The 117,797-nt window shown below is 40.5% G+C and overlaps 1 protein-coding gene and 1 long non-coding RNA gene across 5 annotated transcripts; one reads left to right on the top strand and one right to left on the bottom strand.

Moving 5' to 3' along the window:
• Positions 1–26,225: 26,225 nt before the first annotated feature.
• Positions 26,226–111,792, top strand: LIN28B (lin-28 homolog B). 4 transcript variants are annotated; one of them, XM_066180511.1, is made up of 4 exons: positions 26,226–26,270; positions 33,324–33,511; positions 72,813–72,997; positions 110,218–111,792. In XM_066180511.1, exons 1-4 carry the CDS (start codon positions 26,237–26,239, stop codon positions 110,591–110,593), a joined length of 783 nt encoding a protein of 260 aa, XP_066036608.1. In that variant the 5' UTR covers positions 26,226–26,236; the 3' UTR covers positions 110,594–111,792. The 4 variants fall into 4 exon arrangements, with proteins under 4 accessions (XP_066036608.1, XP_066036611.1, XP_066036610.1 ...); XM_066180514.1 differs by lacking the exon at positions 26,226–26,270 and adding an exon at positions 32,173–32,377 and having other exon boundaries at positions 33,327–33,511; XM_066180513.1 differs by lacking the exon at positions 26,226–26,270 and adding an exon at positions 32,173–32,377.
• On the bottom strand, positions 56,606–59,769 carry LOC136287775 (uncharacterized). Its single transcript, XR_010720318.1, has 3 exons — positions 59,685–59,769; positions 57,708–59,034; positions 56,606–57,606 (listed from the first exon to the last, which is right to left on the bottom strand). It is a non-coding gene; the product is annotated as an uncharacterized lncRNA (long non-coding RNA).
• Positions 111,793–117,797: the final 6,005 nt, after the last annotated feature.

The following is a 117,797-nucleotide window of genomic DNA, read 5'->3' as shown; positions in this document are numbered from 1 at the left end:
GTTAGAAGAGCAGCTAAACAAGTTCTTAGGAAAAAAAGTTCACTAAAGACTGTTAAACACCAAGTCCTGGATACAACTTTGTCTCTAAAATGCCAGTAGACCAGGAGAATATACCAAGCATCACTAAATGTTTTACATTCGCTTTAGCAAATCACACTGATCATTGCTTGAGACTGAGATTCTGGGCTTCGCATTCAAATTACTAAAATCTTTCTTAGTTTTGTCCAGTCTATAATATAATCATCCTAGTTAATTAATGTTCATTAACTAGAGTTTAAGTATGAATGAAAACCCAAATTAATCTTATCTGAAAATCACTTTGGTTTGGATCTTTGGCCTGTTTAAAGTGAAATAACTTGGGAGAAGAATGATAGCAACTCCTCAGATACTGGTCTGCCAGATATCCAAGATGTGCAATGGAACACATGCTAGGGGTAGTTTTAAAAGAACAAAATTTCCATGCCTGTTGTTAAATGGATATAATATCATTACTGTAGCTCAGAGCTGGATTAACTTTGGATATACAAAGATTGCTTCAGCAGCTGTGCAAGGTGAGTTTTGACTCTGGAGATCAGTGTCTCACAGGAAGAAAAGATACTCTCTCTAATGAAGTCTCTACTCACAACCACGTCTCAGAAATTAATGAAGTCAGGCTGACTAAACTCATGATTCTGATCAGTAACAACACTGAAAAAGGTTGACATTATGTAGCTCTGGACCAAATTGCTGCTAAATGAGACCCTTAATAAGTGAATTATGGGAAAATGGACATCGATATAGCAAGTTTTATGTACACAAAGTCACAATTTTTACTTGATATCCTGACAAATCTTTAAGCTGAGCTGTGAGAAAAAAAAACTGCCCTTTTTTTTCTATCTGTTCATCATCCTTTTTTTAATTCATATTTTCCTTCCTTCAAACTGTTAAAGTACTGACAAGAAAAACACTACACTATGAAAAGCTATACATGTGAAAGGCGTGGATTTTAGCTTCTCAACCTCCTAAGAATTTGGCAAATGAGCTTGTGCAGATCTGTATTTTTTACATATTTTGGTCTCTGCAGGATAAAAGTTTAAATTAATATTGCTGTCAGCACCACCATGGACTTAGTTAAAGGTCTACACCAGCTCTTGATCAGCTAGGATTTATGGCCTCAACTTTCTTTTGAAAAAATACATACAATTACTGATCCCTCAGCCCACCATGGAACATCCTGGTATATTGCATTATGATGTATATTAGTAGAAGATACCTTGATGGAAAAAGTAATCTTGTTAAAGGGAAAAAAAAAATCTTTAATATACTCCTATGAAATTTTGATTTCCAAATATCTCATTAAACCTGCCCTTGGAATGCTGGAAGCCAGTCCTACAGTTTATTCCATCCTTGAGCTCATTTATATATTAATACCTTAAATAATCATATTAGAAATGTATGTGTGTGCCAAATTATGTGCCCGCTGGTGCTGAGGACAATGCAATTCACCATCAGTGAGGTGGAAATGCTGGCTGATTCAGAGATCTATGGAAAACAGTGCAACTGGCATCACTGCCTGAGAAGAAAACTAACAGAGATACAAAAGGGCAGCAAGACGAGCACTGTCTTGCAAATATGCAGACTTCTGAGCATCTTGCCTTGACATCCTAAAGACCTTGAATTTTCAATTCCTTTACATCTCCCTTGAGCACATGCTGTTTCCTCCTCTACTCATGGTCCGTGCTGCGTAAATCAGCAGCCATCACTACAGGCTTGTGATGGACCCAACAGCACAGCTGAACCCTCACAAACACACAGTCAGGAAAGAGATGTCTGTGAATGAAGTTTTTCATGTCCTTTTTGTACCTCAAAGATCAAGGTAAGAAGCCTTCCAAGTGGTGCCTTGTAGATATGTGAGTTTCTTGAAGGTGGATTGAGGTGAGACACAATTCAGCTGAGGAAGAAAACTCATCCTATTCTTGGTATATTAGACATGTTTTTCAACACTTTCCCACATAAGTCCAGCTAATTGATAGGTTTAAGTGCAGAGATAATAACACAGGTTGATATTTTTTTCTGGCTAGTCTTTTTTAATTTGCTTTTCATCCAGTTCCATTAACAAAAGTTTAACTGACCAACTGCACAAGGCTAGTTTCTGGTGTAATGCAGGGAAAGATGCAAGCAGAAAACTTGGGAGTCTTGACAGTGTGAATTTGAAAGTGACATTTCACACCAAATGAAAAAAAAAATCAGTAAATTTCACCAAATCTCCAACCTTCTCTTCTAAAGTTCAAAAACTTTTGAGGAGAGGTTTTTTGTTTGTTTTTTATGAAGGGGAACTGATGACCAGTTCCAAAAGTATGCAAAAATGTAATGCTGTAGAAAGGACGAGAAGGCAGTTTCACAGTTGTGAAACAGATTATTGGTCACTAATTCTTTCCTGTTGACAGTGACAACTCGGTAGTTGGGAAACCTAATTCCTGTAGTATTTTATGGATAGGTGAAACAGTTATTAGGCAACATCAGGACAAAAAAATTCTTTAACACTCCCTTTGCAGAAAATATAATTGAAGTCCACTTTCATCAGTGTAATAAATGGAAGGTGGTCTTTAGAGAGAAGGGCTGATGGTATTTTTTACTCCAGATCATACTCTTTTCTGGAAGCTTGCTCTATCTCTGTCTTGGACGTAGAAAGTAGAGTCCCCAGCCCTTTCTTACCTACTTCAGCCAGAGTGCTGAATTGTACTAGGGTTCAGCTTGGTGGTACTCTAAAGGTCAGGACATAATCTGCAATGCAGGTCACATTTGCCACATGAAGTCAGCAGAACAATAGTATTTCGCTCCATGCAAGTTTGCCTCTAACTACTTTGTTGTCTTTCATGCACACTGTAAATGTGTATGTCCCAAGTTTCATTTTCTTCGTGCTCTATTATGATTTTGTTTTGAGGTTCCAAAAGGACAAGAGAATTGGTCTGCTGCCAGATCTCTTCTGGTTACATAAAATTTTTTGAACAAAATTAATTTATTAGCAGCCTCTATGTAATTTGCATATCCCTTACATAGTGGCCTGCTGGTTTTTCAACGAACAGACTTATTTGCTTAGTACTGGCGAAAGTTGGAAGGAGTGTCCAAGTTCATTTAAAACAAAATATAAGTAGGAAAGGGATAAAAGATTATTTAATTTCTTCAAAATATATTGAAGGATGGCTCTTCACTTGCCTTGCCAAGTCCTGGGGTAGACATGTTGGAAGATGGAGAGAATAGCAGCATTGTTCAATGGAGTCTCTCAAGAAATGGGACAATGAGCTTTATACATTTTGGACGATGTCAGGAGTGCCTTGGAATGGGGGAGCAAAGAGAAACGAAAGAGCAGCTTCATTTATAGGATTTTTAGTTGCTCCCAGTCTACTTTCTTCTGTGTCAACAGGGATTCAGCAGGAGCATTCATGCAGGAGAGAGCAGGTGACAGGACAGCCAGCTCTGGGAGGGGGCAGTGCTGCCACATCTCTGACCGACATTCCACATACCGCTTCCCACTGAACTCAATTTGTGGTGATGAACTCATTCGTTAGCAAGATGTCAGTTCCTGTCTCCAATCAGTCTATTTGTTAAAATCATTAAAACACAACAAAACCACAACTTTGTGATTCTTCCTGTGCTGTTCCTTGCACTTATTAAAAGCTCTCAGCTGCTAGGCTATTCCATTATCCTTTTTCAAGTAGCTTCTTTTTATTTCTTCCATAATGCCTGCAGAAAATATGACAACCGTTAGATTACTGGTATGCTGTAACTACTGTTAACTCATTGACTTCTGATACATTTTTATCAATCTTCGTTCTTATTTTGAATTGCAAGCTCTTTACTTAAGATTTTTTTCCTCTCTATTTGCATGAATCCTTAAAAAAAAAAAATGTCAGGTAAGAAAAAAGCAAGCAAAAGAATTCACCCCACATGATCTAATTCACCTATTCTCTACTTACTTCACTCACTTCTGAAACTCTAGGTCCCTTTTGAAAATCAGGAGTTGTGTATTTGCATGGCTACAGTTCAGCTTTTCACAGACAGAGCCTGGAGGGTGAATCAGTGCAGGATGATGCAGGTTCGGTTAAAATTCCCTTCTGTTTTTAACAGCCTCCTTTTTTTCTTACCATAGAGTTAATGAAGGGATAAACGCCTTATCCCCTCCTTTCCTCGTTCTTGGTATTTAAACCCTCAAAGTTGCTGACTGATAATTTAAACTAAAAAAATAAAAAAATCCTTTTTACTTCAGACTTCCAGCTGTGTTAGCATATCTGTTTATTTACATGTTTCCAGGTCTGGCTAAGCACAATAGGATGGTTCTACAGAGCTGAATGAGGCTTGTCTCCCCTTATTAAGCGTCAGTTCATAGCTGAATGGCACAGGGATTTTCAAGGAGAGTTAGTTATCCAAACCCAGAAAAGGCTATAATGAAGGCTATACGGGAATGTTCTGTATCTATATCTTACCATCTATATCTATCTATCTATCTATCTATCTATCTATCTATCTATCTATCTATAATAAGGAGTTACAAAAAATTCGTTGTTGTGGTTTGGTTTCCATTTAATTTTCCTCTGAGGGTTCCACTATTAACTTTTAAGTAACATATGTAGCATGTCACCAAGCTGAAGTGCATGAATCCCAGCATTTGTCACCTATATTAAGAAAATGGCATGCTGAGAGAGACAGTTGTCTAGGCTTTCTGAGTCTTCTTCAGATTGGTAGTTATTTTTTTAGAGAGGCAGTGAGAGTTGTGGTTAACAGATTTTGTGGAAAACTCTTTTCTCTAAAGTCTTTCATTAAGAGATGTTTTCATTCGTATGCTGTAAAAAGGGAAAGTGAGGGAATTTTATTCCCATCAGAGAAAGAATTTTTAGCAGGCAGATTAGATTTCCCAAATTCCATTGTACAATTTAGTCTTAATTTCTGGATCCTTAAAGTGAGGTTAATATTTTTGTAAGTACCAAAAATAACTCACTGGAAGTATGCTAAGTGGCAAGTAGCAATGATACTTTGTGTAACACGTACAATTAGGAGAGCACTGATCTTACCTGATTATAATTTTCGTAAACAATAAATAGAAAAGAACTTCTTAAGCCATAAAAAAATTCTTCAGTCATTCAAAGACTCTTGAATAACTGTCACAAAACACTCTAAATGAACACTTATTTGAGATGAACTTAGGGTAATGAATTTTCTTACTTTTAGTAAGTATATATGCATGTATCTATTATATTACACCTACACCTCTATAACTTTGGAATACCTTCCTTTTTTCAAAATTACATTTTACTTCAAAACAGGTTGAATATTTGGTCCAATTTCCTTTATGTAGGATATTTATTTCATGTAATTATGGTGGTGTTCATTCCTATTCTAGTAAGACATCTTGTATTTGATCTGTTTGTGTTTAGTGCATTGTAAATTTTACTGTTCTTTTAAATATATTTTGTACTGTTAGGAGCATTTACCTCAAAACAGATCATAATCTGAGAGTATCTCAAACAGCTACTGTATGTTCTCTTAGTAAATCAGTGGTGTAGAAGTTACAACAAAATATGTAAACATATGTACACACATTTTTTTTCAACTGAAAGGTGATGAAAGCTGAGAAAATTTGTGCTTAAGTTATCAGGTCAGATCTGTGATTCCCTTTGACTTAATGCAAAGATGAACACTTCCTTAAATGTAAAATTCTACACATGATGTTCTCAGATGTTTTCTCAGAGAAGCTTTCAAAGGTGATGCTTTATTTACTCAGATTTCTATGGTCTTATAGTAAATCTTTAAAAGTTCAGTTGTTTCAGCTTTGCTAATAGCCTAATTAACTTCTATGTTTGTATAATCTAATTCATTTTACTTAAATTTCTAAGGCTTTACTTTATAAGAAAAACAGTCTAATGAATAGGCTACTAAGCTGAAATTTAAGTGATAGCAGCTTGCTTTTCAACTCAATCATATAGCCATCAGCAATAACAAGAAAATAAATTGTTTTAGTCTATGTTGCCTATCTGTAAAATTAGGAGAAAACTTCCATTACTTTCATGGTTGTCATAAGAAATAAAATTCATTAATGGCTATGAGGCTTTCAGATACTGGGATGCAAAACATAGAGATGCACATACAGTAGTAAACTAAACAGTGACAGAACACGGGTCTGAACACAGGAACTTACTCGTCTGCATACACACTGAACCAATTAGGTTTTTTTCTCAGCAATGTAGGGCACAACTCACAAGTCAGAAAGAGGAGGCACCATTTCCAGTTATAAGGTTGTACCTGGCCACTATTTGAAATTTAGAGGATTTAATAACGCAGACCTTGGCTACCCCAAGTCAACTGGCCAAGAGGCAGAGAAAGACATGGAGTCAATTAGTCTTTAGATGCATTTTCTCTGTGTCCATAGCTGATGAGGACATTTCCTGGTGATAAAATAAGATCTGCATGCCACAATATACAGTGTATGACTGTTTTATGTGAGCAGATTTGAGGAAAGAAACATTTCCCGTTTCACAAAAATCACTTTTTGGAAAACTCTCTAGTCTGCACATTGCAGATGCTCAGAAAACAAAGGATTTTCCAATCTTCCTTTATTTTTTAACTGAGAGACAGAGAATAAGATGCCACACTGGTTGCCTCTGCTCCCAAAAATACATTTAAGAGAAGTGTCTAAAACCATTGTCATGATTCAGCAGGCAATTTATTTCTTAGTTGACCAGCTCAAATTTGCACAATGTACCTATATCATTTTCCACTGTAACAAACTCTACTTAGAATTACCCAAGTATTTGACCAGGTGAGTTCATGTCCTAAGTTAAGAAGAGCTAGAGTTTTTTCAATTTCCTTACTTTTGACACAGCCTTACCTGAGCACTGATCTTGCAACCTGTTCCACCCAAGTGAGCCCATGCAGCTCTGTACAGCTCCAGATGAATTGCAGATATGGGTTTCACCTAGGTTAGCATTTCTTGCCATAATTAATGTGATATCTTTTACATGGCTTGCCTGTTTTCACAGGTCACAGAATCAAAAAGTCACAGAGAAGGAACCCCTGGAGATCATCCAGTCCTCCTCTGCTCAAAATAAGGTTGCCTACAGCAGGGTGTTCAGGGCTGGGTCCAGTCAAAATTTAATTATCTTTAAGGATGGAAATTCCAAAACCTCTCAGGACAACCTATGTCAGCATTTGATCATCTTCAAAGTGTGTTTAAATGGAATTCCCAATATTTCCACTTGTGTTCATTGTCTCTTGTGTTTTCACTGAGCAGCACCGAGAAGAACTTGGCTCTGTCTCCTCTCCTTCTCCCCATTAGGTATTTGTCATACTCATTGATCAGGTTCCCCCTGAGCTTTCTCTTCTTCAGGCTAAACAGTTCCAGCTCTCTCAGCTTCTTCTCACACAGCAGATGCTCTAATCCCTTAATCATCTAGGTGGCCGATTGCAGGACTCACTCCAGCATATCTTTCCTGTTCAGTTTGACATCAACCAGAACCCTCATCTCATCTACTGCCATAATGCTTTCCAGCTAGGCAGCCTCCCAACATTTGCTGGTGCATGGAATTGTTCTTTCCTAGGTGCAAAACTTGTCTCTTCTCCTGGCTGAACTTAGAGGATGCCTCTCAACCCATTGCTCCAGCCCATCCAGGTCCCACTGAATGGCACTGTGACTGTCTGATCTATCGATCCCTCCTTGCAGTTTTGCACTTGAGCAAAGAAAATGCTCAAGTGAAAAACTCATTATATTACTCATTTATGAAATTCATCTTTTAAAAGCCTCTCATTTCTCTAAGACACTTGTTAGTCTTTGTGCAGGTTCTTTCTGGGTTTTGTCTCATAGAAAGCATAGAGCACCTCAACTCTCTCCCTGCAAAAATCCACATCAAAGCTACAAATGACTTTTTTAAAAAAGGGGATATTTTAGTTGGCTTTTTTTCTTCATATCTGTCCCTTTTTGTAGAATTCATCTCAAGTTTACAACTCCTATCAATCCTGGGATATGCTCGTAGGATGGACTGTTCTTCAAAGAAGATTGTTACAAGCAAAGAATCTGCCTTCAAGGGTCTTCCATTGCCCAGGAAAGCTAACTGATGCAAGGAAATAAAATCTTAGTAAATCTCCTTTCAAAAGTAAAATTGAATCTTTAAATAAAGACCTGCAGGTTCAAAAGGAACTTGGTAGAGACCAAAACTTTGGAAGAGGTATTTTCAGTGTTTTTTAATTTTTTTCTAATGTTCTTCTCTTCAAACAGTATTTGAAGAGATGCTGGAAAAGGCAAAATCCTAATTTCTATATTTGGCAGGTTCTGAAGTAATGAAGGATATCAGTATGTTTGAAGGGGTAAGAAGGGCAGGGCACTGCAAGCTCCAAACCAGGTCACATATTTTAAATATGCAGTTAGACCAGATGAGTGTCACTTAATTTCAGAGGATTGTCAGTTTATAATCTTTTATTGGAGTAAACCTTGATTACGCAAGGCAAAAACCAAAACAAGTACAAACCATGCATATGCTAGCAAATATCTTCTGCTTCTTCCAAGAATGTCTTGCTTTGTGTGTTTCCACTGAAGAGAGTTCAGTTTTCATCTCTCATGAATGCTTTATCCCTTTACTTCTTTCCAGGCTTGTTTGTTAGCTTTTCCTCTTTCTTCTGAAGAAAGCAAGCTTGATAGGCTTTGCTAATGATCATGCCCTCTACACTAACTATAAAACACATATAATTAACGATGGAAGCAAAAGGTTAAGTAAACGAAAGGTCATGACAATTGAGGCTGATTTCATTAGACAGCATTGGTATGTTATTGTTCCCAATGCAGAAATCTAGGTTTAAAGATAATGCATTCATTAAACTGGGCCACAGGAAATGATCATCCATTTCTGTTGGGTCACCTGCAACTCTTACTTTAATTAGGTTCACAAGAAGACACTGCTAACAAATAACCTGAAAATTATATATTAATGTGCTTTCATCAAAATGACTCACATTTTGATTCTTCCACATTTACTCACTGAGTAAATTTTCCCAGTATGAAAAATTAGTCTTATATGTAAGGGTGGGAAATTCTCCCCAGTGATTTGTGTCACTTGCATTTTCATCTCTTGGTAACAAGACAGGAACGGGACATATGGGTCCATGTGTTTTGAAAAAATAATAAATTAGGATTTGGAAAGGGATACTTTATCACATGAAAGCTGAAGCGTGGTACTTAAAGAAACACACAAAAAAAAGTAACTTTTAGCTCCCTACATTAAGGATATATTGCTGAAGTACAGATAAACTCCTTGGGAAATGGAGAACTAGAAGCTACATGTTTGGCTACTTAATTACATATTGGTCTATATAAATTGTAGCACTGGAGGTTGAGAATAATTTTTTTGATACTTCCAGTGCCTGCAGTGGAGCTTTTCTACCAATGGATTTAGCCAATATCACTAGGCCTAGCAACTTCAGTCTCAGTCAGCTTATGCCAATGTTCTCTTCCTGAGAGAGAAAAATGTCAAACACCTAGATGTTTTTAATATATTCACAGTTCCTCACTGAACTTTTCAGCTGCTAAGTGTCAGTCCTGCCTTTCTTCTTTCCCCATGTCCACCTAGCTCTGGCATGGAGTCTTCTCTTCAGTGACTTCATTAACCAGTCAAATATTACTGCTACTCACATAGTTGGTCCTTCAGTGACTGTCAAATTTTTGACGCTCCAGTTTCTCTGCCCTCCTTTTCATCATCAGTATTTCTTCCTGGATTGCATGGAGAATCTTTGCCACCATTCTGTAGCTAACCAATTTGTTCCCTTTATTTTGAGCCTCAGACACGCCTTTGTTATTTATACTGCAGAATCTGCTGGAAAAAGTTGTGACATCCTTCTGTTTCCACAGAAAGCTGATTCTCCACTTCCTAGCTCAGCTTTTACTTTGGCCAAGGAACCCTTCTTTTTCTTGTTTCATTCTACAATTTTTATTTCTGCCTGTTATCTGTCACCCCTTTTTTTTTTTTTCATTTACTGGTTTTCTACAAGAATAAATAAGTAGATTTTGTGCAAATAGCCGTTCAATGCTTCCTTCCCCACTCACATTTTAGCTTGGACTCTGCCTAATTGAAACTTTTCAAATTTCTTCTGATAGCAAGTACAGTGGGACTTAAACTATACTGACTTTTAGTCAGAAAAAACCCTCAAAATTTATTAAAAAGCCATTCTTCTATTACTATTGTCCTTTTTATTTATTTATTTAAAAGGGTATGGGAAATATGAAGGAAGACTCTCCTGTATCAAAGCAGTCTCCATTTGAATCAGTGTCACTTTCAATCAGTTCACCCTTTAGCAATGTGGTTTATTTCTGCAATTAACCTAGGGGTGAGTTCTGATTGACTGAAACTGAAGTGGCAGAGGTAAGCCAGGAGTAAAACAAAACCTTTTGAGACAATATTTTTGACTAGTTTAAGCCTTGCTTATCAATTAATGTTTCATTCTTAAAATTCATGGGTAACAATAAGAGTGATGCTGCAAATGAAGGCTTGGACATTATTATTCTAGTTGCATATTATTCTAGTCCAGTGGAAATGCAAAGAAGCTCTTTCCAAATCATGTTAACTTCTCTGCTTGGTTTTTTAATATTCAATAGAATAGGAAAATGCTGACCTAACTGACTGTAATTAGTTCTTTTGATTGGAGCAATGGTAGATGAAGAAACAAAGTAAATGTATAAGCCAACTGTGGCTTTCCACCCACAGATGCATGAGGCAGGCACTTTCTCACTCTACGCCCCCAACTCCAAGTAAGCATTTCCTTTCTTCACCACTGTACACTTTGAAAAATGTTCTGTAATGTTTTTCTACCAGCTAACAATTCTTTTTTTTTTTTTTTTTGAGCCTGCAGTTCCCAAAGGAAACTAGTTCAAACTCCTTAAATCAAACTGCTATAAGGAGCCAGACAGTTTCAGCTGATGAAAACCACATCCAGTGTAATGCAATAAAACCCACAGATCAGTCTCAGTCACAATATAAAATTTATTCCTAATGTTAAAATTAATTCCTAATGTTAACATTTTCTTATAGTTGTTACTCTTAAAGCCTACACATATCTATTTAAAAAGCATTAAATATTAATTGTTAACAAAGTGTATGTCCCTGAATTCCTAAAACAGTATTTGAACATGACTGTCATTGTTTTGAAGTAATTGTTTATATGTGAAGATCTTGTACAGCTTCACCATACATCCCTCATCCTGCCTCAGGCTCTTTGCTGTTGCTGAGCATTATATGAAAATTTCCATATTACTACTCCTTTTTAAAAAGTGTCATAACCTCCACTCTGTTAATTATTCTGAAGAGGAGCATGCTGAAACCTTTCTGTGTGAACTGACTCTGAATCCTGGATCAGAAAGAGAATAAACATTTAATAATTTGGTTAAAACTACCACTTTGGGTAATCAGCTGGACATGAGGAGACTTGAGTCCTTATTTCCTCCCCACTATTTTTTTCTTTAATGGTGGTATAATATAAAATACAGAAGAAATTCAGAGCAGAAGACACTCAGTTATGAGTCTCATTTTTAAAGCTGGCTCTTAAAAAGAGAGCTCTCATAGTGGACACTCCCCTGCTCCCCTCCTTCTCCACTTCCCCTCCACCCACCAAACTCATTGTGGGGTCAAGGCCACATCTCTACCAGTGAATAAAAAAGTCCAGGGCTCATTTTCAGCCTCCCTGTGGCTAACTAGTCTGGCACATCTCACTCACAACCATACAAGAGTTTTAACCAGTTGTTCCTAAAACCAGGCCAATAGGAATCTGCACATTAGGGCTTGAGTTTCTCCTATGCTAGTTCCTCAGCCACAGCCTGGCACCTATTGTTTTGATGAAGCCTGACTGGCACTAAACCACTTCATGGTCTATGCACAAGCAGTGCTCTGGCATTTGCCCTGGCCCTGTTCATTTTGCTAATTCAGATGTGGCCAGAGAGTTTCCATATCCCTGAGCAAGCAAGTCAGCAGTGAGGACTTGGGCACAGGATTTTCCATCCATGAAATAAAACATGATAGGGGGAACAGATAAACTGAGAACAGTAGTCCCTTATACGTGGTTTGGCAGGGGCAAAATATTTGTCCTCTTCCTTGATGTAAAACCAATACCTGTGTGACACATACATGACATGCTCATTCCCATTATTAGGAAAGCTCAAGCCAACACTTTTTTTGGAGCTGCATGTGTGGGCTTGGCCTAAAAAGCAGAAAGCAGAATCTGTGCTCACTGCAGGGGTTCACAGCTTCCTTTTTGGTTCGGTCTTCCTGATGAATCCATCTCCAGCTGATGTTGTGGCAAGGTTCTGGATGGACACAGCTCAATTTCTGCACCAATTTCCACAAGAAGCATAACATCAGCTTTCAAATTAGTGTATCTGATCCCCCAAACAAGGACAGAAATTACTGAGCATTTGAAGAAGGCCAAATATACACCGGTTTGGAATTAAGTACAGACTTGTAAAAGTGGTAAATACTGGCTTTGAAAAGGTGTGGAGAAGTAACAGTTAAGGCTCGGCTTGGCAGAGCACTCTGAGTGTGCCTGTGTAATAAATTGACTTTTCTGCAACTAAATAATTGCCTAATAAGCCATTTTTGATAAAATAATTTTCTCTGATTACCATATTGAATGTTCATGTGCTTAGATATCCGCCTAGGTTTGCGAACAGAACATTCTTCAGAATCTCACATTAAAATTTAAAGCTTCATAAAATGCTGCATAATTTTCACAAGGCCACAAAATAAAGCAGAACAGCATATTTTGGCACAGCTTTTTCAAACAAACTTCTAAAGAAATCACTCCCTTTCTTTGGCCCCACTGGCAAATGCAAATAAAATAGGAGGAAGACACATGGAAAACAGGAAACTCCTCTGTTACTAACATTTTCATTGGATCATTTAAAAAATTAAAAGAAACCCAAAGGCAAAGAAGGAGATGAATGGCTGAAAAGAGGACAGAGATGGTTCTGTAACTGCACACAGCCATCGACAGCCAAGAAACAGTTTGGACCATGAGCATTTTTGGGGGAAAGAAAACAAGACCCTCACCAGCGTCCTTCTATAGCACGTCATATCAGTTTTGCTGCCAGCATGCAGGGAACATTTAGGGTTTAAAACTGCAGTAATTTATTTTGATTGAGTTTTATAGTAGACTTTATGTGGTTTTAAAAAATAAATCTGTTGGTCAAATGGAAAAAAGACAAATGCAAGACCAGAATGAGAATAAAAACATAGATTAAGTCTCCTGAGATCAGAGCTGTTCCAAGGGGCAAAAAGCTACATCTAGAAACTGGAGAGCAGAGGCAGAGACTCACTGCCAAAGGCATCTCAGTCATATCAGTGTGTCCATTGGCCAGCACAGATTAGTCCACAGTATGTTAAAAATGAGTTAATGAAAATTAACATTACTGTTGGCTGGAAGAGCTCTCATACATATCTTCAGGAAGCAGCAGTATCTCTCCTATTAGTTATGAGGGGCAAGGACAGAGGAGGGTGATTAGAAAACCATGAGGAAAGCATGGAAAGTTAATGGGCAAATAGGACAGGCTAAAAGAAGGAAAAGGGTCTGGGAATGCAGTGGAGGAGGAAAAAAATGTTTAGAAGCATGTCTGCAAAATGTGGATTGGGATGGCAGGCCACTTTAACAGGTCACTTTAGCAAGAAATGCCATGGCTCATGAAAATGCCTAGCTAGGACTGTTAAATCTCCATAGGAAGAAACAAATTTCTCAGCAAGTTCTTAAGGGAAACCCTATGAACAAGACCAGTGGAAAAAAAGATGAAAAAAAGGAGAAAGTAATAGGAAAAAAATTAAAGTGCAGTGTTTGCATAGCCTGTTTGCTGTGATTTATTGAAGGAATTCAATTCTGCTTATGTTCCATATATAATTTGTTTTATGCAAACTTGCTATAAAATTAGGTTACATCGTATTCTGAGGGCACAGCAAAACAAAGCATATGGAGAAGTTTCTTTTTCTGCAAAAATAACTACCTCAGCAGAAATAGCAGGTACCAGGAAGGAACTCTTCCTCATCTATAATAAATAAATAAAAATTATGTGAAAAACCAACTTCTGACCATGATTTGGTTTTGTTTGTTTGTTTTTCAGAAAAGATTGTGTAGACTCAAACTATTAGCCAAATACAACTAAAGTTAAGGTAATATAGCTCTGTGCTGGGCTACATTTTTATATATATATACACACAGAGTATGCACCAAATGTTAGGTAATAGAGTCAAATAATAGGACTCTAGATAAATGTGGGTACTTAAAATCTCACCTGTGAAACACGAAGCAGCATTCTATGGCTGTGCCTAGGTAAGTCAAAGTGACACACTTTGGTCATTTGGTCACTGGAAGACTCCCTCCTGAGCCATGGAAATATCTCTCTGTTCCACACAAAACATTTCTGAACTAAGTAAGGCACAGTATTTGAAGGCTAGAGACATTCCACAGCTGCTTTAATCACAGGCTAAGATCACATAGCAAAATTCTGTGTAAAGCTTTTCCTGTTGAAAGGAAGCTATAAAGCTATGTATGATAAGTATTTTAGCGCTGACTCTGCGCTTATTTACACTAAAAAATGCTAATAAATTCTTGAAAGCCTAACTGTACCCTCAAAAATTAAATCTACAAAGGAAAGCCCAAGAATGGGAAGTTCAAGGGAAGCATACTAATGCCTAATGATAGAGAATACATGTGAACTGGGCTCACTACAGACAGTATTTTTATCTTGTTCTCTTAAGGAAATGGAATTGCATTTGCTGTCCATCTTTTTGTTCTTGGGCAAATTTTGAACACTTTTCACAGTTTCAGCTCAATTCAACATATAGGACACAGAAATACTACGTGCCATGATGAAAACCAGCAGTCAGGAAAATGAGGCTGCTAATCAGTGTCCTCTCCAGATGGAAGACGGTGTGACTTCACCATTTGCCTGCTGTTTGACTCAGCAGTTGGCTAATCCTCAGCACGTGTGCCTGGTGAGGAACCACACCACTGAGAACCATGTCCATTTTGCTAGTGCACGTGGAAAGTGGTGACTACTGGAGCCTATGTAGAGTGGATTGGTAGGAAAAGGATGGGGAACATTGGTCCATAGCTGGCCAAACCTTGTTAACCCTCCTATTTTTAGAACAACAAACAATATACCCTTGGGTAAAGTTGATGCTGGCTGTGTGACAATGTGTAAACTACCATTGGGATATTCCATGGATAAGTCAGGAGAGGCTAGAAAAATAAAACTTTGGCATTTATAGTCTTGTGTGCCAGTAAAGGAAACCAATCACGGTGCAAGACTACTGGGAACGGACAAGTTTTGGACAAGCCGGTTGCACAGTGGGAATCCTGCCTGCTTTGTGGATGTGGACTGCACACCAACAGACCCCCCCACCTGCAGGTCGTGGCTGCTGCTGGTTAAAGTGCTATTAAGATCGTCCACACAGGAGCATTGTGCTAACACTTGTTTTGATGGAATTTACACAGCCTTCACATATCTTTTCCTTCGCACAGAACTTTTGTCTTATTTGCATGTGCCCCCCTGCATGTGCCAGCGGCAGATTTGGGGGTGAGCATCAGCGCAAGAGGACACCGGAGCTGGAGAGTCCAAGTCCTCGGTGCGGCAACCACAGGTGCCAAACGGCCTCCATGATGGGCAGCCAAGGAGGCGCTTAGAGGAGGAGGCTGTTGGCTGGAGGGGCGAGTGGGACCCTCCGGGTCGGCCCCGAGAGAAAGAGGCCCTGGCCGGCGGCGAGTGTCGGCTCCGTCGGGGCGGTCGGGCGGCTCCCGGGGGCGCGGCCGGCCCCGCCCCGCCCGCCGGCTCCCGCTGCCCTGGAGCGCCCCCGCGCGCAGCCGCCGGTGCCGCCCGCCCGCCCGCGGGGAGGGCGGCGGGGCAGGTGCGCGGCGGCTGCGGCGGCGTGAGCCAGCGCCGGGGCCGTGTCCGCCCGCCGCCGCCGCCCCTCCTCGCTGGCTGCTACTGCCGCCGCCTTCCCGCCGGGAGCACCGGTTCCCTCTGCCGCCGCAGCTCGCTTTCTCTTCCTCCTCCTCCGCTCCGTCCTCCCAGTGGCTCGGGAAGGCAAAGCCCCCCGCCGGGGGCGCCCGTCGGTGGGTGCTTGCCCCCCAGCCCCCGCGCTCGCCTCGCCACCGCGGCAGCCGCCGGCACAGCCCCGCTCAGCCCGGCCACCATGGCGTGCGGGAGGTAAGCGAGCTCCCTTCACCTCTTCCTTCGCGTGTCTCGCCCTCCCGCCGGCGCCGCACCTGCCGGGGCGCCGGTGGGCGGCCGCGGGGAGGGGACGGACGGCGGGTTTCTCTAGTGCCGGAGGAAAAGTTGCGCTGGGCGGAGGCGGAGCGGCGCCGCATTGTTGTGTGTGCGGGCGCGGGTGTTCCCTGCGGGCGGCGGCGGGGCGGGTGTACTTCCGGGTTCGCACCTTTCTCCCTTCGCCGCCGCCGCCGCGCCCCCTCCTCCGCCGGCCGCCGCTGCCCCCGAGCCCGCCCGCTCCGACCCCGGCTGTCCGCACCCGAGCCGCCGGGACGGGGGAAGGGAGCGCCGGGCCGCGCCGCCCGTCAGGCGCGAACGACGACGGCAGCCGCGGTAGAGGAAAGGGTGAAGGGACGAAGCCGCCCCCCGTGGCGAGCGGGGCGCGGGGCGCAGCGCCCCGCCGAGAGCCGGCGGCGGCCGGGGCCAAGGCACCGGCCCCGGGAACGGTGCGACAGCCCGACGCCAGGGGGCGGCCCGCGCCCCGCCGACAGCCGCCGCCGGATGGCGGTGACCGCCCGGCGAGCGGCCGCGGCCGGGCGGGGCGGGCAAGGACCGGCGCGGGGCGCCAGCGGTCCGGCGGAAGGGAAGGCCAGGGAAGAGAGCGGGCTGACGGCGGGACGGGACCCGCCGGGCGACGCGTCCGCTCCGAGGCGGCCGGGGAGCTGAGGATGGGGCGGAGGCGGCGCGCCCCGAAGGGTGCGGGGCTCGGCCGCCCTGCGGTAACCACCGGCGGAGCGGGCGGGGGCCGCGTGTCACGCGCGGCGCCGTGTGCGCGGTGCGGGGGGTTTAACGCGAGTGGCGGCGGGGCCGCCATCTTGGATAGCTCCCGCCGCGGCGCGGGGAGCGCGGGGTCGCGGCCGGGCGCTGCCCGCCCCCGGCGGCTGCGAGGACAGCGCCGGGGCCGGGGGCGCGCCGGAGCCGGGGGCGCGTCCCCGCCGGCGAGGGGGCGGGCGGGCTCTCCAGGGCGCCGGGACGCGTAGCCTTGCGGCTGGCTCTGAGGTGCCAGCCAGGCACGGTGCGGGACGCGGTGCGGGGGAGAACAAATAAAGTGCCGAAATGCCTCCAACACGCCTTGCTCCTCCTTGTCTGGTTGCGCGCCCGAGGGCAGCAGTGGCGGGACCGCGTGGCCGCTGCCTCCGCGGTGAGGGTACGGCCGCGGCATCTCCGGGCTCCGCGGGCAGCGACCGTGTCTGAGCGCCGGCAGCTCCACTCGGCTGTTGTGTTATTGTAGCACACCGTACAGCGGGTCAGATAACCAGCTATAGAATGGGAACATTAATCTAAAAATTTGTAAACAGCAGCAATGTACGCATTTTGTCCAAGATACAGTAAAATATGCTACTGGCGTATCTAAATAAATTGGAAAACTCTAAGTTAATTTTAAGTATCTTTTAGCTTTAGCATGAGGAATTACCCATTTTAATCTGATAAACATATTACCTAAAGAGATTTGATTCGTTTACTTGTTTCTCTCTTACCAGTTGTTAGCTTCTTAGTGATGGTGAGTAAATGATGTACGATGGTCTTGCAGTGATGGGACAAAACAGTAGTGCACGCTATGCCGATTAGTTTACAGACTTGCCTTCTTTTCCTTATGTAACTGGTCTTGCTGTTCTTTTTAAATAGGCCGTTCACAGGGCTGTGTTTTTTTCCCACCTGTTTTGGAATTTCCCATTTTACATAGAAATTGCAAGTATGGAGAAGTGTCCTGTTATGGACAATTCATCAGACACTAAGAAAATAGTTACAGCTGAATTTGGTCATAGTTAATTTAAATGTAGTTGCGTATACTTCTAGTGATATGTGGATATAACATTGTACAGAAGTGTAATACTGCATGTTTACTCTTAGATTGATACCTGTATGCTTCACTTTGCAAAACTAAAAGTAATTTATTTTTTAAAATGCACTACTGCAAAAAAAAACCCAAAAAACCTCAAAGTTTCAGAGGAGATAACACTGACAAGCTTGTTTGAAAAATTATTTGTAAGATATACAACTAAGCCATAATTCTTCAAAGGCTGATGATTTCTTTTCCCCTTTGGTATAAGAGTACTAAGAATCAATGTTGAATTAAATTATGACTTAAATTATTAATACACCAGGAAGTCAAGTTTCCTTTGCTGTAGTCAAAGGAATCATGTATGTAATGGCAAAGGTAGTGATGATATCTGATGTTTGTCCCTTGCAGTAGTTACAAAATGCAGCTGTACTAAAAATTCTGCCTGTGTGTGTATGACAAAAGTAACTGTTTTCTACTCAGTTTATTTTAAAGTACATTCAGTAAAGGACATGTGCTGCTGTCTCACTTTTATCGAAACTTTTTTTTTTAATCAATCTGAAAATGTATTAGCTGGCATGTACTGAGAATTTCATCAGAGGGAAGACTGTGATACGTAAATGAAGAAGGAAAACCCATATGCTCTCCCTCCTAAGGCCTGAACAGCTGCAGTCTAGGCCATTTGCAGGATGCAGCGGTAGGTCACACGCAGTGTTTCATGTTGCATCCCCGAGCACAGAAGTGAATTTTAAAGCCCAAGCGGTTAAGCCATTTGTTCCTCCTCTTTTTCTGCTTTGTAACCCCGCGGCAGCGTTTTGTTTGGGCGGCAGCTGAAGCCCGCGGCGCGCAGCGCGGTCCTGGGGCGGAGAGGCGAGAGGCACCGCGCGTCGCCCCGAGCAGGGCGCTGGGCCGGGAGGCGGCTTCCGAAGGAGCTGCTTTCCCTTGGGCGGAGAGCCGTGCATCCTCCGTGGCCAGGGGAGCCGTGCATCCCCCGTGGCCGGCGGAGCGCGGCGGGGCGGCCGAGGGCTCCCGGGCAGCCGGCGCCGTGACCCGCGGGGCGCGCCAGGGCCGGCGGCGGGCGCGGCGCTGTCCGCGGTGCTGAACCCCGCGGCCATGTTACCGCCGGGCCGCGGGCGGGCTGCCCCGTGCGGCTGCGGGCGCTGCAGCCCGGGGGTCACGGCACGGGAGTGCTCTCACCCACGGCCTTTATGTCATACGCCGTATCGCGCCGATATCGGATGCTGACAGCAAAATCAGTGGCAAATACTACAGCTTTCTCCTTCGGAACACGAGCTCTGCCAGCAACGCAGATTTTTTTTTGTAGCCAGCTTGGGAAGCTTAGCGTTTCCTCTACGAAATGGAAGTGTGCGGGTGAAACCAGCAAGTAAACAGGAACTTGGTATTCGCTATTTTTAACCACAGGTTCGGTTTCTGAAAGGACATTCTGAAAGTGAATATCAAAATAGCGTGTCATCAGTGAGAACGAAATAACTGCTCATGGCACAAGGAAGGTTCAGGAAAAAGCAGGTATCTATTAGCAGCAATGCAAGCATAGGCACAGGGTTTTCTCCTTTTTTCATCTATTTAATAAAGACAAATTTAGAAAGGTATGCTATCTGGCAGATCTTTTTTTCCAAAGTCACTTTAAAGTGCTGTGACATCTCTACTACATGAAAAAAATGTAAAAGCTTTTTTCATCTCAGAGACAAGCATTCATTTTCTGTAATTGCACACCGGGTGTTTCGAATACAGTTGCACAATAAAAAGCAAATATGCTCCTTTGGTGTGATGTGTGGAGGCTGAAAAAAAAAAAAAAAAAAAAAGACAAAACCAACATGATGTGTTTCATGCAGGAAGGATGGCAATTTTAAAAATATACATTCTGCTTCTAAAAATAGAATGAATTGATATGCAGAATGAATTGACCTTCAAATTAAAGGTCAGAGGTGACAAACCAGGACAAAGGTCATGCAGCTCATTTTCAAGCAATCAGTTTCTAGTTTTTTCATAGTTGAACAAAAGCTTAATTATACAGAAGAGTAAGAACTGTAATATTTAACTAGTCATTTCTAATAGAGAAATAGAGGTATTTTTACACAATTCCCTACTTTCTTGAATGTAGTGCTGTTAGGGAATTATTTGTGCTGTTACTGATGCAAAAATGGGTCTGTCTTAAAATATTTAAAGGAATTTCTAAAGTTAATAATCCACTATCTGTACTTAGTATTACTGCCTCAGAGATGAGAGGGTTGTGTAATTGTTTTCTGCCTTTTCAGTGATTTTAGAAAAAAAAAAAATCCTGCTCGTGCTATTGTTTCAATGAAGTTAGATTGCAGGTCCATTCGTTTGGGCATTCATGCACATACTTATTATTTCTAGCAAACCACTTCCCCAAGATCCTGCTTCCAGTCTGCAGCATTCTATATGTCCATATGCAGTAATTAGATAGACCTAACATCTGACTGTTTAACTAGTATGTGTATGTGATTATTATTTTATTATAGGCACTGTCTAAGATTCAATGTTCTAACTATTTGAAGGTATTGGTTTAGTGTTTATATTAATAATAATACCACATTTAGACTAAACCAAGCTTTCATAAATATTCTGAAGGTATTTAACAAATATTCTATAGGCTGACCATATATAGTAATGTACCACCTAAAGACAACTACTAGAAGTTCAACTGTAAAAATTTGTACACTAACTCTACTAATAATTTTGTATCACTTATTAGGTTTTTGCTTTTCTTTCAGATACTGTATGTTCTGTATCTACTTCAGCCACTGATGTGTACATTGTTTTTAAAGTTTTCATATTTTCTTTTAGAGATTGTAATTTTTTTAGTTATATATCACAGATGTTCTTGTTTACTTTTTTTTTTCTGGTTTGAATTAATGGCCTATCTCCACTAAAGGTTTTAAGAAGTGACCATTGCATTATTTTATTTGTTTAGTTGTTTTAAACAATGACTCAGTCAGAAGCTATTGACGTACAGGATTGATGTCCACTCCAGTTGAAATGAGAGAGATGTGCCCTGTACTATCCACTCTTCTAGGAAAGTGAATATTGGTGTTTAAAATACAGACACTTCTTACCTTCTGCAATGTTTGATTTGATTATTTTAATTGACAATATCCATATCAGTGCTTGATAAGCATATTACAAAACGCAAATTATGATAAAACCCATCATTAGTAATGCTCTCAAGTAATAATTCAGTGATTAAAAAAAACCCAACAAAAATGAAGAAAGAAGATTCTGTGGTTTGTAGGTAAATAGCACATGCAAATAAGACAAAAGTTCTGTGCAAAGGAAAAGATATGTGAAGGGTGTGTAAATTCCATCAAAACAAGTGTTAATGTAAAACGTCTCAGAAAGGAGGTATGAACAAACCATAATAAAGTTCTGATAAAAGTAAAAATAAAAATTGTTAATTTTAAAAAATTAAACTTGTAGCGCTATCAATTTTGAGGGGATGATATTAAAATCCTACTTGGGTGCAGTATTTTTATAATCTAAGTGAAAGTTGTAAGTTGTACAGATACTGAATTCAGCTTGTCATAATATTCGTTCTTAATTTGACCTTTACTAGGTATTTTATTCAGTACTTCATTTGGCATTCTTTTGTTTGCAAATAGTTATCAAGTGGGAATATAAATTCGTACTCTCTACATGTAGTTTCTCACAGAAATAAATAACAAAATAAATCAGTGATCAAGCTCTGAAAAATGTTACTACCTATGATTTGAGAATTAGGGCTTTTAAAGATCTTTTCCTTACAAAATACTGATGTGAAGTAATTTAAGAAGTACGAAGAAAAATCCGTCTGAAAACATGAAATAAGATCACAAGATAGTTTTCTCATTGTTTCATTTGCTGTATAGCAAATCAATGTATGACAATTTCAAATGCCCTTGCCAGCAGTAAACTGGGAACAAAATACTTTAATATATAGGAAGTAGAACAGTAGGGATCCATTTTTTAATTGTGTGTTTAAAAAAATCATCTTTGAATCACAAAATATTGTTTGAAACATGCCTGGTGTACATTGGTTTTTAATTAAATAATATGATCATTGTTTAGTATATGTATATTCAAATACAGGCCATAAGAAATTGCAGATTTTACTAAATCAAATACACTAAATATGGGAATTGTATATAAGTAATTTCAATCCTTTAAACAAAAATAACCTTATTCAGCATATTCCTTTGTTATATATTATTAATGTTTTAAACTAAATAAATGCTAAATAGTTTTTATTGTAAAAATAAGTGAAGTATAGCAGTAGCATTTATTTTTGAGGAGAAGCTCTGATTCTAGAGTTGTCAGGCTTTCCTTGGCTCCCAGTCTGATATTGTGGAATTCATTACAAAAGAATCATATTCCTAACAGTGGTGGAAGCACATTTTACCTTTCTTTGTTCCTGTTATCTCTGTAGTCAAATGACATTCTTACATATAATTAAAAGGTGCATAACTGGATGTTTGATCTTCGAAAACTTCATTTCCTAAAAACTAAGATAAGCTTACCCTCTTTTATATCAGGAAAAAAGCACATCTGGGCTATTGCCCAGCTGTGTTATTTCCTTGAAGCTGTAGTTACCCTCCTTCAGATCAGTGACAAAAGTGAGTGGAATTAGTCTTTCTTTGCTAAGTTTTAATTTGCTAGTTGTTCAATTAACTTTCTTAAATCAGCATTGTAAAATATTTTTAAATATCTCACGCAGGCTTGCTTTCATCTTCACACGCTAGAAAAATACTGTAATGGTGTACAAACAAGTATGGGAGAAAAGCAAAGAAAATTATGGCTAAACAAAAAATAAAATTGTGAGAGCTTTCAACTTTATCCACCCTGTAATTACACAAGAACATTAACACTTGAGTTTACCTTTTCAGGAAATCTTAATTTTTCTTGTTTATGCATTTCAAAGTAATTATATTGAACCGAATGAACTGAAAAGGAAAAAAAAATAGTTTAAACAATGAAAGGATCTCAGGAGGAAATCCATTATTTAAAATTACACATTGAGGAATCTGTGTAAAACAAGTAAATCCAGAGTGTCGGACAACACTCATTTCTGATGTTTGAAATCAGAATACTGGGTGCATAATGCTTCTATCAGTAGTCAAGAGCAGTAAATGAGGTTATTTTTTACTGACTGGTTCAAATGACAGCAAAGTTTGTTAATATATCTGACTGGTGTGTGTGTCTGTGTATATAGATACATTTTTAAAGCTCATGTTTTATGCTCTTGCTATGCTTGGGTTCTGTCCAGATTTTTAAAATTTTGTGTATACTTTGAAGCATTCATCCGTTTAAGTTTTCACTCCTGATAAGTTAACTAAAAGAAGATCCTTTCAACACTGGAATGTTTTCCCCATATTCCTTTGCATTACTATTTTCTTGTTTGTTATAAAATAAAGGATTGGTAGGTTTTGTTTTCTAGTTCTTCTACTCTGTAATCATCCTTATAGTAACCAGCATTCTTTTAAAAAATACTGCTGGCTTTACTCTGGAAGAAAAGTCCACTGGCTACCACTGTGGAAGAAAAAAAATTAGCATACTATTTTTTCTTTTAAACTTAATTTTGGAGGGAAGCGTATATCTTACTTAAGTGGAGTAACTATGTCTGCTTTACTTTCTTGCAAACAAATTATGTTTCTAAATACTTTGGCAGCAAACCTGCTTAAGGTAATGAATTCAAAACAATGCCTATCTCAGAGAATTCCCTTTAAATAGATATAAACCTGCTATTATTTTTTACTGATTGATAAGTTGTCAAAAAACAGACTAAATAAGCTGTTAAGTCAGTTGAATTACAGAATGTGCTACTTGTAAGGGAAGTGGGCTACCTTTGTTGGGTGTCTGGCAGTGTGCCTTTAACCGATACGGCACTTTTCATTGTATTTTCTATCCAGCAGTAATTCCATGTGGTGTTCTCTTGCATTATTTTTCATGCCTACTGTTACAGTATCCTTCCACATGCTGTGAATGCCTAGTTAAAATAAGGATTGCTTTCAAAGCTAGTGATTTCTTCTCTGAAAACATCTTGCTGTCTAGTACACAATTCCTCAGCAGCATTTATTTACTTACTTGCAGTTACAAACTTCATGTAAATGCCAAGATAGTTTCAGAAGTAAAATGCCAAAATACTTTTTTGGTTTGTATAGCATAAGTGGGCACAGGGGAGTTCGCCATGAGCCATTTTAGAGCCCAAACCTGCTTCCATTTAAATCAGGGTCTGACTTTGTATGTCTTTCAGTAGGATACAGTAAAATACATGCCAGAATAGTTTCTCATTTAAACTACCTATGTAAATGAGTTCATAGAATTGAAATGACCAGGCTCTTCTACACTAAGTCAGCTTATGCCAAGCTTTAGATATTGTATCGGGAAGCTTTTTGTAATAACTATTTAAAAAACTAGATATCCATTTTTCTGCTTAATAATCTATTATGTGACCCTCTAGAGTATGTGATGAGAAATATGTTACAAAATGACAATACTGGAAGCAAGAAAAACTTGAACTTGTGCTGTTTTCTGCTACAGTTGTTAAGAACTGTACTTCCTTCCTTTGAATCCCAACACCACTCCCCCAAATACTTATTTTTAATCCCTTCATAAACTGAAGCAGGCTATGTTCCAAAGCCAAGAACGGATCCTTTACTCTATGCTTGCATATTTCATTATGTTGCATAAATAATGCAAGTAAATCTGAAAGACACAAAAGCCACATTGCCACAGGTTGGGAGAACAAAGAAGCAGATACAAGAGATTGGGCTTCAGTGCTTGAAGGTGTAAAAGCAGAGTTAGGTTTAATACTAAACAAAAGTCCACACAATTCCAGTGGAAAACTTAGTTACTACAAAAGAAGAGGAACTGAATCAGCTTGCCAGTGTTGTTGCACTAAAAAGAATGATAGTACCACCTCCTTTTCCAATTTCTGGTGTTGGAAAGGATTCAGGATATTTGACTGTAAGGGAAAAGAAGTTAGAGAAAGTTGGTTCTCATTTGTCTTTGTTCATTCTTCTTCTGACTTTGCCCACTCCTAGTAGGATATCTTTTTCTTTTCTTTTTTTTTTTTTTTCTTTTTTTTTTTTTTTTGGAGGAGAGCAGGATAGCTGTCCAGATGTTCTCTTAAATTGGAAAAAAGACAAAACTCAGATTTCTCTATAACAGAAGAGACTGAGCTTATATCTAAACAAATTGATACTGCAATTCCTTGTTTCTTTTTGATGGGTTTTAGTTAACGTAGATTGTTCAAAAAAACAGTAGAGGGTGACAAGAGGACAGGCTTGTGACAGGTGAGTCTGTGCATGCTCCCGTCTGTTCATCCTTCATTTGTTAAGCAAACTGGAGAACCTAAGTAACAAGAATACTTCAAAACCAAGGTATTTTCCTTAATGCTTCATGCCATCTGCAGCAGGGTTGGTTTTTTTTTTTTTTCTGTGTGATATTTTTGTTGACATTACACAAAATCAGCCAGGCCTTTTTCAACTAGAGCGAAAGTACACCTTTCATGAAGTCAAGTCACACATCTGTATTTGTATGACTGACTGATGTTGTTTATATTGACACCTGTAATTTAATATCATTACATACTATGCTCTGCAGTTTTGTCCGTCATAACTAAAAGCATTTTTCTATTGATATTCATAAGTTGGTATTGAGTTCCTATTTTGACCATGAAAGAATCCTGGAGAATTATTTTTATTGGCTTTTCTAAAATCGTATACAAGGTATGACTTGATTGTTTAATATGTACAATTTAAGCATAGTAAAGACAACTCACTAGTTCTTAGGTTACCTACTGCAATTAAATATTGATAAAGGAAAAAACCACGTTCCAATATTCTGCAAATCTGTGTCTTTCCCCTCTGTCGTCGTCAACTGTGCAGCTTTCATAAGAGACTAATGAAAGGGGCAATGCTTTTACTCGTGCTGGGAGGGGGGAAGCCGCGCTTGATTTTTTGGTCTTACGCCTTGGTTATCTCATTGTGGTTCTGATGAGCTAGGTAAGTCTCAAACAGTAGGTTTACAGGTCACTTCATAGAGTCAATGCCCTGGCATTTTATGGCCTCCTAATGAGCCGTTAAACTGGAGATGAGGTAATTAAATAAATACGGTACTCTGGGACAGTGTACTCGGTACTGACTCCAGCTCTCTGATTTTAGGTTCCTCAGAAGACGATGAGGTCATTCAAGAAGGTCTCCTCAGGCTCAGGTCAGTCTTCTCTACAGCGTCTTCCGTGGCTGTGTATCTGTAAAACTGAGGTACTTCAGCACTTCTGTCCCGCTGACTCTCATAAACGTAATCACTGGGTGGGATGGGGAAGAATCGCTAATTTTGTGCATAGGCTCCAGAGTTCTTGTTGGATGCAGTCTTGAGTGTTCTGCTTCTGTAAGAAAAATAAACGATTACATAAGGAAAGTTTATTTACAATAACCCCATGTCATATACCTGTCGCAAATGGTGGGAGCCCACGGGTTCGTATGAGCGCTGCGGGACCACCACCCCGGCAGACGCGCCGGTGGGCGCACGCACCTCAGTCACTGACTAAAATTTACACTCGTGGAGTTGTTTCCGTGCCGCTGTCACACTACCGTGACGTACCTCCTCCGATCGCGACGCCTCAGCAGTGCCTCTCGCCCAGCCCCTTTGCCCGCCCGTCCATCCCCCTGCCCGCCCGTCCAGCCCCTCTGCCCGCCCGTCCAGCCCCTCTGCCCGCCCGTCCATCCCTCTCTCTGTCCGTCCGTCCCCCTGCCCGGGTGCCTGCTGTGCCCGGCGGTGGCGCGGAGCTCCCCGCGGAGCGGCGCTGCGCCCCCGGGGCAGGGCTGCGCGTCCCGGGGACACCCGTGACCCGCCGCACCGCGGGACGCACTCCCTGCAGCAGCGGTGGACTGGGGCGGGCGGTGGCAGGCGTCGGGAGTTGCCTGTGTGCTGGGGCGGGAGGAGCCGGCCGTGTCACCGCCGGGCTGCCGCAGGCCAGGGCGCCTGGGCACTTGCCCGTCGGGGAGGATGCGCTCCACGCTGGAACACGGTGCGGCTGTCCTGCCTGAGGAGACGGGTTGGAGCAAAAGCGCCCGAGGCGCGGATCCGCCCGCTTATCGTCCTGCGCCCGCCGAGCGGGAGGCGAAGCGGTGACACTGGGCCGTGTCCCTCCGCGAGGGCCAGTCTTCCTGCGGGCGTTAGCCCTTTCAGACGGTCTCCCGCGACGAGTTCCAGAGTCTCCTTAAATCCCCCGGGGAAGCGGCCGCTATCAGTTGCAAATCCGCAGCTGAGAGACGGTTAATGTACGTGAGACCACATCCTGCATCCGAGCTCTCCGAGTGAATGCCTCCCGCGTCCTCCTGCCCGCGGGTCCCGCGCGGGATCACAGTAATTGACATCACTTTTAGTAGTCCTCCGCAGACCGCCGGCACGGCCAGCAGACATACACGGACGGCAGGGCGGGCCCGCGCCGCGCCCACGGCCGCCGCTTCTCGTTTCAACAGAAAGTGTTCGTAAAGCTCATGCTTGAAACCGCGCTCCGACCCCAGTTCGAGCAGCGGCTCCTGCGATCCTCGGCGACGGCTGCCCCCGCCCCATGAAGGAGCAGGGGCGGACTCCGGGCATCCGGGAGCGCCCGCCTTGGGTGTGACGGCTGAGGAGCGCCGGGGAAGCTAAAAAACCGCGCTTCTGCGGCGGGCGGGAGTGCGGGGAGAGAGGCGCTTTCTACGCCCTGGAACTGCATTTCCCGAAAAGAGCCGGGGTTCGGGACGGGCGCAGTGCGAAAGCGCCTCTACAAGGCCTGTAACTTCATACTCCGCCGTCGCACGTCGGGCAAACCCCGTCCCTGCTCGATCCGAGCCGTGGCAGCGCGCAGTTGGGCCGGCGCTGTTTTGTTTACCAAAAAAAAAAAAAAAAAAAAATTTACAAATTGCACATTTTCTCCAATAATGCTCGCGATTTAAAGCGAGGGTAAATAAGGCCGAGCGGGGAGCTGGCGGCGTCCCGAGTGCGTCCGACCCTGCTCTCCCAAATGCGCGGGAAGGCACGCCGCCACGTCCCCGCTGGGAAGGAGCCGCATTTTCTGGGAAGTGTGAAACAAAAGCCTGGGTGCAAACCCCGGCTTTAGGACACGGTTGCGGGGAAAGACCCGCTGCCTCCCGGGCCCTGACAGAGCGCGGCCGCTGGACGCCCGAGACTCCGCGCCTGGTGGGCGCCCGACTCTCGCCCTGCCCGGCGCCCGGCGGTGGGAACCGGCCTCTCCTCCCCCCGAGCCCACGGCCGCGCCGGGAGCGGGGCCCGCCGGGCCGCTGGCCACCCCCGCCCTCAACCCGGCTGCTGCGCGGCGGCGGAAAGGGAAAGCGGCTTTGGCGCCCAAAAATGTAGGTGAGAGGGTTTTGGCGGGAACAGCTCCGCACCGGCACAGCCTCCCTGCCATAGGGGCGGCGGGAAAGGCCCCCCTCCGACCACACATCTAGGAAGAGCCGGTTTCGGTAGAGACCGTGTAGAAATAAACCGCGACGGGCATCTCACTCGGTCCAAGATCGGCGGGGCGGCGCCGAGCAGCCCGGCCCGGACAGCGGAGGAGAGGGGGCAGGGGCGCCGCGGCGCCGTCCCTGCCCCTCCTGCCTGCCCGTCGGCGAGGAGTGCTGGCTGTGCTTTGAAATGGGAAGTGGTAGCAGCACCCCGAGCTCTGCTTTCAAGTGTAAAACACGCGTTTTCTTTCAAATGCACGCGGCTCCGTCGGGTTTTTTTGGATTTTTGTGGGGGGTTTTTCCCCTCTTTTTTTCTTGCTTTTTTTTGGTTTTGTTTGGTTGGTTTTGAGGTGGGGGTCTATTTTGAGAGGGCGAGCAGTGTATTTGGGGGAGGGTTGTGCGGTTTTTGTCTTGTTTTGGTTTTGTTTAGGGGAATAGAAGAAACCGAAGTCAGGACATTAAAAGCTTTAGGAAGGTGACAAGTAGGAAATCCAACACCACTGGTTTTGGTTACATAGTTTCAAGCGAGCTCTTGCTGTGCATGTAGAAAGACAATGATTCCTGCTTCCTATAATTGTCTTTACCAAAATTAGCATCTGTTTAGCGAAATGTAAGGGTAGAAATAGATTTTTTTAATAAATATGTAAACTATTACCTTTGAATTAATTTTTCCACGAACTAGCTTGTTCCGTAGGTTTGGTTTTGTTTTGTTTTTTCCTCTTCCCCCTTCCTTTCAAAATGAATTTTGGAAGGATGTTGGTTAGGGTTCCTTTTTTTTTTTTTTTTTTTTTCCCCCCTTCTTTTTCATTTTTGTTTTTTTTTTCTTTTACCCGAGAGTTCCCAGCTGGCAACAGCTCTCTACCTTCCACAAAACTTGAAAGGCTGATGTCCCTTGCAGGAAATGAATGAGTCGATAACATCTGACACCAGTGACCAGTCCAGTGACCCCAACCTTAATTCCACTAATACTGGAGGCCTGAAAATCTCAGTAAAGACACATTGCAAATCCAACCCCCCTCCATTTTACAAAATCTGCAGTTATTTTGCAACCTAAGAAAAACTTTGCAAACAATATATTTACGTTCATTTATTTGTGTGGTTTTGTAGTCTTTCATTTATTCATCGACGAACATACACTGAATTTTCTTTTCATTGAAATTTGCTAACAAGACATTTTGTCCATTTAATTAACTTAATCAACTCGTTTGTGTCTGTTTGACCAATATTCTAACCTCTAAGGAATTTTTTTATACCGAATATCGGTAAAATAAATCAGTCTTTTAAAATACAGACCTAAAAAACTTTATTAAACGGGTATTTCCTGTCTTTTCGAGGGGAGGGGCGAAGGGATCTTGTATTTTACATATGTGCCATTCTGCCACAAGATATGTAGCCTTGGGCAGTTCAAGTAAGAGGTGTAAGGATTGTTTTCTTCCGGTAACCTTAATTTCTTGTTCATAACTGCGGTTTCACCTGTATGAAAATCTCTTACATTTATTATATATTAGATACCGTCCGGGTCATAAGATCCAAGCGGATAAAATTACTGGAGATTTAATATTGTAAAATAATCGCTATTGTAAAGGGGGAAAAGGAGGTTATGACCCAAAAGCAGTGGTATGTTGCACGAATGCGTAAGGCAGGTCAGTGTAGGAAGCCGACCTCACTGTTGAAATAACCTATAGGAAATTTACGGTTGAAGACTGCAAAGGAATTTCAGGATTTAAAGCTTCTGCTCCACTTGCCAGGGTGCTTGTATTTGTACACTCTTGCCCACCCTCGCCTCTTTCTTGCAAACGATCACACGGAGCCTCCACCTTGGTGTTTCACACAGAAATGAGGCGCTAGCTGGGGAATTGACGCTTTCCTGAAAGGCAACAAAAGGAGTAAACAGGCCCATGGGGGCAAAGGCGTTCCCCTTAATTGGGCAGACTGATCGACGCCACTTCCCAAACAACAGCAAGTGCTTTGCAAATGCATAAGCCCCTTGCATTCAGGTTCTGCACGGATCAGTTTGTTGCCTTGGCTTTTGTTTGTGTGTCCTTGGGATAAGAGAGGATGCTGGGGGGAGGAGGGGGGAGGTTAAAAAGAAAGTCAGAGTCCAGGTTTTTACAAGGTAGGGCAACGTTTAAAACACACACGCGTATATGTATATGTGTATGTATATAAAAATACCGCCTGGAAAGACAGGTTAATGCGAGTAGGTCGTTGAGGACAGAATACTTTCACCTTTACTTTAAAGCAGATGGACAGAGGGAAATTAAAACTAGTTCTCCAGTCATTGTTTTTCAAGTTTATAAAATGTTGTTTTAAAAGCGTTTGGCCGAGCGTACAGCAGCGGGAAGGGCTGGAGGGCAGGGCCAGAGCTGTGTACCTGTGAGCGCGGAAGGGGAGTGCCTTTGCAAAGGGGCTGTTACCAAGCCCGTTACACATCACACATTTCTTCTCCGAATTGGATCCCCCCTCCCGCTGGCAGTGAAGACTTAAAACAGCAGTCCCCGGTCACTGTTATTTCTCCCCTCTTTGTCCTCTTCCCCCGAGGCTTTTTTTTTTTTTTTTTTTTTTTTTTCCCGCCCTCTTCTCCAGTAAATCCCTCTCTCTGTCAGTCCTCTCCCAACTGCTGATTGAGGTTCACTCCAATTCTCGGGTAGAAAACTGGGCTCTTATTTAGGAAGTCATTAATCACATCCCCTCCCCCGGAAAGAGATGGCGGAGAAACCTGTGAAGTACAATTCCTCGCCCCACCCCCCTTCTAGAAATGTTGTGAAACGCTAGATCTCCGCACATTCTGGGGCATATTAAGGTGATACCGCGTTTCCGGCGCGCTTTTAATTTGAATGCGAAATTAGTAACGATCCAGTTGCGCATCTCCCCGCCTTGTGCGCAGAGGGTGCCACAGATGCCTCCCGGCTCTCGCCCTGCCTGTCTGCACACACGTGTGTCCGCGGTCCGTGTCTGCACACACGTGTGTCCTCTGTCCGTGTCTGCACACACGTGTGTCCCCGGTCCATGTTTGCACACACGTGTGTCCTCTGTCCGTGTCTGCACACACGTGTGTCCGCGGTCCGTGTCTGCACACACGTGTGTCCCCGGTCGATGTTTGCACACACGTGTGTCCCCGGTCCATGTTTGCACACACGTGTGTCCGCGGTCCGTGTCTGCACACACGTGTGTCCCCGGTCGATGTTTGCACACACGTGTGTCCGCGGTCCGTGTCTGCACACGTGTGTCCTCTGTCCATGTCTGCACACACGTGTGTCCCCGTCCGGGAGCATCTCGCCTTGGTGTGCGTACGCGGAGCCGCCTGCGGTGGGCACGGATACCCCCATAATCTCCTCCGCACGGCCGCCTCTGCGTGCAGCTGTTGTTCAGTGGGCTGTATCTAGAAACACACGGACCTTCCTACGGATTTTTGCGTGCACGGGAGGGCAGAAACCCCACAATAATACGTCATCTCGATTTCCCGTAAAGAAGCGTGCAGATTAGCTGTCCGAAAAGGAAGGGGGAAAAAAAAAAAGCGCCGTGTTGGAAATTTCTTGTTCATTCATAAATTATTTTGGTGTGTCAGGCTACTTGAAATGGCGATTGGCTGCTCCTGCCTCCTGCCAACCCCTTAAGGATCCGATGCGAAATTAGTAGCAAGAAAGCATGTAATTGACCGAGTCACGTGTGCGCAGGGGGCCAGAAACGGAGCGAGAGAGACGGGGAAAAATCAAAAGAGGGAAAGCACATTAGACCATGCGAGCTAAATTTGCGATCGTTCAAAATCAGGATGTTAGATTAATGCAGAAGACCACTTCGATCCACAGGGAAAGTTTTCATCTCACGAGTTTGGAGCAGAGGGCCCGTGGGGCAACATGGCCGAAGGTTAATTTTCTTTTTCTATTGTTTTACTATGATTTTCGCTCGCTCGCTCTCTCCCTCTCTCCCCCCTCCCCCCACCCCTTTTTAACCCAACTATGCATTACCCTTTTTTAGCAGCTCGCGCAAGGGGGCTTTCTCCAAACCCATTGTTACCCAGCTCAGAAACTGTTCCGTACCGCCCACACCGATTCACAACTTGAAAAGCTTTCAGGGGGCTATTGTTTGAATTGTTCCTGTTTGATTAAGCACAGTTGCAGTGGTGGGATGAGAAAACGGCCGTACACCTGTCCCAACTTTAATCGAAAGTTTATTCCAAGGAGGGATGGATACACGTTGGAAAATAGTGGTTTCGGCGCTGCATGTGCAATAACCAGTTGTGCAATCTACCCAATTTTGCTTATTCTCTCTCCTCCACCCCTCCTCGGCCGGCCTCCCCCCTCGCCCCCCCGGTCCTGCGCCTTGCAAGGAGAGACTAATTGAGCTGAGAATTTCTGTTGAGAAATGGGATCGGTCTTAAACCAGCAATATTCAAGTAAAGTATCGCGTTCCGTGCTGTAATGTGGCTGAAAGATGGAGTTAAATGGAAAAATACACGTATGTACAGAAACGTGGGCTGCCCTGGGCTCAGAGAGAGGGAGAGCCTCCGTGCGCAGTGTTTCCTCTCTGTAACCTCCGGTGATTTTATTTTTTTACGTATTTTGGGGAGAAGGCTGTTTATTTTAGGATTTAGGAAAAATACGCACTTTTCACCGTTTGCTTTTCGATTTTGTTTTGTTCGCCCCCCCCCCTTTTTTTTTTTTCCTCTCCCTGTTCCGTTTGTAGTAACTCCTTTCTACAGCGGCAGAAGGATGTTACCAGAATTTAACTCTTGCTTTGCATCTTGTCCCTCTCTTCCTTCTTTTTCTGTCCCCACACCCCCCCCCACCCCCCGCCTTTCCCTCTTCCTCAGCAGGGGCGAGTAAAGGTGGAGACGAACCCGGGAAGTTGCCGGAGCAGGAAGAAGAAGAGGAATCCCAGGTTTTGCACGGAACCGGCCATTGCAAATGGTTCAATGTGAGAATGGGATTTGGGTTCATCTCCATGAGCAACCGAGAGGGAAGCCCCTTGGAGTCTCCAGTTGATGTCTTTGTACACCAAGTAAGACCCGTTTTTGTCTTCCATCTCAGCCTGCCACATTTGGTTGAGCTCAGTGGGACTCCGGTTTTATGTGAAGAGAAGTAACCTATTTTTTCTAGGTATTTAAGTACATCTGTAGTTAAAGAGTTGCCTTAGGTAGTGGTTTTGTTGGCAGTGTACAATTTGAGTAAATAAGGTCGTTAGATTGTGCTTAGTCTCTGTGGCTGGTGATTTGTGCAAAGGTATAATGTTTCTTCGTATCTTCCTCCTTGGTTAGAAAAGTCTCCTGTGGTTTTTATTTATTTTCAAATGTCACACTTTTAAACGAGGTTTATCATTTGTCACCAGGCTGATCAGGAGCAGATATGCCTTTCCTTGGAAACTGTTTAAAATTAAGCTGGGAAAAGGATAAATAAATGTCGGGTTTCATTCAGATAACATTTCAGTACAGTTTTAAACGGTTTACTTGTAAACCTCGAATTACTTTTTAAAAGCTCATCTGAGATTAGTTAGTGAAATTAAGACATAATTATAGTGTTATTTTGCAGTAATTCAGACCTGAGAGTGTCCCTGTGGTGATACTCTGAAGCGTGTATGTGGTTTGGTTGGTTGATTTTTAATTATTCCTTTCTAGGGAGGAAAAAAAAAAAAAGCAAACATTAAATATTCAAACCAAAAGCAGTGTTTCTGTAAGGCTGTTGGGGAGATAAGGGGTGTAAGTTCTATGGTTTTAATTTTAAGCACAGCAGCATGGATGGTTTCACGTTTTGAATATGAAAACTGGTATGGACGCCTTAATGTAAAAGAGTTACAGATGCAAAATAGGTACAAAATAATAAGGGAACTTTTTTCGAGATCTGTACTGTGGTTTGTGAAGAAGACCTTCCCTGGTCCTTCTGTAAGTCTCCAGTTGCAACAATGCTATTTTGAATTTCACCCATCTCCTTTGTGATCAGAGAAGAGAAGAGAGGTATCAGGTAAAGAGACCATTTTGGGGTTGGCTAGGGCCATGTTAGGGAGGCAAAAGGCATCTTTTTACGAGGTTGTCCATTTTCTGTGACGTTTGCAGTGACGGTGAAGGGGGTGTTCCGTGATTATACAGTGACTCCCTTTTAATGTTGAATTTGGTGGCCCGGCTTTACTCTGCAGTAACTTTATCAGGCTTTTATAAAGCGTACACCTTTGATTAGGTTAGTAAAAAGGTGGCTGAAATTTCTAAAGAAACTGCTGCTGTGGCGCGTTGCCTTGCAGTGCAGGGTGGAGTGGATTTTTGGTCTTGCTGCCTTACATGTGCCCTTGCACCTAAAGGCCTTGCACGTCAGTATAGCTGCTTGCTATTTGAAATTATGTACAAAGTGTAGAATCCAGTAGTGAACTCACTAAATTCCTGCACTTCCTGCTTTGTACTGGCATATAAGCTGCCCCCTCTGCTGCTGATTTTTCTCTTAAGAATTGAATGAATGAAACACTTACCAAAGAAGGAGCAGTCTTCCTCCTTTTCCCTTTTTCTTCCCTTCTTTGTATCTTAAGTCATGAAGTTGCTCTCTACACTCTTATAAATTTACTTTAAAGATAAAATCCCCTCTTTCTTAATGTAATTTTATGTTAATGTATGTGAATTTTTTTGCGTCTTGAATAGTAGACGACAAATATTTGAAACATAGCAGTGCTGTTAATAAAAAACACATTTGGAAACAAAGATATTCTTAGAGCTGTGGAAATAGAGAAGTATTGAACTGCATGACAACCTGATACATTTAAGTAATGCTAGACAAGGTTTTCGGTTTCATAATGGAAAGTAGTCATAGAAGATAATAAAGTAGTAGTAAATTTGGAAGTCTCTATTGAGTTGTGTCCCCTAAAGGAAGGGAAGGAAATGTTAGACAAGTTTGTTTATTACAGTTTAATAATCTACAACTTAGCCATACCCTTGGGTTTCTAAGACAATCATAGTGTAAAATGCAGTGAAAAATACCATGTTTCATTGCATGTTAACTGTGTGCCTCAGTCATTTTGAGTTTACTTAGAGATACGTCTTAGTGAGTGAAGTTACTATCAGTATTCTGCAAGGAATTGCTCTTGCAGCAAAGAAAGTATGTTTCTCGTAATTTTCATTCTGATGAAATCTAAGGTGTATATATATAAACTTCACCGTAACATGAATCTTCTTTTGATCAGTTTTCTGTGTAATGTAACAGGGAGGACTACTATCTATTGTGTTTCAGAGTACATTTTAGATAATTGATATTGCTACATAGAATGCTTTGTTAGCTAACTAGCTGACAAAGTTCTAGTTCTAGCAGTAGCAGCCAGAGCAGAAAAATGTCTTTAAATCTGTAATGCTATTTAACACTGCTGCCTGTACAACAGTCCGTTGCCTGAGCAGTGAATGGACCCTTTTCCTATTAGTTTCATTAATTTGAAAAAATTTGTCTTGTGAAGGGTCCTTTTCAAGGCAAAGATGTTAGTTTCTTAATCTGTTGAAACAAAATACTACTGTTCAAAACTACTTTGATCACACTTCATCATTTAAGTGTGTGCAGGTAGTGTTGCATGCTCTCATTCGCTCATTCTGCAGTGTTTGTAGCTACTGGTGTAATTTTATAGAGATTTGAGTCTGAGCAGGAGAGAGAAGCTTCTAATTTACTTAGTCAAAGTCCTGTCAAAGCTAGCTTGAACCCTGCAACAATATTTTTCCTTTCTTATCTTACCCTTTTTTGGTGAGGTTATGCCCAGTTTACGAGATCTTGCTATGAGCAAAAACTTACTGTATGTCAAGTCAAAATTCCTGTAATAGTTTAAGCTCATTATACCTAGACTTTTGAGCTTGCAATAAATAATTTTGCTTTCTTCTTGGAGTTCCCCCTTAGCTATGTGTGGATTATAGTCACATTTTTCTAAAGTCAGGGCTTTGCTAATGGTATATATTGATATATTTTTAGAGGACTATGCTTTTGTTTGGACTTTTCTTCCCCTTCATCCAATGAAAGTCCTGTTCACAAAACAGCTGCAGTATTGAGTTTTTTAACCCTGCCTTTTAAGTCCCTCCTTTGGTGTTAATCATTTTGATTGATCTTCTCTGAACTACCTTCAGACTGTTGTTACCCTTCTAGTAATGAGGTACCTAGGGCTGGATGCATTATTTAAGGTAGAAACATGTCAGCCATTATACGTGTGCCTCTGTGTGTCTACAATGTAATTTGGTACACTTGCACACATCCACAATCTTTTTCTTTTTGGCTCTATTCGGATACAGTTTATATCTTTAAGTCATGTGTTTGAGTCATTCAGGGTCATATAAAAATTAGGAGTCCTAAGAACGCTTTGATTTTTTGAACAGAAGCCCTGCTCAGTGCAGCAATGTGCCAAGTCAACTCTGTTTCTTCTGGGGGGGAAAAAAAAAAAAAAAAAAAGGAAGAGTAGCAACTATAGTCCTTTGTAACATTTTTAAATCTAAGGAATGTGCACCTTACTGAATTTGGCTCAATACTGTCATATGTACTCTTTATAAGTTACCATGGAATGAATAATACAGCTTGTTTCTCTTTTGTGATGTGAATTCTGGACCTAGTTATGTGTGAGTGGCTCTTATTAAATTTTAGAAGAAGATCTATTTGTCAAAGGGTAAAGCAGACTGGAGAGGTGAAGTGAGGGAAACCTTTTGTGGTGCACATGAATAAAGGTCTTCAGTGCAAAGAACTCAGAAGAGATGACATTCTCATAGAATCAGAAAAAGATGATGTTTGTTAAGGCTTTTTTTGCGCATTCAAAATTAGACACAAATATGTACTGCTTCTTTTGGATGCTGGCAGTAAGGCAAAAATGTTGTATATTCTTTTTTGCACACACTTTGTACAAACTAAGCTAAAAAGAAGTCTCTTTTCCTTTGCTTAGCGTGAAGCACAGATGTTAAAGATGATAATGAACTGTAGGGTGCTGAATGTAAACAGATGCAATTAAATGCGTGAGTATCGAGGGTTAAAAATTCATGTCTGTTTCTCAATGTGTTTTTTCAAGATGGGATGGATTGTTCAGTTTAGGTGGAGTTTGTTGGGACCTTGTTGGCTCTGTAGTCCAAAATTCTTACCACAATAAGGGATTGATACAAGATTTCTGAACTGGGACCTTAAACACAATCATTCTTTGAGATCCTCTTTTATGAGATGGGGAGAGGAAGGAAGGGAGGAGCAGCATGTAGGAGCTGGTGTATTTTGTCTTCTCATTAAAAGGAATATCGTTGGCTTGAAATTTTTAACTTTCATCTGAATTTTCTTACTGTTACTGTTACTACAAAATTTGATAAAAATGGGAAACACCCTTTTTTCTTGCATTGAATCCTTCTGCACTGCACTATCATTTGTGTATTATAAAGATTGCTCTTACTGTTTCAAGAACATATAAGAAAAGGAGGAAAAATTACTGAGACTATTTTGACTGTAAACAGAAAAATGAATGGAAAATGAGACATATAAGCAGCATCTGAACAGGCTTTTCCCTTAATGTGACCAACTATCCTTTTCAATGATGAATCAGATGTCTGTTGTTTGACTTCCTAGTTTTCAGGCACAGTTGAGCTACATTTCCTATGACAGGGTAGGGCATGGCATTATACACTTAATGCTGATTTTCTTATATAGTGAGCACATGCTTTTTCAAGGATGCGTTTGTTCTTTTATCTAGCATACCTTTTTCATTTTTGTTTTTTTGGGAGCTTTTAAAAACTGTTTAATTGCTCAGGATAACTGGAAGTCCTGGGCAAGCAAGTGGGATCAGTATTTCATTGCTCCTTATGTTTATTATGATGTGTTTGGAGTATAGAAGTCCCCATGCAGAATACACTGTTACAGACTTGTGGTTACAGACTTCTGCTAGGGACCAGGCAAGGCCAGCCCTAATCAAAACAAAAGTGGCTAGCAGGATTTAGGGAGGGAGGCTGAGGAAGGAAGCGAACAGGGAGTGAACGTGTGTCTGCAGTGAGCATGTGTGTGGAAGATCCGGCAGGGATCAGACGCGGGTATCAAAGTCCGCTCCGCAGCCTCAGTGTGTGCGGCGCCCGTAACGGGATGGAGCTGCCGGAGACCCGGAGCCAAGCTTTGGCACTCTCCAGCTGTGCTGCAGCCTGCAGAGAAATGATGGGGACCACTGATTGTGGTGTAGAGTGCTACAGCACTGGAATTTTTTTTTTTTTTTTAATTTTTAAATATTTGTTTTGGCTACTAATTAGTGGAGAAGTTAGCATAATGTATGGACACATAGATGCCAAATACTTCACTGACAACTTGAATGGTTTAAGATGGTTGTCTGAAGAAACTTGCAATTTGGTTGGTTGAGTTATGGACCCACCATCTTCTTAACCTTCCATATTTCATCTATTTACATCTAACCCTAACACAGTAGTAAATTTTTATTAGTAAACCCATATAGTATTTAAGTGAATGGCAACACCATTAAACCTAAGTGGTGTTGAGTCAGATCAGACTTCATTGAAGAGTTTTAAACCTTGCACATTGACAAGTAGAAATCACAAGTGGCCCAAAGGCAGAGGGCTGCAGTGGGACAACTTTGTCTTAAGAGGTATTTCCCTCTTTGGCAGAACAGTAAGCTCACCCTCTCCAGAGCATGCTATCCTCCTTTTCTCCAAGACTGAGGAAGTTGTGCACTGGGGTTGGGATACTGGAAGGAAGAGGATATTTTGTCTGGGGCGCAAACATAAGATATCAAAGCAGATACATGAACCAAAGCTAAAAGGAAATGAATTGTCAGATTGGGAAAAATGTTGTTATTGTTGCTTGTTCTGGTTTGCAAGTACATTACTGAGGGAGTAGATGCATTTAGAACTATCCAGAGTTTTGTTGCACAAAGTATACTCCCATGTAAACATTGCTTAATTAATCTCCCTTAAGTAACCCGTTGCAGTAAAGGCCTGCCATATTTCCCCACTAATAATCAACAGAAGCAAAATTAGGCCTACCAGTTTCTACAAAGGTGTACAAAAGTGACTGTAAAAGTTTACATCATTTACATTTACATTTACATTTAAGAATGATCCTAGGAACAAGAAACTAGAGGATAAAGACATTTATGGTGCTTTTTAAAACCAACACAAATAAACAAGGACATACTGTTTTAAATTTTTAATTCCCTGCATGTAGGAGGGCTTTTTTTGCCTTTTTTAAAATCAGCCGAAAGTAACCAGGACCATTGTAGATGTATTATGTGATGCTTGGGTCCTTTTAAAGGACAGTTCTTCAGGACAGATTTGGACTGGCTTTTGCCTGATGGATATCACCGATGAAAGCAGTGAATCCTTAAATTGCTTTTACATCAGCAGAGTATCACTAAACACCTCTGCATGGAAGGTGGGGAAGTGCTTCTGATTGCTTAAGCCTATTCAGTTGAAGAAACTGGTGTCCATGCTTTTCCTCAGATTAGTCTGGCGGGTTCTGACTTAAAATGGAGGGGGGAGTTTAACTACTTGGGAAATAGTTAAAGTGAATTCCAGGTCCTCACTCCAGAGATGGCTTGGCTGCTTGTGGAGCAGCTGTAGACTTTGCTGCAAGCTTCACAGTCTGCTGTATTATGGAAAACTGGCACTGAATTTGATTTTTTCCAAACATGCAAAGCTGTAACATGCAGCAGTTCAGCAGCTGCTCTGCAAGCAGCCAAATAAGGCTTTGCAGTATCAGTGTGGGGTGAATAGGTGGAGGCTTAAACTCCTACAAGCCACCCTTCTCGGTGGGAATCCTACGGAGATGACTTGACTTTTACATTTGGCAGCAGTGCTGCTGCCTCAGTGAGTTTCAAGAGCTTTTGTATCAACTCTTCGTGCTAGACTAGGATAAGTGCTTGTGGGGCTGCATTGCAAACTCAGCTGCACTTCACGGGAAGTGTTTGCATCTGATTTTTGTGTCATTTTTGACAGCAGAGACTCCCCTGATCCCTGCAAATAAGGGTGGGCAGTGTTGGCACCATGGAAGGGTGGCCAAAGGTGCAAGCAAGCAGCAGCCAGGGTGAGGTGAAGGTATTCCAGCAAAGAGCTGGAAGCTACTGGCACAGAAATATGATGAATGAAACTGCAGTTTCCTGGTGCAAAATAGCAGAGTTCTTGTGTTGCCACCTTCAGCTGGGGTTGGAGAGACAAGGAAAGTGATAATGACTTTGCAAGGAGAAGGGCAGTTAAGGGTATTGGCATGAGTACAGGCATCTGAGTTCTCTTTGGAAGTGAAACGTTTCAGGAATCTTTCTGTCACACTGCAGTCTTTCTCTTCTTCTTGTTTAGTGATTACAGTTCAGTGGTGGCGCTGAAATATATTGATTGCAGTTTTTAAAAAGCACTATTTATAAGGCAGACAAAAAAAATCAGGGATATTTTGATTAATATAAATAATACGCGGGCTTTTTCTTCAACAGAACAGAAATAAGCATATTTACAGGGCATGTTCATAATAATTTGGACAGATCTTTTTAGCAGATAGGTGAGGTCTTAGTGAAATTAGTTGATAATCTGGGAAGTAGAGCTCCTTAATTATTCCATATGTATGGAATTTCAACTTTGAAAATGAAATGCATCAAAGCCCTTGAGATTGAGAGTTTGTAGAATATTCTTATTCTGTTATCAGTGCAGGAGCCAAGAAAATCACACAGTTCCTATTCCAAAATTCTAATCTGGTGCTAGAATTGCATTTTTTGGAAGGAGGAATTTTTGGAATAATTTTTTAGCATTATAAGTTAATATTGTCACTGGTTAAAACTGTTTAACAAGTAAAATCTGAGTAAAGGCATATGTCAAAAGTATTTGGAGTATATGAATTTATCTACAAAATTAAAGTAATATTTCATGACTATAGCAGATCTTGTGCACTGTCAGAAAATGCTGATGTTATTACATTCATAAATGTGCAATTCTCATCAATTTAGCTGATAGTTGCTTTCCCATCAAAGGTAATCTGTTCCCAGAGAGGCCTTCTTTTAATAAGCCATGCTAATTTATAGGTATGCAGTGCTGAGAGAATTTATTTTTCTTGATTGTTTTTATTATAGTGCCGCATGAGACTACTTTAACATTTGTGTTATAACTCTCTGTTTATGGTCATGTAAATACATGGACCAAAATAATCCCTGGTCTGAAACTGAGTGTAAAAGTGATAGCCATTGTGTACTTTAAGGAGACCAGAATAAGCATAATTTTTTTTTCTTCTACAGGTGTCCCTTAAAATCCCTTAATTGTGCACATGTGCTATGATTTAAAAAATATTTTGTTTCATTTTACAACTGTGTTTTGCAAGGTAGTAATCAAAATCTTGGTTAGTTTTATGGGCCATTTGTAATAACACAATCTTAGGGGAAATAAGGAGGTTTAAAAAGCCTCTGCTGACCATGTGTAGTAATTTCTAAATATTCTTAGACTTATTGTACTGGAAATACTAGAAACATATAAAAGTAGTAGTATTGAACATACTTAATAGACCCAAGCTGACTTCTCTAGATGTAGGATTAGACCCCTAACTGCATCGTGTATTTAAAATATATATTGTTATCTCACCCAGTTTAATTACCTGGTGTAAGTCATGCAGATCCATACATCTTGAGAATCAGCCATTTTTGACACTAAAGTGGAACGAGGTCCAAGAATTAGTCATGAACTTGTTTGCTGCCCTCTTCCCCAGATTAAACACAAAAGTACATCAAGTGAATGGAAATTTGAGAATTGTTTCAATGGTGAACAAAACCTCTTCCTTCATGCAATGAAATGATGACATCTCTTCCCTTCGTGTTGATTACAGACCTGATCGGCCAAATTCTGCTCAGTATTCTCATGTGAAGTGGTCCTACTGACCTGTGAAGTGGATGTTAAGACTCTTACATGAATGTTTTTACTGGAACTCTGTGGTTCACAGGCTTTTGTTTTCATAAGGCAGTAACTGTGCATTTTGTGCTCAAGAATGATCTGACCTGTTCCCTGTACAGTGCCTAAAATGTGGGGCAGTAGACAGGGTTTGGATCACTGTTGCTTAATTGAAAGTTGACTAAAAGTGATACAACTCATCAAGTTCATGCATACATACTATGTTATGTATGTAATTTGTATACACTTTTGACAGTATGTGACTTTTTTTCCTACTGTGAATGTATATTTAATGTCTTACCTAAATTCACCTGGCTGCTCATCTACCAGTCTGCTCTGATGCTAAGGTATCAGGCTGATGATGTGGTTTTTTTCCATCTTCCTATTGAAAAATTTCTCAGTCCCAAATAAGTTCCTCACAGTAGGAGAAAGTGGGAGAAGTATGTCAGATGCTCCCAGTCTGGGAAAGACCCCTCACTGTGGGCAGAGGCAGGTTCTGTTAGAGGTGAATGTAGTTCACCCTTGCTGTGAAAGTGTCTTTGGGGTGTTGAACAGTTACTGAGCCCTGTGCAGGGCCTTTGGTTTCTGGCAGGGCTGGTGGGATGCAGTAGGTATTGGGAATTCTTTTTAGAAAACCCTGTAACTTGCAGTATTGCATATGTGTGCTGATGAAGGGGAAGATGGGAGCCCTACTGTCTGGATCCTTCAGGATTTTCTATCTTCTTCCCAGGCCCTGGTGTTAGGGATGTAGAGATACTACTCCAAGACGAGGGAGAGCAGTGACTGGTGGGGAGGAGGAAGTAGCTGAACCTTCTGCTGAGGCAGGAGCAAATGGAGAGTTCACAGATTTGGAGGCATAGTATAGTACTCAAATATTTGTAAATGTAGTTAGTCAAAGGGTTTCCATTTCATCACAGTGCTCAACAGGTCTCCACTGTAGTGAGTACATTCTCATTTGGCTGTGCCAGATCTGCTTTGTTTGCCTGTTTTGTTGTTTGGTTTTGGAGGTTTGTGTGCCTGTGTGTGTTAATTAAAGAAAGCGCATTACATTTGTAATAACTGTTTTACATGAGTCAAAATCACATTTGCTCAATGTTTTCATGTAGCATGTTTTGCGGAAGCTGTTTATTGGGTGGGAAACGTAGGGTAGGAGTGAACCCTGTAAGGCATGCATGGTTTCTTGTGTAGGGGTCTGTGTGGCTCTGGCATGCAGGCTGATCTTAGGGCATCCTGTTTTTTGTGTGATTCTGGTTTAGAAACTACTGCAACCTGGAAAAAAAAAGATAAAACAGTTTTTACAAGTGTGTTTAACTGGCTTCAGGAATTAATGATAATTGTTAAAGACAGACATTACTTGAGGGTTGTTGATCTGGATGTGAAGCAGATGCATTAATAAACAAAGAAACTCTTCAATTCTGATACTGTAGAGAACTTTATGTGTCACCATTGATGTTACAGCGCTAGTCACAAAGAGAGTGACTGTGGGATTGAACTGTAGAGGGTAAGAGAGCAAAAGATACTAAAGGTGCATTGTTAAGATGAAAACAATATTCAAGATTTTTAGGCAGATATACAGTACATCTGAAGATAAAATTTTTGCTAAGACTTGCAGGAATAGGATTTTGTTAGTGTTAGTTCCTGCTTTAGTGAACACTTAATGGAGCAGTAATTACCACATCTTTCACTAAGGAGTGCTTAATTATCCTGGGCTATAGTCTATTATCTATACTAAGAAAGTAGGTTATCAGATGCTTCTCCTAGCAATGCCTTCTCTTTCTCAAGAATTAAAAAAAGTTTACAATATTACAAAATACGATCTATTAGATTTGAAAATGTTTAAAATTATATAAATTCAAGACACTGATCAGGAAGGTTCCTTTAAATTTGATCTGTGCCTACAGAGTCTTTAGTAGAAATTATTAAAGACTATTATGAAAAATACCAATGCATATTCCATTTTATATGTATTTACATTTAGTAACTACATTTTTTCAAGAACGCAGATGCTTTTTAAATTAATCTGCAGTCTGCTTTGAGCAGTATCTCTTTATGTTTAATAATGTAATTGGTAGATCCAGATTCCCCAAAGAATTTTCACATTAATCTTCATTAATTTATTTTAATTGAGCAATTACATATTTTTTTCAAATGGCAGATTAATTTATTTTTGTAGTATGGTTTCTTTTTTACTGACAATAATCATCAGTAGTTAATCAGGAATTGATAGCCCATTCCATGCATGTGTGGGTTTATTGTTAATCTTCACACAGTACTTCTTTGGATGATCATTCTTTAACTGATGACAGCTGTAAATGGACTAAGATTAGACTGCTGAAGTGGCTACAGTTGGAGCATTTGGTGAAAGATGAATTAGTTTTAGTGTTCATTAGATATTATGATCAATGTTTAAGATTTTTTGTGATCCACGTATTAAGATCTTTTTAATGGGAATCAGTGTATTTTTAAAAATCGTATATAAAACACTACTCTGTTTCTATACTTATGATTTGATTTCCTTTTATCTGAATGTCCATTTCAAGGGATCTAAGCCAGCACTGACCACAGTAGGTGTCATGAAATGCATCTATAGTATATTATAGTCTCTTGAGTGAGGTAAGGGCATAAAATGATTGATTTTGTTGCAGTATTTCTGATTTTAGGATGCTAAATATAATCTGTTTCTTAAATTCTTAAAAACTGGTAAACCTTAGCTTATTTTCTGTTTTCTCCCTCCATCTAATGTGCATTTTGAAAGTACAGGATGTTTTATCTACATTTAAAGGACCAAATATTACTAAGAGATGAAAAGTTGAGCCAGGTGAAGTCAGTGAAATAGTTGTCGAGGAATTTCAGTGCATATGCACAGTTTGTCTCAAGGAATTTTTTTCTAATACTTTCATTTGGGAGCTTAGATACTTAAACCAGAAAAGCTCGATTAAATAAATGAAAGGGAGTTTTGTGTGTATAAACTGTCATTCAATGGACTTGTTTTTTACTATCTCTGTATTAAAGCTTTGCAATCTTTAAAATGCCCCCCAAACTAATAATATAACTATTATTTGTATGAACTTATCATACACACATGTTCATCTGAATTTCTTGCAGTACATTCAGCAGGATCTTCATTAATTTAAGTGTAGCTGTGCCACTTTGTGGACAAGTTTGAAATTCCTGGCATTTCAGGTCTGAAAGAGGACTTGGCAGATTAAATAATTATTTGTTGATAGTATGTGAGAAAATAAAAATGTATACTGATGCGTGATTTTCTCCACTTAAGTGAACATGTAGACAGTTTAGTACAGGGCTTTGTTACTGTTTAATTCCAGCGATTTAACAAAGTTAATCTGAATTTGTATGTCTTTTGAGCACATTGTTCTGGGCACACTAACATCTCACTGCCAAATTTTTAAAAGACGATGGACAAAAAAGCAAATTGCTTCCTTTTATTAAATCTGTATGGAAGTAAATTATCAAACAATAAGGGACATGCTAAATACAGAAGAAAGACATTAATCCTTTCTTCCTTTAATAATTGGCTTGTTGAAAAATACTGATTACATTATTTTAACATCATTTTTACACATTTACTAAACAAAATACTTCTGTGTCAAAAGCAGCTGTTAAATTTTGAAATGTCAAATTTCCATTAATTTGACAAATTTTATCAAAAGCTTTCTGGTAGCAATGTTGCTATTAAAATCTTACTATTAAAAAAAGCTACATTCAAGCATCAAGAAATGAAATCAGAAGAATTAATTTGGAAAATATGCAAAAAAACCCCAGTGAGATACTCATTATGAATAGATGCTAATATAGGAAATACAAGATCCCCGAGATAGCTGCATACAAGCCTTGTTTTCATCTTCTACAGCATTCCTGCATGTTGCAGGAAGCAGCTTTAACAATGTAGGTCAGTTTGGATTCTGCTGCGCGGAGGAACGGCAGAGAGTGATGCAGACTTTAACCGCGGTCTTTCTATTTGCCTGTTCCCTTCTGGATCAACGCAGCGGCATCTGGAAGGGGCCGCAGGAAAATACTCTGGGCCTTAATTTCTCTGCTCGCCGGCAAGATTTGCCAGTCAGCTGTTGACTTCTCTGCTGCGCTGCAGCTGGCGCAGGTGGCGGAAAACCTCCGGTGTGGCGAGGGACGAAACTGCTTTTTCTCCCCGGCGTGGATGTTGTGTTCATTGTGCGGTCAGTCGGTAATGCTGCAGGCAGGGCAGGTTGCTTCTGCTGCAGAAGCCGTCTGGGGCTGCTGCGGTGATGGAGGCACTGTAGGATGGAGCTGAGAGTTTGGGTGGGCAGGGGGTGCCGCGGTGGCGCCGGGGAGGGGCCGGGGCCTCCTTTGCGGCGCCCTCCGCCCCCTCCCCTGCCCGGCTGCAGCGGGAGCGGCAGGAATTTGCCCCCTCCCGGCTCAGGTTGCAAGCCCCGACCGAACCGGGGAAGCGAGGGTCAGGGCTATTCATTGCCTATCGCTTCCTCGGGCCATTTATAACCTGGTCCTCCCTGGCTAGCTGACTGTGGTCCAAGGAAGTGATTGATATGAGAGATTCAAAGATTTTATTACTCTCTAAACACGGTTTAAATATTCGGTTTGTTTGTTTTATAAAAACAAAACAAAACAAACAACCAGCAAAAAGCTAATTTAGCACACGGTGCAGAACTGGAAATGCTGATTCATATATTTGAGGATCAAAATAATGATAGATCAAAACTGTTTGAAGGGCAGCACTGCTGGAACTAATGGGTTTAGTGCTGCGTGTGCCCCACTCCCCTGGCAGTAACACACAGCCATGCCCTCCACTGGGGTGCTGGCATGGGGCAGGCAGGGACAATCACACTTCCCGTGCTGAAGGACCAGAATCATAGAATAGCCTGAGTTGGAGGAGATCCATCAGGATTGAGTCCAACTTTTAGCCTTGCACAGGACATCCCCAAGAGTCATGCCTGAGAGCATTGTTCAAACACTTCTTGAACTCTGTCAGGCTTGGTGCTGTGACCACTTCCCTGGGGAGCCTATTCCAGTGCCCAGCCACCCTCTTGGAGAAGAACCTTTTTCTAAAATCCAACCTAAATGTCCCCTGGCACAACTTCAGGCTATTCGATCAGGTCCTGTTCCTGACTGCCAGAGAGGAGAGATCAGTGCCACTGATCAGCCATGGCCAGTCCGCCATCAGCCACGGGACACACTGACACACAGGCAATGCGAATAAAAGCACCGTGAAGCAAACACTTTTCCTTGGAGCTTTCCACCATTTGTGGCATCAGTGTCCACACTGGAGAGTGGAAGAAGCTGAGCTGGGGTTCACTGAGCCCCCACACCCTGTGCTTCTCCACCCACAGGAGGTGCCGAACACCAAGAGTGCAGCAGGGTTGACATCGGGAGAAACTTTGGCAAAGAAATTCGGCCTCCCTTTAAGGAGCCATTTGTTTGTGTCACTGATGCTCAGAGGAAGAATTGAACTGGGGTAGTCACAGAGTATTCTGAGTCAGAAAGGACCTACAGGAGTCATCAAGTCCAGCTTTTCAATGAATGGCCCATACAGGGACTGAATCCACAACCTTTGGTCTTATCATCACCCTGCTCTGACCAACTCAGCAAAGATGATAAAAAATTCAGCCCATCACAATTTTCCATGACCTCTCGGGCTTGCCCTCCTAATGATCAAGCAAATCATACTACTAAATAACTTACCACCTTGAAGCAGTCATATTTACAGAAATATTTGAAAGGGAATGATTTTTTAGTAACAAATTATTCTTCTTGACTTTTTGGAGCTTTTCAGTGGTGTTTTACTTCATATCTTATGATTTCTTTTTTAATTTCTGAGTGCTGTAATGTGACAAGACAGAACTTCTGAAAAATATTCAACAGAATTATCTGCTTTTGTTTATTTATAAGGACAGCAAAGACCTTGATGGTAAAAAGTCCTTCAACAAGATTAATGATTGCTGGATTCCAATCTTGCAAACACTTGTTCTTTAAAGTAAGACCTGTTCGTGTAAATAAAGGTTTCAAGATTAGGACCTTAAATATGCAGCTTTTATAACAAAATGGTCTTCTGCTTTAGTCTGTCCTTGGGTGAAGTTCCACATGGACTTGATGAGATATTTTTTCCTTGTGCTACAACTGTAGCTTTACTACTTAAAATACTTTTTTGAAAGAAGAATTGGTAGTCTATAGGGTTTTTTCTTTATAAAAAACTCAAAAAGTAGAGCATATACGTACTTTATATACTATAGATGAAATAGATATATTTCCTCACAACAACAGGTTTTCTCTAATGTAAATAAAGTCAAGCAATCTTTCCCAACACAGGTCACAATATGTCAGTTTTTTGGTGTCTGTGGGTGAGTTCTGCGAAGCTTTTACAAGTTTTCTGGCTGTAGTTCAGAACAGCATAATTAAAAGCAGTATTTTTTACATTCCTAAATATAAAATGTACTTCCAGGCTGTCAGCAGTGTTTAATGATTCACCCCTCTGGGACAGTCTCTCCTATGGGATGAGTTGGGTGTAATGATACATTTGACTATGATACATTTACTATGTATTGACTATGATGCATTTGTGTCAGTTGCTCCTTCCTGCCCCTTCAGCATCCCACTTGCTGGAATCTCTTGTTTTTTTCTGATAACATTTTTTACTTGCAAACGGTTTTTTTAGATGCATATGTTATGGAAGTTTTTACAGACTACCCTCAGGTTGCTTTGATTGTTTCAAAATAGTACAGGGGTTAAAGGCTGCTTTACTTTTATTGCTGCCTTCAAATAGGTGGCACGTGCTTTTTGAAAGTGTTTTTCGAGCAGAAGTATTTAATGTGTCCAGTACAAAGTATGTTGCTTTTCTGTAGTTTTAATTAATCCACGTGTGCCTTATATTTACATCTTTTCAGCTAAACACAGGGCTGTTTTACAAAATGTACAGTTCTTTAAATATACATGTTAGATAATTGTAATATTTAAATGATGTTTTGCAAGAAGTTTGCTACTTATTTTAACCTTTCTATGTAAAATTTTTTGTCTGTTTTTAACGTTAATGTCAGATACTGCTTTTACAATGCCAAATGGGAGAAATGCTTTTCACAAATCTCAAATCTTGGAGAGCCCAGTAATTGTCATTCCATACACCAGTGCATAATTTGGTTGATAGACATCAAACTTTTCACTGCGGTTGCTGTGAGCCCCTGAATTATTCTGCATGGTTATTTTTAAATTAGACAAGCATCTCTATTAATCTCGGAGAAAAAATTGTTTGCTGAAGATATGATCCACGCTAGGCTTTAGTGATTGTTTGGTTTGGTTAAGTTTCTTTTTTTGTTGTTGTTTTTGTGCTGGCTTGTTTGGTTTGGGTTTTGGTTTTTGTTTTTTCTTCTCCTGGATGAAATCCTTGCTTGTTAGAACTCTGCTGTTTCATTACTGCCTTAAGCCAAGTAACTGTAGACTTCTGCTAGAGGAGGCGATCCTTCTTCCCACCCCTTCCTTCACCCTGGCCTCGTGTTCCCACCCGGACTCCTGTGTCAATTCCACTGCTTTGTAGCTGCAGGAGTTACAATACTTTGCTCCTTAAGCTGAAAACTAGTATTATATTTTCCATGTTTGGGGTTAATTTGTACCATGAAACTCATAGAACTTTGGCTTTGCTGCATGAAAGATTGAGCTAACTTGAGGAAAGCAGTAGAGGCGTGCAGCCTGTGGAAATGCAGAATACATCATTCCATTTGGTATCAGCGCAGTGGTGGAGTGTATTTTTTTGAGGAACTGAGCCAAAATAAAATGGGAGGTCTTTTTCTCCAAACTTCTTGCTGCTCTCCTTGATTTAACATGCTAGCTAGGAGAAAAATGGCAGAGCGAGGCTTTGCACAACTGCATCCCATGGAGCTGCCACCTCTGTTGGTGTGTGCTCACTGTGCCTGCACATTGTATCAGTGCTGGGCTTGGTCTGGCATTCATTTCCTCAGAAAGAGATGTTAAGAGTCCAGTCCTGCAAATAGTGAATGTATCTGCTTCTGTAACTTCGAAAAAAAAATAGGGTGAGTTTCCTGTTTGCAACATTTAATTTGTGACTGCCCTTCTGGTGTGTAACTAGCAGGTGTAATTGAGCTGTCTGCTTTACTGGGCACACCTTTTCCTTAGTAGTACAAGAGGATCAAGTTAAGTTCCCTGGAAGTGTCTCCATGATTTGAACTTTCTTAGTAGACTCAATGTAATGTTTATTAACTGATCTCAATGGCTACTTCAACTAAAGTTCAGCCATGAACAGCTTCTTTCCTGGTGTCCAAACGAAGGATGTTGTATTTTGCTTGTCTTGAGATTATTTATTGACACAAGCTGTACTGTGACTGGCTAACATGCACTGTACTACAGATAGAGAGTAGTTCTACTTACTGTATGGTAGTGTTCATCCCTGTCCCCAAGGAGATTGGTGAGGAGGTAATACAGATGTAAATAAATTGAAGGAGCCTTTATTTATATACATATATTTTCTGTTGTATGTGTGTGATATATATATATATGTATGTATGTAATTTCTGTCCAAGCGAGTGTCCTCAGGCAGCTGGGATGGGCCGCATAGGAGCTGTTTTTAGTTGAGAAAAATGTATGTCCTGACATTTTGGGAAACATTTTACTTATACAGAGAGAGATGCCACTGATGAATGGTGCCTGTCCAGTAGCAAATCTCTGTGTAATCGCATTTCATCAGGAAAGACAATGAGGTTGCCTTTCATCTATAAATCTTCAGATGGTTTGAATTTGTAGCTACTTTTCTTATAAATGCACCTAGGTATTTAATTTAGAAAGAAAAACTGCTAAACTAAAAAACATTTTGTTCAAGTGCAACATGTAAGAGAAGATCATTAATTTTCAGTAACCTTCATTTGTCGTGTGGATTAATGGTTGATTAAAGTAATTTTGCACTTTCTCTTGTAGACAATAATGTGTGCCTTGTGCACTGATACTACATGGGCAGTCTAAGCTGATCACAAGTTGCCTTAATATAAGACTGACCAAAGTAGGTATGGATGTCTCTGGTACACAGATAAGAATCAGGAGAATATCAATATTAGGCATTATTGTAACAAATCAAATTATTTGAAAAATGATTCTAGCAAAGAGTGAGTTAAGTGAACAAAATACCATTTATCTTTATTTGTAGGTTGTTCAAATCATTATTGATTTCCAAATTTCAGATAGTTATAATAAGTTACAACACTGACATGAAAAATAAGCAATTTTTTTTCCCCAGGGCTTGGGAGATGGTATGTTGCAAACAAATGAAAAATTTAATGTAAGAAAGAATAAGCTGTGTGTGAGAAAACATTATTAAGAGGAGCATCAGTTGTGAAAGTAATACGTGAAAAGCTACTATGAAATGTAAATTTATTTTCCATTTAAAAGTATTTGCATAGCACAGAGTTTTTTTATTTAACAAAATGAAACAATGTCTACCCTTTCTGAGCAAACATATAAATCACTAAGTGCAAGAGGAAGCTGTATAAACTTATTTTCTTATCCCATCAACTTAGCATTTGTGAGTCAGCATTTTTACATTAAACTCTAGATTTCTTTGCAAATAGGATATAACCCACAATTAATAAATTATTTCCAGATTGTCACTGGAAATTTGTGGAGGTTGGCCAAGGAAGAGCTTTTCTTTAATTTTTTTTTTTTTTTGAGTTCTCAGGTAGTGATAAAGACATGCTATTTCATGAGGGCTGAGAAAAGTGCTGTTGTAGACTGTAGGCGTTTCTGCTGGCTTTCCTTCATCTCCTGCGGGTGCCCCTCCTCCATTTTGTTTTCTTTTTTCACAAGTTTTCTCGTTGTGCTCTCTCTTGACCTCACTGTGTGAGCTTGTAGCCACACAGGACACTAGCAAGATGAGAAAACACCACTATTGGATTAAAACAAGAGCACACAAGTCAGGAAAGAGCCTGCAAAGGTAGCGAAAGGAAAGTGGAGATCTGCAGATTTTTTCTGTAAAATCATGCAGTAGTCTTAAAACAGGGCTTGAGTTTTGTACAGATTGTTTGACATTTAATTTTGAAAGATAGCACAGCTATTTGTGAAAAATCCCTAAATAGATTTCGTTAAGATCTGTTTTTTCTCTTGTGATTTGTTATTACAATTCAGAAAAAATAAGACTAGAGAAATAAGAATAAGTACTCTCAGTCTAAAAAGACAAGCAAGCTCCAAATAGAAGGATTATTTTCTTTAATTTTTTTGCATTGCAAACAAGTTTTCCCAAGATAAAGCTTTGAAAGTAATGTGACACAATTTAAATATTAATTTGTCCTTGCAAAATAATGCCTTTTATTTATTCCTAAGATATGACATCTCTGATCTGAGTATAAATATGCTTTTTTAATTGAGAAGTGGACCTTAACTTAGTGTTTTGTAGTAATGATATTTTAGAACCTTATATTAATATATTTAACCTATTTCTTGGGATTAGTATTCTAGGTTCCACGTTTTGTAGAAGAGTGTGTCCAAGTACAGAATGTAAGCAGAAGGTACTTGTACTTTTGTGATAAAGTGTGGTTATTCCTGCCTAGTGAGTACGTGGTGAAACTCTTCAAAACTGTTTTAGAAAGTGCTTCTCGAGACAAGCATAAGAAACTTTAATTCCTCTTGTCCTTATGTCTCCAAAGTCATACCCATCTTTAGTTTGATTTACATCTTCCCTTTAACAGGATTTTAACACTACCATTTGTTAACCTTGTCATGCACCTGGATACCAGGGAATGTGTTCTGCAGTTGGTATTTCATTTCCATGTTTATCAGTCATGGTTCTCTACGCACCGAGAGGAGAGGCATTCACAAGTTTTGTGAATATCTGATAATAGAATTTCCTTAATACTGGATTCAATGACTTTGGGCAAGTCTTTTAAGAGAAAGGACATATGGCATTACTTTATTTTGCTGTACCTATGGGTCTGATTTTTATGTCTGACTATGGATTCAGTTTCTTGGCAGCTGATTGCCAGTTATATTAAAAAGTAGTGCAGAGTTTTCTCTCAGGATCCAGAGGTGAGCAAGGAGCACGGCTGCTCACAGATATCAGGGTACAGGTTCTTGCTTAAATTAAGGCATGGGTTAGCAATATGTAATTTCTGCAAGCACCGGCCCGACCAGTAACAGAAACTCTCCCAGTTAACAAATCAGTACTGCTGATTCCGTGGGCTTTAAGGCTGCATCTAGTGATAACCACAGGTCAGGAGCAGGCTGAGGTAGTCGAGTGTGATCCTCCGTCATGCAAGAGGTTGCACGTTGTTCCCTATGTTAGTTTTTTTTCCCCTCCACACAGCCACTGCTACTGCATTTGGCACACAGAGGAGGGCATTCTCTGGTCATCAGCCACCCTCTCTTTTGGGAATGGGGCAGGAGTGGAGAAGGAAAGAATGCTGCCAGATGAATGTTAAATTATGCTGTGCCGCCTTGCTTCAGAACCAGGGAATGATGCCCAAGCTGTTGATTAGAGGCATGTATGTAGCTTGAGGCTGCAGAGATTTGAGATGGGTGCACATGTGTCTGCCAGGAGATGCTGGTAGGAGCCAGTGAATCACCATGTTTGTGGTAGTGGTAACATCTTTGTAACTCACACAGGTTCGTTGATTTGTTATAATTTATTTACCACTGTTAATGTTCTCCTCACCTTTAATAACAGATTGCAAAGATGGGTATTTTTGTTCCATTTCCAAAAGGAGGAGGACATAGTAAATTTTAGAAAATGAAAGGCACTACAGTGGGTAGGTAAACCCCCAAATGGGTTTGTTAGTCTGTACCTGGTTAAGGGCAGCTGTGCAATAGGTCTCCCCCTGGACAGGTGGGATAGGGGCATTTGACAGCAGTGTGGTGGCTTGAACTGCAGGTGAAAGTGTCCTGAGCTGTGTCCTGTTTAATGTGATTGAGCAAAGTTCTTGTGCCATGTGGGAGGTAACAGCAATTCACTCAGCACACGTGCAAATGCCATGTGTGGATGCACTGACTCATGTTAATGTAATTACCTCACTGTAATTGAGTTAAGTACAATTGATTTAACAGTAGTGAAGATGAGCCCACAGTTACAGTCTAAAATGTGAGTACATACTTGATTGTCAGGCTTACTGTTTCTTGCAGGAGGTTGAAATTTTTCTTCATAATACAGTGAATGAAGAATGTGCTTAACTTTAACCCCATCCACAGTCTGAGTGGAACTTAGGATGGTAGTTTTTGTTTTCTTGCACGTATTTTCCAAATACTATGTGAGCTATCGATAATATACCTTTAGCAGAGCAGGAGGAATCAGCACAGTGTGCTCAGCACCATTTTATTTATCAGCTGCTCTGTAGGCTGGGTTCTGATACTGAGTAGAATGTCTTTTCTTGTCACTTAATTGCTTTTTGGGGGATCTCATGGCAATAATTTTTAAAGCCCTGTGGTTCACTGCTCCACAAACTTGATCTTTTCTCAGAAATGTTTTCCATTCCTTCTTTATATTAGTTCCTAGCTGCTAAGAAGCTCAACTATTTACTCAGACTTAATCTAACAGTACTTGCCATCTCTTCGTTCAGTATGTTAGCACTTACTAATCCATGATTTTAGAGGCAATAGAAGTGTGAAAATGTTATGAGAAAGGAGTTGAAAAAAATTAGTGTCTTGATTGGCTCATCAGTTACTAAGTTTACCAGATCTTAATTGTATAGATTTGGTATTTTATGTTAATACAAACAAATCTGCTTCCCAGTGAAGTGCAATGTAAACTTCAAATTATTTTTTTAGAGGTACTGAGCAGGTTTTTGTAATTATTGATAGAAAGGCTTTGTCACAAATTCCAAATTTTCCATGAAGAGTTCATTTGTGTCCCTCTGGGTTCTGACCCCAGTGTGTGAATACCTAATGGAACATCCTGCAAAAAATGTATTTTGAAATTGCTTTTAATTACTGAACTTTATTTATATTTTAAAACTAAATTTAACTGATACTCTTAGGGTCTGATTTGACGTAGTTTAGCACATTTAGATTTGCTACATGAGAAGAAGAAGTCTTTCTTTGCTCTTTCTATGCTGGCCCAGGATCCAGCATCAAGCAGTTCAATAAGCTAAACTTGTTTTAAGAACAAAACACACACAACTCTACCTTTTAATTAATTAATTAATTTAAAATTAAATTAGTGTGGACATTGCTACCTAAATTAGTGATGTCTCAGATGATTGTCAAACCTGGTTCAGTAGGTGGAGGAAAGGATCTGCGTCTCCAGCAGGGAAGAGGAGAAGGGAGCTTCTCCTTTTTCCTGACAAGGAAATTTAATTGTTTAAAATAAAAATTATGTTAATGAGTTTATATAGTTTTAGTTGTGTTGTCATTTCTGAAATAGTTTCTGAAAACAGGATATTCTGAAAATAGGATATTCTGTATGCATCTACATATGGATATCTATATCCCTATCTTTGTCTATGCATAGTGATGAAATTTTGTAAGATATTATAAATTCAGGCTGCTGTTTAAAGAGGCAACTATTTTTATGTTATGATCAGTTTATTTGCAATGGGTTGGTTGGTTTGTTTTTAAGAACTGAAATGTCATATTTGGCCAAAAACCTTGCCTGGATAGCTTTTTATATTAACTGTAACGGAGCAGAAAAATATCAGGGATAAACCCACAATATTCCATTCAGCTGTGATTACAGGTTGTTACAGCATAAAATAGAGTATAGCTTATAAATCTAAGCACATTATTAAGCATATTACCATTTTTTTATTTGAAATTCCAGTTAAGCCCTGAAGTTGAAGCATGTTAAGGAAGCTAAAAATAGTCTTGGTGTTTAGATGATTGAGTCAGAAGGTTTTCAGGACTTGGGAGTAGGCTGTATCAGAAATGATGCAGTGCTACTATTTGACGTAGAAAAACTACAAATCAGGTGCAGCAAATGTTTCTGTATATATCAGGTCATTAACAATGCATTCTGGTGGGTGAGAGTTCTTTAGATTTCAGAAAAACACCATTGACGGCCATCTATCTAGTAGTGATAGTTTACATGCCGAGATTTGGTGAGTGAAGCTCCTGCTGGCTCCTGGCTTGAAGCATGGAGCCATTTTGACCAGCCATAAAAAGATATCTTTTTCTATGAATTTAAGGGCTCAGATAGCTGTTCAAACACCATTAACTGTAAGAGAGACCAAGCCCTGTGTGAATCTTCGTATAAACAAAACCAATGTTTCTGTCTTTATGTCCTGCAAGGGGCACAAAGGCACAAAGGCAGAAAACCAAAGGCACCAGTGCAAGGAAAGGGACTCTGTTTGCTGGAATAAACTAGTGACATTTGAAGTGAAAGCAATCCAAACCTTTAGCAGGCAAGCTCTGGGCTCTGTATTTACAGAAACTTTTAACAATACTTGAAAACCTGTCCCTTGAGCAAAATTTTTGCTCCCTAAACAGGGAAGCATCATGTGTTAGCAAGCACTGAGGCAGGCGGCATTGGTAACCTGGTCAGCCTCTCCCAGGATCCCTCTCCCTGAATCCATGACCTGGCTGCTTCCTGGCCCTGAGTCATCCTGTCTCATGTAAAAGGATCCTGTGGTGTTCCTGCTCAGCAAGTGCAACTAGGTTCATAACTGCCATTTTTTGCCTTAAGAGCAGTGATGTGTTAATCAGTGACCAGAAATGACCTTCAAACAGAAGTATAATTTTTATAGAACTAAAAGCAACAGAGAGAAAAGCATCTTAAAATCACAAGCCACAGAGCATGTATCTGAAGGGCCATGCCATGTAATTTCCTGGGCTAAGTAACACCCATTTTCTCTAGATGGCTGCGATGGAGTCTCTTTGGGCCAGTCCATCTTTCTAGTTTCTGAGCAGGGACCCTTCCCTTTCCTTTGAGAACGACCTTTCTCATTCTTCAGTGGTAGTTTTTACTTTGTCCAACTAGAAGATCCATGTTGCTTTATTCAGGATCCTAGGATTTGTCCTAGTTGTTGCTTGTTGCTTTGCTGGGCTGTTCTTCTGAGAGCACTGCTGGAGACCTCTCTGTCACTGTCCTGGCCATGTGCTTATTTGACTGATCATACGTAGCCAGTTCTGTGTCGTTTTCACCGGACAACAAATGGCTTTGCTACTGGTTTTGATTTCATATGTGATAAGCCTTCATTCTCTATCATATCAGGCAATGAGGAATGGATTGGATAAGAGTTATTTCCCAAGAGAGATACCTGTGACTTAACTATCTGTGAGTACATTCACAGTATGTTTTCTTTGATGAGAAGGAAGAGTTTTTAGATGTCCGTTTTTCTTCTACGCCCTTTGGAAGACAGGAAAGCAATATTTTTAGTTTTTGAAAGCTGCATTGATGGGAAAGCAGTCAATCCCCATTTTTACTCTCTAAGAAAGCTTCTCACTCACATTAGTTATGTCATTTGAGAAAAAATACCTGGTCTTAAAGCTGTGCTGTGATATCACTTTGATTTTTATTTCTTTAATTCTCTGCTAAACAGCTGAATTGAAAATACAAATATTTTACTGATATGGGACTAATTCTTGCATCTTCAGGTATTCCTAGTTTTAGTTGCTTACATGGGGGAAACCTAAGTTCTTGAGTCTGTGAAAATCATGTATCTTCCAGCTCTGCATCTCTTTTTATGGTGTCTCTTTTCTAATGTATTTAAATGTGCTAACTGCCAGCAGCTGCCCCTCTCTCACTTTTAAAGTTTCCCATGTTTGCTGTTAGCTTTAGGGGCTTATTTCTCTGGAAGCTCTTGAGTGTGATTAATCAAGTTAATATGTGTTAATTATAAAAAAACCCCAACAATCAAGGCTTTAATTTTTTTTTTTTTGTAGCCTTGACTTTCTATTTTCCTGTAAACATTTTTTTTTTCAATTTCTTACCTTAAAAATATCTTGCCTGTCTATATAATAGATGTTTATGCACCTGGATACTCTGAAAAATATTCCCATGTTTACAGAACGAAGTCAGCCATAAGAAATCCCACGTGCTATATGAACTGCAGAAACCTGTCAGGTGCCTAATCATGGATATAATCTTATGATTTCCTTTACTTTCTGAAAATAACTGATATTCGCATGAAATAGCGGTCATACCTAAGTGGTCTGGAATGTGCAAAAGTACCATGTAGCTGTAAAGAAAAAAAGATGGTTTGCTAATTTGTCATTAAGATCAGTTGAATTTAACTGTTTAGGAAAGTGAGACAAATTATGTCATATTGGTCTCAAAATTAGTCACTAGCCTAAGTTTTGTGTTGTTTTTGTTTGTTTGGTTTGGGATTTTTCTCCTCTGTCTCTGTCTGTGAGCACATTTTGCTCATGAGTAGAGTGTTTACCAAGCCTACGCAGTCCTGTAGCCCATGATCCTTACTGTTCTTGGAGGAGGTGATTGTCTGTGGTTCCTTTTTTGTGCTGGTTTTATGCCAGGGTGTGGAAACGTATTCCAAGTACACATCATGCCCATGGTGTCCAGTCTCCTGACCAGCTGTGCTGTGTCACAGTGCTGTGGGTACACTGCTGCACAGCCTGCCAGCTCTTGGTGCAGTACTTCATGCAGCCTCATATCCACTCTTGGAGGATCATTCTGTTCTCTGACATGGAAGATGTAGTACAAAGCTTTGTCATCTTCTTCCTGCTGTGTAAGGTGGTTGTCAGCTTCTGGAATTAATGCACTACTTCTTTGTGGATACAGACATTAGTAATGTATTTTTTTAAGCCTTCAGAACACCTAAAAAGCAGATTTATCAGGTTAAATTTGTCAGCATAGTGAACAGAATTGCAGTATGTTAGCATTTACTAATCCATTATTTTTTGCAAAAGCTCTACCACAGAATATTTTCTTAGACTGTGCCTGTCTAATTAGACATATTTATTGTATTATCCAAAATTGCTGAAACATTTTTTCCAGAGGAGATCATAGCATCATACCAATATCTTTGTTGTTTTTGGTTAGTGAAATTATTATCTGCTCATATGTTTATGCTATTTGTCCTTTATGTGTTCTAGAAGAGAAAATGAGACTCTCTGTTGTTCACGTTCCCATCTGGCCCAGGCGGGCAGGTCTGCTCACCAGCTTATCCCTGTGCATCCTCTGTACAGCCCCATGGCTCTCAGGCCTCCTCTTGCACCACAGGAGGGGGACTTACAGCCGGAATCTCTTTTTCCTGCGTCTTACTGCATGGAGCCTGGCTGAACCATCAAGTGTTAGATCCTAATCATCCCCATTCTTACCTGTAGCAGCTTTGAGTCCCCACCTGAAGGTGGAGATAGCTTTTGACTAAGCATGCAAAATCTGATTTGTTGTAAAAACTGTGTTCTCCAACTATCCACACCTGGTGGCAATAGAGCACAGCTATTTCATGTAACAGTTTCACCTACCATCTTTTACCAAAGCCTGAGTCATTCCCACAGATAGGTGATTCTTCCTGATTTACTTCTCTGCATCTTCACAGCTACTTATAGCTATAACTGTGAGTCAAAGACTGCACAAATGGATGTTGGCCCATGCTCAGGTGAATCTACTGATAATCATTAGAGTTAATTTAAGGAGTGCTTGAGCACTTGGTCAGAAGTCTTCTTGCTCATGCTTGCTTCCTCTTCCAATGGATACCTCTGTGGAAGCTGCTGCTGCTGCAGGAACTGCTGGGCGCATGTATCTGGTATAGGTACTGCCTGGATTTAAAAAAGCCTTTGTGGTTAAATACTGCAACATACCTGTTCTGCCATAATGTAGTGTGTACAAGAGGCACCTGCAGAACTCAAGTTACTGACAAGTCATGTTTTCTGCCAGCAGGAGCTTCCTAGCTAACCTTTACTGTACTTTGTAATGGACACTTTGTGTGGCCTAGTGTTTAATTTGATTGCTGTTTGATTGATGGATTTGATGAAGCTAGGTTATGGAGTTGGCTTTAAATTACATGTGTGTTTTCACATGCTCATACACATGTATATGAACTGTGATAAGGGGGTACTGAGTTTGTACAGTGAAGGAGGAACACATAGATGATACTGAAGCTGAAGTCACACAGCTAACAAGTATAACCCTTTTTTATTTCTCTCACTTTAATTTGTACTCACTTGATTTTTATGACCACCAACTACCTGCCCCTTTCCATTCCATAATGTGTTGTGCTTTCAGCTACAAATGGCCACATCATACATAGTAGCCAGAAAATAAATGTTGTTTGGTCATATGTCACTGAAAGGAGTCTAGAAAAATAAATAATGCACAGAATTTATTGTTTCCCACAGCTTAGCTGGGTTTCTTGCATTATAGTTACTAAATGGTCTAGCTCTGATTTTAGCTTTTCTAGCTTTTATCTTTCCAACACTCTAAAAAAAATGAAGCCTGGAATTTGTTTTCTTCTGGTGTTAAAAGCTCAGGGAGCAGGCCACTTGTATTGGACCTGTAAAGGTGTAATATAGATGGCAGAGATTCCAGGCTACATTTTGTTTATTATGGGTTTCAGTTTCTTGGGGGTACCGAGGTGTTGGTGTGGGTAGGAAAGGGGAGGGCTGGAAGCTTTCACTGATGGTATGGATGGCTGTGAGAACAGACCATTACACTAATGCAGCAAAAAGACTGAATGGAAACATAAATATGTTGTAGTGAAAAAAAGCGATTTTATATAGTTCTAGTTTTTTATCACATATGAAGTGTAATGTTATGAGGGAGAAAAGTCTTCAATCAGAACTAGGAGGAACACTATAATTATCACTAAATTTTGCTACAGATGGGTACAATAGAAATAAATTTCTTGGAAATTAAGAAAACATAAATACTGCAAAGACTGGTCTTGTGATCCCTTGGCCTAGAAAGGGTATCTGGAAGAGAAAATATTCAATCATTGTTTGTGCTCCCTTTGTCAGCCAGGATCTGTGCCCCTGACAGGCAGGGGAAACCTGAGGGTGCCACCAGTGCCCTGTGAAACAACAGTATTGCTTCTGCTTCTAGTGTATCTGCTTCCAGTATTGAAAGAAGGACAGACACTGGAAGGATGTTACTAGGTGAGGCGGATAAACCATAAATGTGTGTTTGGAAGCATTTCTCCTATGGATTGTTTACCTTACAACTGCATCAGAACTAGTCATCTGCCTGGGTTTCGTAATGAGATGTGTCTGGCGTGTCTGAGGTGTAATCAACCCACAAAGCAAACACATTCAGAATTAGCAGGCTGATACTTCTGGGTCTGCTCTCCTCCATGAGTGTTGATGGGAGCTGTGTCAGCACATTGCAAGAGGAAGGACTTGTCCTTAAGGAACCCCTTTGTGTCTTCCTGCTGCAGCTGGTCTGACCCTCTTTCAGGAGGCCTCAGAAAACATTTACATTCTTTGCCAGAGCATGCTAAAATTAGGACATAAAAATGACAGATTCAATAATGGAGTCTTAAATAATATTTAAGTAGTCTTGTATTCTCTGCAATCTGAGCTGCAGCCAACATTATTGTCATTTGGTTGATGCAGTTGTATGCATGATGTTCCAATTTCGCAACTACTTCCTACATAAATAAACATAATCATAACCATAGCAATAAAACAGTATTTTAAAAATAAAGTTTTTCAAGGATTTCTTAGTACCTCTCCAATAACTATGCCAACATTAAAGAATTTATCGTTTATAATTAAAATCCTTAGTCCTCTTCCATAAAAATCACTTTAATCTGCCTTCCATTTAATTGAGAAGGGTTTTGCCTTAAATGTCGTTTTCTCATTTTTAACACTGTAAATTCAGAGGTGTTTCATTGAAACACAGGTTGTGTCTTTTGTAACAGAATATAGATTTGATAACATAAGTGGCTCCAAACCAACAATTTCTGTCAGTTTTTAAAATCCATCTGTTTAGGGAACTAGTTCACAGTAAAGTTAAAAATTAAATATTCTCCCAAATACTAAGTTAAAAGTGCTGCTAAGTTCAAGTTACTTTTTGAATCCTCAATGCTATCTCCTCCTACTGCTGTGTATTTCTAAAAAATAGTTTAAGTCAGCCAGTCATTTCCTGTTACATCCAGTTAGACATTTATTGCTAGTTTCATTGCTAGCTAGTACCTTGATTGTCATGTATTTAGATAATCTGCCACTCCCTTCCCTCAAAAAAAAAAGTGATTAATGTTTGAAGTATAAAATAACCTTGTGCTCATTCTTCATCCAAACCGAATGGGTTCTTTTGTTCAGATATCTGAATACCTAATAGATGTTTGTAATTCTGATAAAATCGTATCAAATGAAAATATAGCTGCCTATAAGCTGGTAAAACTGATATCATACTAGATTATCTAGTTAAAAAAAAAAAAGTTTTAAAATTGAGTAAATGTGTATAACCTGCTGTACAAGAATAGCTAAGGAAGCCATAATTAAGGAGTCAAAGAAGTACTAGGGACCTTGAATGATAAGTTAGGAATTGTTAATATAGTTAATATAAATGTTGCTGTTAATTTTGCTTTTATTGTAAAGGGAAAAGGGTTTTCATTTTATAGTACAGATAATGTGAAAAGAACTAACCGTGCCCAATAAAAATTTCAGCCTTAATATTTTTCAAAAATTATTGCTTGTTTTATAAGCAACATTTGAACCCCACCAAATTTGTCAGATATTCTTGTTTTATTCTTGTATGCACGGCAACTTTGATTTTAGTAAACAAATATTCTAACCAGTATTTTGTTTGTCTTTTGCTTGCATATTGGCGTATTAAGTAAATGGAATTAAAAACTAGATGGTAAATACAGGTTCTGACCTCCAAATGGTTTAGCAGCATTGATGTATTGCCTGTGGATGGCTTCTTTTGTGTAGGACCTTGCACAGTGCAACGTGAGTCCTTAGTGGGAAGCAAGGACACCTGTACCATAAAAGTAAAAACTATGTTTTCCCAAAAGCTGGTGAATAGTTCAAGAGAGGTGTCTGTTTACAAGAGAATGTATTTTTTATCTTGGAATTTAGGGCATTGTTACTCTCAGCAGGCTAAAATACCATGCATGTCCACTTACTCCCTCGCTCCCTGGCTCAAAGGAGCTTTCAAGCAGGGAGTGTTTTTTATTCTGAAGAGTTAGAAGAGGTCATTGAAGCATGGAGGAGCTTTGCACTAAAGCAGCTGATGGTAGTTTTCAGAAAACATTCTCTGCAGCATGATCTCAGGTTTCTGAGGTGAAGTTGCAGTCACGGCGCTGGGCTGGGCTGGCAGGCTCCAGTTCTCAGCCCAGGGCCTGGAGAGGGTGGAAGTGATATGAGGACAACTTTTCCGATTGCAGCCCATAGAGAGCTGGGGAGGAGGAGCAAAAAGGAGATGGGGCAGAGGTGGACTGCCAGCATGGCCCCAGTCAGGATTGGTCTGTAAACCTTCATTCTGCTCCCAGTACTTGACTGGGAAGAGGGAGCAGTTGGCTTTCCTGGGGCTTTGAGAACTTGTAGGTGCTGTAACTATCCATCACTTCTTTTTCAAGGCTTGGTTTTGGCTTCAGTCCTCAGCTAGGCCATTGCCCTAGCCCATTCCTTGTAAGGTACCAGCCCTGCATTACCCAGGTTTTTGGCATTACCCGGCCCTTCCACCACCCTGCCCCTAGCCTGCTGAGGAAGTCCAGTTGCTATGTTCCATCCGAATCCAACAACCATCCACTCTCTTACCTCCTTCCTTATCACCCCAGCGTCCTACCTCAATTTACTGCTCACAGGCAAGATTCTTTTTATCCTGGTTATTAGCCTGTATCTACAAACATAACCTGCTACCCTCACCCTTATCTTCTGTTTCCCTTCTGGACTGCAGAATTGTTGGTGGGTGCCTGTTACACTACGCTTCAGGAAGAAAGAGGCAGGTCAGGATAATTTTGCCATGAGAACTGTGTGAGATGAACAGGTTCAGGACTCCATGTGTATGCTGATTTGCTGATTCATTTGTTTAAAATGCAGGGGGTTTTTAGTGTCAGCCTGTGGCTCCTGTAGCTGCCCACAGTGTTAGCCATTCTTCTGTTTACGAGTGAAGTGTGAACCACCAAATTTTCTCATGTGAGGGGTTACAAAAAGGTGGATGAACTGCTTTCTCAGAATTTTCCTGGTACTATTTTGCAGCTGGTATACAATTTAAAAGTTAAGAACAGCTCCCTCAGAGATGGATGTTAAGGGTCTATAGTAAGAAAATATGACTCTCAGGCCACTTTTATACAGAGGAAGGGAAAGGTGCATGAGCAGAGAGACATCCTGCTACATTTGAATTAGCAGATCACAATCTGGGCCTAATTCATTTTTAATTATATGCAGTGTCTTGGGATGGTGGGAGGTGGTGAGGGAGGTGGATAAGAAACCTTTATATAACTTAAACATCTCTTGACACGGGGGGTGTCATTCTTGTGCATGGGGGCGTATAGAGGAGCACAGAAATGAAGCTACAGACATCGTAGGGCAGGCATGGAAAATAGAGGTGCTGCAGTGGAAACATGGTTAATGACATCAGAAAGGTGTAGTACATCTGGAGGAAACTGTGGTTTAGGTGACAAAACTCTACCATTGACTCTCTGCTTTCTACCAGAGTACATTTTCAGTACTTGAAAAATGCCGCAGACTGTGAGTTGTACATTGCGCCTTCCTGTGCTTTTGATTTCCTCCTCTGTGGAATGGTGTACATTGAAGTTCACTAATTTTTAGATCTGCTAGGAGAGAACTGTGTTTCAGTACATTCAGTGTGCGTTTTAAAATGAGTCAGGCATAGCCATGCTGTTTTCTGTCCTCACCATTAAACCATTATAGGAGAGATACCTGACAGGAGACAGCCTACCCAAATCCATCTTGCAGGTTTCACTGTATTTGTATCCATTCTGGAAAAAATGAGAGAAGTGGACTTGGTGGTATTTATGGATTTTCTGATGGCCCGCTTTGTTTTTCTTATTTCCTTTTTTTTTTTCCCCCAAAGAGCAAGATAAAAGGTCTCGGATTCTGTATGATACCTCATTTCTTCATGTAACAGATGAGCTGCAGGAGTGGCTTGTTTTGACCTCTGCCTTGGAAGTTTGTGTTTTTAACATAGAGGAGGTTACTACAAGGTGGTCACTACAAAAGTATGCAGCTCATGAATTACTCAGTTTATTGCACATTGACGGGGGAAGAGGTACACCAAACAGTCTGATGATGGTTTTCTTCCTTCTTGGGAAGTTTTCCACTTGGAAGCATCACTAAAATAGAATTAATTTCAGGGTGCCTTGGAGAGTCTGGTCAGCTGGACATGAAGTCCTCATATCCTGGAAGAATAAAAAATGGGGGGGAAAGAAAGAGCCTCATCCTAATGAAAATGGAAAGAGGATAATCTGCTCTGTTTATTGATTGCATAAAAGGTCATGTTTGTTTGTTCCGAATCTTCGTAAGAAAGAGCCTTGGGGTTTCTGCAAAACTGCTTTATAGCAGATGAGTATTTGGAACAGAGAATGAGGTGGTTTCAGTTGCATGAAGAGACTGGACTTGCCTGAGGGTGTGGAATAGCTCAGTTGAGAGTGAAGGAAGGAAAGGGCCCCCATCCTGGGGTGTCTGTGGGGCTCCCAAAAGCAATACAGGCAGCTGGGTAGCAAGAGAAGGGAGCTTGGAGGTATTTGACCATTGGGAGACCATCAAGAAAATAAGTTACTTCTCATTGGGGGGACTTCTGAGGGTCTGGGATTAATAGTGTGAGCTTAAACTATCTGAGACTGATAGTGTGGTTTCAGGAGATCACTGAGGCAATATAAGTGTTGGCAAGGTGCTGCATAGGACAGCCTCACCTGCTATGGCTGCACATTCACAAGGCTTCTTTTGAGGTGTGCTGGTGGGTTTTTTGATTGCATAGAACTGATTCAGGGAGCAGAAACAAAGCAGAAATCTGGCATTGCCAAGAAGAGCTGAACTGTTTTCTTCCTGAGTCAATGTGAGGCTTTGGTGGGAAAAGAGGAACTTTCGTTTTGAAACTGACTGAAGTGAGTTAATTCTCTCTTGTGCATAGTGTGACTGATGAGAAAATACTTAATCTAAGAAATGAGAGAAGAGACTGGTTTGATTTTCATGCCTGGTATTAAAGCACAGAACAAGGGAAATCGGGTAAATGGGAATTGCATATGCAGTAACATAAATGGTCTATACAAAGGAGAAAAGGGTGAAAATTACTAGCAGAACACTAGTTGTGTAGAAGCTACACTAACAAAAAATACACTTTCTATAGAAAGAAAAGAGGGTTAGGTCAGGGAAGAAAAAACAAAAGATATTTTTATTATCCAGGCTCTTTTTATTAGTATACAAAATTAGAACAGCCGGTGCTGAATGAGTAACCAGATGCAGAATCAGGGAGAACATGGTCAAATAGCATTCATGGCCTGAACACAAATACTTAAAATCAGGCAGGAAATTGGTAAGGTTTCATCAATGAAGTTGGCACCTTGGAAACAAAGAGTAGCATGGATGCAGTAGAATCTATTTTGCCAGAATAATTTTGTGAAGGAATTATGAGAGACTTGTTGTAGATCTCCAGCTTAGATTTATATCCAGATGACATGTCTAATGCTATGATATAAAGATGTGTTTTTTCTGTACACAGCCATCAATAGTTTTCTTACCAGAAGAGTAATTCAGAATAGAAGTTGTGTTAATTTGGGATTGAAAGGAATTGCTGACCCTACATGATTGTTTAAAAATGAAGATAAAACATGAACTGTGTTTACTTGGTTTAAATTAAATGAGATGACAAATGTTGGTTATTTTTTTAAGATGAACATGTGTTGAATTTAAGAGAACTGTTTAGTAAACACAGGTGAGCTGAAGTACTGGAGACTTAAATAGAGAAAAGGTTCAACCTGAATCCCAAGTAAAGGAAAAGGAGAATTGTGGCAAATTACCTAATCATTCTAGCAGAGACCCTTTTCTTGGGGGGGCTACTGGGTTGAGAAAAGGTAATGCAAAAAAGGAACAGATTATCAAAAGAAATTTCTTCTTGGAAGTTATGGTGGAACAAGAACTGAAAGCATTAAGCTGAATTAGAATTTATTTGTACTTCTTAAAAGTTAAAGCAGTTAGTAGAAGTTTCTTTAGATTCATAAATTGAGAAAGAATAAATCCTTCTGTTGTATAGGGAGGGTGGTTTTGAATTAGAGAGAGCCTTTTGTTCAAAAGTTAAATAAATACCTTTGCACACTTCTCAGTAAGAAAAATAACAGTGTAGGGACAGCGACAGGATGATGAATGGAAACAAGGTTATGAACATGACTACGGTCATGGTGGAAATTCAAGACAGAAACAAATTCCAAGTAAATAAAGGTGTGAAATTGCAGTGTACCAGCTGCATGTGGTTACTGCCTACTTACCAGTTCTTTCCCTACTGTAAAATTACTTGCAGTAGCTCACCCTTTCTCATAAATATTTTATACATGTAGTGTATACATGACTCTTTCTTGTCTTAGAGCTGAAGTGCAAATCTTTGAGAAATAATGTCTTGTAGCAAATAGTGTTTTGTAGTGTTTTTTAAAGTTACTTTGTGTTACGTTACACTTTTAAAAAAACCCTGTAATGCTATATAGAGTTTGCTTTTTTACATAAAATATTAAGGAGCACATTCTCATCTCAAAAAATTGCTGATTCCACTGTGTATGCCCTGGAGCTCGTTGAACTTTTCTGTGAATAGATTTAGCTCACTGGAAAAACAAAAATCTATCTCTGTTTCCTCTTCCTCTTATCCTCCCCCCTTCTTTTTAAACTGAGTTTGTTTCCTGTCAGATTAGCGAGTGAAATTGGCTTATGGGGAGGACCAAAAGAAGTGCCAGATTTGGTGCAAGATAAGCCTCTACGAGCAGGAACAAGCCCTTGAGGGTCAGCAGAAGCAGTGTTCAGGTGCTTTGCGAGTGCCCAGTCTTCAAATCCTGTATTAGTGCAGCAGAGCTGCACATTGCCCTTGGAGGGGCTGTTTTTCAGGGTAGTGAATTTTTTGTTTGCCTAAGCATTCTGCCTGCAAAAAATACACGGTCTTCACAAACCTCCTAATATGAAGGTTTGGTCAACAGCAAAAAGTCCTTGTAGCAGGACTTGTATCATGCAGCTGATACTATTTTGCATAGGTTTTGACCTAATTCGGGGATGAGCACTAGTATTCATCCAGTGTAAATTGTTTAAATTCTGGGTCCTCTCACTGTGTACCCTTGCTTTACTCAAAGGTTAATGGCTCTTGATGGAACTGTATGAAGTTGTTTTGGAGAGATTTTCTTACAATCTTTATTGTGGTTGGGCTTTAGAATATATTTTCCTTCATGTCTGGATTTAATTGTGGATAATTTTGGAGGGAAAACAGTTTTCTTACTTTGGAAACTCAGCATACTGGTGGGGTCTGGTCATTGTACTGAGCAATCAATCAATCATTAGATTAAAAGGGGAAGAAATGAGAGATACAGAAAATAAGTGAGGTAAGCAGAATGCCACCAAATAACTTTCTCCCCTTGTCCCTCTAAAGGATTTAATGTCTGCAACTGTGTTTGTTCACAGCCCTGACTAGAAATGGCAAAGTTGTGATGAGCACTTACTCCTCACACTTATTAAAAGTAATGCACACATATCTGAGGCAATCGGGCCCCTGTAATTATCCTTAATTCCAAACTTCCTTTCTTTTGTAGAGCCTGGTGAAAGCTGTAAGCACTCCCTGACACTGCCCAGGAATTGGTGCATTTCATGGGGACCATTTTACTAATACAGTTTATACTTGTTAAGTTTTTATTTTTGTTTTGTAGTAGGAAATTTCCAGGAACTTGTGATCATGGAGTTTACTGTTCATTTTTGTTGTTGCCAATACTACTACACGATTGCCAGCATTTTGGACCAAGCCATTGCCTGTAACAGAGATGTGTGAGATTTTACATTAGGATATCTATTTAAAAAGCAAAACAAAACCCACAAAAACAAAACAAAAAAAATAAATGGTCCTGTCAAATTAAAAAATTGAAAAATAAAAGCTCCAGTCTGAAACCACTGTATTGACTACTGGTAAAATAACAGTAAAGTCTCTGACAGATGAAAGAGAGAAACAAGGAAAAGCATGTTGCTTTTAAGTTTTTCTCTTTGTTGGCGGGGTGCCCACACACCCCACTCAGGGCTCTAGAAATGGTTCACTGACTTGAAACTCTGACTGCTTTTAATTGTGTCAGTTTTATTTGTTTAAGTAATGGGAGGAAAATACTGAGCTAGGTCTCTCAACATTAAGTTATCAACTTTACAGACATTTTTTGTCCAACTCTTTAGACAAGTTAAGAGGGATTCAGGTTTTAGATTTGTTTTGCTGGTTTCCAAATGCCATTTTTTCACAATGGCTTTGAATTGTTACTACACCCTCAGAGAATCTCACCATGAGCTATACATTTGCACAGTAAGTCAGACAGCACCAAATCCATCTCTAACATTGAAAAGCTGTTGAGATCTATTCAAGGAGAGAACTGTGCCAGTTGAGTTTTGTCAACATTTTTTGTTGTTAAAAGCGCTCAAAAAAAAAAAAGGCAAAAAAAGTACACCTGCATAATGTGATTCCTGAAAGCATGATTGTTGCTGTACTTAGGCTTTTAAATATGTTTAAAAATCTCTTGTAAATAGAGTGCTTTGTTTAGAAATCAAGTTCTGTTGTTAACAGTGAAATGAGATAAATAAAAGCATTCTAGAATACTAATAATGCCCTGCTTTAAGTTATGTTTTAAGTAAGTATTTATTTTGAGGTAAAGTAGAAGACAATGTTATGTGTATCAGACGTTAAGCTTTCGGCATTTTTTTAATAATGGTGAAACTCAGGAAAAAATGCATAACTTCTACTGAGACTTAACTGTATCTTCATTAAGTTGTAATTAAACAAGTCGACAAGCATCCATGCTGTGTTCAGTATTGCAGGAAAATAAGGTTTGAGGTTCCCTCGTGATTAGCACCCATCTGTGTTGTACTGATTGTCTAGTTTTGGAACATTCAACTGTGTGCTTATTTTGGGACAGAATACACATTGTTCAGTTCTTTCCTTTCATCAGGATTTCCACGGTGGCCACTGAAGAGATGTGGATGGACCTAAAGGTGGACTCACACCACAGGCAGTGTCCGTTGTTTCAGTTGAGAAGTGGTGGTGTCTTCTTTGGGCATATTCTGAACTTGGATGTTTCTTCATTGTGACAAAGATCCCCTTATCACTATACAGACATTTCAAAGTGGAGCACTTGCTTGAAATAATACTGCCTTTCTGGGAGGCTTGTTTCATTGGTTTATATAGTTAGTGTCCTCCAGTTGCATTAGTAAGAACATGTGCATTTTTATTTTTTCATGCCTTGAATTTTCACTTTTAAAAAAAGCCAAGGTAATGATTCAGGGAACAGATACTATATATTTCTTCTTTCATGTATCCCACAGCCCTCCCATGCTATTCTCCCCCACCTTTTAAATACTACTCAACCTGTAGCCTATGAAATCAGCATGTTGTCTCGTGTTTCACACTGTTACAACATTTGGTAGGAGAGCTAAGTCTACTGGAACTGCACAACTGGATAAGCAAAACCAGCCTTTGTCCTAATGAGAGAAGCTGCGTTCTTGGTTGCTTTGGCTGCTGGAAAAATTATAAGCACCTGAGCCACTCAGTCAGACCAGTAGTGGTGGTGTCTTGTGCTAGGGACACTGAGAACTTGTGAAAGCGCATATGCCTCAGGAAGCTGAGGCATATGTGCTTTCACATGATTCCATCAAAATAAATATTCAAAATGATTTTATTATTTATAATTTAGTCTATTAGTGCTGTGAAAAATAGACTTTGCAGTGGCACCCCTCTTCAGAAAAACAGGGAGAAGTTAAGTGACAAAGTCACTTAACTTAAGGTAGGTCTGCTGCAGAACCAGGAATTGTAATCCTGTTCTCCAGTCTTACCAGCACTGGGTTAGGATATCAGAATTGCAGGAAAGCCCAGGTTGGAAGGCTCCTCTTGATTTCATATGGTTGAACATCTTGCTGAAAACAGGGCCTTGGATTGGGTTATTCAGTGCCCTGTTTCCAGCAAAGGGAACTATTACTTTGTAATAGTAATTACAATTACTTCTCTGCTTAATTCTTTTTATAATGAGCAATTTCTCCTTGTGTCTGAAACTAATTTGCTCTGTAGCAGCTCAGGGGGAACTGCTCTTGCTCTTGGTGCGGTTCTCCGTGCATCCTTGTGAAGAAACCAACTGCTTCTTTGTGTGCTATGAGCTGTGTAGGTGTCAGTTCTTGTGCTCTGCTAAAACAGTGTCTTGGTGCCGCAGACCTCCCAGGAATGGTTGCAGGGAGCCCATGTCAGGGGTTGCCATCTGATTTGTACATGTTCCTAGTTGCACTTGTCGAGTAACAGATGCGAGCTGGGTGTCACTTGGCTTTTTCTGACATGTGACTGATTTGGGGTGGCACCTGCAGGGAAGATTTCCTTCTTGACGCCGTGGTTCAGCCAAGTGAATGCTAAAGAATGGATTAAGAATCAGTCAGAATACATTTTTTTCTCTTTCCTCTGAGGAATTCATGAACAAAGGAAGAAAACGTGTTATAACTCTCCTGAAAGACCTCTAAATGTGTGTAAATTGAGGTATTTTGTAATATTCTCTGTGAGTCCAGCTGATCTCATTCCTGTACCGTGTAATTTCTAAAAGTGTATTGCTACCACTTTATCTCCACCACCCCAAAAGCCTCCCTGTCATTTAACTCGATGAGCATTTTATTTAAGAGTTTGATTAATCAGATTTTTCCTGGAATGCTTACTTACTTAATTGTACATAATTTGTTTGGAATCATGATGAAAATTTTCCTTGTATGAGAATCAGTGGTAAGCTCCTGTTGACTTCAGCTTGTCCAAGATTTTTCTACTGCAGTGTAATATTAAAGTATTTATCAGTATTTATTTCACTTGCCTTGATGATGAAAATTTCCTTTTCTGTGAATGAAAATACAACCCATACATAAATCATGCTAGGTAGATAAAATTTTTGGTGTAGTTGACAGAAATTCCGCAGCTCTCACTAGGGATATTTGAATTGCCCATGTCATTAGACTGTTCAGAGTGCCTTCCTCGTGTCTCTCATTCTTGCTGTATCTTTGATTCATTTTCAGAAGAGCAGACCACTGTCTCAGATATAAAGAATGCAAATTATTAAAACTTTGATCGCAAATTAATTTGCTCTGAAGTGAACATTTGCTCTTTTTCCAGACCTTTTCACTTCCTGAGACTTGTTAAGAATTTTTAAGGGTTTTGAGAACACAGCATTTCTTCCGCTTCATCTATAGCATTCATCACGGAAAAGGAAAATGTTATTTCAGTTTTGCTGATACTGAAAATAGGTTTTTTTTACTTGTTTGGTGTTGGATGGGGTTTTCAGTGTATCCAGGACTATAATTTGTAATGTCATCTGCTACAGCTCAAGCAGGGGAAACTGTTACTCAACATGTATGTGTTGTAGGATGGTAAACGGGGTAATTTGTCCTGTTGATTTTAAATGTAAATACTGTTTTTAAGGCAATGGTAACCAAGAGTATTTTTCCTATTTACAGAGCAAGCTTTACATGGAAGGATTTAGAAGCCTAAAAGAAGGAGAACCTGTGGAATTTACTTTTAAGAAATCTTCCAAAGGCCTTGAATCAATACGGGTAACAGGCCCTGGTGGGACCCCCTGTTTAGGAAGTGAAAGACGACCCAAAGGGAAGACAGTACAAAAAAGAAAACCAAAGGGAGATAGGTAATTACCTTACTTTGCTATTCCCCCTTTTTTTTTTTTCTCTGCAGGTTTTTCTTGAAATTATGTTTTCAGCATTTATTTGTTTGTGAAAGGAAACACTTCTATGCAAATTTGGCTTTTACATGTAGCTTAGTAATTTAGTTAAAGCTGTATCTATGCAACTACATCAATCATCCATTGATTAGTTTTACTTGAGAAAGTTTTATCAAATTAGAGGGAGCCTGCAAAGGAATATAATACTATTTTGAAGATGTTGCTCTTAGACTGGAGAGAAAGGTCAGTCTGAATACAGGTAAAATAATGTCATGTTTAGGTGAGAATTGTGCATGCTAAACAGACCACCGTGTGCAGTGGGATTTTAAACTGCATTAGTAGTTTTATATAGAAAAAAAAATGTAGGTGCTACAAAAAGGGTTGAGATGTATATCATTTGATTAATTATATTTTTACTTAGTGAACAGAGTATAAGGTGTTTCCAAAGGTTTTAATTCCTGGTGGTCTGAGGGACTGTTGTAATAATACTTTACAAATTCCAGGTTAATTTTGATTGCTCCACTTCTCTCTACACACTTGCAGCAGTGTGACTTGCACTGCACTGTTGCACTTTATTTTCTACTTTTGATGGCTTGAAGGAATTCTGAATCCTCTTCATTACAAAGCCACCTGCACTTAGTTTGTGTATTTATTTGTTTGTTTGTTTAGGTGAATTCACCCTTTTTCCTCATGCTGTTGCCCAGCCTAGTAGCTAAAATGACTGAGGTCAAGGGGAATACGTATTTTGTGAGGATCCTAGTAAGAACATCTAAACAGCCAGGTTTTACCTGCAGTATTTAATGGATGGCATGACTGAGAGGTAATGGCTGTCTTCCATTGCACATTCTGAAGCAAAGAGTAGCTTAGGAAAGACAGGGTCACCTGGAAATGCCATGTAGCCCAGGTTTGAGAAATTTGGGATCAGAAACCTTTACTAGCTGCAAATGAACTCCACTTGTCTTAACCTCTGTTAAAAGGCCCTTTTCTTTATCCCCCTGCTTTTTGTTTTAATTTTTTTTTTTTAGTTAAGGACTTGAGACAACATTATTTGTCCCTCTTTCACCTTCTTTGTAAAAGCTAAAGGCCATAAACAAAATTTATTGCTGCTGTGACAGATCAGAGTCCATAACCACAACAAGGAGAAACTTTGTAAGCTGGACAAAGATTTCTTTTTGATTGCTCTCTGTATCTGGCCTTTTAGAGTCATGTTGCATGCAATGACTGGGTTGTTTTTGTTTGGTTGGTTGGTTGGTTTGGCTTTTGTTTTGTTTGTTTTTTTATTTCTCATTAGGCTTTCACTGTTATTCTTATTTAAATCATTGGGGTTTTTTCATGAATTGTAATTGCTAATCTGCTTAGGGTATTAGTATAACCACTGCTCTTGATGTCTCATACTTTGGCAGCAAATAAATTCCACAGTCGTGCTGGTGTGATCCTGTTGACCTATTTGTTGCACCTGTATATGAAGGAAGACAGTCCTTGCTTCAAAAACCTTGAAATTTAAATGGGCTGGTTGTACGCAGTCAGGGAAGACTACATATTGAAAAAGGCAGAGATTTGAACAGTCTATAGTACCCAGTGTAGTCGATGCAGGGGGAAGCAGTACTTTCCAAGTGCAATTCATCTCATCCTAGGGAGGCATCTGAAATGTTAGGGTTGAATCTTGCCTTACTGCTGCTCCTCTTCAGGGACTACAAAGGGATCCTAGCTCCAGTCCTGTAGATGCTTCCCTTACAAGTCTGTAAAATGAAGTGAGATGAAGTCTGCTTTCAATCATGTTTTTTCATAGCTGAAGCATAGAAAAAATTGAACAGATATACCCTGAAAAGTGTGGGGAGGCTGATCTATGAGACAGTGTACTCTCTAATGTTCACTTGCCTTTAAAAAAAGGGAAAATTCAAAATTAATTTGAATTAATTTGAATGTGAAAATGTGGGCAAAAACATCTACCCACTTCTGTCTCAGAATTCTTACACTTAAGTCATAAGACACCAAAAAAGGCTGAAATTTGAAATGTTTGAAGTAGCATTGACATTATCACTCAGTGAAAAGCAGTGTCTTTGCTTGAAGGAAAATTAGTTTTGAATGCCTAGACAATAAAAAAGGTGCACCTCCAACATGTCTAGTGAAAAGTTACTTGAAGGTTGCTGTTGTACTGTGAGAACTGCCTCCATTTATGAAAGCTAATTGCAGCTTCTTGTGTTCATCTCATTTTATGTTACCAGTGTAAGAGTGTGAGAGCTCAGCCTCAGTGCATCTTTTTGTCTGGATCCCATTTGAATGGACTGTTACTCCAACTACTAAGAGTCAGAGATAGCAAAGATGGGGGGGAGAAAAAAGGGAAAAGGAGCAATATGTGCAGACAGGGAGGAAAAAAAAGTCATGACACTGAGCCAGTGTTGGTGGGTTTTGTGAGGCCTCCATGGTAAACTTACGGTCCCTGTAATTTGCAGTATTGCTGCTGTGGGGACCGTGCTGTGATAATATTTCCCCTTTGGCATCACTGTGAGCCACATTAGCTTTATAACATAAGTGGAAATTCTTTGTAATTGTCACCAGTGGCATTGGCCACTTGGTCATTCTTTCTCAGTCAGGGTGTTGGTGCACATGTGTGAGGAAGGGAAAATTTGTGGTCCATGTGGAATGAAGTTGTGGCTCTGAGCAGCCTGCAGGCTTCAGGTTCTTAGACCTTACTTTAATCTATTGCAATACTTGTATGTACTTTTTCACAGTATTTAGAGAAATCTGGGCTGGAGAGGAGGTTTCTAAATGAAGCTCAGCTGGGATTTTCATCTGACAAGTTCTAGGTTCAGAAGAGTTTATGCCAGAGATGCACAGTGGAGGGGCTGGTCTCTTCCTCCCTGGCTAAACCAGGGGATGAATTTGTGAGGTGTTGCATTGTAACCAGCCGCAACTCACTTTGTAGGAGCTCTTAACACATGTCAAACACAGTGTGCTTTGCTCAATTTTGACAGTGAGCTGACACAAAAGTGTGCTATGCTGCTCTCTAGGAATGACCATGGGGATGCAGAAAAGATAAAGTACTCTGAAATCACACTTAGTAACTTGTAGACAAGTCTATTTAGAGTAGAACAAATGAAATCAGAACCTAACCCACCATCTCAGAGTAAGAAGAGAAAAATTACACTAATTTTTTTTTTTTTTTTGAACAAGCACTCACAGTGCTTCTATGTCACATAAAATAAAACCAGGTAAAGGACAATCATATGAGTTGTAATTATTTATATAGATGGGAGAATATTCTTTAGTGCAGTGTACATTTTAATAATTTGACCCACAGACCTTTGGGACAACATTAATAAAGGTGCATGATGCTCACAGGACTAGATGCTAGTACTATCTTTGGGACCTGGAGGTATTACCCAGTATCTGTAAATATTCCTACTAGGAGCTCAAACTTGGATAGTTTTTCAACAGAGTGTCTGTTATGCTGTGTTTGTTTAGCCTGGCGCTTGCTTTATGTGGAGTGTTTTGGGGGAGATGGGGAGGTTGACAGCTTTTTTTTGTTTGGTTTGGTTTGGTTTGGTTTTTTTCCTTTTTTGGGGTTGAAATATTTATACCAAATTGGATGCAAGAAAATAAAGCAAGAAAAAGGAACAAAGAAGAAATAATTAAGAGTATAATTCCATCTCCCAATTCTAATTTATGTCATTTCAGTCCTCTGATACCTTCTGCTAACATCACACTTGTGGTAAGGAAACTTTTTAGTCCAGGTGACCTGTGTCAGTAAGTGGTTTAGATTTCAACATGTAATAAATAAGCACTACATTGTGAGATTGGAGTTTGACATGAAGTATTTCACTGGCTTGGTTTATAGTGCAGCCCTGCAAGTAAACGGTGAGGAAGGGATTTGGGAGCTGCTTAAAACAATGGAGCTCAACAAACCATTGCCACTGGATAAATGGTGATGCTGAATTACACCCTGGGATATGGCTGGTGAAACAGCCGTGTATTTGTAGCTCAGTTGGCCAAACAGTAATGAGTACTGCAGCATGGATATAACACTTTGAAAACTTCTTTTCCAGTGTAGATAAACTGGAAGGAGGAACAATTAGAAAAGAAGTGGTTTTGTATTAAGTTGTTATAAATGGTTTTCACCAGTTACTCTTGAATGTGACCAAACCCATAATTTTCAAATGAAGAAAAACATAGTTCTAAACCACCCACAGGGTGGAAATACAGCCACTTAGGGAAGGGGGGTGTGTGTGTGTTTGTGTAATTAAATAATATAATTCTCCCCTGATGAACTGTCACTTAAAACTACTTTGTGTCTGAGTCAGACAGAAAATGGTTTTAATATCTGAAGACATTTTGTGGATGATCTGAAGTCAGACTATATTAAGAAAATCTTAAAGGTCTTCTTTAAAAGCTCGTGATCTGCACAAACAGCCACTAAGCTGGTGTGATGCAGGAAGGGGTGACACACGGTGACATGCCATGGAGGACATTTGAATTAAAGTTAACTGGAGCGATAATTAGGACAGCAAAGTTACATGACACTAAGTTACATGATGCTAAGTTACTTCAAACTTGATATTGTATCAATTCCAACTCTACTTATTGAATCATACTCAAGTGTACAATCTAACTTCCACAGAAAAGCCTCCTAGGGCTTGAACCGAGCAGATTTCTTTGAAGGGGATACGAATAATGGGAGTGGTATGTGTTGGGGAGGAGAACCCTGAGCTAGTACCAGTGTGGCAGAAGCACATAAGACCCATGCTTAGCAGATGGGTGGGGAAAGCCGGCCAGTGTCTTCTCCTGAGAGTGAGCAAGGGCAGGCTGGTTGTCACTGCACACAAAGAGGATACGTCTACTTGGCCAGCCCCAGGGACCCGCTTTGGGCAGGTCCTGAACAGCACCAGGGTGAAATGGGGAACAGGCTAACTGAGACACCCAACCACGGAAATGGTGTGGTTCACGACAAGTTCAGGGAGTTGTAGCCTTTGGCACAAAGTGGTGTCAGCATGTTACCGTCAAATGGTGAACTTTTCCTACTCCTCTTCAATGTAGATTGCATTCACAGTTCTGCCATTTTCTAAAGAGGAAGCTGACACACAAGTAATGCAAAAATTGCGTGGTCTACACCAGTTTCTTAGAAATACAGCCTTGCAAAAGGACCTTACTCGAGGGTGGTGTTTCAGCAGTTAGAACACCTACATGAACACCTCCTCCCTGACTCCCTTTCACCTGGTCTTAGATGGCAAGAATCTCTTCATTCCAATTTTCATTTTTGCTTTTCCCATTTTTCAAGCATAGGGCATTGGCTTGACTGTTTACTCTTTTCCTGCTTTTCTTTTACTCTTCACCAAAATGATTTTGTTGGGTGTTCAGTTGCTCTTTCCAGTGATGTCTGAGACAACCTTTTGAACTTAGAATTGAAAGACAGCCATAATTTTGTTCTCTTATGTGAAAATTGCCATATGAAATGAGGTCTATTTGGCCAACTACCATTTTTCCAACAAGGGCCCATATTTAAGGAGAGACTGTAAAAAATAAGGAGGTATAGCTTCCTTTCTCTGGCAGTAGTGGTTTAAGCATTCTTTCAGTATCAACAAATAATCTGCAAAAGACAATTAGATGAAATGTTAAGTACCTGAATTTGCTGAATGCATCTTCCTTTTTGATCCTCAAGCAAAGCTTGATATTATTTGTGCAGAGTTTTATAGAGTTAACAATTTGCATGTTTAAACAATAATCTAGAATGGGGATAAACACCACTCTGAGTTATACTTCCTTACATAATTTTAGGATTGATATTTGCTGACTGAGCCATAATAACCCACTAAACTGGCAGGAACTGCTTGTAACAGAAACAGCATAGAAGGAGGGGAGGGGAGGGGAGGGGAGGAGAGGAGAGGAGAGGAGAGGGGAGGGGAGGGGAGGGGAGGGGAGGGGAGGGGAGGGGACCACTGTGAGAGCTTTGCAATACTCCAGGTACTTTAGGAAGGTTCTATCTTCACAGGACTACAAACATTAGTGACAAAGTTTTTCATCCTTGCTGTTTTTCTCAGGCTGGCAACTCTTAGGAAGTTTTAGCAACATTTTGGGTTTTACAGGAGTGAGATAAAACCAAAAAAACAGAGGGCCTTGTTGGTAGGGTTGAAAAGTAGATAACTTTAAAAAATAGCTGCCACTTGGTGCTGTGGATTGGAGGCTTGAAAGCTGGCTTGGAGATGGATCTCTAGGGCAGGAGGTTAATCTTTGCTCGTCTTTCTTTGTGCAGACCCATCCAAGTCTTAGGTCAGAAGCATCTGAAAAGTGTTACTGCATATATTCATTAGACAGCCCTTGTTAAAATCTACATCATCCATCTGTGTTTAAAGGGAGCTCAGCAGTCACAGCCTTCCTGCATAACAAACACACAGTGTGCTTCCAGGACTTGGTCTGTCCAGTCTGATAAGAACAGAATCAGGTCTTCAAGAACAAGTGTTTTTGAAAAGTGAAAGAAAAAAATGAAAAGAAAATGGCTTTTCTCTAAGGGAGAAAAGAGAAAACCACTGCCACTGCCTGGTGTGTATAGCTCCCAATACCTATGGACCACACACTATGTGTCATGATTCCTTCTCTGGCACAGGGTGTGACTAAGCCAGTTTTCCCAAAATGCCTGGGAGAACTATGGGTAAGTGTTCCAGAGTGAGAGCAGAAGCAGGAAAACCTCACCTGTTGGAAGGCAGCAAGCCACGGCTAGGCTGGCTTCTCCCCCAGATCCAGCCTACAGCACAGGGAGCTGCCTTTCTCAAACGATACTGGATTTCTCTTCCATAATTCTGTAGCTCAAACAGTCAAGAGCCAGGATGCAGAGCTCAAAGATCAGTGCTTGTGTGTTGGAGCAAAGTGTAGAAATGGTTACAGTTGTGCATAATAGCATGTATAATATTTGAATATAAAGTTTTGTCTTTCAGAAGACATGGAAGAAATCCCATTCAAATTTTTAAATGGAGAGAACACGGTTAGATTTGCAAAGCCAAGTGCCAAGTTAGATGCAGACTGCAAAGCTTATTTTGATCCAAAGTCAGTTAGGTATTTCAGGATACCCTGGCACACTGTAATGTGCTGGCTATACAGGCAATTCCTCATTCATTTGAAGGGCCATTTTCTGGTTTCAGACAATTTAACTACCAAATTTATCACAAGGCCACTTAAAGTAAGATCTCTTTTCAGATTCTCCATTGCTGGTGGACTTGAATGACCATGCAGCATTTCAGCCTGCTTACTTGGGTTCATGCAGGAATTGGGCTTTGCACTTAGGCCTACAAATCATCAAAACATGCAAAAATATGTGCTGCCTTTCCATCATGTGTCTTCTGGTGGGCCTTTTCATGTGCTTCAAGTAAATGCAAATATCTGTGCCAAGGGAAGAGCCTGGAGCTTGGTAGCCATGATACCACTAAGTAATATCCAAGTGTGATTTTCATCATTGTAGGCTTGTATTAAGAACAGAGTAGAGCCTGGAAAAAGTTTTTTGGTATCTGTTTGTATGCATGTATAGTTCAGAAGAGAGAGGCCCCAAATTTTTCACAGTGTTTATAATAAGAAATCCAAATTTGATGCTAAAGTGAGTTGATTCAATTCTGAAAACATACCAGGAACAGATGAAGTGAGTAGGAAGGTGTCGTTTTTATGCAGCCTCATGTAGAGTAAAGCTGTCCCTGCAGAGCAGATGGGTTTCTTAAGTACATACACTGTTTTTGGAATGCAGAATATTTTTCTTTAATCGGATGTCTTCTCTAGGCCTCATGTTTTCTGACTATTCCACTCTCTTCCATCAAGGGCTGAGCTCTCTGTCACTTACAGTAAACTCGCAGCATATGTTCAGGCCTTTGCCTGCACTTATATACCTAGTGATCCCACTGCATTCTTACCTGTACTAATGATTACACATACCAGAAGGAATTTGGGAGCACAAAAGAATTGAGATCTTTGCTCAATTTTACAGACACTATGCATAAATCCAATAGAGTATATGTGAAAAGTATCTCAGTAAATAATTTTCAAAAAATCATTCTGTTTCTAAAAAATCCTCCTGATATAACCGGCATCTTCATCTTTAATTCAAATTTGTTTCTTAGTGTTTAATTTCTTACTACTATACTATTTTCAAGTAGACAAAAATAAACAAAAAAGTGCAAACATTTTCAGGGCCAAATCAGTAAATGCAAATCTTGTGCTTTGAAAATAGCAGGTAACAGAGCATTATTTGAAGATGTTTTCCCAATTGTGAAAATTTGTGTTTAAAGTTGATACTGTGCTGCTTTCTGCTCATGTGACATGCTATAGCTGTCAATGAACAGGTAAGAGACCTGCTCACAGGATAAGCTACCTTTTAAAAAGGTGAAGACTGCCCGTGCTGTATTTTCTGACAAAAAAAAAAAAAACAAAAAACAAAAAAACAACAGTGTAATTAAATAATTAAACCCCAAACCTTCTATTTTAGGAAAACAGTTGCATTACCTTGCTGCCTTTTTTTTTTTTTTAATATATGTCGTACTCCAGCATCACCTAGCAAACATACTCAAGACATGTAATAAACATATATACAACACTGAGGACAGATTACAATGGTGATTCCAGATGATGAAAGTAATTGTCACATAGTTTGGCCTGTTGAAAAAGATACCAAAAACTTGAAAGCTGGAGAAAACTGAATTATATCTGCTAAATCAGATATTCCTGAAACATTGCCTCTGATTTACCACTGTGGATGAATCTGATGCTCTTTAGAAGGAATAAAAGTTCTGGAGCCCTTTAACTTCAAATTAATGAAGACTGTGCGGTAATGTAATTCCAAATTGCTACAGCTGTTTCTTTTATTAGCTGTGGCTTCATGTTTCTGTCCTTGACACTTAAAGATCAAACCTACTTAAATATGAATAATTTAAAATGTGAATTTACTTCAATATCTTATTTTGCCAAGAAGCTCAGCAGCTCATTATGTAAGAGGAATGTGTCACAGAGGTAGTCATCTCCATAGTGGTGGTGCAGGCACGATGCTGCTCTTCCCACTGTGCATCCCCCACCCCCAAAAGTGCTCTGTGCTGGAGCATTTATCCAGCAGGTAATGACACACAGGCTGTGTCCTGAAAGAAGTTATGGGTCTGTAAGGGCATTTTTACACAAGGAAAGGGAGGCTTATTTCGGGAAAAACATACCAGTTGAAGCCACCCCTGCACAGCAATATGGCATTCTCCATCCAGAAGTAGCAGGACTGAGTGGGACTTTGCAGTTGCTTCTTCTGGTTATGACAAGCTGCTCAGTGAAGAGACAGTGGAGCTCAAATAGAAATGTTCCTGTGGTGTCCATGATCCCTCAGGCAGGGTCATAGGAAGATATTTCAAGGATAAAAGGTAGGGTGAAGATTAGCAAGAAGCAGGAATGGGGAAACAAACACAAGGAAGATGAGGAAGGAGGGGAATGAGAAAGGATTTAGGGAAGGGAGAACAGACCATTGAAAAGAGATTGATATGAGAAGTCCGAATCTTTTCCAGGCTCCAAATGGTTACCTCAATGCTGGTGGTTCTGCCACTCTCGAGGGACTACAGAAAAACCTGAATCTCCCCATAGGCACAGTCAGGGATTCAACTGAATTTTCCTCCATTTTGAAAGATTGCTGCAAGTCAAGAGCTGAAGCACAGGGAGGTGAAGCACAGGTGGTTTGCAAGCTCCTGCTCTGCAGCCTTGCAACAGCTATGGTGATGCCAGTGCATCTGGGAGGGCTGACCTGAAATGGGACTTTATGCAATATTCTGTTTATTGTGTGTTCCTTGTTCACCTGGTGACAAACATAACACATCTGGAGTTTGTTTTGCAGAACCACCAAATGCAGCCCTCACAGTTGCTCAATTTGAGCTTTGCCTTAAATGTATCAGCTGCTATAAAACAGTAAGTGCTCCATGGGCACTGGTATTTCAAATTGGGCACTTAGAATAATGTTCCTCTGGAAAATTATTTTGGCTTTTTTTTCTTGTGCTCCAGAATCCTGTGCATTTCTCTGAGACCAAAAAAACCACACAATTTCGTAGAGACGTTGCAAAGTAGTTTTAATGTTTGTAACGCACAAATAGGTCTTAGTGAGAGCCCTAAAATCAGTATTTTTTGTGTTTTTAATTTATCTGGATTTAGTGGTGAGTTCAAATGTTGAATTCGGTAGGCTAAGGAAGAAGGATACAACGACTTGTATTTCCTGCAGCAAATGAGAAAAGGCCGTATAGGAGAACTGACATGTGGGTTCACAGGCGGTTACTGCAGTGTAAAATGTTTCCTTCTCTTTTGAATACTGAATTGATAGATAATGGGATTTGTAGAAATTAGCCTGCATACTCCTCTCACTGGTTTGGGGATTTGTACTAGTTTTTGTTTGCACTGTAGGATGAGGATGAAGAGAGTTTCAGGGAGGAAGTGAAACACTGTGCAAGAGAGAGCAAAGGTTCTGTGGCCAAGCTGGAGGAATAGCAAGTTAAGTTTGGCATTATTTATTGGGAAGAGGGAGCTGGGTTTGCTCAGTAGCAGTGGAATGGTTAAGGAGGAAAGAGTTGTGAAAGTTCACTCTGAAATATGGGAGTGAGCTAAACAATTTCTTTTCTTTGATCTCCATTAATTTATAATCTTATTATATTGAGTCTCCTGGCACTAGAGCTTTTACAAAGAGTAGCTGAAGGTACAGAAATTGATTTAAATTGTACTGGCCTTGTGTTGAATAGCTGCCTCTACTCTAGAAGTCACTTGGAGTTTTACCCTTTTAGCTGTTGGACAGTTTAAATGCTAAACATATAATTTGCTTTAGACAGCTCTGCAAACAACAGCAAACTACAGACTGCTCAATTAATGTTGCAACAGCCTTTGCATCAAAGTTTAACCAGAATGCTTTGATTTCTTTTAATGATAGATTATTATTATATTCTCACCAGTATAAAAAGCTGAAATAGTTCAGTGTTTCAAATTCAATTTCTGTTTTGCTAGTGTTTAAAATTAGTATCTTTGCTTTTTTGTTGTGCTAAACTAATACTGTAAAACAAAACAATAGTGTGTGTCAGTGTGTGTCTGCCTGAGTTCCACTACAGAAATATGTAGTGTTACTTCTTCCATCAATAGCTGCAATAGGATCAGAAGTTGTATGTAGCTCACATGTAAGCCTATTAATTTGCCTTTTTAAAGGTTTTGTTTCATTTACATTCTTTCTCCCTAGTTTTTATAAATCACTTCTTTCTAGTGAGTAAATGAAAAATCTCTCCTTTCCTGTTTATCAGACTAATTTTTTCAAATTCTTGTGTTTTGGTATATTTTTTGAAGAATCACAGTTAGCTGGTCCAATAATAACTGTTAGAAATATGTGCCTACATCTCCTTTTAATAATTAGTTAAAATGTGTAAGAACTTCAGTTTTCTAAGTCGAAAAATAATCCTAAGAGTGGATTTAATTTACTTGGTAAATAATTCAATGTGATTTTATGTTATTAAATGTGGGAATATCACTACTCACTTCACTAGTGAGAAATTCTAGAATTTTTGCCCTTATGTTCGTTGTGTAGCAAACAGATTTTACTTGGATCCCAGAAATAATTTTATCAAATGGTTCTTTCTTATTATCTCTGTATTTCTAACTCCCTGGAGCCTCCTGAAGTTACCTTTCTCCTTTACAATTTCATACATTTCTCTTATACATAGAAAAGAAACATCTGGCTTTTTTTTTTTTAAATGAGAACTGTATGCTCATTGATGAAACAAGGAGCAAGGAATCTGTTGTATGGTTGATTTTGGCAAGAAAATGAGGTAGCAGTCTCACTAATAATCACTAAAATTTGTATTAACTGGTGCTGTTTCATTTTCTGAGTCAGCTAATCTCATGCTTTCACCCTTTCTTTCACAAGAAAACAAATCATGTTTAAAAATGCCTGGTGTGGAAAAATGGTACTTTCAAATGTAGAGATTAGAAACACTTAAAACATACATATCTGTGGTTAAAGATGACCGACTCTTAATTCTCCCCTGTCTAGAGCTTTCCTTTTTTTTCTTTGAAGTTCAGTCATTATTCCATGTCTATGCCATTGGTTTATTCTTGTATCCTACTGAAATTAATTCAGACTGTTTAGATCCAATCTTTTTAGAATATTAATGAATGCAACTTATCAACAAGTTTACATTTTATGCAGCCTGTGGAGTTGGATTTTGGAATTTGCTTTTTTAGTAGTTCTTTTGTGGAAGAGAAATCTTTCAGGCATGAATTGATAGTCCAGATCTTTTGAGGTCTGTCTGTGCTAACCTATGACCTCTGTTCTTAGGAGGTCAACATCTGAGGGCAGGAGATTAAGGCAGTTAAAAGATTGGAATGGGAACTGGAATGGAAAAATTAGCTAGCACATTTTGGGTGGAAAACATCAAAGTCATCAAACAATTTGCTTATTTTAAACTCAGTTTAAGGGGAACAAGCTAATTGTACTGTGTTTGTTGATGCAAGCAATTTATATTATTTGAGAACATAACCACTAAAGAATTTTTTTTTTAATTGGAGAAAATAATGCCTCTTCAGTATAAATGCACTACGTATTTTGTGTTCTAAATGCTTTTGTGCAACATTTTTAGATAATAATTCCAAATCTGCTCGTATAGTCTGTGTGCATTTAATTAGCTGTATTGCTTGCAAACAGCAATAGTAAATGTTGTAGAACCTGAAACTTGCTTGTAGTCTGCTGAAGACCCCTTGCTGTCGTTGGAGAATACAGGTGCTCTCAGTACAGGGGGAAAATGATTCCCATACTAGAATTTTCTGACTCTGATGCTTAAAATAATTTCTAAGCATCTCTCCTTGTTTCAGTTTTTGAAATGTGAATTCCTTACCCATACAAATTTGTGACCAAGACATGTTCTCTTATAGATTATAAATTGACTTACAAGAAAAGACACCATTGTCTCTTTGTTCTTGTCTGACATAGTTCAAAATTCATTAGTGTGTGTTTTTAGAAGAGTGACAACTTCATCTTTCATCTGTGCATTGATTTCAAAAATGTTATTATCTAGAAGAAGAGACCTTCCCACATCCGAACAATTATGCAAGTTCAAGGATTTGTGTAAGCAACCACATTTTCTTCTTGCTTGTTTAAAGTGCAAATGAAAGTGGTTTCAGTATCATAGGCAAAAGCCGGACTAGTGTTTCAGCATGCAAACCCACCTAGCAGGAAAGAAAACTAAAGTTCCAGGTACCTCTCAGCTCAGGCTCTGACTAACAGCCTATGGATTATGGTGCTTCTCCTATAGATATGGCTGCTAATTAAATTAAAGTACTGTAATACAGTTAAACTCAAGAAGACAGCCATCTGTAAACCTTAGTGTAACCTCCACATGGTTTTATTGTTCTTTGGATAATGAAGGATATGAGATTTAAACCCCTTTGCAAGCTTAGAACTTTACAAACTCTTTCCTCTAGCTGTGAAGACCTTCTTTTTGCAGCTTTTAGCCCTGATTTGCATCTGAGGGGAAATTGAACAAAATTATCACCATAATTTCTTTTTCTTCATGGAGGGAAAGCAGGAAGAGCTGTTGTGGACTGCAGCAGCCCATGGAGTGCTCCCAGGGACGCAGGCACTGCTTTGTTTCCGTCTGCCATTTCACTGGGTTGGCCGGAGAAGCTCTGCCAGCTGCAGGGGTGGCCACGCTGGCTGTGCTGCACCATCCCAAAGGCACTGCCGGTCCGGGATGTGGCCTGCATCCCTAGGAGTGCTACAGGCGCTGGGAATCAGAGAGCATTTGAAGGGGCAGAACCAACCCTGAAGGTTATTGTATCTTGGAGAGCTGTTACCTGTTTGAATTCTTGGGATTAAATGGGGTATTAAATTCTGATCAGCCATTTTGGGATTCCTGCTTGTCAGCACTCTCTGTGGGTATATAGTCGATGGTTGGAAAGCTAATTCTGTTTTACAGAATGCTTTTGGTTACCCACTTGTGAGAACTCGTGAATCCTTGTGAAGGAAGAGAGGATTTGTTAATTAGTAAAGAAAAAATGTTAGCTACAAAGATAGTGTGCCTGACGTGACTTAAGATAACTTTCATGTTTGCCTGAGCCATTTCTATACCTTCCTTCTGTTCTGTATGCTTACCAGTAAACTCTTCAATGCAATCCTTCTTAGTCCATATAATACTTAAAATCACTGTAGTTTTTTATTACAATAGTAAATGTGATTCTTGGCTATTTGAATTATTAGCAAGCAGTGATACACACACGTTTTGATCTGGAAGGCCTGCTCCCCAGCATTTTTGCTGGATGTGTGTAGCCTCTTGTTTCATGATGTTTGATGATTCAAGCACCTTGTCCACAAGCCACTTTTTCTTAATATCTTTTGCCCACTCTTTAAAAGTAATCTGTAAATACCTGAGATCTGTAGATTGAAAACTACTCTAGTGCACACTCTGAAAGTGCTGGAGGTTTTTACCCCTTAGTAATTGTGGCATTAGTTCTAAATGTGCTAAGACCTGCCTCCAAGTTTTATGTGCAATAGCTTGCAGGGCAGAGTAGACTGCTTGCTGAGGTTGTGGAAGGGTTATTCAAAACACAAAGAAGTTATAATGCGATTTTTGAATGACTTAGAAATTAATTTGAAAATTTTTTGAGAAATCACTAGAGAATATATCCTCAGTTTCCTCACATCTTTTCACAACAAAAAATGCTGTTGAGATAGACAAAACTGTTTAGAATTACTGCAAATAGTATTTTTCAGGCTTACGTGTTTGTGAAGCTTGAAATTTCTGGCAGTGCAGCTGCGCCAGATTTCTGACTGCAGACCCTGGTGCTCTTGGAATCAGTGTCTCCAAATGGACTCTGTAATTTTCCTCAGCTGAGTCACTTCCTTACTATGAACTGCCTTAAAGAGATTATTACTTCTGCTTTGCTTTCTAGGGTTTAGCCTGCACTGCCACCCTCCTTTTCAAAATAAGAACTCATCAGAAAACACCTTTTGTAGAAATGCAGTTGAGTTGAGAAGATATCAGAAAACTGGATTATTGGTGGCCTTTTTTTTAAAGGACTATTGAAGTTTGTGTTCCTCATCTGCTTCTAGCTGCTGATTTGAATGAGAAGCCAGGAAAAAAGCATGTTGATTTTGTTTCTAAGTAGTGGCTGAAGTTCTTTCCAACTGCCAGGAGAACATTAATGTCTAGGAGAAACCTCAGGTGATAGCTATCCATAAAATCTTTGGAAGTATATGGTAATGAATCTAAGATGTTATATATAATTGTTCTTAATGACACACATTTCTTGCTTAATTCTTGCATAAAATACAAATTAGTCAAGTCTGAAAGCTTTTGAATTTGTCAGACTAAGTCTTTACACCAGTGTAATGTTAAGATGCATTTTATAGAAGATTGACTTCAATTGTCAAGAGGAAAAAAATAATTATTAAAGGTGTTGTACACACATATAGTATGTACAATAGATTTATGAAAGGTTGCCTCAGTTGCAATGAAGAAAGTGGGTGCCAAAAGAAAGATAATAAGTTATTAGGTATTAGACAAAATGAAGCTATAATAATGTAGCTGTGTTAGCTCACTCTCATTACAACAGAAGTAAAAATGTCACATGCCCTTTTATCATCTACAGTCTTGCAAATGTAAGAAGGTCAGTTGAGAGTTTCCAAAAACCTGCAAAAAATTCTTGAATTACAGATTCTGGTTGAGACTGTAAGTGAAAATCTATATGAAGGTGGTACTAGTACTGGAAATTAATTGTGACACTGTATGCACACTAGTCACTGTAATGAAACATCCGGCTGCAATAATAAGATGCTGTGTTGTGAACAGGATTCCACCATGTTCCCTTGCTATGGTAGCAGGTGGTAAATTTGCTTAAGCTTGCATATTTTGTTACATTGTAGAGTACTACAGTTTGTGTGTGGCATATAAATCCATTTTCATTTGGCTTGGAAATGTTTTCTTCAAGCAGCTTCTCATTTAGTCAAGGAAAAAAGATTCCACAGAGACGTGTTTATGTTTACTATTATTACTATTATTGTAATTAATTAACGCAAACAAATCTGTTTTTTTTTTTAAAAAGCACTGCTTTGTTAAATGGTCGTTAAAGTTTGTAAGTTTAAAAATCCTTATTTTCTTGAAGTAGCCAGCCATGACCTCTGAAATGGTTTCATTCCAATCAGTGTGTAAAGGCTAAATCAGTATGTAAATGCTAAATGTGCCTATTAGGAGCAGAATCAGGATGGAAGTGAAGGTGGGGGTGTGAACAACTGGAGATGCGAAGGAAATGTGGTAAAAGGAATTACTGGGTATGAACTAGGTAGTTTGTGGGACTGGGGCTGACTGAATAAAGAGAAGTGGAGGGTGAGCAGTGTTCACCCCTTCGTGACAGATGCAGCCAGGACTGCTTCTGATCTGATGCTTTCTATGAACTGATGACTTCCAGTGCTTGTAGATAGGTCTTCGGCATGCTTCTGCCTCAAACCAGGCTGTCTGTAGTGCTCACTTTCCTTTTACCCCTGTTTCCCCTGCAGAAAACTAGAGAAACTTCTTTAAAGTGCATATTTCACATGATTCAGTGGAAGGGGAGTACCAAACATTGGTCTGCTGCAAGCTGATCGAGAGAGAACAGCACAGGTTGTAGCTGAGTGGTTTGCACTCGTGGTCCAGAGTGCATGGCTGGCCAGGACTCTGGGGTACATCTCTTTGCTGGGGCAGGCTGGAGGATCACCCCCTTGTAGCCACCCAGGAGCCCCAGACACTCTGTGCATGGGGATGTACAGTATCTGTGAAAGCCAGCGCAAATGAAAGTGTGTGGCACAGCTGTGGCTGCACTGAAATCCGGTGAGGCAATGGTTTGGTGCTGAGAACCAGGCTCCCTGCAGGTGTGCTGTGACTGGAGTCCCAGGGTGCTCCCTCCTGGGAGGGGATGGGCTGCACTGGGTTCTCTGTGACAAGACAGGCACTTGTAAAATTTCCCCTCTTGGTTTTCAGACAGACAGCACTCATGACACTGCCAAACACATGCTGAGACTGCTGAGATGGTCAAGCAATGTGGCCCGGAGAGTTCTCCTGATGATGCTGTAATAGACACAGCCCTAGAGATCTCTTTGGCAGAATGTGCCAGTACTATAATTCTGCATGTGCTGCACTCTCTTTCCACAAGGGAACAGAGCCTCTCTGAAAGAAAGACAAAAATGGGGCAGCTACACAGGTGGCCTTGGCCCAACCCTAGGCCATACCCTTTCTCAGAGGTATTCAAGAGAGATCCCTTCAGATTTTGGAGTTAACTTAAAATTTCTTGCATCAATAAGTGTTCTTAAGCGTGCAGTAAATTGAGTACATTTAGGTTATTGTCAATGTAGGCACTGAACATCCTGAGATTCCTTTTTCCTTTATAGGTACTTGTAAATCATATACATGGAATATCTAGAGAGTAAACTTTCATCCACTGGTTCTGGATCTCATGCCTGTGTCCATTAATGCATAGCTGGGTTTTGGGACTCTCCTCATCACATGTTGACATTCCTTGGGGACACACAGCTGGTGTTTAATTATGTCTGACCGAAGTTTGCCAAACCTCTCCCCAACAATTGCAGCAGAATTCTTCAGCCAAAACTGCTAGAGAGGCACCACTAAGTTGAAAATAACATAAATTTCAGGAAGCAATGCTTCTTTAAGTATAAAACATATGAGGTTTTTTTACCTGTTGATTTTTCTGCACTGCACTGTACAAGCTTCAATTGTAATGAGAATCTCCAAGGTTCTGGACTGTGTTAACAGACTGAATCCCTATTTATTAGTTTTTCCTGAAGGGGAACTGTGACTTTAAAAGAAAGGGATGCTGCCCCTGACTCTGAAGCCAGGTCTCTGCCAGGGTGCAGTTTCAGGTTACCGTGGCTGGGCAGCTGCCGTGGCCCCCCTGCACCCACAGGCGGCCTTGTGGTCCTCTCTGCCTGCAGGGTCGCCGGGGCCGATCTAATTCCTCAGAGAGCCAGTTCAGGGAGCGTAACTGAGAAAAACCTAATCCTGAAAAAAGAAAAAAGGTACCGAGCAGCAAACGGATAGAGAGGTGACAGAGCGGGGGCCGCCTCTCGGTAACAGCTCCGCGTTTGGTGGGTTTATCTGCAGTGAGAAACCCTACGGACAGCTCGGCATGAAGCGTGTTGTGCTCTCTGCTCAACGTGGCGGAGACATTCCCTGCTGGCGGCCGCTTTTTGGCCTCTGCGGTAGGAGCGATAGGAAGTCTGCCCTCACTGGTGGCAGGTGGTGATTTAAGAGCCAGCGGGGTTCATGGGAGGAAAGTGTCAGAAACACAAAACCCAGCGGGGAGTTGGGTTTGGCCTCCAAAAGGCCAGAGGTATAATTAGGCATCAGCAAGACCTCGCAGAGGGTTTGGGGAGTGTCCCAGGCGAGGTCTTTTCTGTTTGAGCTTGCTCTGCCAGACTGCCGGTAGATCCCGCTGCACACAACTCCCCACAAGAGCTTTTTAGCAGGGCTGCAGCTTGTGGTTTTCCTGGTCCGGGAATGCAAACAGGATGCGAAAAGCAATCCTACCTGTTTTAGATGCCTTGGTGCTACCACACCGTTAGCTTGTCTCTGAAACTGTACAGTGCCAGGAAGTTGGCAGGCTGACTGGGAAGGTAAGCGGCATTCCGCAGCTCTGTGCCTGACATCCCTGTGGGGCTGGAGAGCAGCCTTTAAAAGCTGCAGTGCTCAGCCTTAATTCGCTAGTCTGGCATCCTAGGACGTATGCCGTGGTCATTTCTCAGTTCCCTTCCTGCCTTTCAGCAGCTGCTCCTCGAGCAGCTACTCAGCTTGCTAAATGCAAGCAGTAGGCTTCGAGGAGTCAGCGTGTGGTGTCATCACGGCTCTTCCTTCCCTGCCAGCTTCCACTAAACAATCTGTTTAATTTTTTTCTTCTTCTGTTGCATTAGTTTGAAGTGCTGTGAACAATGTGAAGACAATTGGAGATGTGTACTAAAACTAGCATTTCCTGTTGTAGGGTTCTGCTATTTCACATTGATCATATTATCTGAAGGGTGTTACAGTTTCAGAGTTCCACTTGGAAACTTAAATTTCCTAAAATTATAGCCTGCCTTCTTCATAACAAGGAAAAAAATAACATGAATTTCACATACAGTGCCAGAAACCATATTCTTTCCGTCTGATTTTACCACATGCACCAATTACAGAGTGTTTGTATGTCATACAGAAGAAGTTAATGTTTCAGGTTTCTTAATGACAGATCTTCAAAGGAAGTTTTCTCACCAAATGGGGAGGATTATATAGAATCAGCACTTAAAGTTAGTAGTACTGTAATGCTGAAAGTGTCAGTAAATTTGTGAAACTCCGTCTACAGTTCACTCAATGTTGTGTTATCCAAGCTTCCAAAAAAAAAAAAAAGAAATATATACTCCCTGGTGTTTCCAGATATGCATATTTTCCTAGTCTTTGCTAGGAATCAGTGAGTTTTCAAAGGATTCATAAATGCTGCTCAAGTGTAAAAATAAGTTATAAAATGCTATTTTGCAATGTTGAGATAGTAAACTAGCATTATTGTGCATCTTTCAATCACCCTCAGTTACTAAGAAAGTTGAACGTATCTTAAAAAAACCCCAAACAAGCAACCAGTTCATTTAAAAACAAATTAATTTATGGTAAAGCTCTAGGGTGATACTAATGTTATTCAAAGTTCCTTTTGTACAAAGAATGTAGTACTGGCAGCTAAAGTCCTGATTTATTGATCACTTCCCTTTCTATAAGACAGCTCATAGTTTTCTTCTTATCATCATCATCAACAGAAAAAAGTTACCAGCCAAACTAATTAATTATGCAAGACTTCATAGGAATAATAATTTTGCGGCTATTTTTTCTAACTGATAGGCATGTGATTTAAGCTCTGGTGGCAAGAGGCAGGGTAAGGTATGGAAATGCAGACAGCTGCCTCTGAAAGAAACAAAGCTTCAAGGAAGCTTAACACGCTGAAATCAAGGGGGGCACATAATCTCCATCCTAGGGTGCTAAAGTACTGAGCGTCACATCAGTCCAGGGTTATTAACAGCTTTTGCTTTGAGATATGGACTTAGGCCTAAAGAATGCTCATGAAAAAAAGGACATAAGAACTGCAGGCAATGGCAATCAGTCCTGTCCAATCCCAAAATATTTATGACAGCTTTGCATCCTGCTAATAGAGAAGATGGGAAATTAGAAGAAGTGGATCAAGTGCAATGCTAGTTTATCAGTTCCAAATTATGCCTTATTTTTATTATTTATCTAGTATTTGTATTCTGTTAACTAGATCATTTTCTTAGACAATGGAAATGTACTAAATGTAGTCTGGACTTCAAAAATCATCTGTCACAATATGCAAAGGAGAATTATTAGTTAAAAGAAAGTCCAATACATGAACTCTGAAATGGGTGAAAAATAGTTTACTGAGCTTTGCTTGGTTTTGAACCTCCCATGCTCCCCTGTAATTTATTTTTTAGAATTAGAAATGGTTTTAACAACGTGGTGAATATAAAAGTTGTGTGCCTTGTGCAGCATCTGCCACTGATGCCAGCACCACCATATAGATGGCCCTTAAGGACAACCATATTAAAGAAATATTCAAGTTAAGAATAGCTTTCCTAAGTTGCACCCCTCTATTTATGTAAAAGATAAAGGGGTAAAGGACAGAATTTAAACTTGACATTTGTGGGGGAAAGCAGAAGTTGTCATGTCCTGCCTTTCCTGCTGGTGTGTCTCCTGTGGTTGCCCTTGGTCACTGGGGAACACTGGGTTGCATTGGTCTTCCCCCTTTATCTGCCAGCCATGGTTGCCCCAAAGTTTTTGTGTCAGGTTACAAGAAAGAGTTTGGCTGGAATTTTGCTGCTTTGGGGGAGCCTGTTAGAACAGTGGAAGCAGCTCTTTTGACAGCATCTAGAGCAATTTGGGGAAAGAAGGTAAATGGTCAGGTCCTTGATTCTTTACTCTAGTTCATGCCTAGAGCAGGCTAAGCACTACTGAGCTTCAGGTGCCTCCTGACTCCCTTTCCTAAAGGCACACAAACTGGGAATGGCAGGGGTACAATATTTCAATGAGTAGCATGTCTCCTATACCAGGTGAGCCACTGACCTCGGAATCAGGTAGTGGGATTTCCTTCCCTTCCTTACTCTGCCAGTGTTGTGCATAAGCAAGCCGTTGAACAGATCAGGGACTGTGCTCTGAAGTATTGATCATAGTTTCTCAACTCTTTTAATAGCATGATCAGCCTCAGTGTTGCCAAAGCCTTTGCATAGCTTCTGCAAGAACAGATAATTGTTTGCAGCATCCCTCTAGTGCCATTCACAGGTTGTGCTAACTGCACTGTCAAAGTCCTCTGCAAAGAGGAAGACACATTGTCTGGTGCTCAGTGGTGCAATTCAGCAGTTCCTGGCTGCTGCCTCCTTTTCCTGAGATGCAGTTTGCTTTCCTGACAGCAGGCCCATTGGGGAGGAAGGGCTGGAGAGATGGCTTTGTGCTTTTCTCACCCTGTGCAGAACAGCATGCACCACAGCTGGAGTAGACTGGGAGGACAGTACTCCCCTCTCCCAAAATTATGTTATCTTGCACAGCAACTGGAAGCCTACTAGGCAGCCAGCTGTAGTCTTGTGGGTTTTCTATTACCTCTGTTAAGTCATGTGTTGCAGCTTTTCATCAGCAAATGTTTGACAATTCTGCATCATTGCACAGGCACTGCGAGGTATCATCTTCTACATCACAAATGCTGTACGAACGGATCTTGGCATGTAACAATTTGCAAGCATCCCCTTATTTCTCAGGCTGAGTCATCTGCTGTGGGCTGTCTTTGCTCAAACTCCTCTTACTTCCTTTTTCATCTTAAAGGCACAAAAGAGGTCAAGACAGGGAAATTTGACCAAATTTTCAGAAGGCAATGGTCATTAACAAAAATGATGCAGTCACGGGTTACCTGGGTTTGGTAGGAAAGAAATTACAACCTGACTGTTGATGAAGTCAGTGATGATTACTTGCTTGATTAAGAACTGCTGGGGCAGGGTCTGAGGCTGCAAAGGAGGGAGAATCTGAGACTTTTGATGAATATTTGGGGTAATGACCCTGAGGTAATGTATGATGTGCTATATAGGTCAGAGTTAGGGTTTGGTTTCCCTCAAGAACCGACAGATCAGGATTTTAAGAAGGGCAGAGGAAGAATAGGGGAGTAGAATGGACCTGCTGCTGCTGCTAACAACCATTAAAAAAATACAAAGCCAGCTGCTCTCAGAGCAGAGCTTGATCCTTTCAGTGCCTTTAACAGCACAGTATATATTCAGAGGAGGGGAATTCATGAGGCCCTATGGACCTACACCATGGCATTACACAAAAATGCAAACCCGAACAATGGGTGGCCTCAGCGGTTCCATCTGGCTCGCCATTAACAAGGTTAAAGTAAAGTGGGTTTCCTTGGCTGTGTCACACACAATTTACACTTCAGATGCTTTAACTTTGGAGCCAGACCGAAGGGAGCACCACTCTAAACACACGCGGCAAGAGTTGCCTGAGATGTGTGGTGGTAAACACATTTGGTATTGATGCTCTTTCAAAGATACAGAGTGGGGACGTTTAGGTCGGTTTTAAGTACTATTTCCAAGTGCAGATTTTTTTTTCCTAAGTTTTTTTTTTTTTTTTTTTAAATCCTGTCAGCAAACTAGAATTGCAATCAAATATTGTTTACTCCAAGTAATTTACAGGCACGGTAATATTAGAGGCTGGATTCAGTAACAGCAGAAATTATTAGAGGCCCTAGAAATGTTGCCACCAGCATTTCTGGTATGAATACCTCAAAACTTCAATACGCTTTGAATCTGAAAGGGAATATTGATACATGTAAGTGTATTCTGTTTTAAAGCATTCTGCTTTCAGAGCCACCAAAGTACTTAGATAATAGCATATTTAACCGTGGCAGATGGTTAACATAATAACCTTTAAAAAACTTTTCCTCTAGAGAGGCAATGGTATGTCAACAGGTATGTTGGCCTGTTAACTTCTGTGCCATTGAGTGTAATAAGACATGGGAATTATCCCAGCATTTTGCAGAAATCAGGTGCTTTGTCTTAGTTTTGACATATTTAAGGGAACCCAAGCGTTCTCTGTGGTGTCCCATTCTTGAATAAAAATCAGTTGTTAATTGAAAGAGTATTGAAGTTGATAATTTAATTTCAAAGCTGTTTTATCTGTAAGACAAGCATTTGTGCAGGTAAATCTGTGGTAAAAAGGCAAGGTAATTTACAGAGCCAGGATAGATCTATTGTTGCTGCAGAGGTGTTCAAAGCATTCTGCAGAATGGAGTGTTGCCCTGGATGACAAATGAACACGCTACAAGAAACCTGGCCATCTTGGCTGCCTCTGACCATGAATTGTGAGTTCAGTAGTGGAACAGAACTTAATACTGCTCCTGAAGTTGAACAATTAAATTTGCATACCATAAAACTAGTGGACATCGTTGACTTGCAGTTATCCTGGCAGTGTTAGTACTCTCATGTAGGAGGGTCTTTAGCTCATGCCATACTGAGCGTCCTCCTTGGTGAGCTGTGCAGTACTGCTGTGATGGGACACACTTCCTGTTGAGCATGCTGCTGAAAAGTTGGCATCAACCTCACCCGGGCTGAACAGTTGCTTTGTGCCTTCAGGCTTTTCCAGTAGGTGAGACAGTGCCTTTGATGATGGCCTCCCATGCCTGTAATAAGGGGCTTGGTGTGGAGGATCCTCTTCTTGTTTATCCCTCTTCTTACTCTGTTGTTCAGCTTCCTGGCCCACCCTTACGGCCCCTCCGTCCTGCCTTTCCATCTCTCTTGCAAATACAGGAATGTCCTTCAACATGACTCTTGAATTTCTGACTATATTCATCACTCCAGTAATCATAGTCATGATTATTGTAAAATGCAGTAATTTTACAAATTTGCAATACTGTAAATTTGACAGGTATGTCAGTTGCCAAGCTTCTCTCAAAGGTTTCCTGCCCTCTACATTTGAGGTAACTACAGGCAAAATAAATTGAGCTGAGAAGTCATCTCATCTAATTGGTGACAAACCATTGACATTCCCTTCTCCTCTCCCTTTTTAGCTGCTGGTCTGTCCATGAGCAGCAGCTTTTGACTCAAGCCCTACCTTAACAATAGCCTCAAAAGGAAAATAGAGAACTATTCTTGCTGAGCCATGACAGGTGCAGTGCTTCCACACGAAGCATCGCAGTGGTAGGAAAATGAAGAAAGAATAACACAGCAAGGCAGAACCTGTGAAGGGGCAGAAGGAAAATAGTCCAGCTGCCAGTAAAAGCATATGTCCAGCTGCAACTTGCATGAGCATGAAGTGGGAAATGCCCCAGCTATGCTCTGTGTGAGTGGAGGGACAGTTCATAAAAAAAAAGCATTAGTTAGCCTGAAGTAGGGGTGATTGTTTTATGAGGAATATGTAAAAGAATGGTGTAAAAACCTTTTTCCTTAGAGGAGGGATATTGTGCATCTCTGTGCACTATATTTAGAGTGTATTTAACTCAAAGCACACAGCTCAGCTACTTTTTGTCAGTTAAGTTCTTTTCCAGCTCATTGTCTCTAACTGAAAGGAAATTCAGCCACAGCCACAGAAGGCTAAGTTGAACATCTGCATCTTCTGCCTGGATGTGGAGTGTGTGATTCTTTCTTCCACTCTTCACATACACACACCTACTGGTGGGGATCAGATGGAATACTATGACATTGACAAATTCCTGAATCCAGATAGAAATACAGTATAGATTTGTGTGAAAGCCACGTGTGTGCTGTGACCAGGGGTAAATCCCAGCCAGTGTACCCGTTCCACATTGTAGTTCCTCTGCAAGATCGTTTGAGGACAATGGGAATTTCATTGCTTAATCTACTCCCTCCCACCTCCTGACAGTGTTTATCACACCCACAGTTGTGCCAATGCAATGATTTATGATTTTGTCTCAAAACTGGAGGTGTGATATGAAGCAAGCTGAATAAATGCTACAAATTGGAAAAAAAAATTCACCCTAAGTGAATTAACTGAAAATTTTTCCTTTGAGAATTGGCTAGCATTTTAGTGACTGCATGGATTCATCACAGGGATCATCCTTAGGTGTTTTTGAGAGCAGATCAAATGCCTTTGGAAGCATTCTTCTTGGAAAGGGGGCTGTTTACTCAGTAATTATCTTCCACTTATTTTTACATTACCCAAGGAAAAGCTGTGAATGCAATGCAAAACAGTTGAGCTGGAGTCCAGGTCACTTGCTGATGGTTCTGGATGGTTTGCAGCATTGGAGGAGCATCCCTGACACTCCCTGCATTCTGCCTGGCACAGCACAATGCTGCTGGCTTGTTTTGCAGCACTGAGTATGAAAACAGAGGGCACCCTGGGAACTGTTCCTGATGCTGCCAAGACTGCAAGCAGCTGTGGCACTCACTGTGCAAAGCTTTGCAGGAAACTGGAATGAAATCTAAGCACAGTAATTTATTGAAGACACTCTAGTTCAGATTTTTTCATCATTTAGAAAGTGTGTGCTTTCTTCATCTGGTTCTCAAATCTGTGCTGCCTGCCGACAGGGAATGTAAAAGACTTGTGGAAGGGATTTCAGCATTTATGTGAAGTCCAGTTAAGCTCATGATAGCCCTCATTTTCTGTGTAAGGTTTCTGATGTCGTTGAAATTACTTTTCACAACTTGTCTATGACTTTTTATGATAATAGTTGGACAGTGGTGAAATAGCTGTTTCAGAATCAGGTATTTTATGCATTGTTCAGGATGAACTTGATTCCTGTGCTAGTTCAGTGAATTTGTGGCCTGATCACCATATTGGTTGTACTTTGTTGTACCATAACTTTCCTTGGTGTACCAGATATAATCCTGAGGGGCGCAGGCTCAGATCTTCTGAGCTATGAGGACCTTGCTTACCTCTGAAGTCAGGAATATTGTAGGACGTGACAGATTTCTAAAGGTCCTGTCTCTTGTCTTCTATGGCTAACACTTTTCAGGTGTGACTATTTCCAGAAGGCATTTGGTTCCTAGATTTGATGTTTAGGTGCTGCCAAGAGACTCAAATGCCAAATTTAACTTGCTGTCTGTGTCTTGTGTCAGCTGGGTTTTTTACTAGACAGCAGCAACTCTGTGCTCTAGCTTTTACAGCGGAGTCCCTCAAGAATTACCAGGTTGGCTTCTGAGTTCTCTTCACTTGTATGGCCCACGCCAGTGAACACATTTCTAACCTACTCTAAAGGTCCTCGAGTTCACCACGTACCTCCCCCAGTGTGAAAGGCAGGTTTGGAGGCAAATCTTCCCCCCATCAGGAGGTTGCTGTAATCTTCAGATGGTTTTTCAGCCTTTTGAAGGAGGATTAGTAGATGGTAGGTAAGACACCTGGGTTTCTCATCTTCACTCTCTGAGAAACCAAGGTCAGAGCATTACACCCAGTGATGGAAGCAGCATAAGATAAGGGGGGGACTGTGCCTGACGAGGACAGGCAGTGATGGAGGCTCTGGGATTCCATCAGGTGCAGAGGGTGGTGAGTTCCTCCAAAAGCAGCTCCTAAGATTGGTGGTTTGGTTTTTACAATGATGCAGTGATACAGATATCCAACACCAACACCCAGTACACTTTGTTACTGCATGCACTAAGGACTGTGGCATCCATGTGCCACCCCTCTGGGGCAACTGTGAGAAAGGACACTGCCAGTGGAGGACATTGACTGGATGGGAGGGGCCCTGCTCCAGCCTGATGCTGAGAAGTGTGCTCCTTCACACTGCCTGCCAGTGAACTCCCTCCTTCCTCTAGCATTGAGTGTTTATCCAGGATGAAAAAAAGAATAAATTCAGTTTGCTATCTAGCTGTGAGTTCGAATCTGCTGCCCCAGCTGTGATTTTTTAAGGTCTTGTGGCAGAAGGATACTCTCAATTATTCCTGCAGAAGATCTGTCACTAGACTAATTAACTGCTCAATGAATAGTAAGAATTGTCTCCATAACCTTGTAGCAGGATGGTAAATAATCATTAAAGCAGGAAGAAACTGAGTTTCAGTCAGGGCTAATGATGTCCTATGGATTTGACATGTTATATATTCCATTCCTAGCCCCTGCACTATGTCTCAGGCACCTTTCTGTGTCTTCTAATGTGCCCCAGAGCCTGGGATCTGAGGAGAGCAGACGGGCTACCAGCATAACTGAGTAATCCTTTATTTTACTGCAAGTCAGGATTTTCCTTCCAAGTTGGAAGAACTTGAATCCCCTTGTAACAGTTTCCCAATTCAGTACCTTGCTGGCCTGTGCACGCTTCACTAAGTGGCTGCAGAGACACACATGCCTTCTTCCACTCCAACCAGTGGTCTGATTCATCACTAGCAACTTCTGGGCTTGCATTAAAATATGTTGCCCTTTCGGCCTCCATGCACTTCCACTCTCAAGGTACAGTGTTCCTGCCTTGCACAGTGAGTGCTGCTGGGTAACTGGAGGGCTGTTTGGTTCAGAGTATAAATGAATTGTTAAGACGCAGACATGATGCTGGCATTAATCATTCCTCTGGTTTGTGACTGCTTTCAAAATTGTAAATTCAGGGCTTCCATAATTGAGGTTGTGGCTTGAGTATGAATTTCTGATCGAAACTACAGGAAGCTGGTTGTTTTGTGTTCAGTGAGCATATCCATTGTGTTTTCCTGTGGCAGGTTTACTCGATGTCCAGCTTGTAATCAGTTCTTCCCCTGCCATGATCACAACTGGAGTGCTCTTATCTGAATTGTTCTTTGCTTTCAAACATTTATTTAAGTGTAGGGCTCCTGTTTTATCAAATCTCCTCATTTGGAGTTCATTGGTCCTGCCAGAAAAACTGATCCTTGGCCTATAAACATCCTTAATTTTGAAATCATTCTGTCTTTCTTGAGCTGAAAGGCTGAAAAATGCCCAGAAGATACATCACTCCTCTACTCTTGCCATAATTCTTCGGTTTTCTTTTTTAAACTTTGTGATTTATGCTGTGTTCTGCTTTCAACTGTTACATCAACCAGGAAACACAGATTTACAGGTGGAATGAAGGAGCTTCAGCCTACATTGCCCCGTGGCCTCACAGCTTGTATCAACCTGACCTCTGCAACCAGCCTTGGCTACTGCAGGGCGACTTTTCAGAATTCATAAACAGTGGGAAATTTTCTGTGTTCCTAAAGATAACAGAAAATAAGCTCAGTGAAGTCATCAAAATTGCTTTGGATCTACACCCTTGTGACTGAGATCAGAACTAAGACCATTAAGATGCTCTCTTTCTGGGAACTAGCAATATTTAAGAAAACTTGTATTAACTTCATTGTTATAATTTTACTGCAGTGATATCACTTAATCTACATAATCCCAGCCAAGAGGGATAAAGTGATCTAGTTTACCACATATAGGGAAACTATTTATGTTCCGTTATTTTTAACTGTACACAGAATTAACAGATTCAGAGAAATAAGTATTAAACATGTGCGTGAGATTTGTCATCCTGAGGCCAAACAAGGAAAAAGGAAACACCAAATTCTGAATTAACAATAATTTTATATGCATAAACATGCTTTTTATTCTTATGTACACAATTAATAGTGAAAATTAACAATGAGAGTAAATCCTCATCGTGGTGATATAGGGCAGAATAGTAGAAAATGGCATTATTTCTCTCTTAATGCTCAGGGATCAGGCAGTGTGGGACAACAAGAATACCTGCCTCAGGTGGGAATTAAAAGCTTTAACATATAAGGCTTAATCCTGTTGCAGCCAAAATCCTCTTTTCACGCTTTACTGTTGCTTCCGCATTTTAATGTGAAAAATTGCAAAATATTTTTTTTTTCTTTAAGATACTGAAAGCCTCTTAAAAATGTGTGGCAGAAAATGCTCAGCCCAGCCATTTAGTAATAATATAAATACATAAAGGTAGTTCATTTTAGCTATCTTTAGATGCGAGTTCAGAAAAGTTAATAAGGTGACTGTTTCCTCTCTCAGTCAGTGCAATCAGAGTGATGCAGATTTTCCTTACCATTTAAGTGTGGCTATAGAGCATCTGAATTATTTAATCGTTCTTGTGGGTATTGAATGTATGAACATACAGGTGCTATTTCAAGCAAAACCAAGCACCATGGTTGATTCCCTTTGTTCCACATTTGGGATAGGTAGCCCTCCATGTGTTTCATGGAACTTTATCAGTTCCATGAACTCTGGAAAGAACCCCTGTAGAGATAGCTGGATGGTCTCCTCATAGAAAGTGTCAGACAGTAACCATCTCTTTGTTTCTGAATAATGAAATGAAAATGTGAGCTGCTGGTTAAATCCTGCAATCCTTAACACTTGTGAAGTCTATATTCATGCAAGTTATCTATTCAGTGTATGTAATAGGAGAACCCATTTCAAGGCTAGGATATAAGTCAGTCTGTACTCCTGTAACTGGATATTTCTGAAACTTTGTGCATTACACTGATTTATATGAGGGTACCTGAAATCATACCACTCTAAACTGGTATTTGGGGAGAAAGAATAGGTTATGAACTCCCAGAGCAACCTTCTTCCTCCTCTTTCTCTACTGCTGCTTGCTTCAGTGCTCCAGCCTACTGCCAGAATGCCATTTTCTGTTTCCTGCTGTTGTGAGTTGGCGTCGCTTGTATTTGCTGTATTTGTTGTATTTGCTGCTAATGTTAGTGATGAAATAAGGAACAAAATTGAAAAGGCAATTTTTAACAACTGATTCCCAGTTACCTACTGCCTTTTTATCTCATCTGTGGATTAACTGATCAGTGGATGTGGAAACCCTGGAACCAGCTCTGCTGAGAGGCAGATAAGGTCAGGCATGCCTCTTAGCTCATGACCAGCACCTCACTGACCCAGAAAGAGTTGAGCCGGTTTTATGCAGCGTGCGTCCTTATCCACATGGCCAGGAGGCTCAAGCCACCTCTGTGAAAGGCTTCTAGTGTTACCGAGCTAGGCTTCTGTAAACAGGGGCACGGAGCAGTGCTTTCAGACATAGGCAACCGGGGTCTGCTCAGCTCCGGCCACCCCCTCCCAGCGCCGCCGCCCAGCTGGCTCTGGCAGAGGGCTGCAGGTCTGGGTACATCCAGTAGCAGTGCCCGGGGCAGAGCCCAGGCAGCCTTTTCACCAGCATGGACTGTGGAACACTTGCTTTTTAAAAAATTACTGCATACAGAGCTGTTCTTGTTGAAAAACTGGTTTCTTTTATTATTCCCACAGAAATTAAAGTTTACAAGGGAAATTTGTGGTTGAGAGTGTTTGCGTGTGTGGTTTCATAGTGCAAAAAGATTAACAGCAGTAGACTTACTTGAAATCATGGTGTAACATTTCATGTTTGAAATGTGTGATATATGACTGTTTAAAACATAACTTCCTTAAACCATCACTGATTTTGTATCTGCTTTATCTGGATGGATTGAAGCCATTAAAATATATATAGCATTCTTTCCATGCTATATTGATACTATAGGAGCAAAACCATCTTTCATGTTATTTAGAAAAAATACTTCACTTCGTAAATTGTTATTTCAATACATTTTAGCTCTTAATATAAAGAAAACTCTTTTGTTGTAATAAATGGAAATGCATCCAAATCATTCCTCCATGAGCATGCATTTCCTAAGGATCTTTGTGTGATTGTGTGAAAAATAATTTTCCTCCATACCTGTAAAGGGAGGAGAGATAAGGTTTCATGGAAAGGAAGAATTGAATTGATGTCGTTGAAGTAATTTTTTAAGATCTGCTGTCTCTGTAGTCCTTTCCATTTTTGTGGAGAAAAAGCTGCAATTTGTGCATTTTGCACCACCTTTCTGTTTCATTGTTGTTCTTGGTTGTAAAAAAAAAAAAAAAAAAAAAAAAAAACCAACAAAAAAAACCCCGAAAAACAACCCATCACCTTCCAGTAAAATTGTATTAGCAGATTGTAAACAATTTTATTTCCTCATGAACTTAAGCTAAATTCTATCCTGACAGGCCTGATTTATCAGGCAAATGCCCCACGTTGTTTGTCAGCTTCTTTGTTGGGGGAAGGGGGAGGGGAAACCCGAGCAACAAAAGACCGTAACCTATTGATATTACTTCTGTGATACACTGGGGGAAATAGATTGATTTAGAACTAACCACAGAAAACTAGTCGATCTGATGAGTTTACAACAGAGCATTTTTATTTATTTATTTGTAACAAGAGTAAACATCATCAATATTCCGTCCTGTGTTATTGGAAGCCTCGCAGACAGTGTGGGCTTGTGTCAGCGTGCTGGGGCTATCTGTAAAATGAAAGAAGGCAAGCTTAAAAAAATGGAGGGACCTTGTTTTTCTCACAAAATTGAAAGTCTTAGATCTCTGGTACATTATGAGTTGTAGCATTCAAAGGACATATAGATGGGTGAGCATTTTTGTTGTATTTCGTCCTTTTTTTCTTTAAGAAGTTTTTTTTTCTTTTGAGTTATATTTCTGTTATGTATCTCAAAAAGCTAGTAAAGCACAGGAAATTTTCTAACTGGATTTCAGTGAAGAATGCCAGTCTGCAATTAACTTCCCCAGCATGTCGCCTCTGCACAGTGTTTTGCATGAACGAGGAGTTCATGGTAGCAAATACTCACAGGAACAACACAAACCTAAATGTGGCACCAGTGTGCCATTTTCTGCATTGATAATATGCTGTTTTACAACATTCTCGATTAAAAATACTTACAGTTTTAAAATTAAACTGATTTTTTTCCATGGATTGGCAAATGAGGGTGCTAGTGAGGTTTTCTGCCTCATTGTAAGCCTGCTTGATGGACAAGCCGTAAATGCTCTGATGAAGATAGTAAATATTCCTTTCTCTAGTTTATTTAACAAGATAATTTCTCTTGAACTTACTTATTATTTCAGTAGTATTTCGGTATTCACTACTTTGAATTCTGTTACCTTTTTAGAGTGTTTTCATAGTTACCTGTATTCTCTCCTGCATTCAGCTACAGCTTAAGAATTAAAAGGTTGATAACCAGAATGGTGTAAACCCGAGCAATGCACGTGTGAGCAGAAACATCCCGTCCATTTCCCTGTCAGAGGGCATGAGCAGAGTGTACATTCCACTCATCTTCTGTGTGTCTTGTTAGCTCATCAAAATGCCTTGGGTTGAACGGAACCTTAAAGACCATCCAGTTCCAACATTCCCTGTCATGGGCAGGGACACTTTCCACTAGACCAGGTTTCTCAGAGCCCCATCCAACATGGCTTGTGAAGCTGCAACAAAAACAACTTGAAATTAGCAGATTCTTGATAGTCCAAAAGATCCATTCAGCCCTGCTGAAGTGTTGGAGGTCTTTCTCACTTGTCCCAGGTGGTGCCTGAGCAAGCACACTCCACCCTGAGCTTTTGTAAGTGTCACATCCAGGTAGTGAGAAGCAACCCTTTGCAGTTTTTCATGGCCTTATTTTCAAGACAAGTCACTGAAGCCTTAAACAGTGAAAAATCTTGGTTATGTCTAAGACCCATTTTTTTGTTAGATCATGGATGGTTTAACTTCCCTTTACAGCCTTTTACAAAACAGAATAGTTGAAGTGATCTGCTGCCTGTTCCATTTGCCTTTCTTTAGGTATGTTGTGAAAGTAATGGCTGAAAAGGACAGCACATTTAGGTATGATTTTAAACATTTCCTTTATGTTTTAACTGCACAGTTAGATTCAATGCGTTGTAACAGCATCTCACGTGCACACGCTGCTAGAATTCCATACGGGTTTTTCAAGACATTAACATTGCAAGATGGAGTATTGTTAGCCAAGAATTTTTTTTTTTCTTTTTGGTGACTGATAGCATTCAGAAAGGAAGAACAAAAGAGGAATTGGTATGGGGTATATCCTGGTGAATTATTTTAGTCTTCCTTTGACTGTACCTCCTTCCCTCCCCTTCCTATCCCTGTTAGATGTTAACCCCTTATTCCCTGCTCCCCCTCCTCCGAGTAAGTCATTAGGGTAATTTTACTGTTTTTTTTCTCTCAACAGATAACAGTCTGGGGTTACACATATTATTCTCTACTTGTCATATGTATTGGATTATCATCTAAATTGTATTATAAAACAGCTCAAAGAAGCAAGCAGTTGTGTTTACTCTACTTAGTGCTGCTTAACCCATCTGAGTTGTTACTGTGGAAAACGTATTTGTAAGGCAAGGGCATTGTTGTTTTAAAAAGTTTAGGGCTGGGGTGTGCTTCCTGAGTAGGAGTATTTGATCGCTGGAACAAAGGAAAAAAGCTAAAGACTAGATGGTATTATTTGGTTATGAAACTGAGTACTTCCAATCAATTTCAATCAGCTTCTGGCAATTTGTGCAGCATAGTATATGTTGGAATCTGTATACTTCTGCTTCTTCGTGTTTCCTTTAATATGTATACTTCTATGCAATCACAAATCTGTAGTGAAGGATAATCTAGGAGGTTTTCTTAACCTTGCTATATGCCCTCTTCTTTCTTTATTAGTAGGTATTAATGTTACAGTTTTTTTGAGAGTATTGAAATATAACTCTAGACAAGTTCCTCAAGCTGTTCTTCCATTAAGATGTTCATCTTTTTTAATGTAAAAAAATCACCCCGATTCACCTTGCTGTCAGTGCTGTAGAGAAGAAAGGATTTCCCGTTAGGATAATTGCCGTCTCTTTATGTTGTTGAGCCTGAAGCTAGCTAGCAAATCATGGAAGCCTACTGTGAGAAAGACAATCCTATTTTAACAAATCCTTCTTACTTTTGTTCTTTGTAAGGGCTGATTCTGTTATAATTGCACTTTTAAGGGCTTTTTGTGTTTTATTCGTCTCATGATAGACTTTACATATAAACTTGTATTTAAGCTATCACACGTTCTTTCTGCCGTGCTTCAGAAGTGAAGGGATACTTGCTATGGTTGCACTAATCTAGAGTTCCAGAGAGGAAAGTTAAATGAGAATTGGTCAGTTTTCATGGCAGGAGTCAGGATTGGTTGGATTTCATGGCAGGAGTCAGCTTGTTGTGTGTTGTTCTGTGTATGTAAGTACTTAGAGATGTGAATGTGTAAGCTCCCATGTACACATGGTGCTGTCAGCTTTCATGATGTGAAACATAAGTACAGGCAGCAGAGAGGAGCAAAGGGCTGAAGCACTGAGGACAAAAGAGTTAATGCTATACCTTAATGCCTGGGGACATGCCATGCATCTTTTGTGAGCTCTGAGGTGGCTGACCACTTCCATTTGGGGATAAATCCCTTGGAAAAGGAAGGTGTTTCAGAGCAAGGTGTGATCTGTTCTCCTGGTGATAGACAAGGAATGAATAAATAGCTACAAAATTGAATAAATACCACCCTCCTCTGTAAGTCCATACACACCCCTGCTGGTACATACATATTCTAGTGTGACACTTTACCCAGATGCTTGAATTGATTGGTAACAAAAAACGTCCCCAAAAAGCCAAATCAGAGTTTAATCACAACTGCTTCTGATAGAGTTGTTCTTTTACAGTGACAGTTCAGTGGCAATTTAAATAAATGCAAGGAATTACAGTATTTTGCAAATAGGATGTATTGATTGAGTATATATGCAAAGGGTGACAGAGGCTGCTAGAGTGGAAGCAGGGGCCCTGACAGCAGGTTCTTTGCCGATTGGTGAGGTGAAACGGTGCACGGAATTGGCTAACACAGAGCATATACCATAGTGACTGATCAAATTGATTTGTCCATGGCTACTGCCTAGCCTGCCACTGAGGCCCTTTACCCTGTTTTCAAACTTTCTCCTTTTTTTAACTATTCCAAACAGATGTGATATTAAGGGAGAAAAGAAATGTGCTGATGCAGTCACAACCAGAAAGTTCCATATTCTGAATTAAGATAAAACCCACAAGTTCCAGAATGTCTGCACACTCATATGGTATATTGTGTTATAATGCATTTTTCCCCGGAACAAGTACAATGCTAGAAACTGCTGACAAAGGTAATAATAAACATCATTCTCTAATATAACCGAAATTACAATCAGTACCACATCTGTGAATTCTTAGATGTATTTATTGGAAGGGGAGAAAGCAAAACACTTAAAAACTTTTACTTGTTGCTGTTGTTTCATTTCTCTAATTGCAGGGCTTACTCCCCTAGTACTTTTTCCGGAAGCTGTTTAGAAAGCTTGTGGTAGAAACACAGCTGAATGCCAGTTAGGAAGACTGAATGTTGAACATACTGTCAAGTGGGGGTCACTAACTTGAAAATATGTGCAGTGATTTGGCAAAAAGTAGTCAGAGGAATACTGTTTAATAACTTGAAAATTATTTTTTAACTATAGGAGAAAAAAAAGCTTGATGTTTTGGTCTTAGATCAGGATGTTTGGATTTTACAACGTACTTAGTATGTAATTTCCCTTCCTGTGCTAGGGAAATCAATACTAAGTGATAATGGGGCTGGTAGATATTATTTTCTTTGTGATTCAAGGGAAGCTTTGTTAGACTGTGTGTCTCTTCATGGGTTAGTCTGTAGTATATGCAGATAGAGTAGTGTAAACATAGCCTTCAAATTCCACTGAAAAATCACATCAAACTTCAATGCAGTGGTGACATCAAAATTGAACCAGTTCACCTAAAATATGTTATTGCAGTTGTTGTAGAAGTGCAGATTTCATTGTGCTGGACTTGGTTTCTTCTTAATCATTTTTAGGGAAGATACAACAATAAATCACAGTAATTTCTGAAAGGATAATGAAGTTCTGTTCATTGTTTACCTTCTTTAAATTATTGGTCAGTCTGGTAGGATATGATGACATGCAGCATGCCACGACCAACTTGTGCTATTTTTCCATTTGTCTGTGGAAACAAAGATATGGTTGGTATCTTGCTACTAGTGATAAAGAGATGTGAAGTGGGAGGTGCCAGGGATTGTTTCTCAGAGTGGAATTACAGATGTTGATATTTGCAATATTTTTTAAAAATTACACAGGCTTCATTAATAGCATTTCTTTGCAAGGTAAAGCAAATTCAGTAGGTGAGACTCCGGCTGTATGTAAGCTTTGCATGGACTAAACTTCTTGATATTGTATAAACTAGTAGGGACTACTGAATGCTAGGTAAAACAGTCAAATGGTGCTTTGTTACTTTCCAGGAATCTGAAAAGTAAAATACCTTTATGTGGACTTGATCCAGAACACTTCGCAGTATTTTGTACATAGTTATAGTTACAGTCTATTTTTTAATCCTTAAGTTGACTCCACATACCTGAGTATTTGGGAAATGTATTTTTTTAATTAGTTGGTGGTTAAGGGAAAGAAAGAAAAAAAAAAAAGAAACCAACAACAAAAACGGTTTAGTTCTTTCTAGTAACATTAGGTTATTATAAATGAAATGTCTGTGCATTCAGTGCAGGTTTTATAAAACAAAGAAACAGAAACCATACAAAAGCAGCCAAAATAGAAGACTCAGTGGTGCACATAAGGTCACCATGCCAAGGGCGTGTAATTATTTCTTTGTATCGTATGTTAGAATAATGTAATCCAATAACTGGTGTTCCTGGGGTGTATTACAAAGGATTCAGTAAGGAATTGCTGCAGAGCTCTTCAGGACTCCCCTGGCTAACAAGGTTAATAGAAGAGGTTTTGTGGGCTTCAGCCATTTCTGAGAAGGGTGGGAGAAGCCCTGTCCATGCGGCTGCAGGGAGCCCTCTGCACCCCCTGGGCTCCCGGCAGCGCATCCCATGGGAAGTGGCATCCGGGTCACAACCATGCGCCCCTGAGTTTGGAGTTTTGAGAGGAAACAAACAAACACAGCTTCCTGACTCTTCCTAGGGCTCTGCTGAGTTTATTTTGAATCGAACCCCTAAATGCTGTGTCCCCCTTGTGAGGGTTTGGCCCGGAGCCTTGGCCCGCCGTGCCTGGGCTGAGCCAGAGGAGCCGAAGCGCCGGGCCCTGGGACAGAGCCAGTCCTGGCTCGTGGCGGGGCACCGCGTCCCTCCTCGGGCTTGTGTGGGCTTGTGTTTCCCTGGCTGCAAGCACCGCGTCCCTCGGGACGTGGCTGCGGGAGCGGCCGAGCCGGAGCATCCATCCCCGCTCGGCGCGGCGCGGCAGGCGCTGGGACAGCGGGACGCGAGTGCCGGGCGAGCGGGGACCCCGGGCGGGGATGGCTGGAGATCTGGTGCCCTCTAGTGGGGCCGGACCCGGAGGAAACCTTCCCGTGGGACGCTGCGTTGCATAACTCCATCTTCTGTCTCTGTTTGGTTTTAGATGCTACAACTGTGGTGGCCTGGACCACCACGCGAAAGAATGTAGTCTACCTCCGCAGCCAAAGAAGTGCCATTACTGTCAGAGCATCATGCACATGGTGGCTAACTGCCCCCATAAAACTGTCTCGCAGCAGCAGCAGCCCACTAGTTCTCAGGGAAGACACGAAGCCGAACCACAGCCTTCCACATCTGCCTTCCTGAGAGAAGGGGGAGGAACGCACGGCTTCTCGTCTCCATCGTACTCTCAGGAAGGCAGGGCGGAGATCGCGGAGCGCTCAGGCAGGTCACCACAGGAAGCTTCGTCGAGTAAGTTGTCTGCGTCGCCTGAAGAACCGAACAGAAAGGGGCCTTCTGTTCAGAAAAGGAAAAAAACTTAATGCGTTTGTCATAATGTTCCGTTTTCTTTACCCTCTTGGGATGTCTACCTCATGCAAGTACAGGGGAAATAATTCATTATCAGTAGCTGACCTGGAATTTTAACTACTGTTGAGGAACTGTGAATGTTTTTTTGTTTTGTTTTGTTTTGTTTTGTTTTTCTTTGATAGACAAATCACTCCAAACGAAATACATTTGAGCAGGGTGCATTACGTTTTACCTTCTGTGTGTATGTATGAGTGTGCATGTGCGTGTGTATGTGTACATATCTATAAATATATTTTTTTCCATCAGACCATTCTCCAAATCCCACCAGACATAAATGTGAAGCAGAAGTCACAGTACCGAATATTCCTGAACTCATTCCTAGAACCCATTTCCAAACGTGTTCAAAAAGCAAACAAGAAAACCCAATTTTCTGAAATTTTATTTAGAAACAAACCAAACCTGATAAACCACACAAAGAACTGACATCAAGACTGTTACTTCTCTTGTGAACCAAAGGATACTTCCATATTTTAAAGCTGCCATAATGGTACTAAAGATGCTAAGACATCCCCCCCGTCCCATCAATTTGAGTTACTTCCTTTTTCATCTCCACTAAGTATCAAAACCCCTCCCCATGCCAGTGCAGGGCAGTTTCATGACTCAAGACAACTCTCATTGCCACCACCCTTTGTTGGTGAGGAGTTTAAAGCTCCAGAAAAGACAATGAATGTGTAATTTCTGTGATGGTTTCTCAAAACGTTTTGTTAAATTAATATGATTGTAACTGTAATTTAGATGTCTGTTGTGTAGGGGAGAATGTATAAGTTGTTACCAAACAGACCCTTTTGAGTGGTGTCAGGATGCCATCCTGGTTAGCCATTTGTATACTGTGAACATTTAGGGTACCTTGGTGGCAGTAGTAGCCGCAGCAGCAGCAGTTTCTTTTGGTCCCAAGTAGTGTCCCTCAATTTGAAGGGTCTTCCCCCTTATTTCCTGTTGAAATACCATGGAGAGAACTCCATAGGAATTTTTATTGTTGTTGTCTGTTTGAATTTTAAAGAAAACAAAATGCAAAGCTAATGAGATCCTGGGCTAAATAGCTTCTTAAGACTAAAGGTTGATGGGTACTTGGGGTTGCTCAGCCAGCCTCCCTAGATGATGATACAGCATGGGTGCAGACCAGCCTGAGTGAAGGGACCTGCAAATTTGCTAGAAGCCCTGGGCATCATCTACTTCTTGTGAATTGGGGGCTGCAGCTGACCAGCCTTGGTCCACAGTGCCCTAGGACCACACACTTCTGTGTGAAAGAGGAGAAAGATTGGTGGCCTCAGAGTGAGACTCCCTGGGCTGCAGGCCTTGCTCGGGGTTAATAGAGTTGGAGCCTATCAAAACTTCAAGTCACTTTCCATTTGTAACTTTTGAATTACCAAGTCATACGTAAGATAACGTAGTCTGACAAATCCCATTGTGGATGTAAGTTAATTAGAGAAACCTGTATAATCCTTAACATTGGCAATAAACACAGGCTGTTAAAGCTTGAAAGTGTCGGGTAGGTTTAAGCTCGGATAATCAAACTAGAGAAACAGCCTGCATGAAAGGCTGCAGCGAGCCAAAGTCTTACCGTGGTAACTTTTTTGCAGCTGGTGGTTACAACAGGTATGCTGCTGGCTCCCTGCATGGCCTTCCCCTTCCCACTTGTCCTGCCAGATGAGACATTTACTGGTGCTGCTGCTGCTGCTTCAGTGAACAGGTAGTCATCAAACTCCTTAGTGAAGGGCAAAATTTCGAGAGAATTATTTTCTGTGAATTCTTTGCCAGTGTTTGCAAGAATCTCAAGGTTTGTACTGAAGTTCTCAGTGTGCTAATGCAAAGCTTACCTTTGACGATATTGAATGTGATATATCTATAGAGAACGTCCTTGCCTTACGTAAGGATAGTAAACTTATTTAAATTATGTAGACAAATCAAAGTGGCGTTGTTTAACCTTCTAGTCGATGTAAAAACCAGGTTAAACAGCAAAGATGCAAAACTTAGGTCACTTTGAAAATTTAAACCAAAGTTCCTTATAGAAATGGGCAACTGTGGATTTGAAAACTGGTCATTCCCTGTTATACATAAGAAGTTCAGAGCTGAGATACGGAGATGTTTTCAACATGTGGATTTTTATTGGTGCTGTTTGAAATCACTGTGTGCACCAAAGTCAGACTGAACTGCTAAGAGCACATACCAAACCCTATCTTATTGTTGAAAGCTTAAGGTTTTATTTTTATATATTAGAATGTTATCACTGTTACAAAACATACTCAGGACAAAGAACTTTGCTCAGGGAATATACCATGTAAGGTTTTTTCTTTACAGAATAGTCTACAGACCTGCTTACTCAGAACAAACCAAATAGTCTTAGGCCTTTTTATCTCCATATAAGTATTATGTACTGATATTAGTAACTACCTCTGAGTTGACGTAGACCTACGTTTCTGATAATCAGATCTCAGCGTTTTGTATTATAAGTTCCTGTGAAATGATGAAGTGGTATTCTGTACTGGTTGTTTATGTGAGCATTTGTGTCTTTACATTCACAGGGTCTGAGTTTTCAGAGATGCTGGGCAACCACAGCTCCCACTGACTTCCAGTCGGAGTTACTGGTGCTTAGCTTTTCTAGGAGGGGAGGGATGGGGGATGGGGGTAGAGGGAGAAGAATAAAAACACAAAAGCTTCAAGCCCACTTTGTTTACATAGGTGACAATAAAATTATTATTCTGTTTACAGCAAAAGGCTACCTCATATCTACTGCATGAACACACCTTTGTGCTGCTGTGGCCTTAAAGGTGGCTGTTGATCTATGGTACATACTTCTTATCTGTACTAAATAGGTAACTGTTAGTTCACCACTGCAGACATTATGATAAATACTTGTTTAAGATGAGTCATCCGTTTGAAATTATGAGACCTTTCCAAACATTTCTTCGAAAGTTTTTATTTTTCTGTCCAAAGGATTATGGGCACTGTTCACAAGAATAAATACAGCTCCAGAAGAGAAAAAAATGTACATGCCTAAGTCAAATGTATAGCAGCATAAGCTGCTGCAGGGGACTACTTAGCACTGGGCTGCAGTAGGAAAAAAATCTAGTAATACTCCTTTCGTTGGCTGCTCCAAATAAGCAGAGAACCTTTTAAAGGAGGAGACACATATTGAGTTTGGGATTCTTCCTTCATGTCTAAGGACAAAATTAATATTTGGCAGCATTCACTCAGGCTAGATTTCCCCCTATTCACCAGCCTGTCCTTGCCAGGGCACTCCACAATAAAACTCATTTGAGTAGAAATAGTTCAAATATCTCCTCAGACAGATGTATTTTTCTCCTAACAATAGTGGAGATAAGGTTAAACCTGAAGCAAGAATCTCTCTCCCTTTCCTTCCCCCACCCTGGAATACTCAATGTGATTTAATTGTAAGGGTTGTTGTGAGATACTTTTTACTCTTCCCCAAGGAGAGTTCACGATATTTAATTACACGCTACAAAAGATAGGCCATGAGAAAGACTTGTATTTGGAGGAAGAACCAAATAAATTTTTGCTGCAGTTAATGGTAGATCTGGCATTGTAATACCATTTGCAAAATTTTGCCTTTAGCCAGCTGTCAGAGAGTGCCAAACACCACATTTAGATCCTACCTCTTCCCGTCGCAGGCCACCTTTTTCAGCCATTTTATTCTGCACCAGTGTTATCCTGGAGTTCCTGCTTGGTTCCTGCTAACTTAGTTTTGTTAATAGAACTCCATTTTAAAGAAGTGCTTATAGATCTTGTACCATTCTTTGTAAGAAGAATTATAAAAGAACATGGGAAATCGCATCGAGTCTTAAATTTAATTTAATTAATTTATCTGTAAGAAATGTTTATCATAAAAAATATATATGTATTCCCCTGTGCTAGATATAAAAGTAATTGGGAAGATATCTACATGTGCAGATGCACTGATTTTAATTTCCTAGAAATCTTAATGAGATTTGAGTATTGTTTTAGAAACAAGCAGAGCCTTGTTAAATGCATCAATCTTATTTTGGTTAGTTTATCAACAGCCTCTTTAAGATCCAGTGGTTGTGTTACCCCTGTTAAAACTGTTGACTGATAACAAGAGGTTGATCTATGAACACATGCTTCTTTTTTTTTTTTGTTTTGTTTTGTTCTGGTTTTTGGGTTTGGTTTTTGTTGTTGTTGTTTGGGGGGGGGGGCTTGTTTTGGGTTTTTTTTTTTTTTTTTGTATAAACCAGAGCTGTGTATCAGCAGCTGTGGCAGTATTTTTCTGAGAATGTTGAAAAGTAGCAAGGTATTTGCTGCCATTGTCATTGAACCAAATATATGAACATCTTTACAAAGGGCAATGGTTTTGACTACCTCTTGGATTACTATGTTAAGCAACAACTGTCTGACAACCATCACCAGACTGGCTTTAACTAGTATGTGTTGCTTGTGATAATAATAACAATAACCATACTAGAGACCAAAGTGAACACTGATTTCTATATGTCTTTAATACTGTGTCTTATCTAGTGTTTTTAAATTATCTTTGTAGTATAGATTACCTCATTGTCCATTTTGACTTGTATGTTGTTTACAAGGTGAAATAAAAGAAAAATCACTTGAATTTTGTGTTGTAAGAAAAAAGCCTTGGGTTGAAGTTTTGAAGGTCATTTCACCTGTTTACTGTCTTGAGGGACTAAAGCACTGATTGCCTTCCTACATGTCATGTATTTTATATTCTCATTTCATGCCTAATGTCTTTTTTTTCCTGTCAGTTATGGATATTGTGAGGTTTAAAAGAATTACTTGATTAAAAATAAAACATATAACATTGACATTTACAGTGAGCCTTTGAGATTTGCTTTATTTGCATGGTTAAAAACACACTGCATATCACTGGGGAGTTTTCTTTTGCACCTATGCTCACTTAGTTTTGGGATATTACCTTCAGAAAAAAAAAAATGCATTATATAAGCCATTGCTGGGGGGAGGGAGAAATAAATGGTTAATTCATACCTGAATCATACTTGCAGTGCTGCAGAAATTGTACCCCAAAACCTATTCAGCTATTGAAATTAAACTGCAGGATTATAGCTTTTGGTACTTATTCTCTGTGAGAATACGCTGGACATTAAAGCTATCAGACATTTAGACATTTAGGTTATTCTCTGGGCTGAAAAGCTTTTGGTATTTAAGCCTCATCCCATCTTTATTACTTCTTCCATAATCTGTAGGCTTGTATATATCTATTTCATGCTAATTTAAACTGAATTGAAGAGGGATTTCTTTTTAGAAAGAAAAGTGCTGTCATTTTTCATTACCTGGAAATTCCTTCTCTAAATTACATAGTGTTGTTAGTGACTTGGATGGCATTAGCTCATCATTCTGTATTAAAATATTTGAGGACTTGTATATGCCAGCTCCAGTGCCTCTGTTTTAACACAGGGCTCTGCATGCAGGTGATTAATAGCAAAATTTAACAACTTCTGCTAATACAAAGGCAGATTTTTTTTTTCTATTTGTACAAACACCTGTACGAAAGGGTGACTATCTACTACTCTTCTAGTCACAGAAAACTTCAGTTTACTTCCCCTCACCTCACCCCTCTAATACATGTCCTCAAGAAAGAGTGAGCTATGAAGACGTGTCCCAGTCACATGTCCCAACCACATCCAATCGTGTCCCCATGTTCCCATGTCACTGGGAACAACTGAAATGGAGAAACCTCTTCTCCAGCAGTGTCTAATGTTGACTGAAACCAAAGCACCTGGAGGAACAGCAGCACCTTATTCCTCCCACCTCATCTCCCAAATTAGCAGCCCTTCTTCCCAGAGTCACTAAAAGTCAGCATTTTTATCCTTTCAGCAGCTGCCTCACAACAGTTTTCTTCATGTTACAGACAGCAAGCTTTATTTTGTGCAATAAGCAAAGGCAGATCATCAGCAGTAGCTAAATCCACTGCTGCAAGCCAAGGCCCCCCTTCCTAACCTCGCAGAGAAGTGGTCACTGCAGCATTAACAACATTGCTACGTGCCAACAAGAAATCTTTGGGTTGAAACTTCTTAATTAGTTGATAGAGTAACATCAAAATCACAGAAGCCTTTTGAAATAACAATAAAAGTAGCATGTTCATTTTCTTCCCTGTTCTGTGAGTCCTGGGACACATGCTTCCAAGCTATCTCCAGCCTTTCTGTAGCCCCAAGTGCCAAAACAAATGCAGCTGTTTTTGAAAGAACTGCATTTTTCTTGCTATCTGCTACTCACAATTTATGATAGACTCAGCATACCTATCTCCTTCCCTCAACACCAGTTGACTTTTCCTCAGTAACAAAAATAGCCCAGATGCAAGTAATTTCACATACTTCCAAGTTGTTTACATAATTAGCCCTCACACTTCCTGTACACTTGCACAGGAAGACACTCCGTGGTGGAGAGGAGGGAATTCATTTTGTGGATGTCCTCCTCCTGATATTAGTATAATTTAGGTGATGTCCCGATTGATTAATGTAAACACCATTTTGGCAAAGCACTCTGCTGTTTCCAGTGTTGTCTGCAATGCTGTTGACCTCTCAGATGAGCAGTCCCCTCAAGAGCACGGTACTCCACACCAGTTATTATTTTTTGCAGTCATTGGCCACTGCATGATTGCAGAGTAGCTGCCATCGAGCCCTGGGCACCTTTTCAGGCTGCTGATGTTCAGTTAACATGCAGCTGGTCGATTTTTGTTTGCTGGCTGTTCAATATTTGGCCCCAGGAGTTGCTGTGCAGCTCTTAGCCTAGATAGTCAGGGCTGGAGCAGCCAAACAGTTCATAAACCAACAAAGAAGGGCTGGTGGTGTTCCTAATGCTGGGCCACCCAGGAGAAGGCAAACTGGGCAGAAAGAATGACGAGCACTGAGCTCAGGTATCCATCCAGGTTTAGATGCTTACAAACCATTTACTTCCAAGTAATCCAGGATTCCAGGCCAGGAAGTACCAGTTGTTTATCTAGTTTGACCTGCTGGACTGCACAGCCTATTAAATTCAGGGCAGTTACTACAGCATTGAATTTTAGCACTTGGATTTAACTGGAGCCATGTTTGCTTGGGTGCTTTAAGCATATTTTCTAATTGGGCTTCAGATCAGGCCTGAAGGCTTTTGAGAAAAAAAAAAAAAAAAAAAGAGAGAGATGCTCTGCTCCACGACAGCTTTTTTTAA

The sequence above is a fragment of the Chamaea fasciata genome, unplaced genomic scaffold (assembly GCF_029207755.1).
Source record: "Chamaea fasciata isolate MVZ Bird 193981 ecotype frontalis unplaced genomic scaffold, bChaFas1.0.hap1 SCAF_3, whole genome shotgun sequence".
Lineage (NCBI taxonomy): Eukaryota > Metazoa > Chordata > Aves > Passeriformes > Sylviidae > Chamaea > Chamaea fasciata.
This window is presented reverse-complemented; position numbering and strand designations above follow the sequence as displayed.

Coding starts and splice junctions, on each gene's coding strand:
- LIN28B (XM_066180511.1), top strand. CDS start 26,237: ATGAGGTCATTCAAGAAGGTCTCCTCAGGCTCAG. Junction 26,271..33,323: donor GAAGGTCTCCTCAGGCTCAG/GTCAGTCTTCTC, acceptor CCTCTTCCTCAG/CAGGGGCGAGTAAAGGTGGA. Junction 33,512..72,812: donor TTGATGTCTTTGTACACCAA/GTAAGACCCGTT, acceptor TCCTATTTACAG/AGCAAGCTTTACATGGAAGG.